The sequence below is a fragment of the Micromys minutus genome (genome assembly GCF_963924665.1).
Source record: "Micromys minutus genome assembly, chromosome: 6".
NCBI lineage: Eukaryota > Metazoa > Chordata > Mammalia > Rodentia > Muridae > Micromys > Micromys minutus.
In genome coordinates this window covers 52355567-52499745 of record NC_137975.1, presented here as the reverse complement: position 1 = coordinate 52499745, position 144179 = coordinate 52355567, and the positions used below count along the sequence as shown (strand labels likewise).

Sequence of the window (144179 nt, the reverse complement as noted above, 5' to 3'; positions counted from 1 at the left end):
CCAGAGCTATGCTCAGAAACCCTGCCTTTGAAAAACAAACCCACAGAGTTGATTTCCTAAGATGGCAGGCACCATGTCATTCCTTCTTCTATTTGTAAACTCCGTGCTATAAAACTCATTCTTGCTAACACACGTTAGCGTCACACACAGAGGAGTCAGCACAGCCAGAGACTATGAAAGTAGAGCTTCTGTCTTGCTGTAAAACCAACAAAATGCCTGTCACACACTGGGTGCCTGTTCATAGGAACAAATGTTGTCAGGAGCCACTGGCCCTGACAACCCAAAGGCCCACAATGGCCGCTCTGTGCTTGCTTGTCTCTAATTCACGGACTTTCACCATATATAAAGCCCACTCATGGTAATCAGCCGGGACCATTCTGAACAGTTCCTACTGTGAATACTTGCATTTTAATGTCCTCGAAGGTCAATGGGAAAAAGAAACCATAGTTTTTAAGAAGCCATTTGGTCATTATGTCATCGTATTGAGATTTTTCAGGACCAAGTTAAAGATTATTCCTTTGCTAGGTTGTTTTGTGTCCTAGTTTTGGGGAGGCATGTTCTCAAAATCCCCGTGAATGGGGAAGGGAAGGCCGAGGTCACCCAAGGGTCCTGCTCTGGTCAGAAGGTGTTTTTCTGTTTATTTAAATCCAGGTCCTCTGTTTTCATGTTTATTTTTGGTTTTGTCTAGCTTAAGTTGGGATAAATTTGGTTCATTATGTCTCTGCCTCCTTTTCTGATATCACAAGCGTTGTCTGCATCCTAGAACCATTTCTAACATTCCTCTTACCGTTTAGCTCAAAATACTTTCTGATATAGTTTCCAAGAGTTATTTAGAACTGAGTTATTTTAAGACTTTATGTATCTTTATGTGTATGCCGTGTGTGTGTGTGTGTGTGTGTGTGTGTGTGTGTGTGTGTGTTGTGTGTGTGTGTGTCCATCCTCTGAGGTCAGAAAAGGGCATTGGATCCTCAACATGGGACCTAAAGTCAGGTCTTCTGGAAGAGCAGGGAGAACTCTTAACAGCTGAGTCATCTCCCCAGCCCCAGGACTGTGTTCTTAGGGCTACATGTCTGGATTCTTCTAATTATCTTTGTTGGCTTGCAATACAGTTATATTGTCAAAAGAAAATCTCTTAATGTCAGAATTGGAATGTGCTAAGACTTGCTTTGCGACCCAGTGTGTCAGCCCTTTTCAGAATGTTTGCCATTTGTAGCAAGGATGGCCTCCTATTTTCCTGCCTCCTGTCTCAGCCTCCTGAGAACCGAGGTTATAGAGCACCGCCATACCTTGCAGATGGAATGTATACAATGTTGCTTTATCCCGGTATACTGTAGTGTAAACACTGGTTAGATCACTTCTAATGAAACAAATCTGAAAGATATACAGTGTCACCTGTGCAGTTCACAAGCAAGGAAAAATAGACAGGACAGAGTTCCAGCAGAAGAAGCTAACCCAGGACCAGGCTGCTCTCAGGAGAGTTTCTCCTGAATGGCGCTGGGGCCAGAGGCACTGGGCTGGGCACAGGAGCAGCGACCGGCTTCTCTTCCATCTGCGCCAGGTTGGAAGTCTGTCCACATTTCCATGTGTATCACCTTCTCCCTTGAGGGCTGAGAAATCCCCAGGGCTTGCTTCAGAAGACTTACTTCTCTGTGTTCAGGCAGCTCCGAATCTTCTCGGCCACCACTGGACTTGGCACCTGCTGACTTGGCCCAAGATGGGGGGGTTTTCTTTAGGTGTCCCGAAGATGTTAGACGCCATCTTGTTCTTCCTCACGGGCTGTTCTATTGGCTCATCAAAACCCAATGAAAAAAGGACCCACCACCTGGAGGCCGCAAAACCTGTTCCTGCTGTTAGGGTCCACACCCTTGAAGGTGGTAGTAGTGGTCACGGTGCAAAGGGGCGAGGTAGGCTAGTCCTGAAAATGCCGAGGGGGAACTGGGCCAACTGGCACAGACCACTCCACTGGCTCAAACAGCTGGGCTCCACGAGTTTCTGCCTAGATCACGTCTTTAACCATGTCGTTGGAGTCCTCTACAGTCCCGTTGATTGTGGGGAGGGGTTTAGAGTTGATTGCTTTACCGGAATAGTGGCATCCAAGTAGTGTGATCCAGCGTCATCGAGCCGGGAAAGTATAGGAAGGACAGGAAGGCAGTGAACATCAAGATGGGCGTGGCAGGTTGGCAGTGGGTCAGTGTGGGCAGCAGTGGCTCGATACTGGGGAGGGGGCTACGAAGAAGTGGGCGTGCTGCTGTTGGAAGTAAGGAGACTCTGCTGGGATGGCTGGATGGGAGTGTCAGGGGGCAGGAGGAGCCAACCGTGTCTTCAGAATTCTGTGCCTGTGAATGGGCCTTTGAGCGAAGAGGTCAGTAGCTTCCACAGACTCAGTAGCTCTCAGGTGCAGGATAGTGAGACATAGTCACTGGGTTGGTGTGTGTGCCTACTGGCTATTGACAAGTAGTAGGGTTGTGGAAGGAACGTTTACCCTCTGGGGCATGCAACATCCTTCTGGAATGTTCCTTTTTTTTTTTTTTTTATTCAGCAAATTCACTGAAGCTGGGTGGGGTAGGAGAGTATGGGGGGGGTGTCACTCGCCTCTTGGTCTTTTCCCCTCAGCTGGCTGCTGCCCTCCACGCTAAACTACGCTGGGCAGATGCAGCCACACTAAGATAATGAATGAATAACCGTGGCTTTGGCCTGTTCTCCTTGCTCAAAGGATAAAATGGGCTGGGGTGCTTTGAATGGAATGTAAACATGGGAAACACCAAAAAAATAGAGGAGACATGGTTGTATTTCTGGTCTTTGAGTTTTTCCTGAAGCTTGCTCTCCATCCCTGCAACTCTGAGGAGAGTCGGGTTCTTCTGCTCTCCCTAGACTCCCTTACTGCAGAGAGACCCTAGACTGGACAAGGACAGTAGGTATTTCCAAGTGGTAATTCCCTCATAAACCTATGATATGCTCAGCACTGCCGATCCGTCTGCTTCAGTCAAGGGTCCCTATCTCTGGTGTCCCCTTCCAGGCCGGATGGAGATTGCCTCTTTGCTCGCTCTTTTAGATGACAGTGGGCTGTATGCTCAGTTCTTAGGATGTCTCAAATTCTCAGTTCTTTTAGAAATCAATAGATAACGTCCAGGAGGCATGTGGAACTGTCCTCTTCTGTCCCCTTGGCCTTTATGAAGACCCTGCTTTCGCTTCCTCATACACAAAATGGGAGCGAGAACAGCCTATGGAAACCTAAGCATGCAGTTTCTTAGCTTTTAAAATGACAGCATCACATACAGAAAGGTGTCCGCTGGAAGGGCAGGGTAAGTCACCACCTCTCTGCCACACCACAAGGGCTCACGTGCTGCCCGCTGCCATCTCTGCCCAGATGGGCACAGTTCCAGAGCCTTCCCACAGGCCGGGGAGTTCTGAACTGTGTGGGTGAATCAGCACTTCCTATCTGCACCCTACCAGCATGCCCTCACCTTGCTGACTCCCGGGGAGGCTGCTGCACCACAGCCCCTCCCCTTTCCTTGGAGCTGTGATTCACTCACATCAGGACCCAGTCTGAGCTGAGTCAGTGGGTGGGACCCACAGGAAGGATGCAAGCATTAGCCTGCCTCCACTGCCTGGGCTGGCTCGCTTCGCCTGCCTCCAGCTGGTCCAGGAGCATGGCTGAGACACATACATCTCTCTGCCTTTGATGGGCTTTGCTGCCTTCACTGGCCCCTATTGTCAGCACTCTCGGTAGGTCTGCAGTGTGTTTATACTAGATGCATGTGTGCTAGAGTTTGACTCTTTTGAGACTGACTTCATCGGAGTTCAAGGCCCGCCTGGTCTACATAGCAAGCTATAGGTCAACCAGGGCTGCACAGTAAAACCCTCTCTCAAAACTATTTATATGGTCTTTGTCTCGTGTGTGTGTGTGTGTGTGTGTGTTCATGTGTTTATGTGTGTTTATATACAAGCGTACATGGATGAGGACATTTTCTTTATCCATGGATGGACATACAGGCTGATTGTATTTCCTGGCCATTGTGACTAGATCAGTGACTATCAACAGTACTGAGCATCAAGCTGGGCCACACCGTAGGAAGGATTGTTTTCAGTTTTGTGAGACACCCCACCACCACCATACTGATTCCCAAGGCAAGTTAGCCTCTCACCTACAGTGGATAAAGGTTCCTCTTTCTCATCTTTGCCAGCATGTGTTGTCATTGGTTTTCTGGGTGACCACTCTTCCAACTGGGCTGAGACAGACTCAGTACAGTTTTCCTTTTCATTCCCTTGATGGCTAAGGATGTTGAACGTGTCTAGAAATATGTGTTGGCCATTTGTAACTCTTCTTGGGAGACCTCTGTACAGTTACATATGCCAGATTTTTGCTTTATTTGGTTTGGTTTTTTGTTTTTTGACTGTGTGTGTTGTTCTGTTTAGGTTTCTGAGTAGCTTTTCATTTGTTTGTTGTTTGAGACCAGGTCTGACTCTGTAGCCGTGACTGGCCTGGAACTCACTGTGCAGACCAAGCTGACCTCAAACTGAGAGACCGGCCCTGCTCTGCCTCTAGAGTTCTGGGATTAAAAGTGTGTCACTATGCCTGGCTTGTTGAGGTTTCTCAGTTGGCTTTCTAGCTAATAATCCTGTCAGCCTGTCAAATGGATAGCTAGCTACAGTTGTCTCCAATTCCGTGGGCTCTCCCTCCTGATCATCTGTTTCTGTTGCAGAGCAGAAGACTTTTTATTGCATGACATCCCATTTGTCACCTGCTGACTAGAGTCCTGTTCAGAAAGTTCTTAGCTGTACTTGTTTTAAAATGTTTTCCTCTCAGCATAAGAGTTTTGGGGTCTTACTTTAAGGTCTCTGGTCCACTTGGGGTTATTTTTCATTCAGGGTCAGAGAGACGGATCTAGTTTCCGTTTTCTGTATGTGGATATTTCATTTTCCCAGCACTGTCTGTTAAAGAAGGATGTCTTTTTCGTGTGTGTGTGTGTGTCTGTGTGTGTGTGTCTACACACACACACAATTTTGGTATTTTTCTCAAAACTCACCAGGTTTATATTTGGATCTTACATACTGTCTGATTGATCCCAACATCTGTTTTTGTGTCAATATCATATTGGCTTTGTAATGTAATTTGGAATCAGGTATGATGGTACATTCAGCATTATTAATTGTGGGGATGGGCTAACTATGAAGGGGTGGAGGCCAGAGGACCCTGGGTGTCCTGATCTATCACCTTCCATCATGAGAGAGATTCTTACTGAACTTGGGTCACCAAGCCCTGGTAATCACCACTTTATTCCTGACCCCCAACACAGACACCATTGCACTAGCCTTTTTTTTTTTTAACTTAGTGCTGGGGTTTCAAACTCAGGTTCTCCTGTTTGCCCCTCAGGCCCTCTTACCCACTGAGCCTTCTCCCTAGGCCCAGCAAACCCTTATTTGCTTATCTGAGCTATTCTGTATTTTTAGATGCAATTTAAGATTGATTTTTTTGTAAAAACATTGTATTGAAATGATGAGATTGCATTGAATCTGTAGATTGCTTTTGGTAAGACAGCCATTTTCAGCGTGAATTCTTTCTGTCCGTGAGAGTGGGGCCGAGCCTCTACTATAGAGCGATCAGGCACAGTTCAGGCCACTAACTGCAGCTATGTTTTATTTCCCTAGAAGACCTCCTCCCCTGCCTCAGAATGGGACCCTGGCTCCCACCCTGTTTCCTGTGAGCTAGCTAGTGACAGCTGTGTGTGGGGATGCCTGGGAACCAGCAGAAACCAGAGTCTCTGGAGATGGATTCTGACATGTCGCCCAGCTACGGGCTTAGCGACTTGAGCCGAGGCAGCAGCCTGGAGAGCCGGAGCAGCAGTTCCCGGTCTAGAAGTTTCACCATGGTGAGTGGTTGCTTTCTTTCAAGCTTTGAGATGCTTTGGTTGGTTGATTTGGCCTCAGCCCTTCACCACTTTGAAGGATAGCTTACAAAGCCCCGTCGGATGTCTTGAAATTAGTCTCTGTGGACTGGCGGAGATTTCTTTTTAATCATAATAAATTCTGCACGTGGCTGTGGAACAAATCTGTGGCCACAGATAATATTTTAGAGCAGCTTAGCCTCAGAAAGGACCATGCCTGAAGGTACTGATAACCCGGGCCCGAGGGCAGGGGAACCATCCCAAAGGATAAAGATGCTCACTTTCAGACAGATTCAAGGATTTTCCAAAGCACAGGCTTTCTGATCCAGACCCTTACACGGCGTTAACAAACCCGAGAACTCTAGGTCTTGTTTGTTTTTTCAGATAGCACCCCATCTAGGACTCCCAAAGAAATCTTGGAATGGTAGCTACCTGTTCTCAACCTAACTTCAGTGGCAGGCTTGCTAAGCTACCTCATTGAAACATCTCATGTCCCATCCCCTCTGGAAGCAAAACCACATTTATAGTCTTGAGTTGTTGTTGTTTTTGAGACAGGGTTTCTCTGTGTAACAGCCCTGGCTGCCCTGAAACTTGCTTTGTAGACCAGGCTGGCTTTGAACTCTCAGAGATCTTCCTGGCTCTGCCTCCCAAGTGCTGGGATTAAAAGCTTGTGTCACCATGCCCAGCTTGAGTTCTTGTTCTTGATGTGTTTTTTTAAAGCCAGATCTGTCCAAGGACACATTGAAGCGTCTGCTAGAAAATAATGGGCTTTTGGAAGTTGTAAAGAGTAGAAAGGTCTTCATAGAGTTAATTCCTAAGGAATCTAACCCTCATCTATGCCCAGTTCTTTGAGGGTTTAGGGAACCCCACAATACTTCCTAATCATTTTCACCTATGACTTGGGCAAAAAACATTCCAATTCTCTGGCAAGGTTTTAAAATGTAATACTCAGTGATCTCTCACGAATCCCCCCAACTCCCAAAGCTAATGGACTTTATGTCCTATAGCCACCAATCTACCCACTTTTGCACACCCCTTAGTCACAGACCGAGGCTGGAGGACCGTTGAGCTGTGGGGACCACTCCTCTCATGGTGACTTTAGGCACAAGTGTACACAATGTCCCAGGATTTCGATTGATAAGCCATTTGCTTTGTGATTTCAAAAGGAAAGACGGGATGTGCAGACTGGTTAGTAAGTGACCCTGGGCTGCCTTCTTCCCTGAACCTGACCAGAAACTATTCTGGTCTAATGAGCTATTTAGAGACATGGCCAGAGAGCTTCTATTTAATCCATTAGACATTATTAGTAAATGCCTATTATGTACCAGAGCTGAAGGAAATTTGATTTTATCCGCGATCATATTGAGATGTGTATAGAGCTGGGGCGGTGTGGCATGGCTTATAAGAATCTCCGAACATCAGACAAATGCAAGATCAAGGACTCTGTTGCCAGTTTAAAGGCGTTTAAAGCCACCGAACTCAGCTCATCAGCCTTTGAAGCGATTCTCTGTCAGTTCTATGATCAAAACTGGACACAGACCTCATTCTTTGCTGGTTTACTTTCTTGACAGAAGTACAGGTTGAAGTTAGCCACAGTAAAAAAAAAAAAAAAAAAAAAAAAAAAAAAAAAAAAAAAAAAAGGAAAGAAAGAAAGAAGAAAGAAAAAAGATTACAACAGTGTCTAGTTAGAAATAAGCATAATTAAACCCTTGTTCTGCCGTAGGGAAATACCAAGTGTACCTAGGGTGGCCCTGCCTAGGTTGCCAGAGACAGCACAGCATTTAAGCTGCGAGTCGTCTCTCGGCCTGTATTCCGTTTTGGCATCGGTTTGCATAATTAAATCAGTGAAGCATCACGAAAATGTCAAGTAGGTCTTTGGTTTCTTTGAGAACATGTGATCTGCCTGGAGAGATGGCTTGGTGGTTAAAAGCACTGGCTGCTCTTCCAGAAGATCTGGGTTCAGTTCCCAGGACCCACATGGCAGCTCACAGCTATCTGTAACTCCAGTTTTAGGGGATCCAGCACCCTTTTCTGACATCCTAGGCACTAGACATGTGGTGTAAAACACCCATACACATAAAATAAAAGTAAATCTTGGAGAAAAAAAAAAGGCCATTCGATCATCAAATCAGAAACTTGGCTGCCTACCTGGGGACAAGCAGGAAAGAGTCTTGGTTCAGGTCTTCTTTCAAAACATTGGTTTGGTCACCTCTGCCTGCCTGCTGCCTGCCTGCTGCCTGCTGCCTGCCTGCTGCCTGCCTGCTGCCTGTCTGCTGCCTGCCTGCTGCCTGCCTGCTGCCTGCTGCCTGCTGCCTGCCTGCTGCCTGCCTGCTGCCTGCCTGCTGCCTGCCTGCTGCCTGCCTGCCTGCTGCCTGCCTGCTGCCTGCCTGCCTGCCTGCTGCCTGCTGCCTGCCTGCTGCCTGCTGCCTGCCTGCCTGCCTGCCTGCCTGCCTGCCTGCCTGCCTGCCTGCTGCCTGTCTGCTGCCTGCCTGCTGCCTCCCTGCCTGCTGCCTGCCTGCTGCCTGCCTGCCTGCCTGCCTGCCTGCCTGCTGCCTGCTGCCTGCTGCCTGCCTGCTGCCTGCTGCCTGCTGCCTGCCTGCTGCCTGCTGCCTGCTGCCTGCTGCCTGCCTGCTGCCTGCTGCCTGCTGCCTGCCTGCTGCCTGCTGCCTGCTGCCTGCCTGCTGCCTGCTGCCTGCCTGCCTGCCTGCCTGCTGCCTGCCTGCTGCCTGCCTGCTGCCTGCCTGCCTGCTGCCTGCTGCCTGCTGCCTGCTGCCTGCTACCTGCCTGCCTGCCTGCCTGCCTGCCTGCCTGCTGCCTGCTGCCTGTCTGCTGCCTGCTGCCTGCCTGCTGCCTGCTGCCTGCCTGCCTGCCTGCTGCCTGCTGCCTGCTGCCTGCCTGCTGCCTGCCTGCTGCCTGCCTGCCTGCCTGCCTGCCTGCTGCCTGCCTGCCTGCCTGCCTGCCTGCCTGCCTGCCTGCCTGCATGTCTGCCTGCCTGCCTGCCTGCTGTCTGCCTGCTGCCTGCCTGCTGCCTGCTGCCTGCTGCCTGCTTCCTGCCTACTGCCTGCCTGCCTGCCTGCTGCCTGCCTGCCTGCTGCCTGCCTGCTGCCTGCCTGCTGCCTCCCTGCTGCCTGCCTGCTGCCTGCCTGCTGCCTGCTGTCTGCCTCCCTGCCTGCTGCCTGCCTGCCTCCCTGCCTGCCTGCCTGCCTGCTGCCTGCCTGCTGCCTGCTGCCTGCCTCCCTGCCTGCTGCCTGCCTGCCTCCCTGCCTGCCTGCCTGCCTGCCTGCTGCCTGCCTCCCTGCCTGCTGCCTGCCTGCCTCCCTGCCTGCCTGCCTGCCTGCCTGCTGCCTGCCTGCCTCCCTGCCTGCTGCCTGCTGCCTGCCTGCCTGCTGCCTGCCTGCTGTCTGCCTGCTGCCTGCTGTCTGCCTGCTGCCTGCCTGCCTGCCTGCCTGCCTGCCTGCTGCCTGCCTGCTGCCTGCCTGCCTGCCTGCCTGCCTGCCTGCCTGCTGCCTGCTGCCTGCTGCCTGCCTGCTGCCTGCTGCCTGCTGCCTGCTGCCTGCCTGCTGCCTGCTGCCCGCAAGTCTTACCACAAAGCCCAGGCTGGCACAGAATTGACTACATGTAGCTCACACTAGCCCCAAACTTGCCACGATCTTCCTGCTTCAGTCCAAGTTACATGATCACAGGCACATGCTCTTTGTTCTTTCTGGTCCCTTTGTGCATTCTTCAGGTTGTAACTCAACTAAGTGGGGAGGGGGGCAAGGAAAGCCTAACTTAATCATCGGAGTAAAAGCCAGGTGTTTTTAGGTAGAGGTCATTTTAGAGTGCGTATCGTACGCCTTCTCGGGTCTTAGTTCAACTAAAGGTTTGGTTTATGTTTCCTCCTTTCTCTAATACCCTTCTCCTCCCTGCCCACCGCACACTCCTGTTCCTAATGGGTTCTTACATAGGTCTGTCTGTACTATTGACTCTGTAAGTATTACGGTCATCCATTTGCAGTGTGTCGTAGGCTGAGGAGCTGGCTCGGTGGGCAAAGTACTTGCCATGCAAGTGTCAGTCCCCAGGTCAAATCCCAGGATCCTTTGTAAAGCCGAGTACAGTAGTGTGTTCCTGCAACCTCAGTGCTCCCACTGTGTGGTGCAAGGCACAGACAGAGAGTCAGGGGCCAGTTAGCCTGGTGTGCATAGCAGCAAACAAGAGAGCCAAACAAGATAGAGGATTGACCTTCATATGCCCGCCATGCACACACACACACACACACACACACACACACACAGAGGAGAAGTTTGTCATCTACCTTCAAAAACTTCCTCTAGGGGTAGGACTTGGTGGCACATGCCTTTAGTCTCAGCACTCAGGAGAGGCAGAGCCAGGTTGATCTCTGTGAGTTTGAGGCCAGCCTGGTCTACATCGTGAGTTCCAGGACATTCAGGGCAACATAGAGAAACCCTGTCTCAAAAAAGAAGTACCAAGTGATGGGTTTCATTGTGACATTTCCCACTGTCATCTGCTTTTATCTGGGTGTCCCCTCAGTTCGAATTAGACCAGAGACCTCGGTCTTTCTATTTTATAGCAGCAAATAGCGGTCATTGGCAAGGCTTTGTTCTCTGTGGGTGGCTTGTCCAGTGCACGGTCTTATTATCCAGTATTCTTGGCATTTGGAGTTTTCTGATTTGAAAATTAGTTTTTAAATTATTTCTTTAAAAGCCATTAACACACCATTGTGGTGGGGGGGAGCAGTGGGTTGTTTCATTTGTCTTGAGGCGGAGTTTCCCTCAGAGACTTGAAAGCATTACCTGAAGTTGACGAACTGAGCCAAAAATAAATGAGAGATGGTTTTTCTAGACAGTGTTTTTAGCATCTGAAAATTGGTACATTAAAAATTACATGCTGGTAGTGGTGGTGGACACCTTTGATCCCAGCACTCGAGACAGAGGCAGGCAGATCTCCAAGTTCAAGGCTAGCCTGGTTTACAGAGTGAGATCCAGGATAACCAAGGCCACACTTAGAAACCCTGTCTCAAAAAAAAAAAAAAAAAAAAAAAAAAAAAAAAGTAACATTTATGGAAAGGGACTTTGTAAAAAACAACAACAACAAAAACCTCTGTCAGTCAGTCTAACCTTCCTGACTAATGCAGATAAACTTAATTTTAAAATAATTTACTGTCCCAATAAATAGGACATTTATATGTGTCTTCATTTCCTAAGTGATTAAATGATCAAAACCAGAGGCTGGGTAGGGTAGGGATGGGGAGAGATATCTCAGTGGTACTAAGTCACAGTCAGTTAGAAACAAGTTCTGGTGTGTCATTGTGCAGCTGACAGTGACAGTGTGCACCGCACCGTGCTTGTGAAGCCGGGAAGAAAAGATTTTGAATGTTTTCACCATAGTGAAAAATGGTTAAAGATATGTCTCTCGGGCCTGGTTTGGTATCACGTGGGATCCCCACAAAGACACACAATTCTTATATTTCATGTATCAGTTAAGATGGTTTCTGTGAGCGTACAGAGATCAGCAGTTAGTTCTAGAATATTTTCATCTCCTCCAGAGAAATCTCTGTCTGTTCACAGTCTCCGTCCATGCCTGGCTCCACTCCCCAGGCCAAAACTTCCTTTCTGATTCTGGGTATATCTCAGGCCTCTCCCTGCCCAGCATCTCCCTCAAGACCAAGAATGTCTTCCTTTTACATGCCTGTCGGAGGCATTGTTCAGCATCTTCCAGAATAGGAGTAAACAGGAACCATCTTGGCCTGGTACCAAGTGTCTCCTTTTGTGGTCCTGGTACACCTTGCTCCAATGCCTAGCCTTGCCATCTTTCTCTTCCACACATGCAGAGTCCCCGTTCACTGGGAGAAAGCTTCAAGTCTTATAAGTGAGGCAACATACTAAATCCATGGCATGTTTGACCTTGCAGGGTCCAGGTCTCCAGGCTAGTCTGATGACAGTTACAGCATGCCATTTACCCATAGAGAAGACCTTCGGGTTGAAGATGCAAGGGTCTGAGTGACCTGGGGGTCTTGTCTTTGAGCAGATCGGCTGGGGCCGGTTTGTACCTCACGTTGTGTAATTACCAGGAGAGAGAGAGAGAGAGAGAGAGAGAGAACTCCTAGGTGTACTACCCATGAGCCTCTCTGCAGTATCTGTCAGTACTTGCTAGGATAGGATTATGTAGGGCAGGCTAAAGAGAAGGCAAGCAAGGGAGTCAGTTTGGTTAGGCTTGGCCCCTTGGTGAAGTAAGATCCTTGGGGAGTCATGCCCGGCCTTTCCATGCAGCCGTGAGCAGCCATGTGAGGAGCAGCCTCCTAAACCTGTTTGCCAGATGCTGGTAGCTTTCAGGTAGGATTAGACACGGCTCTGATAGTCCATCCTTTTGCTCTTTGATGTATTCGAGTGTTTTGCCTGCATGTGTGTTTGTACGCCACATGTGTGCCTGCTGCTTGTGGAGGTCAGAAGAAGGAATTGGATCCCCCGGAACTGGTGTTACAAACAGCTGTTGAGCCACTGTGTGGGTGCTGGGAATCAAACCCGGGACCTCTGCGAGAACAAGTGCTAACCACTGAGCTGCCTTTCCAGTCCCCTTACTTTGTCCTTCTCTGGTGGGAAATTGGAATGTGTCTTAAGCTGAAGGTCCATTTTTAGGACCTTGCCTTTGAAATGTTTATATTTATTTGATAGAGCTGAGGGTAGAACTCAGGGCCTTGAACATCCTAGGCTATCCTTGAGCTAGACGCTGAGCCAGGCTGGTGCAATTTCTGTTCTACTGAACAACGAAGGAGAAGGTACCTAACCAAAGTAGACTCAAAAAGTCATGCATAGGGTTGGGGAGAGAATCATAGTTCACGTGCGTACTAGTTAACTATAGTTAATGGCTGCGGACAAACAGTCTCATATCCCACACCTAGGGTTAAAACAAAAACACATCGACATAACATAGTTAGGTTTAAGTAAAAAAAATTCTCACAACAGTTCTCAGCATCCACAGCAGGTAGCTTACAGCTGCCTGCAACTATAGCGCCAGGGGATCCAGCGCCCTCTTCTGGCCTCAATGGTTTCTGCACTCATGTTCACACATACCCTCCAAACACACACATACACACAGCCCCACTGAAATGGTCTGCATCAAGGTCACAGTAGGGGAGAAAGCATGCGTATATTTCTCTCGATTTTGTGTTTTGGCAGTGGAGGCCCAACACCTGTGTAATGTCATCTCTGTCTGGCACCCTGACAGAATCTAACAGGTGAAACTTCACTAGGGAGGTCTTTATTATGCCAAGAGCCCTGATGGTTTCAAATTTGCAGTGCTTGTGTTGAAACAGTGCATGAGCTGGGGGCTTAGTGACACATGCCTTTAATCCCAGGACTTGGGAGAGACATGGAGGCAGGAGGATATCTGTGAGTTTGAGGCCAGCCTGATCTACATAGCAAGTTCCAGGACAGCTACACAGAGAGACCTTGTAAGACAAGAAGACAAAAAGGATGAGAACTGTGTCATACAGTGGCTGAAGGCACCCGTATGGGATGTGTGGGGGATGTAGGAGCCAGGCAGTCCAGCAAAAGGAGTGTGGTAAAGAGAAGAGGAAGGAAGCCCATACATTCTGACACTCAGATGTCCCCACCAGTGTGTGTGTGTGACTTTATTTTATTTTATTTAATGTATATAGGTGTTTTGTTTGCATGTATGTTCATGTACCACGTGTGTTCCTGGTGCTCACAGAGGTCAGGAGAGGGCATCAGCTCCCCTAGAACTAAAGTTACCGATGGTTGTAACATCTGTGCTAGGGACCAGACCTATGTCCTCTATACGACCAAAAAGTGTCCTTAACTACTGAGACTTCTCTCCTGTCACATACACACACATGTACTTACACGTGCGTATGCACTTTTAATGACCAAAAGGCCACTGGGTTTTCTTAGACACTGTGTTCTAGGCATCAGAAGGTCAAAACCAATGTACATGGTAGAGAGGCATTTTGGTTACAGTAACTCCCTGTGGGATTCAAGAAAACATGCAAGCCTTCATATTCAGTGTAAAGTCTAATGGAGATGAAGGGTCTGGTGTTCAGTAGCTATAGTGCAAGAGAGATGTTACACGAGGAACCAGTTCTGCTTTTCAGAAAACTCACAAGTCCCCCCTTCCCGTAGTCACTGCTCCCATATCGTTAGCCCTCGCCACTGTTTCAAAAATATAGACTGACATTTCTTTCCTGTTTTTAAAATTCTGAATTATGTGTATATGTGGTGGCGGTGAGGCGTATGTGCACGTAAGTGCGGTGTCTGGTGAGGTCAGAAGAGGGCACCAGATGTCCTGAAGATAGAGTCCTGGGCAGTTGTGAGCTGCCCAACTGGGTGCTGGGAACTGGTCTCAGGTCCTCTGGAAGATCGCTACGTAAGTGATGTATTTTAGCCCCTGGCTGAAGTTTCTGATGTGGGAAGTGTTGACTGGCTCCAACTGTACATTCATACTGCCGAGTCCACACCTTGAAAGAATCCTTTCCCGGCTCTCCAGTCCTTCAGGTTTCCCCCTGCCAAAGGCTCTTAGAGTGCTCTGTCTGGACAGGACATCCTTTGGGCTTCATTGCCTTGCCTCCATTTCCTGTTCCGGTTCTCCCCATCAGCTCAGCTTCACCGTCTCTACTACAAACTCCTTAAGAGCAAGCCCTTCATTTTCTGCTTCGATGACCTGGTTGTCTCTGAGGGAGACCTCCCGCCAGCTCTACCCTTCATCAGCTTCACTGTATTCCTGGCTGGGCTCAATCACCCAGGACCATGTTGGCTCTAGGCTCTCCCAGCTGCAGACGTAAAAGCAACATTCTTTCTTCTTTCACCGACTTTCCTCTGCTTTCTGAATTTCCTTTGTTGCTGCGGGGTTTGTTTGTTGGTTTGTGTTGCTTTTGGTTTTTTGGTTTGGTTGGGTTTTTTGTTTTTTTGAGACAGGGTTTCTTTATGCAACTGTGCTGAAACTTGCTCTGTAGAACAGGCTGGCCACAAACTCATCAGAGATCCACCTGCCTTTGCCTCCCTAGTGCTGGGATTAAAGGTACATACAACCACTATTTTCCTGTTATTTTTTTTAAGACTCGTGATTTGTGGTTAGGTAAGGAAATCTTCCGGACATCTGGTGCCAGGCTTGATTGACAGTTAAGAGCACTTGTTCTTGTGGAAGACCTGGGTTCGATTCCCAGCAAGAAATCCAGCACCACCGTACACAAACATATCTTCAGACAAAATACACCATAAACATAACATTAAAGAAAGATATTTTTTCAAACAAATTAATAAGACCCCTTACTGTTTTAGCCACATGAGTTCAGTCCAGTGCGTCACTAGGAGTCTCCCTTGATAAATGTGGAGGCAATAGTGGGGGGTGGAGGGAGGCCTCAGGTTTTCTGCATCCCTTGACAGTATCATTTTTGTTTTTGATTAGGTAAAACAGTGAGAGACTTACAGGTCACATGACAGTGGGGTAACCCAAATGGCAGGGGCCCTCTGGGATACAGGGAAGTCTTCCCTCTTCTAGGTATCAATTCCTGCTTGTTGTGACTTTCTCTTGGTTGACATCGCTGCTGCTTATTTCCGTGCAGGATGACGAGAGCCTGAAGCACCTCACGCACGAGGAAAAGGACGTCATCCTGTTCTTTGAGGAGACTCTCGATTCCCTGGAGTATGATCTTGACGAGCAAGCGCTGTGCGACAGTGGCATTCACTGCCACTCTCCACAGTCGCTGGAAGAGAGCCCAGCCAGTCACTCTGAGCCCGAGGATGTCATCGACCTGGTACAGCCAGCACCTGTGTCCGGGGAAGCCGAGAGCCTTCCAAATGGGCCTCACGGAGCAGGTGAGCTGCGGCATGTGGGTCCCGACACCTTTGACTTGGTTTGGTGGCTCACTCCATACACGTTCACGCTTCCTGCTCCGTTTGTCTGTGCTAGTCGGTACAGACACTCTTAAACGTGTCTAGAAAGGAGTCTTTCCAGCAAGGGAACTCTGAAAGGAAAGGAATAGAAGAGTAAAGGAGAGAGAAGACCAGATAAGCATATAGGTGTGTGGGGGGGGGGTGTTAGATGTTGAGGGGAGCACTTGATTTATGCTGCAATATTAGATCCCATTTCTAAATTATGGCTCTCTGGGGCAGTCAAGAAAGCTCACAGAAGGTTCTAGCTAGCACTGAGCAGTATCAACCAGTAGACAAAGCTCATGCCCGTTGAGTTATGGGTAGAGCCGGAAGGAAATGGTCAGTGGAGTTTTCTTACAGCCTTTATTTGCTAATGGGAACTTATATTTAAAAACACGGAGGCACATAGGACATGCAGGACAAGAAAGAAGAGAGAAAACACACGTGTACACACAGGCTGTCAACACTGGTGTTCATCCTAAGCTTTGGCAGTGAGGGGTGTCTCCATGAGATAACATGTCACTGTACAGCCCAGGCTGGCCTGGAGCTTGAGCTCAGACTGACGCCTCTCAAGGGCTGACCTCACAATCTATACCACCATTCTTAGCTTACATACATCTTCTTTTGAAGCATTACTCAGAATCTGGCGTGGTGTGGATTCCATATAAAAAGAGAGCGTGGTTCGCAGCCAACCCCGAGGGAGGAAACATTGAATTTTGCGCTTCTGCATTGAAGCACAGTTCCTAAAGTAAGCTGAACCTACTGATCCTTTAAAACAGATTAGATTACGTAATCACACCAAAGAAAACAGGTTTGGAAAAATTAGCCCGTGTGCCCAGCAATTCTCTAACCTACTATTTTCACAGCCTTTCTGATTGGTTTTTCTGAGGCAGGGTCTCTTTACATAATCCTGGAACTCACTGTGTAGACCAGGCTGGCCTTGAACTCGTAGAGATCCACCTGCCTCTGCCTTTTGAGTACTAGGATTCAAGGTGGGTGCCCCTAACCTCCACTTGGTGTTTCCTTTGTACAGAGACATTGTTTGCCTCATGAGGTGGTCATAGCTTGACTTCGGGTGGAGGGGGTGGTGTCACATGCCCCCAAGGTGATGGCTCCTTAGAAGCACACCTTTCCAGACTGCTTCCTAACTGGATGTTTCTGGCACTAGATAATCACCACCCTGTCAGGAATCTATTGGTTCTGAATGTTTGGCCCTGAGAATAAATGGACTGCCTCCTCAGTAGTCCATGCGACAGGACCAGCATTTTGATTAGACATGTAGAGGTTCACAGGTCCCACTGTGGCTCTCTGGAGTAGAATGGGCAGGAGAATGCACCTACTTTTATTGAGGCAAAAAACTCATCAAGTCTCTCTTTTCCTTTCAGGAACCCCATCTGCAAAGCAGAGCACTCCATTTCTCGAAGGCGGGAAACAAGTCGCTGAAAATTCCCTGCCATCACCAGACTCCAGGGGTCCTGAGGTGCCTCCTCTGCCACCCTCCCTGCCTGTCCCTGCTCCCTCTGCCCCGCGAAAGGAGCTGAGGTCCCCCTCTCCTCCAGCAGAGCATCCCAAACTGCTCCGTTCTGTGCCCACTCCACTGGTGATTGCTCAGAAAATTTCTGAGAAGTTGGCCGGAAATGAAGCCCTGTCCCCCACATCTCCCTCTAAAGAAAGCAGGGAATGGAGGACGCCGACTTCTCCAGCCTCTCGGAATGGGGACCACGTCGGCGTGTGGCACCGACACACGGTCCAGCCGGCACCCAAGGTCCATCGCTTCCCCAGCAACATAAGCGTGACCAACAGCGCGGGCAAGGACTTCAACAAGACCATCTCCAGGGCGGCTGTCAATGTGCAGGAGCGCAAGGCCCAGGTCCTGGCCAACATCAATGGCATGTCCTTCATCGCTGCGGGTGACACGTCATCGGAAGAGCGGTGGCAGAAGGCGGAGGAGCAGAGGGGTGGCTTTGCGGATGGAGCACGCACCCTGGGCAGAGTGGGCATGGCCGGGGAGCCCGGGGCGCTGCGTGCAGGAGTCCCAGTCAGGGCGCAGCAGTCCCGGGCTGTGCAGACGGAGCAGCCGCCGGCGCTGGCCAATGGCTTCCAGAGCGTGCACGAGGCCCTGCGCAGCGAGCCCAGCTCCTTCGTCCCCACCAGCAAGACCATCACCTTCCGGCCAGACCCCGCCGTGACCGGCAAGCTGGCGCGCCAGAATGCCAGCCGCAGCCTGTACGAACCACGCCCGGACGGCAGCCAGGATGCTCGCAAGCGCACAGGCTCGCTCCCCCGGGCGGTGGGCTTCCGGCCGCAGGGCATCACGGTGCAATTCACCGGCCGTGGCTCCACCGAGGAAGCACGGCGCGAGGCTCTGCGCAAACTCGGGCTACTGAAGGAGAACTTGTGAGGGCCGTGGGTGGGACTGCTGGAGTGGCCGGGGTAGAACTTGTGTGCCCGCACTGGGGTGTCCCGTTCTGTAAGCACAGGGACTGGGTGACACAAAGTGCTGCATGTCAGGAAAGAAGCTCGTGCCCCAATCCCTGTGCTCAGCGCAGCCAGCGTGAAGTCAAAACGCCAGCAGGGCAAGGACCCCAACCCAACCCCCCGACCCCAGCTGTCCCTTTTCTTTCCCGGGGTCCCAGAATAACTTTAGGACCTATGGGCTTCCATGACTTAGATTTGGAAGGACCACCTTGGCTTGACTTGGTCCAAACTCTCTCATCTGGCTTTTATCCCACGGACCGGACTTGAAAGCCAGTATAGCTCTCTTGACACTCAGGATCCCCGCTCCTCTTCGAAAATAAAAAAAAAAAAAAGGAAAGCTTGTTAAATTTTTATAGTGTCATTATACACGTTGAGATCTAGTTGTGTGTTTTGATTTTGAAGGGTGAAAGTAGGCACCTTACCGATCAGTTTGTTTCTTGACATGATTTTGTTTGCCCCGTTTTCTTAACTGAAAACTAAATGAGCCCGTTAGGGTAAATTTTGCGGTAATTTTGAATTGTGAGAGTGGAAAATGAGGTCGGGTTTGGAAAAGGTGGTAATATTGAGAAAGCAAGTCTCATTTGATTCACTAAAATCCGCCTCCTGGGATGTGTGTGTGACGTGTATAACTACACACTTCCATGCTAACGTACGCATGTGCACTGTGCTCCGTGTATGCACATTTGCTATTCAGTATCCGTTTTTGAAGACACCATTATCTAACTACAGCATCTGAACACTTCCTTCCCTCTACCGGACACCTCGGCATTGTGATGAGACTCTTAAGAATTCTTCCTATTATGGAAGTCAGCTGAGGATACAAGAGCCCCGAGTACTTTTTCTGTAACAGTATGCTCTGTTCCCAATTAGAGCAGTGTTTCCTGATTTCAAATAAGCAAGATAGTTCCTGTTTTTACTTACTTTTTTTTTTTTTTTAAGAATTTAAAGGAACATTAAAACCGTTGTCACCTCACTAGCCCTGTGTTACGAGGTAGCTAGAAAACAGAAGAAAAAGATCTGGTTGGTTATGCTTCATAAGCGGTGATTTGAAGGAGAGCACTGAACTGAGTTATGCGGCAGAAAGTTTCCTTTTCTCCCAGATTTTGTCTTGTGTCCGCGTTGTTCTTATCAAAACCGTTTAAGGCTGGAGTCTCAAACTTATAAAAATAGCTAGGGGAGGGTTGGTCGGAGAGCCACACCCTTCTGCCTGTGGGTCCTGACAGCACTCGCTGAAACAGCCCATTTCTTTTCCCACCGAGTATCACAGATCCAGCTTCTGAGCGAGCTGTTGAAAGACACACTCACGGCACTCCACTAAGCTTGTAAGGTACATAGGATGAACGATTGGGTTTGGTTTCTTTGGAACCAAGGTCTAGCAACTCGCTCAGCTGTTGCTTTCCCGAAATCATCTGGAACATTTTAAAATCTTAATTTAAAGAGGGGCTTTAAGACTCCTTTTGACAAAGTGAAGGTCTCGATACAGCTGTTACAGGTCCTTTATAGACAGTGATTTCCTTTTATCTTTTTCTACGATCATATTCTGAGTAGAATGAGTTTGGCTGTATATTAATATATTCTCATGATTACATTTTGAAGAACAAAATTTTATCTTACCTATAAGCAACTGTATTACATTATGCACACTACTATTTCCTCTTAAAAGGTTACATCTTTTTCTATTATTTATTCATATTTTCTCTATTTAATCTATAATTATATTGACTGTTACTGTAGTTGTTACGTATGTCCAAAGCCCTAATTAAAGTCCCATTTTTGTGACTGATGAGGACCCTGCTGTGAAAAGCATTGGTTTCTGTGCTGTAGTTATGTGACATGACATTCCTAAATGACATCTTGTTCCCGGTACCAAAGGGCCATATTTCAAAGCAAGATTGAAATGAAAAGGAAAGGTGGATCTGAGGTCCCAGTGTCTCTTCAGGTGACATTTATAAACATCTCTCCATTTTTACAAAACTCTGTCCTACTATGTAAAAGTCAGAAAGGAACCGCCACCACCGACAATTTCTCTTTTGCTTTTAGGAACCTTTCTGTATATAGATGTCCAAACTAGAGTCTTGCAAGCCAAAGCCCTACCTAGCAATCCCTGGAGGGAAGCATCTGCTTTAACTCTGTCATCTTCTCTACCACATCTGCCCCTACCTAGTGTGCTTGCCGATCTTCATAAAATAAGCAGAGCCTTTGATCTTTGGTTTCTTCCTCTCCCGTGTTACACTGTTACACTCTCTCGTAAGGATGCTTGAGGAAGCTGCCACTGGCCATGCTGAGGCCTCTGCTCTGCCCTCTGATCTTGGATTCCTCAGCCATGGGAGGGGACACACAGGCAGGCCTCCAGGAGCACACTTATGATTGTAGAACTCTTTGCACACAACTGCTAGTGGGGAGCAGGGTAGGTAGGACCACACTGGGAACTAGCTTTCATAAGGAGCTTGGTGGAACCCTAGTATCCATTCAAAACAAAACCAACAAGTGCATTCTTCCCAAACCCCCAGGGCTTTGATTATGGGGAATCTGACCTTTCCCAGGATTCAGTGGTGACTTTTTTTTTTTTTTTAAATGCAGGTGATATCAGCTCTTTGACATGTATTAAAGAGGAAGAACGAGAAGATAAATATGACAACAATTTACTCTTATCAAAAGAAAATGCGTGTCTGTGACACAGCTGTTGTCCTAGCATGATTCACATACAATGGGGGCATTGTTCAGCTCTGGCAACCTTATCGATGTGACCAGGCAAGATTAATAAACTTATTTTTGCCCTAAACTGCTCCCTGTGTTCTCAGACCCTGTCATCCAATAGGGCATGAGCAGAAGTCTTGTTTCTCTGGGTCCCTTGTCCTCGCCCTGGTCCCCAGCCAAGGCTGCTGGAAGAAGGAAGGGGGAGGAGCCTGAATGTCCACCTGGAGAGGTTTCTGTTCCCTCTGAAGTGACAAGTCACCAAACAGGTTTTGTGTCTCCACAACAAGGCTTTCTCCCCTGCCTTGAAAGTATTGGGACACATCCCCTATCTTTTTCTAATCTGCTAGTCAGACAAGCCCTGCTTTCAAATCCCTGAGAAAAGAGAAGCCAGAGATGTACACTGCCGTGTCCTGTCCTGGGGACGCTGTAACTCTGTGTTTGAAATGGCCACCAGCTGGCCTCCCCTTCTCCCCTATTAGGCCAGAATTTCAATGGGCACCAAAGCCTCAGCAGGTATAAGCAACTCTGGGAATCCTGCCTCTGCTGAGATGCTGCCATCATATGTACTTTTAGGCTTAGAAGGAATTAGCCTTTGTGGGTGACAGTTGAAGTGCGTTTCAAGGTCCCTTGATTCAGAAAGATACAGATCCTTCGGAGTCTTTCCTAAGGCTTCTGGCTGGACGCAGTGGTGACTGTTGCAGCCAGCCAGTGCTGTGTCAGCCCCACCTGGGAGGTGAAGGCAGGCAGGTGAGTTCAAGGTCAGCCTCAGCTAATTCGAGGTCAGCCTGGACTTCATGAGAGCCAGTCTCAAAAACCTGCAAGACCTCAGAATTGCCATTTGCCCCAGTGACAGCAGGCTGTACAGACATTCCCTCCTGGTGACTTCCCTGGGAGGGCTGGGCAGCCACAGACAACTCCCAGGAACAGAAATTCTTTCCTGTAGTCTGTGCTATATGAACCTTGTGTTGTGCAACCATAGGAGGAGGAAGGAGGCATAATGGAGACTTCCAGAAGAGTACGCAGGACCCACGATGCATCCTCCAGCCTCAGGTGGGAGAGCAGTGCTGAGGGTCACGTGTCTCAGAAATTTCCGGCTAGTGCCTCGAGTGGTCTGTCTTGTATCTTCTTTCAGACCCCACTGCTATAAGATATTCTGGGATCTAGACCAAGGTGGGCTAAGAGGGGTCTTCAGTGCCAAATGATATGTTTTGAAAAAACACGGTACAGTGCGACGGGAGGGGGTGCCTTAGTAGGTCCATGCTGAGGCATCCCTCCCTAACCCCCACCCCTAGGTACCAGCCATATGATGGCACTAGTATAAATTGAAATTTCATAAAGTTTATTTTGGGGCATGAGAAGGGGAATTGAAAAGGGAGTAGAGGCAGAAAAAGAGAGGGAACAGAGAAGAACAGAGAGAAGGAGAGAGAGAGAGAGAGAGGAGTCCAGGCGGGAACACATGGAGAAGGAGGGAGGAAAAGAGGGAGGGGGAGGGAGGAAGGGAGGAGAAGAAGGAGGAGGAGAGGAGGGGGAGGGAGGGAGGAGGGGGGTCAGAGAGAGGCCTAATAGTCCTTTTAAAGCAAGCCAGGGTTGTGCCTGGCTGTTGCTAGGTAACTGTTGGGCGGAGCTAACATGCTAACACCAAGCCTACCCTAAAATCCTCAGAGCCATCCCTGGGACCACACTTCTGAGCTTCCAGAGCATTTGGAAGGGGAAACTCCAGGTTACAGACGAGCCACTCTTAGGGTCAGGGCTCCAGTCCCCACTGCAGGCTGTAACCTTCCTGGGGTAGTCATGGGTGAAAATTCACAGTTGGAAGCTGAACCTAAGGGAACCTAGTCACCGACAGACAGGTCACACTTCACAAACTCTGACTTCAGAGTATGTGTGTGCGTGAAGCAAAGCTGCTGAGGGTAATAACCAAAATTCTGGAGATGCTTTCAAAGGGTGAGGTTGAGTGAACAAGGGAGTTGGTGTGTGAGTGTGTGTGTGTGTGTGTGTGTGTGTGTGTGTGTGTGTGTGTATACTCTCTCTCCTAGCATGAGCCAAGTGACTTCAGCCCTTGGCATCTCTGACTGTGCTCATTAGGTGAGTCTATTGGCCTTGAGTGTTGCCACATACAACTAGAGGTCTGACCTTGTTAACTAAAGATGCCTCTGGGTCTCCTTGGCCCTTGGGAGATGACATAAGCCCCAGTACATCTGGAATCAGTGGCTTGTAGGTTGCTATGACAGCAAGTTACAAAGACCTCTTCAGCCTTCAACTCATTCTCTTGCCCAACAGTTTCCTTGCTGGTGAAACTGGATACACTTTATCCTTTTTCCCCTTGGTGTGGTGTGTGAGCATCTGGGTTTGGGGAAGATGGCCTCTGCTTTGTGAAGCAGAATGAAGAAGGACTTGTAGAGCCTACAATGATGTTACTAAAGTGCCTTCTACCTGTCACTTGTCCTAAAAACCTAGCCATGTTCCTTTGAGTTCAACTCCACATGTTTCTGAAGTTTTTTATGAGGTTCTTTTTCAGTTTTACTATCGTGCGAGCGTGCATGCATGAGTGGTGTGTGTGTGTGTGTGTGTGTGTGTGTGTGTGTGTGTGCTTGTGTGTGTGACAGAGGATATCATTTGTGCTCTTCTATGGCCCTCTGCCTTCTTCCCTTGAGTCAGGGTTTCTCTCTGAACTTGGAGCTTCCTGCTTTTTCAGTAAGCCCCCCGATCATTCTGTCTCTGCCCGACTCCTGGTGCTGGTGCTATGGCACATACGAGCATGCCTGACTTTTTATGTGAATCCCTCCCCCTCTCCCTTTCTCTCTCTCTCATTGTTGTTGTTTTGAGAAAGGAGCTCACTATACCACAGGCTATCCCCAACTTCGAGTCTTCCCACCTGGCCTCCAGCAGGCCTGGGCTGCAGGTATGCGCCACCATACTGGGTCCTCGGCTCATTCTCAAGGAACGGAACTAAAATGTGTATAATGTCCAACAGTCGGTGCAAGTGAGACTGTGACTACAAAATATCATTTAATATTTGTGTTTTGAGACAGGACCTCACTAGGTAGCCTAGGCTGACCTAAGCTGGCCAATCATTCCTGATCCTCCTGCCTCAGTCCCTAGAGTACCTTGGGTTACAGGGATTCATCCACAGGCCACTACTTCAAACTTGCTTTCTTAGTCTCTGAAGCCTGTAAGGTAAACCAGTAGGTGCCAAATTGGACTGAGTTCCTTTATTCAGTAAAGTCTTGAGTCTCGTCCACATAGTGGGCACAAAGTGGTGATAAATACGTTTTTTTTTTTGTTTGTTTTTTTTTTTTTTGCTTTATGACTACTGTGTCACACACACACACACACACACACACACACACACACACACACACGTGCATGTGCGCAATGGACACCCCTCTTGATGCTCCTCCAGCTAGAGCAGGACTGTTGCCTGGATTCTCCTAGGTGTGAAGCCTGCTGTATCTTGCAAGGTCATCAAGAGGAGGGTGTGTGTGTGTCCTATCTAGTGTCTCTCCAAAGAGCTTGTCTTCCCTTCCCTGGAGTCACGTCCTTCTTGCTCCTAGACTTAAGAGTTATGGTCCTTCTACCAGAAAACCAGGAGGGCTTTTCCTTTTGTATAGGGGAGCGTGGGTCATCTTGAATCTGGGCCTGGGGCCTCTGATCTCTTACTTAGATGAACCACTTCAAGGCAAAACCTTTGTTCCACGTTTCCAGTCCTTCTCCCAGAACTTGATTTGAAACCCAGAATCACCCTCTGTGTAAAGGCTCCTAACCAGCTGGGTGGGGACTCCAGGATGGGGGTGGGGTGCCAGCTGCCCACTGCAGTCCTTGGAAGTCACCGCAGCTACTGGAAAGGCAGGAGGATCTTGGTGGGGGGACTGTAGCCAGGGGCAAAGACCCCCGTGCATCTAGCCCCATTCCTGTTATGACAGCCACAGTGTGGCCTCCAGCCCCTCTAAGCATCTTGGTACAAATGATGACGATTCTGCCAATGTCCGTAAATGGCATTGCTGACATTTATTTCCCTCCTGTTGGGATGTGCCTGCATCATAGAACACAGTGTTTCCTGTCTTGGGAGGCTCTACCCTTTGCCTTGTTGCTATTTTTGTGATTTTTTTCTGGGAGTAACTACCTTCTATGCCTCTAGGCCAGACTGTAAAAAGAACACCGCCCCATTTCCTTTAAAACCTTCCCCCACCCTTCCATCCAGTCATCCACCTCCTACGGCCTTAATTCTAAGAATGATCTGCTGTTTCTGAAAATCCGATCCAGTCCGGAGAGGTGGAGGCAGGAGGATCAGGAGTGCAAGGTGATCCTGGGCTAAAGAGTCTGAGGCCAACCTGGACTAGATAAGACTTTACATAAACAAACAAATCGGTTCCACGTGATCTCAGATTTTTGATCCTTGGATTTCAGATTCCACATAGCACAGCTTTGGTGAGGAGGAAAGAGGCAGGGAAAAGGCTGAGCACCTTGAACCCGGGCGTGGAAAGGCTCTAAAAGGCCGCAAGGGCTTCTGGGAACTGAGTAGCAGCTACATTGTAGCAATGAGAGCTTCAACCTTCATGGAGGCCCAGGCTAAGGTACAGAAACAGTCTTCTGTGGCTGAGTTGGGTGTTGAGAGCTGAGATCTGCCCCGAGGCTTCAGATCTCATAGATTGCCTGCCTCTGAGGCTTCAGCCGGTGACAGCGATGGTTCTATGTTTCAGGTTCACCGTAGGTGATCTAGATGAGCCATACTAATTTCTCAGGGCCATCGAGGGGCTTGCCTGAGCTCGTAGGCTTAGCACATGCATGGTTCACACTTTCATCACCACAGCCATTGCCCACACCACAATAGGGAAGTCCCTCATCGCCCTGGAGACCCGAAGCAAGACCTGAAGTGACAGCCACCCCAGAGAGAACTGGCATTCCCCAGAGGCCCCCCATCTAGCATGCAGCCTGTGGCTCCTCGGCTTCCTGCTTAGAGACAGAACCAACTGGCTTAGGTTCCACAGGGTACTGAGCTGCAGGGCTTGCCCACTTTCTAAAAATATGAGTACTGAGTTTATTTTCCTTCTGTGGGGCTGGATTCGTTCCCCTGGCTTCCTGCTCAGAAACCCAACATTGGACAAAGCACACATCTGAGCTCACACTTCCCGCCGGCCTCCTTTCCTGGCCAGAGGACACAGCGCACTCCTTACAGCCTCCCTTCCAGATCTCCTCCCTAGAGGCAATGCCAGCCCAGCTCTCTCCGGACACTAGGGAACTGTGTGGCCAGCAATGGCTCTCAGATATGTGCCACACATACTATTTCTTCACTTCATAGACCAGGCTGGCCTGAAACACAAATCCACCTGCCTCTGCGTCCCGAGTGCTGGCAGTCTGTATTCAGAAGGTGTATCCCTCTGCCAAGGTGCATGGTGGATGAAGTGCCCTAAAGTGCTGGCCTACGGTATCTTTGACATGGAGGCCCCATTACACTCACCTTTGCAGCCACAGTATGCCTAAGGTGGCATCTGGCACATGGTAGGTACCAAAACAGCTATTAAGTTAATAAGTTAAGTTGTGAGGGGAAAAGGGTATTACAGCAAGAGTCTGTTACCAAGAATAGTCTGGAGGACAGAGACACAGGGAGACTCAGGGATAGACAGACCGAGTAAACAGTAGGCTGAGGCCATTTTGAGGAGCCAAGCATGACACCAGGAAATGATCAGTGGAGACCCCCTTTTCTGACAAAGGTCAGGCTAGCACCCCTGCACCTCCCACACATGACTTCTGAATTTCCCTAGAATGGACGGAAAGGTTAGGTGTTGGTTGTGGCCAGCCCTTCATGGATTCGTCCTACTAGCATTCATGACCCTACTATGTGCTGTTCTGGGAGCTGATCGCATAATAGTGAGCAGGCAATTCAAGCTGCTTCCTCCTGCAGCCCGGAGGACAGACAGGCTGGTTCTGAGGTGTGACCAAGCTCCAAAAGGGTTCAATGTGGGACTGAAGAACGGGGGCTCGGGGAGATGGAAGACAAAGCCAGAGCTGCTAGAACCAAAAGGCAGACAGAGTGAGCTCGGGCACGAGGAATCACACTGACTGAGACCCAGACAGGTCAAGGAAGAGGGGGGTGTGAGGGACAGCACCCTGTACTGTCACTGAACAAACACTGCTCATGATCGAGGAAGGCCTGTAGGAAGCCATGGTCCCAGACCACTCAGGTCCTACAACCCAACAGTCATCCAACAAACAGCACCATTCTGTACACTGGGGACACTGTAAAACAGAAGGAAAAAAAGCCTCATTTTTGAACTTGTTACTGTGTGAAGGGTGAGGAGAGAGCTGTGGCCAGGACAGAGGTGGAATTCCTGACTGGGGGAGGGGGAGGTAGGTGGGTGGGGCCCAGGAGTGGAGGGGTTGGGAATGTGCCAGGTCAACTCTCAAGTCTCTCCACACTGGAGCTCTGTGACCTCAGCCCGAGGGTTTCAACATCCCTGCTGACAATCAAAGAAAAGGAAAATGCCCAACGCTTCATGGGAAAGACACAAAACATAAAAAAAATACTGTATGTGTCACACTACACGGTGCTCTACCAGTTCCGCCACGCAGCGCCCAGGGTGCTCCTCCACGCAGGGTGCTCCTCCACGCTATTCTTACTGAACTCCACCACACAGTAACACTGCTTAGCAAACGTTTGGGAAACTGAGCCAAGGTTTATGCAGCTGGGAACAAGAAGCCCCATTTGTTGGGCTGAGCATTTGGGGTCTCAGCCCCATGCTGTGAGAGTGTCATTTCTAAAGCCAGTTCTGCTCTATCTGGTCCCCAGGTTACATTCAGGCAAGTGGAGAATGGCAGGCAGGGAGGGGCCTGTGAGCCAGGCTAATAACACGCAATGGGCGATGGAGTCAGGTCCAGACAGCAGCCACACTGGCTGATCCTCTAATGACAGAGGGCATTCGGTTGGGTGTGCCTCCTCCTGTGTGGGTGAGCTGCCTCCAGAGGCTTTGTCATCAGAGAGTCCTGATCAGACTGCCTGAAACAGGGCCCCGAACAAAACTTACCTTGGGTTCACATTTTATTTTTGAACGCTTGTTAAAAGATGCATATCCTTTTTAATAATTTATGGGTCTATATGTCGACGTGTGCACATTCGGATGCTTCTGACATCTAAAGGGGCATGGTGGATCCCCTGGGGCTGAAGACACAGGCAGCTCTGACTTGAGTGGGAAACGAACCCAGGTCCTCTGCAAGAAGCCACTCCTGACCCCCGAACCACGCCTCCAGCTCCTGGCTTTGTAATTTTGAACTGTACGGGAGGAGAAGGCATCTGGAGGTGAAAATGGGTAAATCTGTGAAAATAAACATGGGCTTGAGCCACAAACGTGCTGGGCACCCAGCCTGGCCCAGGGCACTTCCCATCTCTCCTCTCCCATGGAACTTGCCAGAAGCATTGGACCATTCTATAAGAAAACCTGCCTAAGGTCTCTGTGGCTTAACAAAATGAAGTATATTTTACACAGCCATCGCTGAGATGCGAGCCCATGCGTTTCACTCTTGCTGTGACCCTGAGCTGCTGTCCCCTTCTGTCCCCCTCACGGAGGTCTTGTCGTAGGAAAACATTAGATAGAAACAGGCCAGGCACGGTTACACGACTTTAACTCTAGCATTTGGGAGGCAAGGCTACCTTAATTTACATAAAAAGTCCAGAGCCAGCTAGTGAGGCAGGGTGAGACCGAATTTGAAAAACAAACAAACAAACAAACAAACAAACAATGGCCACTAAATGCAAAACTTACCTGAACTCGGGCTCCTGGGTGTTTTTCTTCAGTGTCTCTTTTCTCTAAAACAGAGAGCAAAGTCACTTTTCCAAGTGAGAAAGGCAGCTTTGGGGATGGGGGTGGGGCTCTGAAGGAAAATCCCCCAAATACCTGGCCTTACTGTCTACTCCCTGCAGAGCAGAACTTGGCCCTTTGGGTATGCTTGGGGCACAGGTTGCTGGGGAATGATTCAGGTGGGAAGGGCTGGCACAGGCCTGCTTTTGGAGAGCAAGAGAACCGGATAGGAAATTCCCTGTGGTCAGAGATAACCCACCCAGCCTCCAGCATGCAGCTTGAGAAGGAAGCAAGCACTTATTCCACACTCAGGTACTATCTTAGCACAGATGTCTTCAGAAAGCATCGCTCCTGAACGGCCATCTGAGGGAGGGATCACCAGGCCACCCTCTGGGTTTGCAAGTAGGGGTGTGGTGCACTTGGGAGTCAGAGGCAGGTGGGTCTCTGAGTTCAAGGTCAGTTTGTTGCCTGGTCCATGCAGAGAGTTCCAGATCAATCAGGGCTACACAGTGGGACCTTACTAGAAGAAGAGGAGGAGGAAGAGCAGGAGCAGCGGGAAGAAGAGGAATGTCTGAACGATGCTAACAGGCACCGGAAGCCAGCTTGAAGGGCCTCCCACTGACTAAACCTGACGTCATCTAAGTATGAAATAGTGATAATAGATCATAGCCCATTACAATCTATTAAATAAGAGAGGAATCCACATACATTAATTAATTATACTAGTCATAGTTACATTCATAAGCATAGTTATCACTAATTATTAGCCATAATGGTTTATTTGATGAGTAAAAGGAATTTCATGTAGTTTCAAAATACTGTTCCACAAAAATACATAGCTAATTTACAAAGGAAAAATAACTTTATATGGAGAAGTCTGGAGGATGCGACCTCATTCAAAGAATGCAGGTATATCTCACACACACACACACACACACACACACACACACACACGCTCATGCACGCATACATACACACAAAGGGACTGTGGGCTTCTGAACAAATGATATTTATAAAACCTACTTTATTAGTACAAGATTTGCTGTAGAACTGTTTAACCCTTGACTTACAACACTTAGTGATTAGCAATTAATCACTAAGGATTATAGACTGAAAAACATCTGGTGTAACCCTCCCCATTTTTATGTTTACAAACATCCCCTGGCTTCAGTCTCTGAATATGCCATAGTTCCTGAGGTACACATGGTCCCACTGTAAGGAACACATGGTTCCGCTGCTGTTTCTGTGTCATGTGAATGTATGTATAGGCATGCATGTTTAAGCATTGGTGTACATGGGGGTGCTCATGTGTGTGTTTCCATGTGCAAATGTGTACACAGAGGTGTGTGCGGAGGTCCCTCTGCAGCTGACTAGGGCAGGGCCTAACACTGTGACACAGCTTCCAGAGTGAGATTGCTTTGTTTTTTTGAGGTGGTGGGGCGTGGTGGGGCAAGAGTGCTGATGTGAAATTCACAAACACTAAATAAAAGTTTTTTTTAAAGGTGCCTCTGGATATCACCCCTCCCACTTTGTCTTCCCATTCTTTGTTCTGTCTGCCTGTCTCTCTCTATCCCTCTCTCATCTCTTCACTCTGAGACAGCCTTTCATTCTCCCACCTCACAATAGACAGATTGTATTAGGTACGTTGCATGGTGTGGTCTAAGCAGCGTACCTTGGCCCAGCTGCTGAGATCTTACACTGCCTGATCCTTAGAGGACAGAGGTTCAATGCCCAGCACCCACATCGTATGATAGACATCTGTAACTTCAGTTCCAAGGGACCTGATGCCCCAGACAGACAGACAGCCCCCCCCCCATACACACCAGCTCAGGCAAAACACTCATATACATAAAATAAAAATACATTTTACAAAGAAAACCCTTCTTTCCTCTCTACTGTGTACTTGTTTTTTGTTTTTGTTTTGTGTGTGTGTGTGTGTGTGTGTGTGTGTGTGCTTATGTTTGTTGTGATAGTTAATTGTCCTCTAACCATCTAATAGAACGGACATTTCAAAAGGTATAGCAGGTCATCCCATGGCTTTGCTTACTTCCTGGCTCATCTCCTGGTACTCTCAAGGATTCATAGTTCCTGAGGATCCAAATCAAATCCGGGGCCTATCAATCCTGCTCAAGAGAGAAAAGGAGATGGAAACACACAGTCACTTACCCTTCAGCCTAAACACGCTCATTTCCTAATGGAACGGTCTAAAGTAGGGGAGAGGAGAAAGAAGAGAATCATGACTGAGACCGGAGAGCTAGGCATGGCCACACCAGCCTACACTCTTTCGCCATTTGGAAACCTGAGATTTGAGTGTTGGAGGTCAACACAATGACCTTCCCTTCTGGGAGTCCGATCCTCTGCCAGCATTGATCTCTGACATCATTGAGCAAGCATTTGTAGCAGTTGCTTCACACTTGCTGGCCTCAGAACATTCCATTCTGAGGCCCTTTGCCAGGATCAGGGAGACCCCACAGGATCTTGGCTAGGAGTTCCAACCGGCAATTATCAGCCTCCTCCTCTTCCACAAGCCTTTCATCTCCCATCTGCTGCACCACAGGTATCACTCACTCATCAGGCCTCAGCCCTCAGGGCTGCCTGGTGCCACTCAGGAGGAGGCCCTCAGACTGGGTGACCTTGGCCCACCCAACGTGACTTACAGGTCAGGCCAGAAATGGCAGTTTAGCACCTGTCCTGTGAATTTGGAGCCCCTCCTATTTTATCTCTCTGTACTAGGTTGGGTATTGTCTTATAGTTTTATGGCTGTGAACAGACACCATGACCAAGGCAACTCTTAGAAGGACAACATTTAATTGAGGGTTGGCTTACAGGTTCAGAGGTTCAGTCCATTATCATCAAGGCAGGAACATGGCAGCATCCAGGCAGGCATGGTGCAGGAGGAGCTGAGAGTTCTACATCTTCATCTGAAGGCTGCTAGCAGAATACTGGCTTCCAGGCAGCTAGGATGAGGGTCTTAAAGCCCACACCCACAGTGACACACCTACTCCAACAAGACCACACCTTCTAATAAGGCCATTCCCTGGGGCAAATGTATACAAATCATGACAGGCATCTTGCTTGGAGATGAGTGTGTCTGTTAGTCCTGGAGACCCTAAGAATCATTGTCCTGGAGTTGTCTATGGGCCTGCTGGGAACTGGCAAGGTATCACTTGTGCCACATGATCCTCATGCTCTGTGGGAGTCCACTCAAGTTGTGGTCATCACTTAGGGCAGTGAAGCCCCTAAGATGAGATGGCACTAAAACCAGGTCCCCCTGGCTCAGTGACAGTGCCACTCCTTCACCGAATGACATGGCCAATGCAGACTCACTGCTTTCATTACCCTGGGAAAGCTGACTTCCGGGTGATTCCACCATGACTGGGCAGCGGCAGGTCAGGTAGGTGAGGAGTGCAATCGATGGTCAAAGTGGGGGAGCATGCGCTGTCTACGCACCACGGCTGTTGCTAATGGTGTTGTGTGCATCCTCTAAACTCTTCCCACAGCAGGTGGCGAGGTGGACCCTTTATTTTCTCCACTGAAGAACCTGACAGCCTAAGGTGTCCCAAGGTCACAGAGACAACGAGTGACCAACAGACAAGGCTCTGGGCTTCAAGGCAAAGAGTTCAATGGACACACCCAAAGTCAAATGGGTGGCATCATCTAATATGTATCTCCATGTGGGGAAGATGTTGATGGAGAGCACAGAAGAACTAATTACAACACAGAAGGAGTATTAGCAAGCTGTAACCCTCAGGCTCAGGGGCCTGAAGCAAGAGGATTACTGTGAGTCTGAAGCTAACTTGGGCTCTAGTCTAAAACCTAATCTCAGAAAACTACCCCAAAACAAACAAAAAGATGTCTGACTTGAAGAGGTTACATTCTCCTCCACACCCCTTGCAGCCCCAAATGCACTCCACCCACGTGCTTACAGGAACCCACAGAGCCACCCAGCCAGATCCCACCTTCACACCACAACCCGATGAGCAGAAACAGACTCTGCATGGCTTGGAAGAAAGGTCCTTCGGTAAATCCACTGCGTTCTCGTCTCTGGACTAAATGGGAGCAAGGACTTTTCGATCCGCTGGCCACATTGTGAACGGACACGGCACGCAGTTCAAAGCTTGTCCTTGGGAAGAGGTCGGCGAGCAGAACTCACACCTGCACCAAACCCAGGTCCTGTGGTCTCGGGACTCAGCACTCTTCCCTCCTCTCCCCTCCCTTCTGGGGACCTCAAAAGACAGCAGCACTCTGGCAGTGCGCACTGGGCTGGGCCTCCATCTTGTAGCCATATCGGAGGCTAAGCTTTCCGGCAGGTGTGAATCCCTGCCAGTGTGAATTGGCCACATCAAGTAGCCTGGAGTCTAGGAGCCGTGGAGAGCTGAGCCAGGCTCCCAGCACTGATTTATGTTTTGTAAATAGTGCCGAGGCGCGAGTGCGTGCGTGCGTGTGTGCGTGCATGTGTGTGTGGGAGTGGAGAACAAAGGTCACATGGAGGCTGTAAAAAAAAAAAGCCTAGTTATTGCTGTATTTCGATGTGGCTTCTCCCAAGACCACATTCTCCAGACTCCTGCAGGGAGTGACTGTTGAAAAGGTCAACAGCTAGTATTACACAGGCAGGGTGGGTCTCAGAAGCCCTGATTTCCCTACAAAATAGCACTTGTGGCTCTGAAGGGCATCATCCAAGTTTATTCTTTAATGCGCTTTTCCTCGCTTTCGTTTTTTTATATATAATTTAAAAAAATAAACATTTGCTACAAAAAGGTCAGTACAGCAAGGTCAGGGTGTACTGTTGAGAAGTCCTTGTGAGTCAACAAACAGCAGGGCTTCTCCACAATAAGGACAGACCCTTAGCTGAATGTGTGTCTCTCCCATTCCCCAGGGACAGACCTCGGCATGGCTTCCAGCTCCATAACTCTTGCATGCTCTGGGCTTGACCTTCCTCATCAAAACTTGGCCCCCTGTCCGCAAATACCAACAGAAAGGGCCACTTATCTGTTACCCAAGCAATGTAAACAGCCGTTCCTGGTCCCTGCCCACACCCCCAGGGTCGAGCTGCGGAGCCAAAGCTAGAACACAGGGGTAGAGTTTCCCCTCCTGCTTCCTCCTGGCAAGACTCCTGCATTCAAGAGCTTCCTAAGCACCACCACAGAAACACAAGTCTAGAAGAATCTCTGAGCAGCTACGATTTTGCCAAACTCTTGGCCATTTTCAAAGGAAGCCACACAACTGTCACCCTCCATACATTCAAACAGGAAGCCTCCTGGAAGTCCAGACAAATCTTATTTCTGATTTCAGGGTGGGTCTGTTCCCCTCCACTGTGGTTTCAGGTCAATAGACTGGATCCTGAAGGGTGTGCCTGTAGGGTAGGGGGTGTGAGGGTGTCCATCCCCTCCTACCTGTGACAGTTGAAGTCCATCTTTGTTTGGGTCCCACCAGCTGTGTGACCTTAGTGCCCCACCCCACGCCTTGGTAAAATAAGGGCCTGAACTACATGGCTTTTAGGTCTTACTATAAAATGGGTGTGTCCTTTGAAGTCTCTGTCCTCAGTGAGATTCTGTCAAAGACATAGGCTTTGGGGGACAAGTAAGGTTGTAAAGGTCATAAAATAGGGGCCCATAACTGGTTACAGCTGGTATCTTTAGAGGAAGAGTTGCTGGGGAAATGGTCAAGACACCTTACTAACTGAGCCATCTTCCCCGCATGAGTTCAAATCCTCATCATCTAAATAAAAGCCAGTCTACCACTGGTAGGGAGAGATGAGGGGGAGACAGGAGGATCCCTGGAAGGTACCAGCCAAGCATTTGGCTTGTTCCAGCCAAGCAAGCAAGTTCCAGGCTTGCTGAAAGACGCTCTCCCTAAAAACAAGGTGTGTGCAAACAACACAAGACTTAAATAAAAAAGGAAGAGGGTGCTACACTAGAGGCCTCCCTTCTCACCCTAGGATTCAGAAAGGGGGCAGCTAGAGCCCGGCCTCAGCAGCACCTAGCTCTTGAACTGACAGTGCTGAGAACTGTGAGAAAGTGTCTTGTGGCCCAAGCCCTTTGTTAGATGGACCTTGCCCACTCACTAGTTCACCCCTGTTGTCCTCTGGTCAGTGTGCTTGCTGTCCATTCTCAGCTTTGAGCTTAGCAATGGCTTCTCTGTGAGGAAAAGCCACACACACTCCCGTCTCGGCCTCCTCAGACTCTGTTAGCTCAGGTTGTCTGGTGCCAATTTTGACGACTAATTTCTGCTTTTATAGACCATTTACCATTCTTTTCCGGTCCTACCAATCTCTTCTACCACAAGCACCTCTCTACTCAAGCTGTGTGCAAGTGTGTGTGTGTGTGTGTGTGTGTGTGTGTGTGTGTGTGTGTGTGTGCTCTCCTGCGCACGAGCATTCGAGGAGGTCAGACTTCTGCTTCCTCAATCATTTTCCACATTATGTTTTGAGATGGAGTCTCTCACTGAGCCTGAAGTTCGCCAGTGGAGCTGTGGGAACTGCCCATCTCTGCTCCCCATCGCACACATCTAGTGCTAAGAGTTTACAAAACACCTTTCGTGCAGGTGCTGGGGATCTGAATTCAGGTCCTCACACTTGTATAGCAGGTGCCGTACCAGCTGAGCCATCTCCCCAGCCCTGCTCCTCCCCTACCCTTTTTGAGACATGGTTTGGCTATGTTGCCCAGGCTAGTCTCAGATGTCTGGGACAAGCAATCCCCTTGTCACAGCTTCCTAATAGCTAGACTACAGTATGCACTGTACCTGGCTTAGTTATTTTTGTTGTTGCCCTAGCAGAATGCCTGAAACTGAAGAGTTTGTAAGGAAAATATATTTAGGATCGTAACACTGGAGTCTAGGAAGTCCATTACCACGGTGTAAATCAAAAGAAAAATAGCCTTACACAAACTTGCTTTTGCTGGTAACTGATCAGCTCAGCAAAGAACTTTCTCTGGTAAGAAAGCCATTAACCTAATCCCATGAGGCCTCACCTCTCAACATGATCCCATTGAAGACCTAAGATCCCAGTGCACGGACACATGGAGAACCCACATGAACCACAGCAGACAGATAGGAAGATAGACTGTGTGTCCACTGAGATGTTTGTAGTGGATTCTTCTGGATTTGGTTTAATGCTTATACTGTTAGTTGGGTTCCCAAATTAAACAAAGAATCCCAAATAAGAAGAACCTCCATGCTGGGAAAGCAGAAACACCAGGCCTGAGAGACAACCAACATGTAAGAATCAGAGGTCACGGCCTAGGAGGGTTGCAGGTCCAGGGTGACCAGGATGGAATATAGGTTTTAGTAAGTAATAATTCAGGAATATTGGAGGGGAGAGTGTGCTAGCCTAGTGGAGGTTTGGAGTGGCCCTGCCTCTGAGATGTTTAAGGCATATTAAAAAATAAGGCTGCGTGTGTGTGTGTGTGTGTGTGTGTGTGTTTTCCATTCGAGAGTCCAGAACACTGGGGCAACAGGTGCTCTGTCCCTACATTCCTTACTAACATGTACACCAAACACTCTTTCCCTCCAAATGTTCTAGGTTTACCTTTTAGTCCACATCACACACTAGGGCGGCCTTCAGCTCTGATACAATGTTTTAATTCCTGACTTCCTTGTTCTCTGGTGTCTCCAGCCCTCTTGCTAGGGCATTCTGACATCCTGCCTGATTCCACATCCCAGGACTTGGAGTCCCTGTCCATTGTCCTGTCCTTCTACCTAGTTCTTTCCATGTATGGTTTCTCCCAGGCTAGTACCGGCCTCCCCCTGATGGGGGGAGTAGCTGTCACGCCAGTATCAAAGCCAGTGTGATCACACTACATCTCCTTAGCTCTTTGACTCCTTTGGACATGGGCCTGGCCTTGCCCAAATTCTCTGTAGCCTGAGTCTGATTCCTTCTAGGTCATTCTCCAGGTCTTTGTTCCAATAGACAGCTCTGCTGGATGTGCTCGATCCCGGTGGCTGGTTCACTTTGGGCAAGCCACCAGATTTAAGCCCCACTTCCCTCATGTCACAGGGAGCAACCCACAAGATGATTTGTATGAAGCACTTTGCACAGAGCCAGGGATGTGGAAATGGCCCAGATCTCAGGTATTACTACTGCCTCTGATAGTGGACAACTCATCTTCACTGATGTCCTGGCTAGTTTTATGTCAACTTGACACAAGCTAGAGTCGTCAGAGAAGAGGGAGTCTCAGTTGAGAAAATGCCTTAAGATCTGGCTATAGGGCATTTCTTAATTAATGATTGATGGGGGAGGGCCCAGCCTATGGTAGGCAGTGCTATCCCTGGGCTGGTGGTTCTGGCTTCTATAAAAAAGCAGACTGAACAAGCCGCAAGGAGCAAGCCAGTAATCAGCACTCCCCATGGCCTCTGCATCAGCTCCTGCCTCCAGGTTTCTGTCTGGTTTGAGCTCTTGTCCTATCTTTCTTTCACTGATGACTAGTGATATGAAAGTATAAGCAAAAACAAACATTTTCCTCCCCAACTTGTTTTTGGTCATGGTGTTTTATCACAGAAATAATAATAACTCTAACCAAGACAACTGATTCCACCTTCCATCTTGGGGAATAGGGTAGGATCTTGAACATCTGCTTAGGATGGTTTACCAACCCCTTGTGAGCTACCAACACACCAACATCAGATGAACCGGTGTTGTTATTTGGAAACAGACACGCCAACTAGTCTACTTCTCTGGCCCCACAGATGGTTTCCTCCTTCTCCATCAGCCCTAAGCTCCTGAAGGCTCTCCTTTCCCCACTGTCTGCCTTTGCTCAAGACATTTCAACTGGATTCTAACACAGACACATCCCAGTGTTCTTAGAATGTTTCCCAAGATGGGTTTCCAAGTTCCCTCCTTCTAAAGGCCTTTCCCACCACCTCAGAAATGCTGTTTTCTTTCTTGGAAAGTCCACTTAGCTTGTGCCTCCTTTGTCCCACAGTCTACAGTTGCTGTATGATGGTTGTCTGTGCCAACAACCCTGCTCACACAATGTGGCTCATTGATTCAGACCCTGGCATCCCTTAGAGAAAAGCCTTGGGTCCTCTTCATCTTTTGCCAAGAATATGCTAATAGTGGGTAGGGATGACATGTAGGTGTGTAGATAGATAGGTGGGTGGATGAATGACATATTTCTGAGTTATCCTTGCTGTAGTCTTTGAGTGATTTCCAGGCTAATCTTCCCAAGTTGGCTCATTTCATGACCCAAATACCTTCAGAACTCAAATTGCTTGCCAAATACAGTTCAAACTCCTCAGCTTGGATCTGGCCTCTGCCCTTTCCCGGCTCTTCTCGCCAGTATTCCGCAGTCAATCCATATCAGATGTTCTCTACCAAGCAGCTCTTCATTCTGTGAACCCTGGATCTGCAGGATCATCTTTGTTTCTCAGAAATGCCTAACAAAACCCTATTCCAGGCACAATGAAGCAGACGGCATTTTCAAAAGAGCTCAGGAGAGACATGTCCACATGAAGCATCACTCCTGGGGGGTGTTCCAAAGTCTTGCCAATTGTCTGTCAAAGTCTCATAAAGGGGCTGGGGAGGAAACTCAGTTGGTAAAGTGTTGACCTTGCAAGTATGAAGACCTGAGTTCAATACCTAGCACCCAGTATGGCAGTGTGCTCCTGTTATCTCAACCCTGAGGTGGGGGAAGGAGTATGTGGAGTTTTCTGGTTAGTCTAGCAGGTCACCAAGCTCCAGGTGCCAATAAGTGAGAGCTCTCATCTTAAATGATAAGATGGGAAATGTGGTGATTTGAATATGCTTGGCCCATGGAAAGTGGCACTATTAGGAGGTGTGGTCTTGTTGGAATAGGTGTGGCCTTGTTAGAGAAAGTGTGTTACGGTATATGGGTGCTTTGAGAGCTCCCAGTGCTCAAGCTCCACCTGTGCAGAAGAGAGAGCCTCCTCTAGGCCACCTATGGAAGTAAGTCTCTTCCTGGTTGCCTTTGGATCAAGATGTAGAACTCTCAGCTCCTCCTGCACCATGTCTGCCTGGATGCTGCCATGCTTCCTGCCTTGATGATAATGGACTGAACCTTTGAACCTGTGAGCCAGCCTCAATTAAATGTCATTTATAAGAGTTGCCTTGGTCATGGTGTCTGTTCACAATAATAAAACCTTAACTAAGACAAGGCCTAATGTCAACCTCTGGTCTTCACACACACACACACACACACTCACACACACACCAGTCTTTTTATGCTGAGGGTTCCATCCATGCATATACTATGTGTGTTTTGATGAAGTGCACTCCCATGCTCCCCAATTCCTTTCCTACCCCAGCAACACTTCCCCTTCCACCATCATGTGCTTTTTAATTTTTTAATTGCATTGAGTTTCCTTAGTGCTGCCTGTGTGTGCATAGGTGTAGGACCTGCAGGAAGGACTGGAGCCTGGGGAGCCCTACACAATTTACTCTAGGGAGTTTGTTTTCTTAGTGGGCTCTTACTATGCAGTCCAGGATGGCCTCAAACTCTTGATCCTCTTGTTTCAGGTCTTTAAGTGTTAATCTTCTAGGGTAGAGCTTGCCCGTGCCCCCTGTGTATAATTCCCTTCAGCCTTCTTTCTCTCCTACCTAGTGTTGGGGGGGGGTGTTGGAAGGGTGGAACACAGGTGAAGAAGGAGTTGTACAGAAAGGAACTCATAGAGTAACCAAAAAGTCCAGCTACAGTCCCCCTGAATGTGTGTGTGTGTGTGTGTGTGTGTGTGTGTGAGAGAGAGAGAGAGAGAGAGAGAGAGAGAGAAAGTGAGAGAAGAAGAAGAAGAAGAAGAAGAAGAAGAAGAAGAAGAAGAAGAAGAAGAAGAAGAAGAAGAAGAAGAAGAAGAAGTTCTCTACCAGAAGACATAGCAAAGTCATGATAATGTGGGCAGCACTGAACCCACCTTCTTCTGGGTCAGTTCATCTACTAGAACAAGTGAACCCCCTGCCCTTCAGTGAGCCCCTCTTCTTCCTAAGCAATCCTCATCCAACCTCCCCTCTCGTGGAGCTTCATAGTGGTCATATGTTTTCTTTGTTTACATTGCAGGGTAAGAGGGGAATGCTTTTCTCCCAAGATCAGGACCAAGGTAAGCACAAATCTACTTCCAAGGATCACTCTATTCAAGATTCTAGCCAGTGCAGTCAAATAAGAAAACAAATACAAGATGTCTGGATTGGAAATCAAGACATAATCCTGTACAAAGAACTTCTCGAGGAATCCAGAAAACAACAACCAGCACTGCAGAGTCCAGCGATGTTACAGGACACACAAACTAGTTAAAATATCAACTACATTTCTATAGAGCATAACAAACAACCTGGAAACGGAGCTGGGAAAATAGTTCTGTTTATCCTAGCCTAAAGTACTAGCATAATTCCTATACAATCCCAGCAAGGCATTCAACAGGTCTAGACGACTTGTCCTAATGTTTGGCAGAAACTGGATTAGCTGACACAATCTTGACAAAGAACGAGGTGGGAAGAGTTACTCCACCCAAAGGCCTGATGTTTAGCTACAGTTATCAAGGTTGCATGGTGTTTGTGGAAGAAGGCTCAGAGATCAAAGGAGGAGAATAATAAACTCACACAACTACATTTAAAAGACCGGCAAAGGTGCAGAACCTATTCAGTGGGAAGACGGCTTTTCAAATGTTGCTACAGGAATTAAATATTCCTGGCCCAAAAGAACTCTAAATCTAGGATGTGGCTTTCTCAGCAGAGACTACCTAGCATGCTCTGGGTTTGATCCTTAGAGCAAGGGAGGGGTGAAGGGGTGACATAGAGACCTAAATCTCACAACTCAAACAAAAGACTAACTTGTTTGATCACTTAGATACAGAAGGCAAAATATAAAACTCGGAAGCAGCAGAACCTTGGAGAAAGGGCTAGGGCGAGATGGGGTTCTTATGTAGTATCAAAGACCGTGAGAATCAAAACATTGCCGCACTGAGCAACAGGCAGGCAACAAGGGTTGCTAAGCGAGGCCCAGGTGTCTAGGAGGGATAACAGCAGCTGTGGCTGAGTGTCTTGATCCAGGTGTATAACATGCACGGATACTGTCACCACAACCACTCGGCTTATGTCTCATAAGCCTCCCTCAGAAACAATGCAAAACACATACTGAGTAAACAAATACTAGTCAAATCAAATGAAAGGTAACTCCAGGTCAGGCAGTGCAGACAGAACCAGCTCACAGTCAGCTCCTTTCTCACGAAGCCTCTGTCCCTACAGAGGACACTTTCATCATCCCCTCTTTGGGTCCCAACAGAACAGGCAGAGTCTGGGCTCTAACAGCCTCACTGTCCAGTATCAGTTCTGAGAGAAACCCCACCCCACCATAGTGCCTCCTGTGACTGTCCCGGAGCAGCAGACTCTGGAAGTCTCCAGAAACCGGGCCTGTTTGGTAATGGCCATCCTCACTGGAAACACTAGGCATGGTGACAGGTTATCCAGACTACAGGAACAGCATTGTGAAGCTCTCACCCTTCAGAGACTGGTCACTCACTGGTCATCCATGGTCTGCCATCCACCCTTCACACTGGTTCAGCTCTTTTGCCTCATCTATGGCCAGGACCAGTGAGAACTATTCAGAAGACATACACTGATTCTGCTTCTTCAGTCCATCAACACCCCACACAGCCCACGGTCTCTTGTCTGTCTCCCTGTATATCTACCTGCTTCTCTAATCTCATCTGCAATCTATAGCTTGAAGGGGGTTTTAAACTAGTACCCCTAGCTCAGAAGTCTAAAGTTCTTGCTCTGGCTTACAGGGTCCTGTCTGGCATGGGTCCTCTCTCATGGTCCCTCCCCTTTTCTGGCTCCTTGGATGGCCATTCCTGTTTCTTTCTCTGCTCATTTCACCAAGAGCGAATGCCCTGCCTAAGGGCTAACTTTGTGTCATTCGGGTCTTGGCTCAGCCTTCTCAGAGCTGATGACTCCTACTTCACACCCAATCTCGGTAGACACCTACCACTGATCCACCACTGTGCACCTACAGACAGAGCAGCAGCATTGCAGGTAGATTGTCTCTCCAGAGTTGCTTTGACTTGGACCTCAGATGGCTAGACCCTTGTCAACCTGCATTGTTCTGTCTTTATGTGGAACCCTTCCCAGGTCACCCCTGAGACCATCTCCCAGCCAAATGCTGCCTACCAAGTGCACTCTTACACAAAGACGGCTGGGCAGTGAGGCAGTGCCCACCCTAACTTTCCTGTTTGATGGCTTTCATGCTTGCTTGTGTCGCTCTATCCTCAAACAGAGGCTCCACAGAATCAGGGCTTCCCCCACCTTGCATATCAAGTAAAGTCATCACACAGGAAGCATTGAACACTTTGCATTCAATGTTCACAATGCCTTGGAAAAGCCGTTTGTGTGTTTTTGTTCTCTCCCTCCCATTGTATAGACGACTTGAAAGAGGCTCCGCTTACAGAACTTATTCAGGAAGTGGTAAAGATCCAAATTCAAATACAGCCTCATCTAACTCCAGGGATGGCAGGAGGAGAACGGTTACAAAGTTGGTCCTATGTCCAAAGATGAAGGGGAGCAGTGAGCACAGGCTGTACCTCAGCCCTCTGCACATATGTAGCAGATGAGCTGCTTGCTCTTCATGTGTGTGGGTCCCCCAACAACTGGAGCAGGAGCTGTGTTGCCTGCCTGCCTGTGGATCCCCTGCCCCTAAATGGACTGCCTTGTCTGGGATTTGATGTGCAGGGGTGGGTGGGGTGTTGTGTTAATGGAGGAGTGATATACAGAGGGGCCTCTCTTTCTCAAAAGGGGAAGGTGGAATAGAGAGAGGTCTTGTGTGAGGGTGTTCCAGGAAGGGAGGAAGGGCTTATTTGGGGTTGTCAAGTAAATAAATAAATTAACAAATAAAGATGAAGGAGAATATTCTGGATGTACTGATCGGATGGCAAATCATCCTCACAGACTCGATTGTTAACACAATGTCCCCAGACAGAGACTGTCATAACCATGGAGACCTCCACGGACTGCAGACACAGGTGGTCATAACTAACGGAGGAACAAAACTATGTCCTTTTTGGCTTTTTATTTTGAATTATTTGCCAACTCTTCTCAAGGAAGCCTGGTAAAGCCCTGTCTTCACAATCTGTAGATGACCGAGCATTTTCCTGGTCCTCTCTTTACTGAAGAAAAGGCCTCCAGCCCATGGGGTTTCAAGGATCCCCAGCCTTTTAAGATATATCTTGAATCATACCAGTTCTGACTGTCAAAAAATAAAAACAAAACAAACAACAACAAAAAAACCCAAAGTTATTTTGTCCCATTAAAAAAATATGTATGTATTTATGTGTGTATGTATGTATGTATGTATGTATGTATGTATTTGTGTTGTATGCGTCGAGTGGTGAGATATGTCCCAATGCATGTATGGAGGTCAGAAGACAGTTTTCAGAAATAGGTTCTTTCCTTCCACCATCTGGGTCCCAGGGATTGAATTCTGGTTATCGGCTAGGCCGGCAGCAAATGCCCTTACCTGATGAGCTGTCTAGCCCTACAACAGATCTCTCTTGCCCGGGACTTTGGAGGGCTCAGGAAAAAAAAAATGTCAGGACCTTTGTGGATATGGAAATCATAAACTGGAAACACTATATATTTCTCCATAATATTCATATAACTATCTGCCTCTGTTATTGGGTAGCGGAGATGTGCACAGAAAAAAAGCAAAGGTTTATGTCCACAGATCTCTGAGGAAATGGGAACGTTATTTCTTCAGTTGGCAAGGAATCGCAACTTGATCCAGCCTAGCTTCATCCAAAGGATACATACTGCGGCTTGCATACTTTTCTATGGACTACTACGAATAGTTGCTGGTTAGATCTGCCCAGGTGCCTCTGGCTGACGGCTTGCTCGGCTCACCTTGCAGGCGTTGCTTCAGGCACACAGATGCAGAGGAAATGGTACACCGCTCATGCTGACGTCTCTCAGCCCCTGCTCTATTACGTCCCCACACAACCCTAAGTTATCCCCATTTTATAGAAGAGAAAGCTGAAGGTCTGAGACCAACATCTCCTGGAAGTTATAAAGACAGGGTTAGAGCTGACACTCGATCCATACCTAGAGTAACCTTGGCTACCTGCTTCTTCCTTTGTTTGCTCCTTGAACACAGAAAACGTTTCTTTTACCTTTGGGCTTCCCTGAAGCTCTAGTTCAGAGTATCTCTGAGGCCTCACTGCCACAGTTCATGGCACCAGAATGCGGTTCGCCACCTATGAAGACGCTTCTGCCAGCACTGACACCATTAGACTCTACGTCAGCATGGCCACGACACCATCCAGTGTGGACCGGAGAGACAGACCCCTGCATTTGCTTCTACTTTCCTAGGGTTTGAGCCCAACTAGTCAGGGTAAGCTAGACAGGGAGCTTGAGGAGCCTGGGAACCAGGAAGACCACCCTTTCAAACCACGGAGAACAGGAGATTGGGCACGGCATACCCATTCTTTGGGATTAGGCACATTTCCTCAAAAGCCAGAGACTAGAAGGGAGGGCACCAGTCAGACATCTTGTTTCTCATCTTACTTCCCTACACATGGGCTGTGCCCTGTGTCTCCTCCAGGGGCGGGTGGATGAGCTACCCTCTTAAATCAAACTGAAAAGTGAGAGTGGCTAGGTTTTCTAGACTTGGTAGTACTTGGCCTGGAGTGGGTGATTTATAATCCTAGCACTAGGGAGGCAGAGGCCAGCTTGGTCTACAGAGTTCCAGGACAGCCAGGCAGGGCTATGTAAAGCAACATTTCAAAAAACAATAAAGAGGTGGTACGTGAACCAAAGCTACCAATAAATTGAGACAGAGACTGTCTTGCTGGATAAACCAAGCCAGTCGGGGACTTAGTTTTCTTCCTTAGCCTCCCATGTGCTGGGAGGACAGACATGTGCTACCATAGTGGACTTGACCTTGAGGGGAAGTGGGATAAGCAAGGCTAAAAGGGCAGTTTAGATACTCCAGTGCAAGAGTCACCATACACAGAAGTGAGCAGCTGCAACAACCACACAACAAACTTCCCATGGGTCCAATGCCGTCCCAAGCACTGTAGAGAGAACACCATGTCATTCCACGTGCTTACATTGTGTCCTTGATAGCAAAGCAGTCTCTTGTAGGTAGGAACACTCTTCAACCCCCACCTCTGTACCCCCACTGCTCAGAAGACTGCCTGCTATGTAGATCAGATTCAATAAATATTTGTCTTGTTTCTCATCTTTTCCAATTATTTATTTAAACGTTTAAATCCATGAATCTTAACATCAGCCTGACAACATAACCTAACTCATATGTGACTTGAAAAATAAAAACATCTTACACAACAAAATTTATAAAACTTAAAATTACCTGCATTTTATATTAGCATAAAGTTAAAAGCACTGGCCTGATTGTCTCAGGGCCAGCCATACACAATGAAAGGTTTAGACCTGTTATGAGAAACATTTGGGAACTCTAGAAAAAAAAAAAAAGTTAAGAAATGAGACTCACAGCTATTTGGGAAGATTCACATCTAAATTTTGAATTAGCTGAATGTAATTGGGTAGTTCACAGGGATCCTGGGATCACAGGGATCAGATTACAGATAGATGTTTTAGCCAAGCCAGGCTAGTCTCTTGGATAGTTACACTGGTTTCGGTCTATTAGTTCAGCCTCTGCACCTATGGAAATGTCAGGTGTGGTGGCACACACCAGGAGCTCAAGGCCAGCCAGAACTATAGTCTCAGCAGAGAACAAACCCCTCAGATGTTCTGTTGCTCAAGGCAGGACTGGGGAAGTAGTTCATCAGGTAGAGGGTGTGTCTAACATGGAGGAGATCCCCAGTGCAGCCCAAACCCAGAATGATGACGTATGCACCTGGTAAGAGAAGTTCAAGGCGAGTTCATTTATTTATCTACTACTTATTTATTTGGCTTTTTAAGACAGGGTTTCTCTGTGTAACAGCCCTGGCTGTCCTGGAACTCACTTTGTAGACCAGGTTGGCCTCAAACTCACAGATATGCGTGTCTCTGTTTCTTGAGTGCTGGGATTAAAGGTATACGCCGCCATGCCCAGATCAATCTTTTGTTACATACCAAGTTCCAAGATAGATTGGGCTATGTATCTTAAGAAGGGGGGGGGGGGTTTGTACATAAAAAGGTTGTGTGAGAACAGTGAGAAGCCTCTGCAAAACAAAGGCAGGCCTCCACAGATCCCTGAACATTGCTTTATCTTTACAACAACAGCCCTTTCTTTAAGCAAACTCAAATTATCTTTCATTTTAAATAAATAACATACCTAAGTCTAAATAGCTCAAAGTTAACCCCTGAAATGTAGACTTTAGTTTTTTTTAGATTTATTTTTACTTTATGCATATGGATGTTTTGCTTGCATGGGTATCTGTATACCAGCTGTCCAGTGCTGCCATAGGCTAGGGGTTACCTGATATCCTGGAACTGTTAGCTGCTGAGCACCTTTTAGATGCTGAGACTCGAATCTGGGTCTTCTGGAAGAAAAGCCAATGCTCTTAACCACTGAGCATTCCTCGAGAGTTCAAACACTTTAAGTCACTTCCGATGGGGACCTAGGGCACATTTATTTCTGTCCAGAAGTTTCTCATTCCGGATAGAGATCTTACGTACAGTTGGAGTTGATAGAAAGCCTTGGTCTCTTTACTAGTGGCAAAGTATTCCCAACATTTGAGGGCTTACTTCCTATAGTAAACTGTTTACTGTTAATAATAAAATGCCCCACAATTACTGACCTTGAGTAATTAATTCCCAATTACTAACACTGAAACCTCTCAGGAGAATTCCCGATCTGTTGAATGAATGTTTCTCAGCACACTGATCTTTTCTTTCTAGCTTATTTGGCTGGTAACAGAATAAGTACATACAGCCAAGGCTATGGGGAGACTTTTGTTGTTGTTGTTGTTGTTTTTCCTTTTGCTCACTATATACCTCAGGCTAGCCCTCCAATTTGTGATCCTACCTTAGTAGTGAGTTCTGGGATTAGAGTCATGTACTACCATATCTTTTTTTTTTTTTTTAAATAAAGCATAAAGATGATCCTGGATGATACTAATTGACTCACTGAAAGGTTTCCCAACCAAATAATACAAATCATGCCAAATCCAAATTACAACACTTTATTGCAGCATTGGCAAAGGTCAGATTTCTGAAGCTGGTGAAGATTGGGCAGCATTTCCATGTGAAATGTTACAACTTTACAAGTTTTGTTTCTTATTGAAATCTACATGCAGAAACTGAAACATGGTAAAAGAAAGATGCAAAATAGAAAAAAGATGTAATCAAGTTGTAGCATACAGATGTGTTCTTTAACTAAATTGCTATGCCTATTGGAAAGCAAATGAAAGATACCTATCCTAATAAATTAACAGACTGTCAGAAACAGACTAAGAACCCTCATTTCTACTAGGGGAAGGGGAACAAAATGAAACGAAAACAAAAGCAAAGTAAAAGCTCTACTTGTTTCCATAGCTTGTTTAGACACAGAGGCTGTAAACCCATGAAGGTCAACAAAATACTCTGATCCACTTCTTGTTGTCCTTCCTTCTTCTGTGACATGCTTGCTGGCACGGTTTGTTTTCAATGATACTTACAATGGGCTCAACTATCCCCGTTCTTAGGCTGGTGTCAGACCTTCTAAACCATCTGAATGAATGCTTTGCGTATTAACAGTCTTCACATTTTCTTTCACTCTAATAGGCAATTTTACATCACTGACTCTGATGGTTAAAACAGGTTTTTCTCCCTCATCCCTTGTTCCTCTTGAAACAAACTCCTTAACAAAACCTTTCCTGGTGGCTTATCTGGCATTTGGATATCTTTCATCATTTTGTTGTCCTGCATGTAAGTTTTTACTAGAAGATTTTACTGCTTGCTCTATACTTTTCTACTGTAGTCCTGGAGCCCCCAAATGTATCCTCTTCCAACATGGGATGTTCAATTCAGAGACACTGTAACTTAAATCAAGTTTAAAACTCAAGTTCATTTCCCCCATACCATTCCCATCTCAACCGTTTCTTCTCCGGCTCAGTCACCTCATGGACGCTCTTCTTGGTGTAACTGCTCAGTAGTCAAGTGAACCTTCTCATTTCTTGACTGCCGTTCTCAGGAGAAGATTAACCCTCACGTGATTTCCATTACAAAAGGCCTTTCTGCCTTGTCTGGAAGCGTCGGCTTGTTCCGGTGTTGGCAGAGGCTGGTGTTTCTGCCTCAGGGCCCCAGCCTGTCCCAGGTTTAGATTCTCAACTCTCTAGACCGACATGCTGAGATGTGTCCACTGCTCTCTTTCAATTGCTGGAGGACTCCACTATCCACAACATCAGATACAGGACCTAATGAAATGACACGTGCTGCTGGATCAACGTCTCCTAAAGGTACAAACACGATGGCATTAGGAACTTTGCCACATGGGCAGGAGGGTGTCAATCATCAGCTACCACCATGCACAGTTAGTGCTTCTTGAAGATCCTACATGTTCTCCATTGGAGGCACAGCTCCTACATCTTTCCTTTAGCTAATTTCCTCTCCCGCTCCCCCCCCCCCCCACACTTTGATATGGTCACACACAGCCCAACCTGGCTTTGTACCTACTGTGGAGGTAGCCGAGGATAGTCATAGTCATGAACTGATTTTCCTGTCTTCTGCTCTCAGGTCATCAAATTATGAATAGGAATATGCTGTCATACTTGGCCCTCTACAACTAAATTCTAAGATGCTAAGAAAGCATGGTTTGTGAGTCATTTACTTGTATATCACCATCACTAAAACGTGTATCACTAATATGGTAAAGTCTAACCTCTGAAACACCAGACTATTACCTTATTTGGAAACAGGTGTTGGCAGATGCAATCAATTAAGATGCAGCTATGTCCAGATAGGCTGAACTCCCAACAAGATACTGTTCTGACAGAAATAAGTAAGGACACAGACATGCACACAGGAAGACAAAGACACAGACTATGGTGACGCATCTATACGATATGGGACTGCCAGCAAACTCCTGGAAGCTGGGACCTTGAACATGCTCTTCACGGCTCAGGAGAAATCAGCCCTGCCTTACATTTCTGCTGCTGAAGCCTCTCAGTGTAGTTGAATGAACTGCTATGCTATGGGCTACACTATGGGCTAACAAACAGCAGGTGTGTGTGTGTGTGTAGGGGGGATACCAACACAATTATTCCCTGACAGGAAGAAATCAAGGACACAAGTCTTTCTGAAGTGAATGCAAGCAGCTGTCTGAAACAGAGTAAGTGCAGTGGCTGAGGAGGAAATCTGTATGTAAGTCAGACTTCTAGTAGCGTGCCCCTTGTTATCTCATCGGCAGAGAACTATCCTGAAAAAGTATTTTTAATACATACTTGAGTAATGCTATTCTAGGAAATACGTAACAAAACTAGCAACTGACCTTACAATATTGAAGTTCCCACAGGGGGCGTTGTGGAACAACTCCTAATTCTATACAGAGCCTAGAGTTACAAGAGCTAATAAAGGCCCACCAGAGCCACACATAGGGAAAGTCTGTGTCAAAACCACCATGGCTGGGTTAGCTCTGTGGAAGGGCACACACCTAGTTGGGTTATCTACCCATCAACGTGGGTAGGGAAGACAAGGAAGTTGTGAGCCTGCTGTCCTACAAGAACTAAGAGGACCGCTTTCGTCAGCCTGGACAGTACAGCAAACACCCGGTCTCAAATGCTTTTCAGTAAGTGACCGATACACATCAAAGGTTAGAGCACCGCTAACGCACATGAACCCAGGTATCCGGGTACATCGGTATCCACACTTGCTGAAGATGCCGCAGGTCAGCTTCTCAAGACTAACTGAACTGAAAGCAACTTGCTCTGGACTACAGAAAAATACAGAAAAAAATCTAGAAAATAGTTTTACTTAAAGTGTATTACCTTATTCAAGGTAAAAGCCTGTAATTTTCTAAACAATTCAAGTTTTAATTTACATTCTTATCAACTCTTGATTAAGCCTATCAAATCCCTAGGCAACTATCACAGTAACCAGCTGCAAGTAAATTTCACTTTAACTGACATGTTATGTCATGAATGTTAATAACTGGTTTTAAAAAGAATCCGTCACCTCAAGAATCTATTTGGAAGCAGTTTCTCAGGTGTCTCCCTCCGTCACACAGAAAGCCCCTTACCACAGCACACTTATGACACCTGATGACACCATGTTCTTCTACCAACGCTCTCTTGAAGAGAAAAGCAAAGAAAGTAAATGGAACCCAAACTACCAGAAGATTCCATTCTGTCATTCCTTTTTTCCCCCCAAAAAACTATTTATTCACTTAGAATTTAAATGTTAAAACCAGAGAGTACTTGCTACTCCCAAAGGCTCAACACCTCTTTACATGTTTGCCTTCTCTTTAACATGTACATTTTAAGTGTTTATTACAAAGGGCCTTTAGAAAGACTTCTGTGAATTTTTGTCTGTGTATGTTTTCATATGTACCGTGATCTCATGGAGGTTAGAGGAAGGAAAAGTGTCAGAGCTCCTGGAAATGGAGTTACATATGGTTGTGACTTTCCATGTGGGTACTAGGAACCAAATGTAAGTCCTCAGAAAGAGCAGTAAGTGCCTGTAACCACTGAGCCATCTTTCCAGCCACATGCCCTCCTGTCCCACCCCTTTTGAGATGGTTTGGCATTTGCTATAATGAAGGCCAGGCTTGAACTCACAGAAATAATTCCTGCTTCTGTCTAGATAAATACTAGGATATGTGTGTGCTACCATGACAGGCTCAGAGGGTCATTCTTAATGACAATGGATGTGCTGGCTAGTCTTATGTCACTTTGACACAAACATCAACTGTGAAAATGCCTCCATAAAATCTAGCTGGAAGGCATTTTCCTGATTAGTGGTTAATGGGGGAGGCCCCAACCCACTGTGGGTGGGACCATCTCTGCGCTGGTAGTCATGGGTTCTATAAGAAAGCAGGCTGACATACCACTCCTGGGCATATACCCAAAGGATTCTCCATCCTACCATAAGGATATTTGCTAAAGTATGTTCACAGCAGCTTTATTCACAATAGTCAGAAACTAGAAAACAACCTAGATGTCCCTCAATCGAAGAATGGATTAAAAACAAAGGTGGTACATTTACACAGTCACTTAGCTGTTTAAAAAAAAAAAGTCATGAAAATTACTAGATGGTACTGGGGTGGGGGTAATCAACCTGAGTGAGATAATCCAGACCCAGAAAGATAACAATGGTATATGATCACTTATAAGTGGATATTAGCCATAAAATATAGGACAATCAAGCTACAATCCAGAGACCTAGAAAGGCTAAGTAACAAGGAGAACTTAAGAGGAGATGCAAAAATCTTCCTTGAAAGGGAAAACAGGTTTTTGAGGGTGGAATGGGGGTGGCAAGAGGGATGGGAACAGGAGGAATCAGGTTGGGGGGATGGAGAGAGAAAATACTGAGAGAGATAACTGGGATTAGGGGACATCTTGGGAGTGAGGTAGAAACCCAGAGCAGTGGAAACTCCATGGCATCTATGAAGATGACACTAGTGAGGAACCCTAGCAATGGGGGACATGGAGCCTGAACCTGCCATCCCCTGTAACCAGGCAAAGCCTCAACTGGAACACCAAGCCAGCCACAAGACCTCTGACGTACAGTTTGTCATGTCTGTAGGATGTGCTGGGACTAAAGCCTTGCATAATCATCATTAGTGAGACCAGAGGTACTTCATCCAGATGAAGAGCCTCACAGCCAAATATTAGTTGGAGCTCAGAGAGTCCTTTGGAGGAAGAGGAAGGACAGGAGGATCCAGAGGGATCAAGAACACTACAAAAACATGTCCCATAGAGTTCCCATTGACAGGGACTCTCAGGGAACAGGGTGCCTGTATGGGTCTGACCTATGTCCTCTGAATGCATATTATGTTTGTATAGCTCGGTGTTCTTGTGGATTTCTAATAGTAAAAGCATGGGCTGTCGCTGACTCTACAGCCTCCCTCTGGGACCCTTTTCTTCCTACTGGGTTGACTCATCTAGCCTTGGTGTGAGAATATGTGGTCTTAATATAGCTTGTAATTTGTATTTGGCTGATGTGCCTAGAAGGCTTGTTCTATTCTGTAATATCTGAGAGAAGAATAAATGAGAAAAACAATAGAAGAAAGAAGGCCTCTGCATCAGCTCCTGCCTGCAGGTTCCTGCCCTGACTTCCTTTAGTTATCAACAGCAATGCAGAAGTGTAAGCCATATACACTGTTTCCTCCCAACTTGCTTCTTGGTCATGGTGTTCTGTTGCAGCAAAAGAAGTCCTAACTAAGACGATGGATAAGTGGGGTTTCTTTTTCTTTTTGTTTGTTTGTTTGTTTTGTGGTTTTAGATAAAGCAAGTCAAGAGGTTAGTGGAAGAAAATGAAGTGATTAAACATGGTCTGTAAAAGTCTCTTTGTTCAACAGATGTTTACTCAGCTTCTGACAGATGCCAGGGAGTAGGAGATACAAGATAAAACAGTCCTGCCTCTACAGCAATCTTCTGAGGGAAGAGACAAGCTAACAGGTAATTAAGCAGGAAGTGCTCAGAGTTGTGGCAGCATATCTGTACTGAGGCCAGTCCGAAGAATACCAAGACAGGCCCTAAAGAAGGAACCGAATTACCAGGGGTTGGGGAAAAGCAGAATATGGCTCCAGAATGAGGGAGTTATGAATATGGTTAATTAAGAGCCCAGCTTGGCTGAGAATATGAAAAAGAACATTAAGAAATGTAAACCAAGTTGTGTAATTCAGACTTTATCCTATAAGCTTAGCATGTGGGGCCCCTGAAGGGCTTTAGGCAGAAGGCTTCACAAGGTCATCTCAGAACTTGGTATAATGAACAGAATGATAGGCAGAGTTCACAGAGACTGCAAAGGTGAAGACAGGCTACAGCAGCAATCTGCACGTGATCTTAGCGAGAAGTAACAGTCCCTTGATCTGAATCTTGGCACTGATTGGAAAACATGGGCAAATACAAGAGTTACTCAGTAGAATACTACAGAGAAATTAATTTATTATTTAGACAATTAGAATGGAAGGGAAGAGATCAAACCCAAAACCTCCTTTTCAGTGGGCAGATAAAGGGTCTGACAATGTTTCCATTAGCTAAGCTGGAGAACTCAGTGGGAGAGGGTTTGGGTCAGGGCATCATCATGTGAGATTTGTCTCAGACACACAGTTTAATACACACAGAAACTCAAGTTAAAGGTATTGGTAAGAGATCTTGATAGCAAATGGACCACAACAGGGAGGAATGAACTGTTTACAAAAAATAGAAGGCTAAAAGGAGGCTGAAGACTGAATCCATGGGACAAGGACATCTGTACTGTCTATCCATGCTCATGGAGTTAAGTGGGGCTAGAGAGAAGGTAAAACACCCACCAGCAGTCAGAGAAACTAAACTAAGAGATGGCTACATCAGAAAAACAGAGCCAGGAGTGGTGACACATGCTTTTAATCCCAGTAGTCAGGAAGAAGATGGAAGCTGATCTCTCAGTCCAAATCTACAAAGCTAAATAGTGGGACCCTATCTCCAAAAGGGGGAGCAGAGGGATGGCTCAGTGGTTTAAAGCACCTGCTACTTTTCCAGAGGACTCAGATTTGATTCCTAGCACCCACATGGTGGCTCAGAACTCCAGGTCCAGGGAAGCCAATGCCTCTTCTGACCTCTGCAGGCAACAGGGATGTACATGGCACACAGACATTACATGCAGGCAAAACAATCATACACGGAGAATTAAAAGTGTAAAAAAAATCTCCCAAACCAGAAAACAAAGCTTTCACCATGAGCACAACTCAAGACAGTGTCACGGGGCTGTGAGAGCCCAGTGAAGCTTCAGCGTAAGGACAGGGCTGAGGCACAGCCTTCCTTTGAGGAAAGGAAGGACACACAAGGCTACTTTAAATGGGAACTAGAAGGGAAATGATGAAACAATGCTAACAAAGAATTCTGGAAAGTCTAAGAAAGGCATGCATGCTCATGTATAAGCCCCCCCACCCCCCCACATTCACTTACCTATTTTTCCAGATGTTATTTTTGTTTCTCTCTCTCTCTCTCTCTCTCTCTCTCTCTCTCTCTCTCTCTCTCTCTCTCTCTCTCTCTCCCTCTCCTCTCTCTCTCTAATAAGTGACTAAGCTGAACACTGGTGATGCAGGCCATTAATTTCAGGCAGAGGCCGGCAGATCTGAGATCAAGGCTAGCCTGCTCTATAGACTGAGTTCTAGGGCAGCAAGAGCTACAGAGAAACCCTGTTAGGAGCTCCCCTCTACCTTTCACCTCTAAACCCCTCCCACAAGAACAACAGTAACAACAACAACCAAGAAAACAACAAAAGACTCACAGCCAACAAAAACAACTAGGGCAGAATTAATTTTGAAGCACTCGAAAGTTCACTGAGGGCACTGGCAATGACTTTCTTCTACTTTTTGACAACCCAACATATATAAAAATGATTAAAAGACATTTACTCTGAGTTGATATAGTTTCCGGTATTGACAAAAGTACCTGAGACGTTACCTACCAAATGGAAATGCCAATACTATGGGACATATTAAAATAAAAATACCCTAGTTGTTTGGCCTCTGGTGACAATAAAAGGGGACAAATGTTATCCAGAACACTACAACACATACTTTAAGTTACTTCTAAGAAAGTAATTAATTAGCAGGAAACTAGTAATTCTCATTGTCTCTCAAGCTATTCTGTATTTTAGTAGCAATGTAATGGGCTTCAATAAAATTAAGCTCTATCAGAGTTTAACGGTAAGCTCTCAATTATTGTTCACACAGCATCAGTTCAGAAACACTTGTTAGGAAGAAGCAAGTGAAAGTGTTTACCTCCCACCAGTCTTAAAGATTAGATCTGCATTAGGTGCTCCCTTTGGATGTTGGTAACGAGGCCGCCGCTCACGATTAGTGTTTGCTGGAGCTGGGCGCTGTGCAAGAGACTGCAACATTTCTATGATAGGAGCAAAGAGGAAAATGCTATTAGCTCTTGTAAGTATATACCTCTACAAACCTACAGAACACCAGGGAGGTAAACTTTACTGGTCCTTATATGCAGGTAGCTCTTTCCAAGAAGAACATTATATAAATTATGAAATATTGAAAACATGAAAAAGCAAAGTAACAGGTTGAGAGCTACATTTAAAACTCTCTAGACAACTCAGGGTGCGGCTCCTCCTCCTCCGCAGGCACTCCCCATCCTGCTCTTTCCCAACAGCAACTCTCACTGGTCAGCAAGCCCCAGGGATCTGCCTCCCAATGCTGGGGTCATACACCTGGCTTTCCATGCGAGAGCTGGGAACTCCAACTCAAGTCCTTATGCTTGCATAGTGAACACTTTACAAAGTGAACTTTATAGCCCCAGTTTTCCACATTTTTATTTTTATTTAAGTTGATAAGATTTATTTTTCTATCTGGTTGTTGTGGTACACCCCTTTAACTCCAGCACTTGGGAAGCAGAAGCAGGTGAATCCCTAAGTTGAAGGCCAGCTTGGTCTACAGAGCAAATTCCAACATAGTGCTACACAGAGACACCCTGTCTTGAAAAGCAAAAAGGAAAAAAATTATTATTTTGATTTTTTACATGTGTAGATTATGTGCACGTGCGTACAGACAAAAGCCAGAGGAGTTGGTCCTCCTAGAGTTGGAATTATAGGCAATTTGTGAGCCCCCTGATGTAGTTGAAGGAAATTAAACTCAGGTCCTCTGGAAGAACAGTATGTGTTCTTAACTGATGAGTCAGTCATCTTTCCAGTCCCTCTACATTGTTAATAAGTGATCTTTATCTCCCCCCACTTTCTTTCTTTGAGATAGAGTCTTACTATGTAGCCCAAGCTGTCCTCAACATAAGGTGATCCTCCTGCCTCAGCCGGCAGAGTGATGGCATGTAGGTCTATGGCCTGTGTTACCATTCCTAGCCAGTAATTCTCTTATACCTTGATAATCTTCTTGCTCTTGTCGTTCATTGATGTCTAAGGTGAGCTTTTTCATCCTCATCCTCTCCTCTTGTTCTGCTTGTTGCTGGTTCCAATGATTTGCAGCAAGTTGGGATGACATGGGCACATTGAGAATCTTAAACTGGAGGAAAAACAAAATTAGAATAAAATAGCATAGATGATTAAATAAATGAGTGGATGGGAACTGGAAGGTTAGGGGTTTGAGCGCCCCCATGAACAGCAGTGCTCTGGAAGCATAACCAGAGACAGGACACCTCTCATCCTGTAGACACATTGCATGTGAACAGCAAGATGAAAGCACAGCCCTTCCACGTCTATGTAGGGAAAATCTGACCATCTCCAGTGCTCTGAGCACTTCTTTGTTCTAAAGACAGATGTGACAAGAGGAGGGAGGGTGACGAAACCGACACAGAGATCCAGGTTCCTTTCTCAGAATGCTCATGTTCAGCAGGATGTTTCTAGCTTAGGAATGCACATGGCAGATATTGTATTATAGATTATATTATATATACTATAGATAAGAATCTATAAAATATGGCCCATGGCTCCCTGGAAAATTTTAGGTGAACTATGATAATCAGCTAAGCATTAAACAAAGTGTTTCATAACCTGAGCTCTGTGGCACAACAGTGTGCATGCCTCACACAGGAGGCTCACCCGTGACTGGATCAGGCGAAAAGGCAAGGTTCTGAGAGCTGTGCTCAGCATCCCAGTTCCTACTAAAGCTTAACATTACACAAGATCTGACTCATTGCCGCCTGAATTGAAAATGTGGTTCTCTATATTCCTTCAATGCCCTTTATCAGCCTTCCCTCACGACGGACATCAGTCGGCATTCCTTTCAGACTCAGTAACATGAGCACCATACACACAAGTCAGACATATCAAATGTACATCCCACTAATATATTGTTTTTATGACATCAGGTAATATTTCACATATCAAAACAAAATACATTAAGTTAAACTAAGTAATTTTCTAACCCAGCATGAGAGGGCACGATAAAGAAGTAAAAACCCTATCTCATTTTAAAAAATTTTTATTTAATTCATTTTTAAAAAAACCCACCTGATTTCTAAATATAAACACACACCAGCATCATAATCCTTGTTTAGGAGGCTGGTTCTCTTAGGTGTTATACTTCCTGGTCTCAAGCACTTAAAAATATATGGAAATAACTAGAAGAAAATGGTTTAACAAAAATACTAGAACAAGGTAGCCAATAAGGAACATAACAGAGGTAATTTTTTGATCATTATAAGATCCTTTTCTTTATTACATTTAGATATTCAGCAAAATAGTACCATTTTTCTCTTTGTTACATTCCTGTGATAAAATCTGAAATGTCTTCTCAAGTTCAGTTATGATAAACCTAATTATCTGGACTGTATACTAACAAAACAGTAGGAAGTATTATAAAGAAATTTTCACATTGAATTTGTTCTCAAAATGTATTTAGTATTTGTAAAACTAAAATTATCTTTATTACATTTTATGACCTCTAAGAAGCTGTGCTTGTAGGAAGGGAAAAAGTGTGTGCTGGATCCCTAAGAACCTCCTGATTGTATCACAGTGATCTCTCTAACCCCGACTTCGTATTTTTAAAAAGAGAATATGCTGAACTATGTAACAGAGCTGTATGTTAAGTGTTTCACTTTACTTAAATTTACTAGCATATAAATGTAAAACGTCATTGCCCCATCCACTTCACTGATCCAGTTTCCCCGCTGTTAACTGTCAGTGTAAGTTTTCTCTAGACACAGAGATCTTTCACTGAAGTAGAGAATCAAACATTCCTATACACCAATACATTTCACACTTGTAGAAAAGTCACTGCACCAGAAGGCCAACTGCCAAAAGCTAAATTAAAAAAATTGATGACAAAGCATTATTATGTATACCTGGATATAACAAAGAGGAAAACTAGTGTTGTATAGCTTTTATTCAGAAGAGATATTATTAAGCTTCCTTTAAGTTAATAAAACTAGAATCCAAGATACATTGGTAATACATGCAGTAATGGGAACCAAAAAACAATTATAGTTGCTAAATACTGCCCTTTACTGCCCCCCCCACCCCGTGCCATGTGCACAGTATAAATATGAAAGACTAGCAGGGAGGCAAGCTGGGCCTAGGGAAAAAGGGACAGAAAGGCAGACATCTAAGACCAGGTGCTATTCACCAGGAGCTAGCCCTGCTAATCTTTCAGGGATTCTTGCTCACCATTATCCTCTTCATAAGATCTTTCAGCCCTCACCTCCAGGAAGACCTTCAATTGCTTTTAGTGTATGTGTGTGTGTTGAATACGCACTGCCCCTGCACCCACAGAGCCATCTCACTATGCTGGTCTCAGTACTTTGACTACAGATTCTTCTTTCAGGCACAGATAGCAATCTGTTGTGGTTGATATGCAGATGAGGGCAGGCAGGAGATGAGGCAAGACCTGTGATTGGGCAGTGAAAAAGATAGGCAGGGATAGGGTTTTGGAAAGGAGAAGAGAAGCTAAGAGAGAAGAGGATAAAGATAACCCATCTCCTGGTGACTCTAAATTGCCACAGGTAGTTATGAATATCTTAAAAGAGATGGATTATTACAGGATAATGTGTCTTATCTAGATGGGCAGATTATATCATATCAATTGACTCTGAGTTTACTGTGTGGACATTTTGTGGAGTGAGAATTTACTGATATAAATCTGATTGATAAATTACAGACCTCTAAAGTTTTGATTTTACCGGATTGCTGGAAATGTAAGTAGAGTTGGCTGCAGAGAGCAGGAAGAGGGCAGCTAGTCTTGGGGGTAGAGAGACCATCCGTGGTATCGTGGCGTGGTAGCATGGCACAGCACTGTGTAACAGTATGTCGCTCCTTTTATTATTTAACAACTAACGGCCTGACTGTGTCTGCAGGCACAGCTTCCCTTCCTGCCTGTTCCTACGCCTTTCACTTGCTTTATGTCCCCCATCTTCCCAAGCTGACACTGAATTCCTTTACTAAACCAGAATGAAAACTCCAAGAGAGAAATTGCTTAACTTATGCTCTACATAAAGGACATGAACACAAGCCAAATGGTCGTGTGAATAACATGTAAACTACCTAATGAGACCTACCTGTGACAGATACCTTATTCCCTAAAAGCTGGTATTTCTTTCATTCTAACGCATACCATTATTTTATATATCATTAAAACAAAAATGTTAATTATAACATGAATTAATTTAGAAATGAACCTGGTATTGGAAATGATAAAACATAAAAATAGAACTGATACATGTGTACACAGGAGCTGTTTCTGATCGCTGGCCTTGATCCTTGTATACCAAGTCTTATCTTAGTGGGAGATAGGACCCACGAGGACAGCTTAGATATTCCAACGGTTATGTCACCTATAGTCCTAGGACAAGGGCACATGCATATGCGTACTACTGCATAGCTGATGCTCAGTAAACATATGCTAAATGAACACATGAATCCCTAAAGTAATGGCTTAGTAGTTAGAGAAATGATTTTGAGGGGCCATATGTTAACATACAGTAAAAAAAGAAAGGATAAATAAGAATGTAAGAGAAGGTCTGGGGCCAGATAACTGATTTAAAAGAAAATTGAAATTAGCACTCATACTTCTTGGTATATGTTGGTCCATATCTTCTTCTCCCTCATTCCATGCTGAGCTTCCTTATACAGTTTTCTATTTAAAGTCAAGGAATTGATATCTTCTTACAAATATATACATACTTAGAACTTAAGAGTCTTTCCCACTAACACACATTCAGACTTCAAGTCAGTCAATGCATTGTCCCACACACATCATGGGATATTTCAACCACTGAATATTCAAAGTTTTCATCTCTTTGAAGGAAAACAGTGACTTGGAATTTACTGAACAAAGTAAATTCTCATACCTGATAACCAACAATTAACTGTACTACACAGGGAACATATCTTACCTGCTGTTTGTTGCCTTTTCTTGTTAACATGACAAATGGCATCGTGTCTGCAGACTCTGTCTCTCCTTCCCCACCACCAAGTGGGGGCCCTTTCCTCAGCTGGCTTTTGAGATGCAAAGGAATAGCAACATCAAGTTGGTGCACTTTAACAGATTCACCACTTCGCTGCTTCAAGACAGAAATGTAAAAAGTATATAAATGTTCTGAAGCACACATGGAAAAATATAAAAATACCCCCCAAACAATTCATTCTACACAGTAGTTCTTAAAATACAATCTTAAGATTCAGAGACTGGAAAACACAAAACAAAGAAATGTTTCTCCTTACTGCCTAAAAAGCCTTTGAGTCTGACCTACAAGGAACCCTGTGGTTTGGCTTCTGTTTACTGCACCAGCCTCCATAGGCACACAACACAGTGGGTCACACAGATGGGTTTTTTCCCCCTCTCATGGTGAATAGCAGCCTTCGTAATTACCAGAGACTCTCAGGGTCTGTGGAGTCTGACTCTTCCACGCTTATCACCCCCTACACACACACACACAGAGGTGGTGGGGGATTGATTTAGTGTATCTTCAGGAAGCTCATAAACTTTCAATGAGACATATACATATGCTATAATAATACATCAGGTGTCCCCTGTAGGAAGTATGACCAACTGGGAGAAGGCAAATGCAGGGATTTCACGAAAGACTGAACAGAAACGGGCTGTATGAGAACATTAAAGACTTAGTGTAACTTCTAAGCAGCTGTATGAGAACATTAAAGACTTAGTGTAACTTCTAAGCAAATGGTAAAACAGCAGTTTTGGGAATTCAGAAAAAATTAGGAAGAACAGATGTAGAAGTAGGGCCTGAGGGGATGTCATCAGGTGGGTATCCTACATTCGTACTAACAACAACTGTCTACATCCTAATGAACACAGCCGACTGACACCGCTGAGGTCTCAAATTGCTTTTCTAACATGAAAATCATCTTCTATAGAGTCAAGAGACTTGCCCATCAAGCAAAATTACCCTTTTATTGGTTTTTGTTTTCTAGTTACAATTCATCAGAATTGGCCTGAAGTAGTTTCAGATTAGATTTATAAGGATCTTTAACTTAAAAAGTGAAAAGTGTTTTGATAAGTAACTATTGACCTACAAATTATTTTTAAATTATTAATGATTAGAAAATTAACATATTCTTTGCAACGTCTTTAAATACAAAAGTGTACTAGTGTCTGTACTAATTCCCCTATTCTCTCTATGCCTTAGCCTAAGATGCAATCATTGTTACTGATGGATTGTTTTCCCAGTTCCCCTTACATATGTCAACATATACAAATAATCAAACTACTATTTCCAAGCAAACTGTCCTATACTAAACATACAAAATTAATTTGCAGCGTCAGACATTGAGTTTGTAGTTTGAATGTGTCCAAGATAACGTCTCGCCACAGACCAGTGTTCCGAGTCCTATTATTATGGTTATTATTATTGTTGTTGTTGACACCTCACTAAGCTGCCTATGGCAGCCCTGAACTCATTCTGTAGTTCACATAGACCTCAGCTTTGTGATCCATGTGCTTCAGCTTTCTGAGTAGTGGGGATTATAGGTATGGCACACATTCTTCTTTCCAATCCTATTTTTGGGCATCTTTCTATTTGAACATATACACAAGAGGTGGGCAGCAGATATAAATGCATGCATATCTCCTTATCTGATTCTTCACTGATAGATAACTAACATTTATCACTGACAGATAACCCAAGGCTTTATATTTACTTTGCATGGTTTTTCCCTAGGGGAGTGATAAGGAGTGTGGGACATGTGCTCCAGTGTGACACAGGTCAGAGGACACTTGTAATGGTTGGCTTACTCCTTCCACCATGTAGGTCCTGGGGAGGAATCCAGATCATCAAGCTTGGCAGCAGTGCTTTTATCTGCTAGGCCATCTCACAGGCCCTACAGTGCTCGAGACATTGCTGGATCAAGAGGATATTAATCTTCTAATGGAGTCATAATCTGAGGGCATCATTGAGAAGTAATGCAAACTTAGGAAGTGAAACCTTGCTATGGCTTCAGTATGAAATATCCTTTATAGATTCACATTAAAAGGAGTCTCCAGGTTGGGTGCGGGCACTAGTGTATGTCTTTAACCCAAACACTAAGGAGGCAAAGACAGGCAGATCCTTAGGAGCTCAAAGACAGTCTGGTCTGTAGAGCAAGTTCCAGGCCAGATCAGTCAGGCTGCACATTGAAACTGTCTCAAAAAAAAGAAACAAAACAAAACAAGTTCAGCCCCCAGCTAGGAGTGCTACTTTGGGAAGTGTTTGGGAACTAGGAGGAGGAAGCCATTCTGGAGAAAACCCTCTGGAGAGTCCTGGCCCCTCTTGTCTCTCTCCTTCCCAGCCTCTATGAGATACACATTCTTTATCATACACTCTTATTACCATCCCTCAGGCATAAAGCAATGATGGGCCAAAGGACATCTTTCTTCCCTAGAAGTTGTTCTCTACAGTGTCACAGCAACAGGTCTAACAAACACAAATCTGCCTGCAGGCCCATCTAGGGGCATGGATGTTCTCAGGAATGTGTTTTGTCCCTGGCCCCTTTCTATCTCCTTGGAGTGATAGCTTCCTACACTACACACTTAATTCATGATGCTTCTGTGCTGCTGTGTAACAGACTGAAACCAAGACACAATAAATTCTTCTTCCATTAAACTATTTCTTTCAGGCATCTGTCACAGTGACAGAAGATCAAACTCTCAATCTAGTCAAGCACTCCATGAACCCAGTCCATTCCACCAACTGAAAAGCTCTCACATGTCTGTTTCCTGTTACTGTGCCTGACAGATCACCACCCCACCTGCCAATTTCCAAAACAGCCGCCAGTCCCGCCCCTATTAGAACTAGTTTCACATGGGACTTGCTCTTCCAAGGCTTCCCATTACAGTTCTCTATTCTTGCTACCATTTGCCTGTAGATTATGTTCACTGAGGTTACGTCTCCATTTAGCTTTCAAAGGCAAGGAATTTTCTGTCTTAAGATCTCTGAAATGTTCTAATTAAAAAAATAGAACATTGATTTTGGGCTGGAGAGATGGCTCAGCAGTTAAGAGCACTGACTGCTTTTCCCAAGGTCCTGAGTTCAAATCCCAGCAACCACATGGTGGCTCACAACCATCTGTAAGGAGATCTGATGTCCTCTTCTGGTGTGTGTCTGAAGACAGCTACAGTGTATGCATATAAAATAAAGAAATGAATGAATCTTTATGTGTGTGGGTATTTTGCCTGCATGTATATATCTCTGCATTACTTTTATGCCTGGTTCCTGTGGAGGCATCGGATCCCCGGAATCTGGCGTTACAGATAGTTGTGACCACCATGTGGGTGGTTAGAACTGAATTCATGTCAATTCTAACAGAAAGAGCAGCCAGTGCTCTTAACCACCCGGCCTTCTTACCAGTCCACTTCTAAATTTAAACAGCTCCATTTAACCAGCTCCATTTAAAATGTGTGCTATTAGAAATGTCTTTTTCACCAACCCATCTAAAGAAGGATCTTCCCTTTCTATAAACCAAGACATGGTAGTTTTAAGATATCTATCCTCTCTTAAGAATAAGAACATCTGTCTTGTTGACTACCGATGCCTCACCTTTTGTACAATGTTAGTCACATACCAGCTTCTCAATAATTATTAAATGGTTACTGACTCCATAAGCTTCTTTATGAAAACTGTTTTATTTATCTTCTAGAAAAATTACAATTATTAATTATGCTTTATTTGACTTGCCTCTAAAATGACCTGAGACTTCCTTCATAAATTAAGGGCTTTTGGGCTAATTATGGAAGCATACACATGTAATTTAAGTACATGGGAGGCTGAGGCAGGAAGAATTTGAGGTCAGTCTGGGGTAATTATCAAGTTTAAGGCCAGCCTCAGCTACCTAATGGGACCTTGCCTTAAAAAAATAAACCAAAACATCAACCAGAGAGACACTGAAGGTTTCTGTGACAACCTGCTTCGCTCAAAAATAAACAGTCCAGATAGGAAACTATTAAAGAGAGTCCTTAAAAACAACTGTGATAAAGACACTGCGGTGCTCCTTACTGTTGAAGGGTTGGGGAAGCTCAGTTTTCTTTATGGGACTAGCCACTGGGAGTCTGACCATGTTCTAATAAGGATATGGGCAACACAAATGGAACTTGGTGATATGTTTTTGTTTTTTACAGAAGAGGGGGCACACAAAGGTGGGAAGGTGGACCTGGAAGGAACAGAAAGCAAGTATGTTCAGGGTAAATTGTATGAAAGTCTCAAATAACTAATAAAAATGTTATGATGAAAGAAAAAAACCCAACCAAATTAAAAAAAAACCCACAAATATTTATATTAGAGTATTTAGCTATATAAAAAATACTTAATATCAGAAAAAAGATGCAAATTGGTCTAAGGCATTCTAAATTTAACAACACTAGGAAAAATGATAAATACTTTGGGGAGAGATGAAGAAGGAAGTATGTTGAACCCTTTAGTAAGTTGGTCAATAGTAAAAATCTAGTATTCCTTCTGTAAATGACTTAATTGACTTAATATCTTAAACAAGCCAAAATCAAGACACCACCTTGCTCTATAGCTACTCCCTAGTTCTTTTCCCTTTCCAGTAAACACTGATCAATAATTATCTATACTAAACATTTTCACTCTTTCCCTTCAACCTCACTTACCCCAATGCTTGCTCTTCAACAACTCTATGTTCTGACAAAAGCATGTTAAGTCATTAAAGGGGATATCAGTAATTTAATAAGCAGAAGTAAACAACCCAAAGAACATAATCATTCCAGATGACTGTGGTATTTTAGTGAGTGCCAAATGGATGATTAGGGATGCAGTTCAATCCCCAGCCAGCACGCATGTGGTTTTGGGTTTGATCTCCAGCACCACATACCACAACAAACAATTATACGGAGTTTTCATAAAATTCTTGTTTATTTAGCTGGGTGTGGTGGCATATGCATTTAATCCCAGAATTCGGGAGGCAGAGGCAGGTAATCTCTGAGTTCGAAGCCAGCCTGGTCTACAGAGTGAGGTCCAGCACTGCCAGGGCTACACAGTGAGACTGTGTTTCCTGCCCTCCCCCCACTCTACTAATTAATGCTGTGAACACAAAGATTTATTTTATTTGTAGTTTTGTGTCTGCATGTAGTATGTGGGTTACATGCACAGGCGTGCAAGTGCCCAGAGACCAGGGCTTCATACCCCGGGCTGGAATCACAGGCACCTGTTAGCTGTTCAACACTGGTGCCAGGAAACAAGTTGAGTAAGGGTAGTGCATGCTCTTAAAAATGATCGCTCCATGGGGGCTGGAGAGATGTCTCAGAGGTTAAGAGCACTGACTGCTCTTCCAGAGGTTCTGAGTTCAAATCCAAGCAACCACATGGTGGTTCACAATCATCTATAATGAGATCTGATGCCCTCTTCTGGAGTGTCTGAGGACAGTGTACTTATACATACTAAATCAATCAATCAATCAATCAATCAATCAATCAATCAATCAATCTTAAAAAAAAAAAGATCGCTCTCGCCTTATAATAGCTACATTTATTCTCATTCTCTCTCAAGAACTGCTAATCAGAATGTGGAACACAGGACAAACTGTCAGTCACATCTGTACATTAGGGAAATATGCTAGAGGATTGTCTGCTTAAGTAAGAGATCCTCCTATTAATCAGAATCTTGTGGCTACTATGTTCTGTGTCCACAAGAGTGAGATTTCATACCTGAAGGTTTTCTAGCATCATTTTGTCCAGAGCTTGAATGAAGTCCTCATCTTCTACACAAGGAACATGCTTCAGTCCACCTCCCTTAATCATCACCTCCTTATCAAAGAAAAAAGACAACTCACTTCACTGTAATGTTTCACAGGTCAGAGCCTTTTCGTACCGTGATAAGGTCAACATAATCAAACAATAAAGGTTAAAGGAACTTGTTACCCAAGGGAAAACTCAAAGGGACTTCCCAAAAAAGCAAAAAAGTCAGTGACTAAAATCCAAATATTCAAAACCACTACACAATTTGAAAAAAACAAAACCCCGTCATACATACAGCGTTCTCTTCATCAGTCTCATTCTCCTTGTTGGAATCTGTGAGGTAATCTGTATTCTCCTCTTCCTCCTCCTCTCCCTCCTCCTCCTCTTCAGAACCCTCCTGAAATGAGCATCAACAGACAATTCAAACCATTGAGTAGGAAACGTTACATGCCTTACAAAGATATGTAGTTTACTCACTCCTAGCTTCCTTTTGGAGTCTGTTTAAAAATAATGACAGGACAGGTCAGAAGGCAACATTTCCTCCATGCCAGAAGCTAAACACTAATCACAGGTCCGACAGCATATAAAACTTCTGCATTGGCATAAATTATATGAGAAAGGAGTTTCCTGAACCTTTAGTATGTCTCTCCTCTAAGAAAATTACTCATGGTAGTTTTTAAAATATTCATCTAATCCTACAAAGTTCAAACTTAATACCCCTAGTTAAAAACCATGATAGAGCACTAAGTTTTACATGATGCTTTAGTGTAGAAATGTCCTTTTGTCCCTTACCGTTCCTAGTTTACATTAAGAACAAAATAGAAATTCAATCTGCAGTTCATAGCTTTAAGTGGGTCTATGGACCTACTGCCTCTAAACAGACACCTCACTTTACTGCCAGACATGAAATTCATTCTGATCTTCAGCTTCCATAAATGAGTGAACACATGTGCTAGTTTTCCTGTGCCTGGCTTACCCCACTTAACACAATGCCCTCCAGTTCCATTCATGTAAGTGACAAGACAGCATTTTCTTTCTTTTTTTGTTTTTAAGATTTATTTATTATATATAAGTACACTGTAGCTGTCTCCAGACACACCAGAAGAGGGCATGAGATCTCATTACAGTTGGTTGTGAGCCACCATATGCTTGCTGGGATTTTAACCCACTGTGACCTCTGGGAGAGTAGTCAGTGCTCTAACCCACTGAGCCATCTCTCCAGCCTGACAGCATTTTCATATGGGAGAATTAACATTTCATAGTGTAAGCATACCACATTTTTATTTAAACCAAAGAAATCATCAACGTTTGAGGAGACAGACTTGATAATTACTAATCTGATCACTACACAGCGTATCTAGGGATCAAAGATCATACATTCTATAAATATGGTAAATAAGGTGTCAATAAGTTTTAAGTCCACTATGCTAAACTTAGCTGCTTCTCACTATACCAAGATAAGTGAGAAATACTCTCTAAGACAAATGACTTGAATTTGTATTACTGTTGGCTATGTGTATGTGGAAAATATTTCCAAGTTCCAAAAGTATACTCCTAAACAAACATCTGTAAGATTTCACAAGGAATACTAGGATCATGGAGTACTCATGTCAAGACTGGTACAAGGACTCTAAGGGAGTAAATCATCTCCAAATCATTTACAATGCCTAACACAATATAAGTGCTACACAACACTGTTAGGGTATAACTAAATAGGTCTTCATATGCTTGGTATAAATGTATTATTCCCTTGAGTGTTTTTTAATGCATAAATAGTTGAATGCATAGATGAAGAGGGCCAACTGAACAGAATGCGCTCATTTTCACAAATAAAATATTTAACAGAAATGCATCTGTCCTGATCTCTCTATATACTAACATAATAATGGGTAAAATTAATACACCACAAAACCTGAGCTGGCTAAGGCAAGCAGGAGAGGCAATGTAACAATAATAACAAAACAAATGACCATGTTGTATCCTGGCTCTGCTACTACAGAGTGTGGGCAAATTACTTAACCTATGCGTAACTTAAGCTTCTCACTAACATCAACTGTGTTCACAGGAAATTGTCATATACACAGAGCACCTATGATAGTGAAAAGAATAGTAAGTGTTCAGTAAATAACTATTATTGCTATTGTAACAGTGAGTCATACTTTCTTTTGATAAATTACATGTTGCAGAAAATTATGTTTTTAAAAGATTTATCTATTTTATGTACATGAGTACACTGTAGCTGTTTTCAGACACACAGAAGAGGGCATCAGATTCCATTATAGATGGTTGTGAACTACCATGTGGCTGCTGGGAATTGAACTCAGGACCTCTGGAAAAGTAGTCAGTGCTCTTAACCACTGAGCCCTTTCTACAGCCCTGAAGATTATGTTTTAATAGACTATCTGCTTGATCTCCAACAGTTATTTGAGTTTTACACTGATACTTAAGAGAAAATATCCTGGTTGGGAGTTGCTAAGACATATAAAAGAACCAATATGGGGCTGAAGAGATGGCTCAGTGGTTAGGAGCACTTACTGTTCTTGCAGAGATCCTGGTTCAGTTCCTAGAACCCACATGATGGCTCACATTGGTCTGTAGGTCCACACTGAAAAGGCCCCGGTGCCCTCCTTTTATAGCACTGCACATACATGGTGTGCATGTATATGTAAAACACTCATACACATAAAAAAATCTTAAAAAAAAACAAGCTGAAATTACTGTAGCTCTGTGGGGACAGGCACTAAGAGCTGAGCACAAGGCTATATGCGTGTTAGATTCTCTACCACTGAGCTAAACCCATATGATGCCCACTGTTCCTAGTGAGTTGAATTCTTATCTTTTCTTTCTCCACTGGAGTAAACAGTAGAATACTCCTCCCCATGTTCAACTTCACAACACATCTTTCTTCTTCAACAATTTCCTTACTTCTGTTTGGAGGACAGCTGCCCCCCCCACACACACAGTGATGTTGGAGGTGAAGAGAAGCATCCCTATCTTATTCTTGTCAAAGTTAGCACACGATTTTCACACAGCTACTCAATCCCTCCAACTATTTGCTTTTCTCCCTAGCAGAGATGTGTCATGTGCAATGGTTCCTTCTCTGACCTGAAGCACAAGTAAGTTTAAAATAAGCCCTTCCAAATACAAAGTTCAATACTGAAAGCAAAGAAATGCATTTAAAAAGAAAAATATACCTCAAATTCTTCACAAGAAAGTTATTTCATATTTACTGAAGATGTTAGATTCATTAGACGTTGTTCATCTAATTAGCACCATTAAAAAACTCAAAGACAATTATTAGTCTCAAAATCTAAAAGGAATTGCTGTCTCATTTCCTTTGTTATATAAAGTACTTAGCAAGCCAATTAAATTTATATTTCAGAATTTTTCTACAGCAATTTTACTTTGAAAATGAATCAACATATAGCTCATCTATTATGCTAAAACCAATTATGGAAAACATGCTCCAGTTCTCAATTGTTATTTATCTATTTTAAGGGAGCTGTAAGGTTCTAAAGAAAACGTAGCAGCACATAAATATTTAAAAGCACATTCCTGCTGCCTAGAAATACTAGCCAATTATGGAAGCAGAGTACTGATTCCTCTGCTTTTCCCAATCATTCACTTCTAACTAAATGACTTGGGTAGTTAAATCACGAGTTATCTGTTAGCAGCTAGAAAATCTACAGGCTTAAAGAAAACATGGTCTTACAGATTTTCACTTACATCTGTAGAAAAATCTTAATTACCTTAAATTGCTGGGTCCTTTCCCTTTAATTCTAGATAGAGCTCTAAAAATACCTATTTTATGACTCTAAGAACAATTAATATTCTTTTGAACACTAAATGATACATTCTCTAAATATCTAGGTTCCATATACTCAAACCAAAATTTACAACTTAAATTCCCCCAAATACTTAAGTATTAATTAAAAGGGTTTTTCAGTGTTTAATGAAAATCATACTTCTAAGCTATCACACTATCCTAATTGCTTTAAGCACACAACACAAAAAGCCATATATACTAAATCATAATGATTTTATAACTGGGATGTATAAAGAGCCAGGGAATAACTTCAATTTCTGAATTAAATTTTACCCTCACTGTTATTCTACCTTACACTTATCCTACTTATAACAAAATGGTCTTATTTTTAATTATATATACACTAATGATTTATTTATGTATGACCATTTTTCTGTATGCATGTGAACTACGTGTGTGCCTAGTGCCTGGGGACAGAGTGTGCTGTAACCCTGGAACTCACAGTTGTTAGCTATCTATAATGTGGGTACTGGGAATTAAACCTGGGTCCTCTATAAATAGAGTAATAAGTTCATAACCACTGAACAATTTCTCCAGTTCCTACTTTTTAAAAAATTTATTTATCTATGTATATGAGTGGTCTATCTTCTTCCTGCATGACAGACGAGGACATCATATCCCATTATAGATGATTGTGAGCCACCATGTAGCTGCTGAAAATTGAGCTCAGGACCTCTGGAAGAACAACCAATGCTCTTAACCACTGAGTCATCTCTCCAGTACCCACCTTCTGAGAACTGAGCTCAGGTCCTCTGCCAAGAGCAGTATGTGCTTCTAATTACTAGATCCTAACCTTTTATTGTTTATTTGCGACAGGGTCTTTCACTAGCCTGGGACTCATCAAGTAGGCGGGGCTAGCTGGGCCATTTGCCCCAGGGATTCATTTGTCTTCATTCACCAGATCTATAACGACAAGCAATTAACATCTTGCCTGGCCTCTTTTGTTTTAAGATAGAGTCTCTATATCAGCCTAGCAGTTCTAGAACTGACTGAATAGACTAGGCTGGCCTTGATCTCACAGATATCCATCTACCTCTGCCTTCCAAGTACTGGTATTAAGGGCATGTGCCACCGTGCCTAGTTTGCTTGTTTTTAATTTAAATTCTGTGGATTAAATGGAGGTCCTTCTGCTTGCATTCAAGCATATCACAAAGTAAGCTATCTCTCCAGGTCCCAAGAAAACATTTTCAGTGGATCATAAATAGCAGGGAAGCAATTTCAAATAGTTTGGCCTAAGAGCACAATACCAAAAGGGCAATTAATTATGTACACAATGAATCTCAAATTTCAGAGCTACTACAGTTGGTAAAAATAAAGCAAAGTGTATGATGATTTAGACAATAAAATAATTTTTAGGACTGTAAAGCCCAAAGATTGCCCATATTCAACAGTAAGATTAAGATAGACGATCAAAACAGTATTTTTGTCAAACTGCTAACAGATAAAAATGCTATGATCAATCTAGTTCTGGTGTCTATAAAAACCCTTAATTAAAGAGTGTTATAACAGAAATGTTACTAGTCACATTCTCAGTAATAAAAGTAAGGAGATCTTTGGGAATTAAAAAAAAAACTTCACTCAGGCTGGAGAGAAGCACAGCACGAGAAAACACTTACCACGAAGCCTAATGTCCTAAGTGCAATGCCCAGGACCTGAGAAAACTCATCCTGAAAACTGGTTCCTGAGCTCAGGGTGTGTATGTACAAACAAATGTAATAGGCTTTAAGAACCATACTTACTCAATGGCAGTACTTTTCCTCACATATGCCTACAGTTGTTTGTTAGAAATGTGAGGACTTACTTCTTCTTCCGGTTCATTCACTTCACTTTCATTTCCAGACTGCTCCTCTGTCTCAGCTCCTCCTTCCTCTTCCTCTTCATCATCGTCAAGATTTTCCCCTTCTGTCATAGAATCTTTGGAATCTTTGTCATTTACTAGACCTTGAAAAGAGGATGAAAGTGAAAAAAAATACACTTAGAAAGATAAATGTTACCCTATGGTTTTTATATCACTTCACTTAAAAACTATAAAGTAACTTAACAGCCATTTTCTAAGAACAATAATAAATGGTCATAATTGAAAGTAATTGTGGGAAACATGGGAAAAGGATACATTTCTTATCCACTGGAATATTAAAAAAATATGTATGCACACATATGCCTTTTCCCTTTTTCTTACAGCTCCAAATACTTTAAAGATTATCCGTGTAAACTTAATCTCAGATGAATAAAGACAAAAGATAGCCACATATGTCAGTCTCAGACATATATATAAAAAATAGACCCATGTCATATTCTATGAATATTTGAACATCTAAAAACACAAAATAAATACATAAAAATATCACGTTAGCAGAGAAATTACACTGGCCATCAGTCTGAATGCACAGCATTGATTTTCTTCAGCAGCAGCATCCCTTCCACAGGGAACATGCTGCCCCTTCCCTTTCTGTGCCGTTGACATCTCCCCGACTGTGCAGCTCTTCCTCACACTGGATGAGTTTCACCCTACTTGCTCTACTTTGAAGAAACACATAACATAGGCCAACCTATTTCCCAACTCTTTTCTACAAATTGCACAGAACTTGTCCTTACATGTTGTTCATCCTTGAATATGTCACTTGAAATGTCACCTGATCTTCTGATCTGGCCCCAAAGCACATGGACCTCTTTACAGTTGATGCTACGCCATCTTATTTCTTTTCTAATAACTTCATAAATGTTGCAAGAGCATTAAGGACAAAGACCTTAGTTTAAACATTTCAAATTTAGCAAAGCTATAAAGTATATAGTAGGTTTAGTAAATCAGTACTAGTTATTCACAGAGTTTAGTAAAATACAGGAAGAATTACTGATAATATGTATTAATCCTCTCACTTTATGAATACTGATGTCAGAGTTTGAATAACTAGACAAATCTGAAACAACAAAATTTACTCTAGTGCTCTAAGCCTAGGCAGCTGATGAAATTACAGAGGCACAGAGCAGTTAAAGTCACTACTTTCAGGTTGAAGGGAAAAAGAGAACAGATGGAGGAAGCTCAGAACGAGCTGTTTTAAAGGTGAAATTAATACTGAAGAAAAACAGATGGTGTCGCAGGTTATGTCTCATTTATCTAAGTATTTAGTTATTGTTTACTGGCTTTCGTATATAAAAGGAGCAGATTTTATACATGTATATATTTAGTTGGATTTTAAAATATTGATTTATTTGCTAGTACATGTATATATGTATGTTGTATGTGATCATGCCATAGCATGAGTGCAGAAGTCAGAGAACAATCTGCATGAGTCAGTCCTCTCCTACCATGTGGGTTCCAAAACTCAAAGTCAGGTTTGCTGGCAAGCATCCTTACCTGAGGAACCATCTTGGAGACCTCTAAAACAAAATTTATAATTATCAAAGACAAACAATGCAAAGCCAGGAGTTTACAGCCTAAATGTGATCCAATAAATATAACAACCCAGTGATAAGTTATGTGATATGAAACATTATTACACTACTGTCCTCTCTACTTTAAATATACATCACTGAGAAAACTATGTAAGCAACTGTTTTGATAGTCATGCTTCCAAAGTATCAGGAAAATAATATTATTTCTAACATATTTTCATTGGACCACAATAAAGCTTCAAAACCAATTTGTAAGTACTGCCTTTTGCAATTTGCTTTACTATGTAAAAATGATCAAACTATGAATGAATACCTAGGAAGCTGTCAATGTAAACAATGTGTGTATATATATATATATATATATATATATATATATATATATATATATATATATATATATATATATATATAAATAAATATATAAAAGGCATATGGATAGCAAAATGTAAAATATAGACAAAACACAGAATATTAAAATGTTAGAAGTGTATATGGGAAAAATAAACCCATTTCTCTTTCAAGGCAAACTGCTGGATAGCTCAGTTCGCCTGCTCATCAGAGATTCAATACCTATGTTCCAGGTGTTCAGGCGAACCGAACACATCTCCCACATACTTGAACGTCATTAGAGCATGCATTGCTTGCTCTTGTCTTATACATTAGCTGCAGCTTTAATTTGACCTTTGTCACACATAAATAACACCTCCACCATTCGGGCAAACAGACCATACTCACTAAAGCCTACAGCCTTTGCTTACATACAGCACGTTCACGTCACCTCTCCTATGGATGCCAGTCTATCAGTTGCCTGTGCACTTCATACATAAGTGGAAATGACCTGGCAAGGAAATCACCTTTCTTTTACTTTTAATTTGTATGAAAGGTGTATATTTTATAGGGATTTGTTTATTTTGTGGGTTTGTTGTTTTGCTTTTCTGAGAGTCTCCCTTAATAATCACTCTAGCCTTTGACTCTTTGCCTCTGCCTTCCAAGTGCTGAGATTACAGGTGTCTGCACTGGACCACATATGGGAAAATTTCAAAAAACCAGATTTGTTATTTTTGAGTACATTCTTCTGCAAACTTAAACTTTGGAAACACTAGTACTAGACCATTTTTAAGCCTTTAGAAAATGAATATTAAACCCATCTGGATCACTGGTTTTCTTTCTTTTTAAGAGTCTTTATTCATTATATGCTAAATTGCCTTGTATTTAATTAGAACTACCTTTGGACCTTGAATAGTTTTGGGCTTTAAAATTTAAGGAATATACTAGTTTGCTCTAGAATATATTTACTTATATGCCTATCTTATTTTTACTTCTCTCATTTCTGTTCTTCACAGTACTAGCTGGAACCTCCAAAACAAAAATTGGATCATTTTGGCTTTATTTATAGTTTAAAGAAAACGACTTATCCCATTCATTCTGTCTACCTAAAGATATGAGATCACTTTAAAAAGTAATACAATGGTGTCAAACTGGAAAAATCTAAAGAGTCAAACAACAGAATTAAGCATGGTACAACCAAATAAAGAAATACAATTCACTAAACAGACAAACAAACAAACAAAAAACCCAAAGCTTTTTAAAAAGTCCAGTTACACAACTGCAAAAATATGAAAAGTTTAAAAAACCCACCACAAATCATATTAACGTATCACTCTTTGTAACTGCAATATAGGTGGTTTTCTTTATATTTCTCAGAATTACTGCCATAAACGTTGTCTATGTTAATACTGTAAATGGTTTAAAACATTAAAAAATAATTTTAATATTTTCCACTAGCTTCACTTTGCACTGGATGCTATAAAACTAAAATGAGACGTTCCCAGTGCTTGAAGACAACAGCAAATACTGCATGATGCTATGGTTTATCAATAGAAAGTTTACTTAAAATACACACTCTGCATACAACCTCTTCCTTTTATCTAACCTCTAAAACCAGGAGGAAAATAGAGACTGATTTTAAGTTTTTTATAGTTTCAAGCCATAATGGTGACTCATTTTTCCTTTTTCATGTTCCTTATAAATAGTTCAGTGTCTTTTTAAAAAAATTTTTTTTATTAGATACTCTCTGTATTTACATTTGAAATGTTATCCCTTTCCCCCAACTCATTCCCATCCCCCCTCCCCACTTATCTTCATGAAGGTGCACTCACTCCTAGTCACCCTCTCCACCCCATTGACTTGGCATTCCCCTACACTGGAAAAACATGCCCCCCTCCCCCACCCCAACCAAAGGCCTCTTCTCACACTGATGCCAGACACTGCCATCTTCAGCTACATATGCACCTGGAGCCATAGGTCTCTCAATGTGTGCTCAATGGTTGGTGTTTTAGTCCACGGGAGTTGTAGAGGGTTTGGTTGGTTGATAATGTTCTTCCCATGAAGTTCAGTGTCTTTTAACCCTTTAGTTTACAACAAGACAAAGCAATCTCTTTTCTCCTTCCTTATGCCCCATTATGCAGTTATGAAAATTTCTGGGCCCTAGGATACTTCTTAACAATTTCAAAACATACAAAGAACATGATAATGTTTTGTGTAAAATAATTTATTTAATTAGAAATCTGAAAAGAAAAACAAACTGGGTAATCTGAGTCAAGGCGTTAAAGCTAAACTCACCCTAGGTTTTCATGAAGTGAGCACAAGGACACATCGGTACCTGCACAATCAGTGCAGAGATTTGAACAATCAGGCAGGCACAAGCATAGTCTCCAACTGAGGATTTATTTTGAGATGGCAAGCATACCAATATTCTGGATGCCAGGGGCAGGAAGGGGACTTTCAATTAATACCTTCACTTCATACTGGTTCTTCAGACAAGCAACATACTAAAGCAATACTCTAAGTGTAACTGAAGGAACGGTGCATACCAACACACCAAGTTCTAATGAGAGATAAAATAACTTTACCAACTCTGAGAAGATAATGACTGAAAATGCTGTGATAAAGCAGACTAACTAGGCTGGTATGCCTAGCCCTAGTACTTGTTACCTGTTGACCAAACTAGTAAACTGCTATATTCCACAGGGGGTGACATTCAAAGGTGAGGTCTTCTGGAACCACAGCACGAAGATAAAGAGTGTTTGCACATATAATCTAGCAGCACATTTTCCCTAGATCCAGATAAAGAGCCAATTCCACTAATGAATGAGGTCTGAGAATTGGTAGAGCTGTTCCAAATTCTAACAGGCACTCCTTTCTTTTCTTTGAAGTCTGCGTGTTCTCAGAAATAATACCAGCTGAAAACATGCCACATATATCACCCAAAGGTTTGCTCAGAAACCAGAGTCTAAAAGTAAGAGCAGTTGACAAGACTGCATTTTTCCTTCACTCTCACTTGCTTTAAGTCCTGATTGATTGTTTTATTTCAATTAGAGATCAGTTAGTGAAACCAACCACGTCACACCTAACACTACTATGCAGTACTCAATATCAAAGATACAAAGTATGCAATGCAAAACTCTGACTGGAAACATTATAAAACAGATTCTAGAGACAATCTGACCAAATCCCCTTCATTCTCTCTCTGTAATAAATTGCTTACCTAGTTTTATTAAGAATTCTCGTTCCAAGTCTTGTACCTGCCTGATGGATTCTTCCAGAGAATTACAGAGTTTGATCTTTGGTCTTAGCAGTTCTAGTGTATCACTGATCATGTAATCTATATCAATAGGAAATGGATGGTCTTTTGTCCAAACCTCCAAACTTTTCTTCCACCAAACATAACGCTGATAACAAATAAAAAAATAAATTTAGCTATAAGAAATTAATAACAAAGATTTAAAATAGTTAAGTTGTACTGTGATGTTTCCTAGTTATAATAACTAAGTTAAAAGGTTGAACAAGAAACCTATAATTTTTATTAATGGACAACAGCAATGATTCTAATCCCAATTATTTTTACTTATCTATATAATTTTTGAACCAGTTGTTGAATTTAGTCTAAATTTTTTTTTTTTTAAATTCTGGCTGTCATGGGTTAAAAAAACATGGAAAAAGTATAAACAAAATGTCAAACATACTTTAGGGTTACCACAAACAGAGCTGACATATTTAACTTTATAAAAGTAGATCTGATTCCTTAGTTTTGATAAATTGTCATTGTTTTCCTATGCTACCTGCTTAATTAAAAAAAAAAAAAAAGGTCTATTAAAGTATTTAAGGATGAAACGGCCTTTCTTTTGGAGACCATATTTCTTTGTGTATTCTCGGCTGTCCTGGAGCTCACAGAGATCTACCTGCCTCTGCCTCGTAATGCTGGGACTAAAGGCATGTAGTACCACACCTGGTGAGAATAAAACTTTTTGAAAAATATAAAAATAAATTATAAAACCTTACTGAGTACCATATGTATGCTATTATATATTTATATTCTTGTTCTGATTTCTAATATATATTAACAAGTAGCACAACCTAAGCACGTATATTTCTATATTATATTGTTACATCATAATATTAAAATACGTTTAGTAGCATAAATATATATTCTTACAGGCACCTCAATTATCCTCTCTACCTTGTGACTGAGGCTCTTGGAAGGAAGCTTTATAAAAAAAAACCGTAGATTTCCCCAGATAATACACAAGCACTTGGAAATTTAGTATTTTCCAGCTGATCCTTTCTACCTGCCTTTTAGAGCCTAACCTGTGCTCTATTCTAGTGAGGTACACAATCTCATCTCAGAGAGCTGATATTCTATATTCTAGGCATAATACAGTAACCGTATCTTTGTAGCCTGCTCATTTCAAACTCCTAGTCTTTATCTCTCTGCCACACATTTCTGTCAAATTAATTTGAAAAACACCATTGTTGATTTTTTTTTTTTTTTTTTTTTTTTTTTTTTTTGGTCTTCAGTATATCTCGTGACTCTTTTTCTCTGAGCTTGGAATAGCAGGCATCAAATAAATTCTACTTTGGATATTAACACTCTTTGGAGCAAGACTAAGGTATTTAATATAGACATCTCCAGTTTAAACAAGTCTTCCATAAGGGACTTTGACCTCAAACTTGCAAACTTCTTTCCTCAATTTTGTTCATAAAAGATAAGGCAGTAGGTATAGAAGTATAAAAAAGTTAAAGTGAAATTCCCCAATTTTTTACATTATTTACTCCTAGTTCAATTCCAACTACTTTATGAATGCATTCTGATGCCACAAGTCACAATACCAAACCTTCCTTTTCTCAAGAGGTAAAATGTAACAACTGTGGGTGTGTAAAATCAAATACTACTGATTGATATTTTACTCTGCAACATCTGAAGCCCTTGACGAGGAGCTGCCCTTCTAGTCAGCACTTACTATGTTGTACTTTACAGGGAAAAATGTTTAACTTTTGTGATGCAAACCTTATCCAAGCTGTATAATTATCCCAATATTTGTGCTGAATTTAATTTACCTCATACTTATTCTAAATCACAAATTATGGAATAAATAAAAATATGAAAAGCACAACTCAAGAGTTTGACAATAAATGCATTTGTTTTCTACATTATAAATGTTTATGCAAACTGCAATTTCCTAAGGTAAGTAAATAAACAAGTAAATAACTAGATAAATTGGATCTTTTAGAAGCAAGCATTTTGGACATAAACTAAAACAGACATGAGAGAAGAATGTTATCAAATCTTACGCAGCTGGTTGTGGTAGTGCACATCCATGAACCTAGCACTTGGGAAGATGGGACAGGAGGGTCATGAATTCAAAGCCAGCCCGGGCTACATGGTGACATACATACTTTCTCAAACAAACCGAAACCGAAACAAACAACCCCTCCCCCACAAGTTTTTACTTTAATTAAAGAATTATTGCATCAAATATTATAATCTATAAATTATTGTGCCAAATTCACAATCTATATAATTCTCAAAATTATCAACCTATCATTATCAATGATAAGCTGCAAAAAATAAGTGTTTATGTATGAACCTATACCACAATTTCAGGTCTCTACAGTAAGATTAACCTAATTGTGAGCATATATAAACATGTAATTTCTTTGCTAAAATTTCTGTTACATATGCATCCAGTGATATAAAATTGTATATTGTGCTTTCATACCTGAAAATATACAAGGAAGCAGTCAAGTTTTCGTTTACTAGAACCTCTGTCAAAGTACTGGCCACAGGTATCCAAGATAGTGCATACTAGTCTAATTCTAAACAGATGCTCAGGAGGGTCCAGGGAACTTGGAGACCCGTCAGGGTTGACACCAAATGAAGTAAAAGAATAAAGAGTTCTGAAAATAACAGCCGATTCAACCATTCTGTAATTATAAAGTTCTCCCAAGAACTTGGCACTGCTGATCCGCCTCTGGTTAAATTTAGGTTGATTAACCTGAAAAACAAAACAAGAAACACCCCAAAGGTTTTCACTGAAGCGTAGCAATAAAACTGGAAGGGTTAATCCTAACTTAAGAGTACCAACTATTCAAAGAACATCTGTCAGAGAAATAATGACAGCTTCTTTACTCCTTTTCTAATAATGTGGCTATTTCTAAATGCCTGTCATTTTCTAAGAAATGGTTATCATTAAGATGCCTTAATAAAAAGAACATGTTAGATATTAAGCTGAATATTAGCTATCATTAAGTGAGCTTTTTCTAAATAGTTACAATGTAAGTCTTCCTACCAGCCCACCCAAGCTACTTTCTTTGTAACCTATGAAGCAAGAAACATAAGTAGCTAGTTATGTTATATTTCTATTAAGAGGAAAGTACTTAAAATTTCTATAATTATCAAATATTTGTAATTAATAAGCTCATTGTTTCCTGTACATTGAGCCTCAATAATAATCTAGAAATAATAAAAATGTAGTATAATCTGACAAAATACACTTAAAACAGCTTCAGAAAAAGAATTAAAAAACAGCAAATGATTTAATATAAGAAAAAGGGGTTCCCCCCCCCCTTTTTTGCTGTTGTTTTTTTAAGACAGAGTTTTTCTATAGCCTTGGCTGTTCTGGAACTCTCTCTGTAGGCCAGGCTGGCCTCAAATTTATAGAGATTCGCTTGCCTCTGCCTCCTTATTCCTGGGATTAAAGGTATGTACCACCACTGCCGGCTCAAGTTAATATTTCTCAATAGTAGGATTTAAAAATTTTTATGTTTCCTACAAACTCTAACTGGGTATAACTATACAGGAAATCTATTACCTCCATTCCCAATCGAATATCTTCGAGTACTCCATCCACAACATGGATCCCAACATCCTCCTGGTAAAGCACCAGTCCTGCTAGGAGGTTGGCTACACAGTGAATACTATTGTATTTCACATTCCAGATGTTTATCATACAACAAATAACATAGTCTTTTACTTCTTGGTCCTGCCAGGGCAACTTTCGCATCTGTCTCAAAACCTACATGAAGAAAATGTTGTTTAAACTATTAAGATAAGCATGTATTATAATAACCCAGAAACTCTATTTCTATTATTGTGCAGAGAAATAGAAATTTTAAAATCTGAAATATTTCAGTAGGCTTGTATCAGTTTTCATATGTTACAAAGAGGTAAAATGAGATTTATTAATTATGAAAATTTATTATCATTATTTTCTAGACTTTTCCATAATTTCTGCAGTATTTCTTACAAATGTCCTACAGTATTTGGGTCTTAAAGAGTCAAGTGAGAGTTGATGAGATGGTTCAGTAGGTAATTACAATGGCACATACACATATAAAAATATACAGAGTATAATAAAAAATAAACTAACAGCACATAGTCAACTAAGCTTGTTCAAAGAAAAAAAAGCCATGGTTTGCCAAAATTAGTATATATGATTTGACATAAGTAATCTCATTTAAAATCTATTTCTAACAAATAAACCCAAATTCAGATCAATGAAAGAGAATAGATGGCTAAGAAACAAACTGCACAATCAGAGCAGTAGAGAACAAAACCAAACAAGACAGCCTCGTCAGCAAGGCCTACTGGAAAACTGGCTACCCACAGGGAAGGAATGAAACTAGATCTGTCCCTCTCCCTTCAGAAAAATCAATTCAAATGGATCAGACCTTAATGAAAGACCTGAAACTCTGAAAATGCCAGAGGACAACAGAAGAAACATGTTAGGCACAGGAAAGGCCTCTTCAAAGGACCTAAGAAATAATCCCCCAAATTAACAAAGAAGTTAGTAAGAAATTAAAAAGCTTCTGCACAGAAAAAAAAAAAGTACCAGAGTTAAAAGACAGAATGAGAATTAATTATTATTACTGTTTAAATACTGGCAATATCTTCTAATCAACAAATGAATTAGGAAAAATACAAATGGTAATAAATATGTAAAAAAGTATCCAAAAGTCTAAGGCGTTGAAGAAGGGCAATAGTCCATGTCACCAGAAGCACAATGGTTATCAACAAGAAAAGAAATGCCAACAACTTCTAAGAGCGATGTGGAAAGAGCCAGTGGTGGTGGGACACCCTTTAGTGGCAACGCTCGGGAGGCAGAAGTAGGTGGATTTGTGAGTTCAAGGCCAGCTAGGCCTACATAGTAAGTTCCAGGACAGTCAGGGCTACACAGAGAGAGAGACCCTGTCTCAAAAAAAAAAAAAGGAGTGGGGGTGGGGAAGAGAAAGAACAGGAAGAGAGGGGAAGGAAGAAGAGGAGGAGGAGGAAGAAGAAGAGTGAAGATAAGAAACCAGCATCACAATTGGTAAGAATATTAACTAGTACAGCTACTACGGAGCCAGTGTGGACATTCTTCACGAAAGCTAATAACAGAACTGCCATACCGCATGACAAACCATAGCACTCTGTATCTCACTGTAACAGATACTGAACACCCATGTTTACTAGTACATTTTTTAAAATAGTAAATGTATGGGAATCAATAAAGATGCCCACCAACAGAAAATGAATAAGATTCTGTAGCATTCATTTCATGAATGTCTTCTTAGGATGACTTGAACAGTATCATTCCTAATAGAGCGCAGATCTACCACTACCTGTCCTGGAATGTACGGGGCAGTACCATCACAAACCTCATGGTGATCATTACTAGATGATCCAATTCAGATTTTACCTTTTCCGTGGTGACCTTAGAGAGATCCTTGTACAGAAGTTTTCGGACATACTCTTGAAGAGGAGGACGCTTCTTTCTCACCGTCTTTTCAGCTGGCGGTGGGTTGCAGTAATAATATGCATTCTCTACCATTGTAACATAGCGTGCATCGAGATGCATTGCTTGCTTCTTTCTCATCATTTGCTCCTAAAATAAAATGTCTAGATTAACCAAACATTCCACAATGTATGCAGAAAAGCACTTACCTGCTCTGAAAAGCAATAGCATAGAAGCTGAACAACACTGAGTTCTAAGACCTGGGGAGCTAAATTCCCTCATCTGTAGACATTCCTGGTTAAATGGTATACTACCGGAGGGCATCAACTCTAAGAAGAGATTATTATCAGTTACACACAGAACAGCTCAAGTCAGAGTTGCACCGTTATTTGATTCTTATGCCTTAATTTTACTTACACATTTAAGCCTTGTGCTCCTTAGGGTTAATACAGGCTGGAAAAGTTATAAATCAAGTCACATTTGTAGCACAACTCTTTGAATATTTTATGGGGTACGACCTAAGGCCATTGGTCATAAACTAATACATTCTAAAAATTGTAGTAGCATAATAATTTACAACCCGAGAAGTTAAATGCTGCCCCTCAACCCCCAGCCTTTTCTATTCAGTCTTGACCACTGAAAACAGAAATTAAGCTAGAGAATTCTAGAATGAGTGCATTTTGGCCTCATTTGATGGGCATCACATGAATAATTTCTGCTAAGAAATCTCACAAATCCAATGTCTTCATTTCAAATCTCACCAGTAAACTACTGAGCTTCAAAACTAGACTATAAATAAGATAGATAAAATGTCTCAGCCAAGACATGCATAGTGGGTTTGATTGAATAATCAAATTGAATTAACTAAATACCTCAGTGTCTCACTGCCGTGAAGAGACACTGTGACCAAAGCAACCTTCTTATGGGACAATATTTAAATGGAACTGGTTTACAGGTTCAGAGGTTCAAGTCCTCCATCATAAAGGTGGGAGCATGGCAGTGCCTAGGCTTGTTCTGAAGGCAAATAGGATAAGACTGGCTTCCAGACAGTGAGAAAGGCTCTGGAAGCCACTCACACAGTGACGCACCTACTCCAACAAGGCCATACCATGTAATAGTGCCTCTCCCTGGACCAACCATATTAAAACCACCATTCACTACTCCCTGGTCCTCATAGGCTTGTTCAAATACATGAATCTACAGGAACCACACTTAGACATAGTATGATGAAAAATACATTTAGTCCAAATTCAAAAGTTCCCATAGTCTATAACAGTCTCAACAATGTTAAAATCCAAAGTTTAGTCTCTTCTAAGATCATCCAGTCACTTAACTGTAATTCCCCTATAAAATGAAACAAACAAACAAAAAAACCAAACAAACAGATAATGTGTCTCCAATATCACAGGGCATATGTTACCATTCCAAAACGTCATATTGAGGAAATATTGGACCAAAGCAAGACCAAAACATGGGCAAGCTCCAAACTCTGCATCTGTGTCTGATGTAAAAGCTTTTATCTTCAAATCTTCGAATCCTTTCATCTTGTTGACAACAACAATTTTCTTTCTCTTGGGCTGGTTCCATTTCCTGTTAGCAGCTTTCCTCAGCAGATAACCCACAGCCCTGACATCTCTAAGGTCATAGGGTTTCTGGGGCAATGTCCACTTTACAGCTTCTTGTTTCAATGTCTGCGATCCACACATGATCTTCTGGGATCCTTCAAAGGGCTTGGGTCACTTCTCCAGCTCTGTCCTCTGAGGCACTCTAGGCTCTAGTTGACTCCACTTCACTGCCACTGCTGTTCTTGGGGGATCATCCTGTGATACTGGAATCTCCAATTTGCTGGACTTTTCTGCTGCACCCAGGCTTCACCAATAGCCTCTCATAGGCTCTCTTCATGGATCTAACCCCTAACTCCTTTGCATGATCCCTTCAGTCCTGGGCTGTCAACTGTAACTGGGGCTGCACCTTCACCAATGGCCTTCCATGGCCTCTCACAGTGCCAAGCCTCAGCTGTTCTTCACGACCCCTTATGCCTTCAATACCAATACCACTTGGGTGACTCTTACACATTACCAAGTATAGCTGCAGCATGAGGTACAACCTTGGCTATCTCTGGAACACAGCTTTTTTGAGCTCTCAGAAAGCAATTCCCAGATCTTACCTGAGTGATGCTGGTCTCTTCTTAATCACCACTAATTTCTTAGCTCCAGCTTACCAGCATCAATTGTCCCTGTAATTCCTTCTATTCTGGACTCATGGTCCAAAGCCACATGGTCAAAGCTACCAAGTAAAGCTACCTACTGGGACTGGGACATGACACTCTTGTTCTATTACATTATCACCAGCTTTCTCTTTCCCAACTCCTTCACTGCCTAAGCTTGGCTTTCCTGGAACTTGCTCTATAGACCTTGAATGATCTGCATGGCTCTGTTTCCTGAAAGCTGGAATTAAAGACATGTGCCACCACACCTAAACTTGCTCTTACCAGGCTGGCCTTGAATTCAGAGACTTGCTTGCCCCCTTTTCCTGGGATTAAAAGCATGTACTGCCATGCCTGGACACTATTCCTCAAGATCAGATCAAAAGCCTGTAGACTGTATAGCTCATTCCAGATTAAAAGTCCAAATGAAAACAATAACCAAGTAATAATACCTATCACAACATAACTAGTTTCTTGTTCAACTACAAAAGCATAAATAGTAAGTTTACCTGGGTGGTATACTGCCCCAAAGTCACTATCTGCTTGAACACAGGATTCAGCTCCATTCCACTTCCTGGTGTCCATATTACTAGAATCATACATTTTTTTTGTATTTTTCCTTTCTAAGTTTGCTCTTTTTCATAAAAACACTCTTCATGAGAGTGAAATTTAGTAACCAAACAATTTATATCAAGCTGTTTTGAGATTTTTTTTTTGTTGTTGTTTATTAATCTAAGTCTCTTTGTTTTAGTCTTAGGCAGACTCTTCAGACAAAAGCAAAAAGTAACCACATGTCACCAAAATATCAGAAGAATGGGTGCTAGGACATGTACTAAAATTCTCTGAAACTGCTAGGGCCAGGCTTCCACAGTGCAAATCACCCTCAGCACCAATGCGCTCCATATTCCTAGTAGGATGGTCCGTTAAGCCCCACTTTATAACTTTTTATTACAAAACTTAATTTTATAATTTTTAGATTATCTTTATGCATAAATTAAAAAGTGGTAGGGACGTAGCAAAAATGAAGATGGTACCTAATAGTACTGAGTAACTATTCATTTGAATAATTTGCTTTTAGGAGATAATTTCATTCTCTTTTAATAAAAAATATATTATTAGTATGTGCATGCAAAATGTGTTGTGTGTGCATGTCACAGTGCATGTGGTTGGGTCAGAGGACAGTTTTATGGACTTAGTTCTCTCTCCTCCTTTGTGTGACTTCTGGGAATCAAGCTCAGGCTGTCAGGCTTGCCAAAGTGAACTGCAGCACCAGCTCATCAGCTCTTCTCTCAACTAACTGGCAACACTGTGAAAACAATCCCTGTGGCTCTCCAGTATGACTGTTTAGCTTACAGTTCTAGGTTAGGCAGAAATGCTTGTAGTCAGATGGCAGAGGAAGACAACCAACCCTGATTAATACTTTTAAGACGTAAAGTAAATCAAGACCCTCAACATTTTACCAGAATCCACAGGTCCTTACCAAAAGCACACTGGTCCTTAGGTGTGATTCTGGAGATCTGAAAAGAAATCGTCCACAGGTCTCCAGTAGAGTACATGCCATTTCAATATGATGATGAGAAAAGTCTGACAGAAGCATCTGAAATAATAAGAACAATGAAAAACTACAAAGACAACACATCATTTCTAAGAAAGAAAACATATTCATTTGTGTGTAACAACTCGTAAGATGAAAAAGTTGACTTTAGAAAGTTTTACTGCTAAACATCTTGCTCATCATCTAACTTTTGCTAAAAATAAACCAACTTGAATATATTTAAAATCTTTCAGAAAAGGAAAATGATATCAAAGCCTTTTCTGCGTCAAATATTATTATTTATTTTAATTATGTATGTGTATAGTTCATGTATGTGTGCACATATATGTGAATGGCTTACTTTAAATGTAAATGGGCTCAATTCACCAATACAAAAAAATATGGACTAGCTTATTATGGTCCTACCTAATAGCAATAAGATCTAACTACTTGTTGCCTGTAAAAAAACACATCTCACTAACAAAGATACAGACTAAGCTAAAGGATGGAAATCAATGTATAAACCAAACAAAAGCTAGAAACAAGCTGGCTTAGGTAATCTTATATCTCATTGTAACTTCCTTTCTGGTGCTATAATCAAATAGTCTGACTACATTTGGGGAAACAAAGAGTTTATTTTAATTTTCAGATTATAGTCCACTACTGAGGGACGTCAGAAAAGGAATCCAAGCAGGATTGTGAGACAAAAGCCATGGAGGAAGGATACTGCTTGCTAGCTTGCTCATGGGCTCATGCTTAACTAGCTTTCTTATACAGCCCAGGAGTGCTTGTCCAGAGTATGGTGTTGTCCAGTGAACTAGGTCCTGCTTTATTAATTATCACCCAGGACAATTCCCTATACACACGCCTGAAAACCAATGTGATCTAGGCAATCCCTTAGTTGAGACTTTCTTCTCATGTGACTCTAGATTCTGTCAAGATAACAATTAAAATAAAGGAGTTTACTTTAAGATAAAGTAGATTTCAACCTAAAAGTCACTAAGAAAGTAGGCAACTACCTAACAACAAAGGAAACAATTCACAAAAAGATATAACAGGCTGTGAGGTAGGGAGGTAGACAGCCCAGCATGTAAAGTACTTGCAGTGAAGTGCAGAGTTCAGATCCCTAGCACCAATGTAAAAGCTGAGTAGATATGGTAGCTACCTGGATTCCAGTGCTCAAGACACTAAGATAATCAATTCCCTAGGAAACCTGCTAGCTACAATAGCCAAATCAATGAGTGCTAGTTTCGAGTAAGAGACCCTGTGTCAACATATAAAGTGGAGATAAACAGAGGAAGACACCTGGCATCAACCTTGACCCTAGACACACACACACACACACACACACACACACACACACACACACACCACCACCACCACCAACAACAACAACAACAACAACAAAAACTGGAGCTAAAGAGATGGCTTAGCAATTAACAGAACTAGCTGTTCTTGAAATGGACTGACATGAGCTTGACTCTCAGTATCCATATAGTGGCTCACCCAAGATCTAACACCCTATTCTCATCTATACAGGGACCAGGCACACACATGGTGGAGACATATATACAGGCAAGACATTCAAGGCATGAAAAAAAAATTAACAATAGTGGATAAATATGCACTGAAAGTTTGGAGTTCCCAATTTCATAATATAAACACTCATGGGTCAAAAGAAGGCATGGTTCCTAATACAACAGTAGGTGACTTCAAACTCTATTCCAACTTTAGGTAAGTCAGGCAAACTAATATCAACAAGGATATTTAAAAGTTAAGTTAGAAGTCAGGCATGGTAGCACCACCCTAATCTATAGGACAGTAAGAGCTACCCAGAGAATCCCTATATTTAAAAAGCCAGAGTTAAATCGTCTCTAAAACAGATGGCAATCTAAGCCATAAAATCTTAAAGAATATAAGTAATTTTTGTATCTTATCAGAACCTAGTGAAATACTATTAGATATCAGGTACACATACACTTTTTTTTTTTTTTTTTTTGGACACAGGATTTCTTTACGTAGTCCAGACTGTCCTGGAGTTTGCTAAGTAGAACAGGCTGCCTTGAAATCAGAAAGATCCTCCTGTCTCTGCCTCTACCTTCCAGGTGCTGGGATTCATGGCATGCTCTAAGGCCAGGCTAAGTTATATACTCTTAAATGGTCAGTGAGTCACTGAAGAAATCAGGGAGGAAATGTCAATTACTAAAATCAAATAAAAATGCAAGTCAAACTTATCAGAAGCTTTGGGACACAGCTATGGCAGTTCTTAGAGGAAAGTTCACTGGTATGAGTGCTTACAAATAAAAAGTCAGACATCACAGAGCTAGAGAAGGCACAGTACTCTGATCCTACAGGGAACTTGTTCATTTCCCAGTACCCACACTGGGTGGCTCACAACAACCTGTAACTCCACTTTCAAGGATTCTAATACCCTCTTCTAATCTGCAGGTACCTACATACAGGTATCAATACTGCAACACTGTTTGTTGTATAATGAGGAGCTGACGATAAGACTACTTGGTCTTTCTCGTGAACTCTAACAGTGGGAGCAAGGTCTGTCTCTGACTCTATTGTCTGCCTTTGGATCCCTTTCCCCTGAGATGCTTTGTCTAGCTTCAACAGATGTGCTTAGTCCTACTGCAATTTGATATGCCAAGGCAGGTTGATATCCCTGGGTAGCCTCCCCTTTTTGTAGGGCAAAGAGAGGAGGGGTGGATGGAGGGAGGGGGTAAGATGAAGAGTCTGGGAGAAGAGAAAGGGGAAGCTGTGATCTGGATGTAAAGTAAGGAAGGAAGGAAGGAAGGAAGGAAGGAAGGAAGGAAGGAAGGAAGGAAGGAAGTAAAGAATACTTGTTGCTCTTCCAGAGAACCCGAGTTCAGTTTCCAACACCCTCACAGTGGTTCACAACTATCAGTAACTCCAATTCTAGGGGATCTGATACCTTCTTCTGATGATCCCTAAGGAACCAGGCACACAAGCAGTACACAGACACAACATTCATATATAATATAAAATGAACAAATTACAAATGATTATATAATTAAAAGCAATTAAGGGATAAAATGCAATTCCCAACAAAATCCCAATGACATTCTTCATGGAATTAAAAAAAAACACTTAAAATCATATGGACACACAAAATACCTTAAACAATCAAAGCAGAAACTGGGCACCACAATCTCTGCCCTCAAACTACACTGCAGAAACACAGTAAGAAACACCATGGTACCAACACGAAAAGAAGCACATAAATCAATGGATTAGAACAGAGTACCCAAAAGTAATAAATACCTCCTACCCCACATACACTCACCTAATCTTTGACAAAGTGTCAAGAACATAAGTTAGAAAAAGAAATTCTCTTCAAATGGTGCCAGAAAAACAAGGAGCCTGTGAAACAAGCTCAGGGCGTTAAATACTTTACCTCTAGAACTTTAATTTGGATCCTTGGAGCTTGCTAGCTAGTCAGTCTAGTCAACTGAATGAGTTTCAGGTTCACTGAAAAGACACAGGAAGACTCCTAACATGAACCATGGCATACACATGCACACACGCACGCATGCTGGCATGCGCTCTCTCTCTCTCTCTCTCTCTCTCTCTCTCTCTCTCTCTCTCTCTCTCTCTCTCTCTCTCTCACACACACACACACACACATACACACACACACACTCACTCACTCACTCACTCACTCTACACTGGATCCATCTTTCATCCTACACAAAATCAATTCAAAATGAATAAAAGACCTCAGTGCTAAAGGAAAACATGGGCAAAACAGTTCAACACACAGGCATAGGAAATAACTGAACAGAACTCAAATTGCTCAGAAACCAGTCCTAAGGACTGACAAACAGGATCAAACAACATTAAAAAGCCTGAACAAAGAAAGCAAGCAGCAGAATGTACAGACAGCATACAGCAAAAGAAAGAACCTGACAAGGGGCTACAATCCACACAGAACCTCCAAAATCAAAAACTAAAGAAACAAACCATCCAAGTTACAAATGTGATCATGATCATAAACTAGGTAGAAATTTCTTAGAGGATGAAATACAAGTGACTAAGAAATATTTGAAAAAGTATTCCTTAGACAGTAGGAAAATACAAATTAAAACAACATCAAAGGCTAGAGAGATGGCTCCCAGTTAAGAGCACTGGCTATTCTTTCAGAGAACCTGGGTTAGTTCCTACACTCACATTGTAGCTCACAACCAACCATCTATAACACTGGTTCCAAAGGAACCAATGCCCTTTTCTGACCTCTGATGGTTCTATACACACACACACACACACACACAGAGAGAGAGAGAGAGAGAGAGAGAGAGAGAGAGAGAGAGAGAGAGAGAGAGAAGACAAATGCTGATTAGGAACTATGCAGAAAAGACTCTTAATTAGAGCTGATAAAAATACAAACTTGTGCAGCCACTATGAAGTCAGTATGAAAATGCTCTAAAATACCAAAACCAGCAACTGCAAAATGACTACTTCTAAGCATATGAACAAAGGATATGCTACAGAAATACTTGAACATCCATGTTCACTGTTGAATTGTTCACAATAGGCAAGATATGGAAATGCCCTAGTGATGATACACAGCAAAACTTTTATTTAGTTTTAAGAAAAATGAAATAATATCATTTATAGAAAATATTAAGCAAGAGAAGGAAGACTTGTTTTACATCATGTGAAATCTAGATTGAACTGTGTGTGTGTGTGTGTGTGTGTGTGTGTGTGTGTGTGTGTGTGTAGAAAGAGGGCAATGAGGGAGAAGAGGTCTAAAGAGGGTAAGCCGAGAACAAAAAAGAAATAGAGCACATAAAAGCTGGGGGTAATTATCTGGAGGAAGGAGACTACCAAGAATGGGGAGGGGAGGGTGAAGAAGATGGTGGGAGGGTTAACTAGTATAAAGGAACTAATATAATAATGCCAAAAAGTGGAAGCCTCAGTCCTTCTTAGAAAAACAAAAAGCCAGTAATTGTATAGCACCCTCTCAGAATGGGGTACACCTAGACCTTAAATCATTAATACCTCAAGAGCTAAGAAGATAGCCCTGTGGCAAATTTTGGTAGTTAAAAAACATTATGTTTAATCTTTACACACCAAGAAAACTTTGATTATTTCCACGTTATGTTTTGTTTTACATATACTTTATGATCATTGAAAATAGTAAGATTTCAATGCATACTATCAAACCTTTAAAAAAAATCAAGTACTGACAAAAATATGTTCATATGTTTTTACGCTATAATGCTTCTAATAATCTGTACATCTCTCTCTCTCTCTCTCTCTCTCTCTCTCTCTCTCTCTCTCTCTCTCTCTCTCTCTCTCTCTCTCTCTCTCTCTCTCTCTCTCTCTTAAATATAGTTGTAAGGGGGAAAAAAAATGTCCTTTGTAAGAGTTGTTGTGGTGATGGTATCTCTTCACAGCAATGAAACCCTAACTAAGACAGAGGGTAAAACAAAAAGTCAACCTAAATATCTAAAGTCTTTGTTGAGAAATGACAGAAAACAAATATAGAAATACAAAACCCCAAATGGTATGAAAACTGAGTTTAGCAGCATATGCTGTTATCTTAGTACCTAAGGCAAGAGCATAGTAAAGCTTGAGAAACTAAACAGTCATGACAAAAATCTGCCAATTAATTTATTCATATATGGATGGTATCTTCTTAAAATGAATCTTAGAAACAGAAATCTATGCCAGGAAACATGTATATTTCCTACATAGATTTGTATAATTTAAAGTTACACAAAAATTAGCTAATTTAATTTTTTGATGGTTTATTTATCTTATATGCATTGGTGTTTTGCCTGTATGTATGCTGTGTGAGGGCATCAGATCCCCTGGAAATGGACTTACAGACAGCTGTGAACTGCCATGTGGATGCTGGAAATTAAACCTGGGTCCTCTGGAAGGCTCAACTTAACAGCTGAGACATCTTTCCAGCCCACACATGAATACATTTAGACAGTCTGCAGCATGACTCCCAACCACTCCTTGATAGCTGCTTGAGGTTTGAGGAGGCATTCTCTGGTGATGAGCACTCTTCTAAGACTCTCTAGGAAAGTTCAGGAGGCTCAGTGCTCCAAACAGTCATAGTGAATATTTTTAAACTATAAAAACATGCATTTTCAGTGGAAAAATTATTTTAGGGAAAAAAAAACAAATTTTAGAAAAAGAATGATGATTTAAAATGCATGTTTATCAATTCTGCTTTAACTTTACCACATAAGATTAATGTTACTATTTGATTTCTAATTTAGCTTCATTCTGGACAGAGAACATAATATGCAGTATTTCATAACTCACAAACATCTCGAGATTATTTTGGTGTCAAATATAATGTTAATTATATAAAGGTCTGGTAAATTGCTCATCAAGCTCTAACAGAACAGTCAATACTGCTGTTGACTGTTCATTACTGTGATTGTCTCTTTATACATCTTTAATCTTGTTAAGATGGACTCTCCATAAAGGAGAGTGGTTCTGCCAATATGCTCTCTGCCTCACAGATTTTGAAAAAAGTTTGATGTGTTCCGAAAAGCTTAGCAGCCATCATTAATTTATATAGTTTTACTCAGCAGTGAAAAAGTACTCTATGTCCTCATAGAGAGTAAGAATGGTTAATTACAACCTTAAAAAAATGTATTCATATACTTTTATGCAAAAATGCTGAAAAAAATAAATTGTACATTTATCTTTTTTTTTTTAAATAAAGTAAAAAAAAAAAAAAAAGAGAGAGAGTAAGAATGGTTAACCAACAGAAGAGAAGCTGTTTGAAGAAATTTCTAGATTACTAGAAAAGCACTGATAATTGTAGCCCAGTATCGTATGGATTTTAAAAGATACAATTTTCTTTTCTCTTAGCAGAACATGTTAGAGATAACTGACTATTCTCTAAAAGTTTTGAATAATTGGCATTAAATATATCACTACTCATTGCTTTTATGTTGACAACAAATTACCAAATGGCCTATTAATTTTTTCCAGTAATGTTTTACCCCTTGACTATGTATAAAATGTGCCATGTTAAACTGTCAATTGATGTTTTTCATCTGATATTAAATATTTTTAACTTAAAAAAAGTTTGATGAAACCAGTTTTTGTGACTAGTATTTATACAAATGTATTTTCTGTCTTTTTTAAATTGTAGCCTATTTTGTCTGTATCTCTAAGAACACAAAATTAATTAACCAACTATTGCGCTTATATGGCTTTTTACCTGATATATTTTGTCCCTTTATTTAATTACTGATATTCCAGAATTTGTATCTATACCATCTTAATATTTTTTTTCTATTTTGCTAATGTACTTAATAATATTCCTTTTTACAAATTAATTTTGATTTAAATTAATCAATTATTTAGTCATTTCACTTTATCTACAACTTACAAATAAAACTTAAAATTTCTCTATTAAGAACAATGCAGCAATTACCTTTAAACAATGCAGTGTATCATTTTTGGTGAACATCTTAAACTTGGTTAGTTCTCCAATAAAACGGACAGTTTTATTCTTTGTTTCAATGTTGATCTGGTCCTTTTTACGAACCTATAAATTAAAAGACATTGCTTAGATAAGTAACACTTTGAAAGTCTGTAATAAGAACTATTTTAATATATTTTAATTCTTTTTTAAAATTGGATATTCTCTGCAATTACATTTTGGGTGTTATACCCTTTCCCCAATCCCACCCCCCTCCCTTCCATTGCCTCCATGAAGGTGATCCCTCTCCCAACTACCCTCTCCCACCTCAGGACCTTGGCGTTTTCCTACACTGGGAAAACACTCCTTCACTGGACCAAAGGCCTCTCCTCCCACTGATGCCAGAAAATGCTATCCTCTGCTGCATATGCACCTGGAGCCATATGTTTTAATTCACTTTAAATATTTCAAATGAATTGGGTAAGATTTTCTTGTTTTCAAATTATTTTAAGGAAAACTTTGCCCATGTTGTCCATACTAGTTCCAGGAAGTGCTCTGTAAAGCTGCTTCATGATCAAGCCATTGGGAAATCAAAGCGTTTTGTCAGGCTTGAATAAGCTCTCAAAGTAACCTGCTTAATTTAAGTCAACATTTTCCATATCTATTTAGTAATCTATGCCTTCTTAACATAATATTAACCACTATCAGCTAACAGAACATCAGTTGGTATTTTAAGAACACACTTTAAGAAATGCTGCTTTAAAAAATATAAATGCTAAAAGCTCATTTAAGTGAAAAATATTTTCAGATGTTGCTCCATATTAGCAATTGTATTACATATTTAGCAGAATTCACTACAATGAAACACGCAATATATTCATTGCTGTCTTTTATTATCTGAAATGATCATGTGTCAAAGTTCAATTCTTTTGTGAGTTTAAGTTTTACATTGATGCATATATTTAAAAAAAACAAATGTAGTAAAATTCCATGAAAAAAGAATAACAGTATAATACAGAGACACTGAGATAAGTGTAACTAGATTTAACTGTAGGATCATAGTTTCATAAGAAATACAGCTTAGTCTAGCAATCTATTATGTAAACAATGATCATGGGATGGTAGCATCTCTGATTAATTCAGTGTTCTTTCCAGAATATCACCTGCTTATTTTATCCATATTATAATATTCAAGAAAAGACATGACAGCTATTATTCTTCTAGTGCAGTAGGGGTAAGGGAAGAGAAAAGGAGAAAGGGAGCAAGATCCCAGAAGTGTCAAATGACTTGACTATGGTGAACACCAAATTTCCCAACTATTAACTAAAATTTACTTCCATAATGTGATGGAATTTTAAGTTTAAAATAAAAGCCTTAATCTCATGAGAAGCCATACACTTCATGATCATTATTTTACTGAATCAGACAGCTAAGCACAGAATGGAATTTTTTGACTTTCAGGCATCTACTTTATATAGCAAACAGAGCAGGTATTTAGACGTTTAAAATTTTTAGTGATTTTTGTTTGATTGACTGGTGACTGAGAAAGGGTCTTATAATGTAGCCCTGGCTGACCTGAAGCTTCCTTTATAGACCTTTAAACTTGCACCAATCCTCCTGTCTCTGTCTCCCTGCATGGGAGGATTCCAGGTGTGTAACACCACACCCAGACTCTTTAGTGATGACATACCAGAAAACTTTACCAATATTATTTACAGATAAATGATCTCTTTGTGATTGAGACAAACAGAAATTACAGCCAGAGCAGAACAAGTGCATGTTCTATCTCTGCACTCCCACCAAGCCCTACAAGCTCCTTTGAAATTTGTTACCTACTATAGTTAAGTTACTGTACTGTGGGACATCAAAGTTATTCTTGTCACCCAACTGTACCCCACATACCTTTTAGATATTCTCTTTGCGTTTTTCCCCACCTTCTCCCTTCCCAGATTTTGGTAATCACTTTTAAAGAAAAGATTTATTTTTATTTTATGTGTATATACAAGTGCCTGCAAGTATATATGTGTGCCTGGTGCTAGTGAAGGCCAGAAAAGCACGTTGGATCCCTTGGAGTTACAGATGGTTAAAAGTTACCATGTGGGTGTTGGCAAGCAAACCCAGGACCTTGCAAGACACAGTGCTCTAACCACGGAGCCATCTCTCCAGCCCAGCGATCACTATTGTACTTCTCATTTTTATGACATCTATTTTTTTTAAAACTTTTTCTTCTCTTCAAAACTATGAGACTTTTAAAATGAAGACCTATTATATTATCTCTATTCTGGATGTTCAGAAGAGCAGCTGACAACATCTTAAAAGACTGTAACTGGGGGAGAAGACTCCACCAAGTTATTCTAGCTCTTGCTTGGGAGGTTTTCACTATCATTTCTTCAAAACTTATACTCAAACACATAGCAAACAACTTCTGCAAAGTTACACTTGATCTTAGCCAAAAGGCTGAGAAGCAATACTTCTGCAAAACTAAATACAGATCAGCAATATGTATTTGTTTAGTGATTACTATTGTAAGATTTTACTTATATTACCAATTCTCCTTAACAAAAATGATGCTTCCAATTCAATATTTAAAGATAGACAAAACTCAATCATTGAGTGTGCATCTCCAAATGATCTCTCCAGATATGTCCACACATAAATCTTTACAATGACTTTATGCCATTTACTACTCCCTATAAGAAACTGTTTACCCTTTTAGAAAGGCTAATAGATACTTGTCCAAAAGGACACCTACCCCTTTACAATATGTTCTTTTTACTTTACATTAACTTTGCCCACTAAATAGTTCAACACACTTTTCTACAAATCTATTTTATGCTAACCTTGTAATCTGTTCTGAGTCTATAAATAATATGCCTTAATGTACATATATATGTATTGTCTCATCTGGTAGAATACTGGTCTCAGAAGTAGGGTGTTCTGTCCATATCTACTGGACAGGGAGTGAGGGTTGAGGATAATCTCAACCCTTTATTCACACACATTCAGAGATTTCATTTACTTTCTCATGTTCTGTGTTGAACATAAAATGCTATAATTGCAAATGTAAGTTTAAAATCACAAACATACAACAAAACACAGACATACTGCACAAACATATTTGTATTCCATTTATTTTGACTAACTGCTTTAGTTTGGCTATGAATGTTTCTAGAAGTTTAGATGTTGAACATTGTGAACAACTTTGGGAAGCAGGCCCTAGGTGAAAGAGGTGGGTCCCTAGAGTGTTCATCTTCAAAGGTTATATCTGGTGCTGCTCTCTTCTTCATTTTCGATTTCCCGTCTATTATGACATAAAAGAGCCTCTACTGTACCTTCCAGCCATCATGATGCTCTCTCCAAACATGGAGTCAAGCAATCACTGGCTGAACTCTCTAAAACAACAAACAAAATATACCCTTCATCTTTTAAGTTGTTTATGTGAGGTATTTTGGTCAATTATGAAAAGCTAATACACGATAAATAATTTTAATTAAAAAATGAGGAAAGATCACTTTTTAGAATGTCAGTGAGGATTATTTACTTAACAGCTGCCCTCTCCATTAAGAAAGCAGACTCTGATGTCCTCTGCAGGACAAAGAATACTAGACAGAAAATATTCCTCATAGTTGCACTATTCAAAGACAAAATTTTATAAAAAATTATTTTTGGTGACTATCACTTTGGCGCTATGATTATCAGACCCCACCCACTTAAAAAAAAAAAAAACCTATTGTTGGGCTTTGAGATAATCAGTTTTTCCTAGTACAGTTCATAATGTAAACAAAGCTTTTTAATTTTTTTCTCAGAGCTGTTTAATGTATGAATGTCTCTCATGATCTAGAAACATTGCCAAAGTGTTTATCTAAATTCTTACCTGATTGAAGTATGTAAGAATGTTGATTTCTCACTTCTATTAGCTTTATTGATCTGTCAAATTAGCAAATCCATTGTTTAACTAGAATTTCTTTGACTACATATAGTTTTATCAGCTTTACTTCTCAGCTGAGATTCTTAAGGGGGCAAATATGATCATATTGTGGCAATATATTGGACCTAGATAGAAGACAGAGACAGGGAAACCTGGTTAAAGAGCTATTGTCATAACTCGAGTTGTGGACTATGAAAGACAGTGGCAGCAGGCATGGTGAGAAGTGGCTAGACCCGGAGTGCTTCAGAATGCTGTGACAGTAAGAGCTGGGAAACTTGAGATAGTGAATGAGGGAACTGTGACAGCTGAGTAAAATATGCTGAACTATGAGAAAATACAGAAGTACGTTCAATGAAGTAAAATAGATGTTTTTAGAAGAAAATACAAAGTCTATTTTGTGAACACAACTAGTTTCTAAAAGGACAAGAAAACTATTATGCACTGGAGAGGCTCTAGCAAGGCACACACATTTGGTGACAATATTTTTGGGAAAATGGGCATCAGTTGAAACTACACAATTGTGTTTCCACTTGAGAATTGGGACTGAGTGAGGGGGTAGCACACACCTGGAATCCTAAGGCGTAGAAATGGAACACAGAGGGTCAATTCAGAGCCAGCCTCTACTCGAAGTAAGAGCTTGATACTGATCTGAACTACATATATTCTGCCTCTAACAAACAAGAGATTAAAGATACAAACCCAACTTAAAAAAGATTAAAGGCAATAAACATAAGTCAAATTCAGGAAAACAGGCAGTATACAGGGAAGAAGTATTCTAATGATATTTAGGTTAGGTACTATACTGTACCTGGATTATCTCATTTAATTGTAAAGACAAATATTGCTTCAAAGAGCAAAATTATTTTCCTTAAATAGACCTGTTCAGCACCCGAGTAACTAAGTCCAAGTTACAATGTTAACATGGTGGAGCCAGCATGATATCTTCTAAAAGTCAGCATAATCCAGTGGTTTAGAGTATACAAGGACATCAACTAATGGGTAATCATAATAATTTAGTGGTTTCTATTAAGGGTGTTTCTCTAAAGATTTTAAGAAAAAAATTATATCCTAAAAAATTGCAATAAAAAGGATAAAACAAAAAATAGGATATGGTAGCACATGCCTATAATCCCACTATGAGGTCTTCCCTCTAAATTTAAGGTCATGGCCACTACACAGTAAGCTGGAGGTTAGCCTGAGATGCATGAGTCCCTGTCTCAAAATAAGGAATGAAAGATGGGTGTTCTAGGCTGTACTGTGCGAATCAAATAGACATGTGTGTTTGTAGCTGTTACGCTGTTTTAATTTGGTAATAGTTGTGCATTAAACACATTTAAAGCCTAACAGAAACAAATTAGGAAAGACAGTTTGCAGAATAAGGTAGGAGAGATCCCGAGAGAGATAGAAAAATTAATGACCTCAAACTGACTATTCTGAGAACAGTGGGTTCCAAAGATGGCAGCAGTATAAATGATGCCAATTCCTTCAACTTCCACTTTCATTTTCAAGGTAAGAGAGGCATACATGTTCTTAATTTTTAAGTTTTTCACCAAATGTACTAATTATACTTAATCCAACAATTTGTGATTTGCTTAATTTGGAGTTTGGTTGAGAAAGCAATGTATGTAATTGATATGGCACTTTCATAGTGCTCTCAGGTGTGCTTTCATAGTGCTCCTCATTAGTACAAGGGATCAACTACATAACCAAGAATAAGACTTCTGCTGTACCTATTCCTAAAGTAGCAGCATTTATCAAAGTGTGTTCTTTATGGAATATATATTCACACTCCTCTAGGACATCCAAAGAGCACAATTACCCTCATAAAGTTTTGCAAAGTTTTATAATAAAACAAAACTGTTAAGCTTTAATGAGCTCATTGTTTTCCCAGTTCTCTAAATACAGAAAGCTTACCTGGCTCACTATGGCCTATAAAAATCTAAAACACACTTAAGCAAGCATAGCCCAGGAAAACCTCAATCACAAAGATAGCAACAATAAACATTACAAGAACTAGAGATCATTCTGCCCCTTATGAGATTTTCTTGCTCTGAATTCAAAGCACCCACTCCACTGTAAGTCTAAAACATACAAGTATACAATCATAATTTATCCTTTTCCTCTTGCTTTTATATTTACATTTTATTTTTGAGCTGTATTGTGAGGTTCCTGACCTCAGGAATTATCTGCTCTTTTGGCTGCTCAGCAATTCTGCTGACTTGTCCAGCTGAGTTCCCTGGTGTTCACTGAACACAGCAAACAACAGCTTTACTGTCTCCAAACAACTTACTCTAGAGTTCTGTAAACAGAGCTTCAAAGGCTATCAATGTCCACTGTCAGTCATTAGCAGTGTCACTGTCACCTACCACCGTGTATATGAGGGTCTGTCACCTTACTCCCATGAGGTGACTGGGTAAGACAGGAGAACTACTGACAGAGCCCAGTTCTAAACCTGAAAAGGAAGGCAAACTACCTGATAAAAGGGCTGGTATTTACCAGAGTTCTTTAAAGAACTTAACACTACCCAAGGTAAACATTTTTAAGGCAAGAATCAATAAGACACAGGCAACAGCAGAATTCAGTGATGTCTTAGAATTTTGAAATTGTTACACTTCTCACTTTTGTAACACCTAAAGAGGCACTTATGGGGAAGCATACCCAACTGTCTTCCAGGTTAATTCTCTGTCTTCTAGGAACAACAATAAGGCCTGTGTCTTACCCTTGGGGAATGGTCTTTAATTTTAACAAGGTAAAGTACTGTGGGAGGACAAGACAGTAACAATAGCTCCCGTCCCCACTGGAGCAGCATTATCAACTCTAAGCTTTGTTAAAGGCACCTACACTTTAAAATTTCTAAATTTCACAAATTCTCTACTGTTGTGTCACTACCAATTTCAAAGTAAGCTCATCAACATAATTATGTTCAAAGAATCCTCACTCGACTTATTAGAACATATAATTATTATAAAATAAATGCTTAAATACATACATGAAATCTGAAATCCCCCCTCAGCATGGAACAAAGATCCTCTGCTACATCAGACATGCAGGGATGTAATGTAGCAACCAATCTTGCATAAAATGGTAGCAAATCCAACCTGTAAAAGTTATATGTGATATGTGTAAAGAGAAGACACACCAGAAATAATTCATTTTAAAACTTAAACTTTCTCAGATTTACTCACATGGTAAATAATTTCTTAAAAGCTAATAATCATTCAGATATGCCAATTCATTGCCATTATGAAGTTTCTAAAAATTCAGTAAGCCTTGTAAAAGTGTATTAATAACCTGGCATTTTCTAGTCTATATTTCAACTAGGTATATAATTTTGATACATGAAATACTATGTGAAGAAAATTCATTGATATGGCTTAAAGTTTTAATTATATAATTGCTCAGTAACAGAATACTTACAAACCTAAAGCCAACTTAAGCACTGCAAAGCTGAATTCTTTCAAATGGCTTCCTTTATTTATCCAGGAATAAGTCATTTGGAAATCTCAGTTTCTGAGTAAGAAAGTAACCAAGAACTAAAATGTATGTAAGATATTAACATAATATCAAAATGTCCCAGCAGACTTCGGTCCTCACAAACAATGGCAGTGTGTGCCATCCGTGCTGCTGCCCCTCGGCTGCCAGAGCACTCTTTCCCATCAGTGTGGATGCTCCAGAATCCTGCTTACTTCATCCAATACTCCAGGCAGCCACTGCTGATTGGAATCAACAAACTACAACCCATTTCTATCACAGCTCATAGGCCTTGATTATTCATCTATTCCACACACAGGCTGGGGGATGGGAAGCAGTCAGAGGAGACAAAGGCAGCTACACTGGCAACAGTGGGCCCAGCAGTGCAGAGACGGGAGTGAACATTGTAAGCAGCAGTACAGACTCTGACACAAATAACCCCACAGTTCCTAACTATCCCACTTATATCTGTACTACTGACTAGGGTAGGAAAACAGGTCATTATCACTAAACAGACGACCTGTTTGTTTATCATCACAGGCTGTAAGTTAGATTTGAATTAGAATTACTGACCCTTAGACAAAGGTGGCAAAGGAAAACTGGAGATATGGGCCTATGGGAAGGAAAAGTACATTTAGGGCTAAAATAGTAAAACCTTAGTTTTTTTCTTTGACCCCCATATAATTTATTTTAAAACATTTATGTTTTAACGTTTTTTTAAACAAAACCTTTTCATGGGTGATAGGATGCCCCTTAACCTCAGAATTTTTTCATTATAAAAAGGGAAGAAGACTGTCTCTTCTTTAGTTAGTAAAATAAGTTATAAACAAAAACATTTTAAACAAAACTTGAAGGCCAGAGAAATAGCTCAGTGAGTTAAGGTAAGAGAATGTTAAGCCAGGGTACCTAAATCCAACCCATGCGACCCACATAGTACAAAGAAAGAACCAATCCCTCCAAACTGTTGTCATTCATATATACACTGTGGAGCATTTAAATAAGTGTAATTTAAATTTAAAAAACTTAAGACTTAAAAAAAAAGTGGTAGAGCTAGTCCTGATTCTAATATACGTATACATATATCATTCAACTTGTCACTAACAATAACCTTTATGTGACGGCTACGACAGTCACCATGTCAGAAACAACAGGACAGACTGAGACTGTGGCAGCTACCTACTCATACTCCAATAAATTTTAAAAATAGTTCTAAAGGATTTGAAAGTATTTTGAACACAAAGAGTTATTATCAAACTTTAGATACTTATTTAAAATGTTTTAAAGGTTTATTTGTTGGAAGTTAAGCTTCTGCCATACAAAATGATGTGAGACATATCACTTCTTGATAAAATTACAATACTAAGGCATTCCTTAAGGTTTCCTGGTGTTCCTGCTAGTGTTTTTTCATTTTGTTTTGTTTTTTTGTTTTGTTTTGTTTTTAAAAGTCCTGGAGCTTTTTGTAGGTTCTGTGGTTAAGAGTGCTTACTGCTTTTGTAAAGGACCCAGGTCTGGTTGCCAGCACCACACCACAGCTTACAATACCTATAACTCCAGTTCTAAAAAATTTAGTTCCCTCTGACTTCCAATCGCTCATGTATACAAGCAGTACACACACACACAACACACACACACACACATGTATGTGTGTGTTGAGTGTAATTTGTATGTCATATACTTAACTTTCAACAGATAAACCTTTAAAATATACTCTAGCATCTCTATCTGAAATACATACTTAAAAAAAACTGGAACAAATGAACTCTTAATTTTTATATTAATCAGATGGATTTAAATTAACTTGCATATTATAAATTCTCTCTAAAATAGTAGGTTCTTTGTTTTCCATACTCAAAATCTAGGTCATTTGTTTTCCACACTCATTTTTAAAATTTATTTATTTTATAAAATATTATTATAGCTCACAAAATTTGTTACATAATAATATATGATGAATACAGAACTTTTTTTTTCCTAAGAAGGACTGAGGCTTCCACATTTTGGCTTTTCTTCTTTTTGAGCTTCATAAGGTCTGTGGGTTGTTTCTTGGGTATTCAGAGCTTTCTGGGGCTAGTACCCAATTATCAGTGACTGCATATTATGTGTATTCTTTTGTGACTGGGTTATCTCACTCAGAATGATATTCTCTAGTTCCATCCATTTGCCTAGGAATTTCGTAAAGTCATTGTTTCTAATAGCTGAGTAGTACTCCATTGTGTAAATGTACCATATTTTCTATATACATTCCTCTGTTGAAAGACATCTGTGTTCTTTCTAGCTTCTGGCTATTATAAATAAGGCTGCTATGAACATGGTGGAGCATGTGTCCTTATTATATGTTGAAGCATCTTTGGGGTATATGCCCAGAAGTGGAATAGCTGGGTCTTCAGGTACTACTATGTCCAATTTTCTAAGGAACCGCCAGACTGATTTCCAGAGTGATTATATTCTACACTCATCTTAACAGTACATGGTCTCAGGGGTACTAGAGAGATAGTTCAGTGCTTCTGAGCACTGGCTGCTCTTCCAGAGGACTAGTGTTTGGCTCACAATCATCTGGTTCTAGAGAATCCAAAGTTCGCTTCTGATTTTTGAAGGCACCAAACACACATGGTACAAACACATATATGGTAGACAAAAAATTACTCATACACATAGATAAATCTAAAAAAAATAAATCAACTAATTCAAATATGGGGATTAAATCATCCATTCTCCTGACTCAAGAACTGAGGCTGCAGAACAGAGCAATAAGCTAGAAGGGCCTGGTTAAGGCCCTGTGAACAGTTGTTCTTCTATGACAGGGCCAATATGACAGCTCTTCTGTCCTCCCCTGCACACTGGCCATTCAAAACCTCAGCATTCCTCCTTCCTTCTGAGAAGAATCTACTTTTCCCAACACTCATACTGTATTCCTTCATTGCATCCAAGTCACTTAATGAAACCCACCGAATATACCAGTGAATTTGCAAATTCACCTTTCTCTCTGCCCCTCTCCCGCCTTTTACCCTGTAAATCATTTTTAAAATAGATTTTCACAGTCAAGTATGATGGTACCTGTCCATAATCCTACCTGAGAGACAAAAGTACTAAGACTGCCCATGAATTTGAGGCCAGACTGGTCGGCACAGTAAGCTCCAGGCCAGGCAAGAGCACACTGTGAAAGTCTGTCTAAACAAAAATGAGAACAAGGGGATGGATGACAGCACCGTGGTTAAGAGCACTGGCTGCTCGTCCAGGGGACCTGAGTTCAATTCTAACCACCCACATGGTGGTCACTACCACCAGTAACTCCAGTTCCAGGAGAACTGACGCCCTGTTCTGGCTTTTGTGATGTATAAACCTACATGCAAAGCACTCATACACACAAATTAAAAACAAGGAAACAAAAAGAACCTTTAGCATCATGTATAATTTACTTATTGATGTTATTTTTTTATCTTGACATCTCTCCTCCAGTGAAATATTAAATATAGTGACAACTTGCCAACATTCAAAGGTAGTTCTTGGAACAAAGTTAGTATTCTGCATTCATTATGCTATATAAACAAATCTCATTCAAGTACACTGTTAACATGTATTCTAAGATGCATATTATCCCACCATATTAAAGATATACCATCCTCCTCATTTTTTTAAAATAAAATTCAACTCAGGACCTCATCCATATACACCAATAGTTTTTTTTACCCATTGAACCATCTTTCTAGCCCTCCAGTGGCTCTTAAATATTTCAATCATATCAAATGATGAGATTTTATATTCATATAATATACATATATAAATACATTTTATGTATATGTATATATGTATGTATGTATGTATGTGTATATATACATATTTTAAGCCTTTAATGTTTAATTTTCTACATATGTTCCTGGATTTTTCTAAGATTCAGTCTTGAATTTATTTCATATTAAAGGTAGATCTTCCTATCTTAAAAGATCTATATTAACAGTGGATCATCCCATCTTAAAGATGCAGATTAAAGTGGGTCTTCCCACTTCAAATGATTTAATTAATAATATAATCCCTCAAAGGAGTGCCCAGCCTTTTCGCTCTTGTTAACTCCAGATGCAGTCAAGTTGACAGCCAATAACAGCCATCACAGTGAATGTATGTTTTCTTATTTCTCCAACTAACAAATTTACTTGGAGGTTTTTCCTGATCCAAAAAAAGTGGTGACATTCACTCCCACCTTAAAGTGAGCAGCAGGCCATACGTAGATATGTTTGGCTGTGTTGTGGATCTTTAAAGCAGCTTAAGGATTAGGAACAGTTTGTCTTTCAAACTGTTTCAAATAATTAGTAATCTTAATTTTTGTTTCATGTAGCAAGAATTGCACCATGTCCTAGAGTACTCTACTCTTATAAAATGCATAGCTCATACTAAATTCCACCCTGCTCTATCTCCAGTTCTGTGTCCATTCATTACTTCACAAACAAAATTCCTTACACTGTGAGTAAGATAGCAAGTAAAGTATTGCTCACTGCCAGTTGTGGCTCTCTTAACTGTACATTATATTGGTAAAATGCCATGTGCTGTTTAAACTTATTGAAAGCAGACTCAAATCCCAGACTCAAGCAGCTTGACTTCAAGTATCCTCCAAGACTTGGTCCTGAGGCACAGTACCCCTCTTGGCTCTACAATGAGGAGAGGAAATATACCAAGCAGGCGTGGGCATTTAAAACACTCTGCCCTGAGAATAACTAGAACAAGTACTATTTCCAATTGATGTTACTATTATGATCACCTGTGTTATTAAAAATACGTGCAGTGTGCCAGGTGCAGTGGTGGCTCCGGTCTTTAATCGTAGCACTTAGGAGGTGGAGTTAGCTAGATCTTGGACCCTTGGGGGTTAGCAGGTCTCTGAGTATACACAGCAGACCCCAGCTCAAAACAAATAAAACAAAGCCAACCAAACTCTTTAGTGAAAACAAGCAGCTGTAAATTGAGCAATGGGAAATTCATCCAGGAGGAGAAATTCAATCTGAAACTCCAGCTGATTACCAGTTTCTCTGGTCTATTTTGTGGATGTTTCTAAGTGTCCAGTTTGATGACATTTGCTATTTGTTCTTTAACTTAGAAGCCTTACCTAAGGGGAAACTCTGCTCCATTGGAGACTTGTGATCAGGAACTGTCTCCTCTGGGCTTCTCTAGCAATTCTGCTAGATGTTTGTAAACCCCAATATGATGATACTGTCTTTGCTCTCTCAATGAGGCCACTCCAGTTGTCTCGGCCTGATTTGATAACATTTATCTATCACTTGCTAGTTATTGTTTTATTTTTTAATAAACTCATTCATTTAAAACAGAAAGCATGGTATCATAAATCACTCTTGGGACAATACAGAACACTTTAGAATGCTTTGTCTTTTCACCCTTTTTAAGAACACGTAGAAGCCTAAGTGAGCTAAACGGCAAAATGTAGATAATAACATCAACTATCTTAAAGTTATTAAAATCCACCTCCTTCCACACCAGTTATTTATCTGAACCTAGAACCTCATTCATATTAGGCAAATAACCTGTTCTCATCTTGCTTCTTGAGACAAGGACTTACTAAGTTGCTAAAACTGTACAAACGCTTCCAAGGCCAGGTAGACCCTGAACTTCAGAGTTTGATTCACTCATCTCTGGAACAGCTGGGATTATATAGTCCTATGCCATTAGGCCTGGCAAAGAGTAAACTTCTTTCTGCATCACAATACAGTGCAAAAAACTACTCAGCTTTCAGAAAAATAAATGAGAAATAACTTAAGATCCTTCTTAAAGATCCTTCTTCTCAAAGCTGAATTATGAATATTCTGATAGTGATAATTATTAGCCAACAGTAAATAGTGAACAATGTAAAAACAATTCTCTTAAAACAATTCTCCTAGAAACCTGTATTTCTAAGAATTACAGATGTACATACACCACTTGCAGCTGATGATCAGCATTTAGTCACTAAGTTCAACAAATATGAAGACCAAGAACTCACAAGTGCTTGCTCCTGAGGAGAAAGTCTTCTGGCATTTTAATTCACTCGTGAGTTACCCTTCTAAAACAAATGTCCCCTTCCCTCTCACTTTTTCTCCCTCAAAGGCAGAGCCCTTCTGTATAGCTGGCCATAAACTTGCTAACTCTGTAGGTGGGACTAGCTCTGAACTCACAAATCTTCTGCATCAACCTCTTTTTTTTTATCTTTAAAAAAAAAACTGAAAAAAATTTTACTGTTGAAAGCTAATAATTTTATATCATCTCAAAGCTGCTTTGGAAAACACTGAATATAAAGAAATACTGCTATAGCTCCATTTAAAAAATGGAGAAGCTCCTAGTTGCAGAGAATTTTCTTTGCATGTATAAGACCCAGATTTGATTCTCAGCACCGTAGAGATGACACAAAAACGATTTTACCACAAAACATCACAATGGGGGCAACAAGAAGGCCCAGTGGGAAACTCATTGGTCACCAAGTCTTCTGACAACTCAAGTTTGATCCCTGGAACCCAGTGGGCAAAAGGAGGAACAACTCTCACAAGCTGTCCTATACCTTCACATGGCCTATCTCGGTTACACATAAACAAATACACACACACACACACACACACACACACAGTACACTCACAATTAGAAAATAATACTAAAGCAGAATATGATTCTAAAATGACAAAATATAATAAAGACTGGGATCATTTTCTCTGGAAACCACAACCAAGTCACTTACTTGGTCATTTTCTTTCTACAGTGCTGACATTCTAAATAAAACAGCGCCACCATGTGGTATAGTTTACTAATAGAGTTAAAGGAGAAAGCAAACCAAAACCAGAAACAAATCTCTGGTTTTTTCTATTTTAAATTTAGTGAGGCTAGAAACCAAATTTGAAAGGCTCATGAAAAATATCAAAACAATACCTACTCCAGAACCAAGTGTAAATTTTACATGTAAGGACAGTTGTGTTTCCATCACCCTATGGAGATTCTGCACATTTACCTCTCAACACTTGGCTAACTGTGGATTCAAAATCATAAAAAGAATATATACAACAGCAGTAATTAAAATAAGAAAAGATTTTAAAGGTACTTTTCCTGATTCTCACTTCAAATTCAAAATCTAGCGTTAAGTAAAGACCAGGATGATGAAATGCTACATAACGTGCTCTGGGTGGCAGACACGCAGACACACACACACACACACACACACACACACACACTTAAAGATTAAATATTTCATGTAAAAATGTCTACTTTCTATCTGAATGTAGTGTAAATATTTCAAATATTCAAACAACATTAAAAACACTCCATATTTGAAAATTTGCACATTTTTACAGAAAGGATTCAAGTACAGGTTCCTGCTAGGAAGTGGATTAATTTTGAATACACTATGCTACAGGCAAGAAATCATGTACAGATAGGGGGCATGTATTATATGATTCTACTTAAGAAAGTTATCCAATACAGACAATTTTTTGTTTGTTTTTGATATTTGTCAGCCATAGCTTTACATTTTTAATGATTTATTTATTCTTATTTAATGAGCATTGACTGATATTTTGCTTGCATATATATCTGTATGAGGGTATCAGATCCCCTGGAACTGGAGTTATAGACAGTTGTGAGCTGCCATGTGGGTGCTAGAATTTAAACTGGGTCTTCTGGAAGAGCAGACAATGCTATTATGCTCTTAACTGCTGAGTCATCTCTCCAGCAACAAAAGTTTTTATTTTAAAGGGAAAAGAAGAATAAGTCATTAGAAGTTCAGCATTTTCCTCAACCAAGTATACACACTGGAAAACAACTAAGCTCACTACATAAAATCTATGCCCTTACATATCATGGTTAGTAAGGTAACCAGCAAACGACCTAGTTGTTACTGGTTTCACTAGCATCCCTTTAGCCTGGTTATGGTAAGAAATAGACACTCTGTAAGACTCCTCCTCCTTAGGGAAGATGAACAAAGTGTCACAGAAAGGAGGACCTTTTAGGGCAAGAGGCTGAAGAAGAGATATGCATGGATGGCTAAGGAAGCCAGGATTCTAAAGACATGATAAAACAATTTTCTTGCTTTTCCTTTTAAGTGAGTCCAAGCAATCAGTATATAGTCCAGACAGCTCCAAGAGTAACTTTTTACCCCTAACTCTTCTTTCTCAACCCAGAATAGTCTAACCTTCTATATTAAACCCTACTCCCTTGTGCCTTATGTTCCTTTCCTCTTCCTTTCTGTTTCTCTTTCTTTCTCTGTCTTTTTGTCTCTCTGTCTCCCTCCCCCCCATCCTTCCTCCCTCCCCTCTCACTCACTTACACACACACACACCTTTTATAAGGTACCAATTATCCCTCATATTCAAGAAATAAGTTTCTGAATGAATGAATGGCAATGAGGAAGCCAAGCCAAGAATAGCAGGTCCTGAGCTTACTGTTAGCCTCAAACTTGGAGCAAACCTTCTTAGCTTCTCAAATTCTAGGATTACAGGCTTATATGCTACACTACTCAGCTATGTACAGCTTAAAGCCACTTCTTAGTATTAGAGATGTGCAAAATTCAAAGCTCCTGTCCTGTCTCCTGAAGAGGTGGTTGTTTTCAGTGTCTGGTAACAATACAGGCAGCAAATCAACAAGTGGAACATAATGTAACTGACTTCTTCCATGAAGTCTGCCAGAAGAACCCTAAAGAGCTACATTTACACAGGTAAAATAAGGACAACTGCTCAGCAAAACAGCTACTGTACCAAGGCTCACAGAGTAAGTCACCATTCCCAATTAAAACCACGGAATCCCACATGATAGAAAGAACTCCACTCCCAGGAGTGGGAAAAACAAAGTATTCAGCTGGTCATTCTATAGAAATCACTCTATACACACCAGGATTTTACCAGAGGAATTGAGAATTAAGATTGAATCTGAAAACAAACACAAACTGAATAAAAGAGGGCATTAAAACTAAACATGTCACATAATTTTATAACTTCTGATGTCAGGTATTGTGTTAAGTGCTAGAGATAAAATAGTAAAGCCTTCCTGAGGCTTTTAAGGTGCAAAACAATATCCTCCATACTCGGCAGGAATCCAAGAAAGGGATTGTGCTGTGTTGTAGCTTGAGGCCACGATCTTTTCAGTCTTTGTACACAGACTGTCTCCCTAGCCTTGCCTTTCTCGCTCATCCTTTGTATAGCTAATCCTTGATACCAGGTACTACACAGATCCTCTGGTTTCAGAGCCTTCTCTACTCTAGTTAGCTGCCCCAGACTAAATCTTCAAATTCCACTTGCTCTGTATTTCAAAGGCTTTTCTCTTCTTGATAATGAAACTAAGGATTATTCATCCATATTTCCTACAAATTTTAAGCTCCATTCAAATACAAAAATGAAATCAATCTGTTCATTATTATATTTCATCTTCTGTAATAATCGCATCATTAGCTGACTATTAATTAATGATTAGATTTTAGAATATACTTTCATCTTTCAATGTTTACGTAACCAAATTAAATTATTATATTAAACATTTAAGGTAATATTAGACTATAAAGTCCATTTCTTAGAGTTTTAAGATGTGATACATTTAAAAAAAATAATTTGGAGACAAGTTTATATATCTCAGGCCTGGAACATTTAAGCATCTGAGGATAATCCTGAACTTCTATTCCTCCAGGCTTTTCCTCTCAAGTGCTGGGATTCCAAGTTTGTACCACTATGCCCAGTTTAAATGCATCCCTTTTCTTTCACATTTTTTTTCTTTCCTCTAAACTAGTGGTTCTCAACCATTCTAAAGCCGCGGTCCTTTAATACAGTTCCTCAGGTTGTGATGATCCCCAACCATAACATTATTTCATTGCAACTTTATAACTGTAATTTGCTACTGTTATAAATCATCATGTAAATCTGTTTTTGGACAGTCTTAGGTAACCCCTATGAAAAGATTATTAGACTTATAAAGGGGTTTTGACCCACAGGTTAAGAATGCTACTCTAAACTCGTAAGTTCCTCCTATTTTCAAATCTATGTTTCTAGCAGAATTAAACTACTGTAACTTTCTATCCAGGGGCTTTACAGATAGATTTTGCTCTAAAAGAACAAATACTAGGACTTGAGAGTTGGCTCACTTGGTACAGTGCCTGCTGCTGCACAAACATGAACTTGAGTTTCATCCTCTGCACTCATGTAAACAAATGGGTGCTGTACGATCTTTTCCCTTCTCAGATTTGGGTGGAGGCATCAGTATACAGAGAAAGAAGTTGGTCTTTTATAGGTAAACCACATCACTGTATGGCTTCTTTGGTTACAGAACATTTTTATTCTGCAAAGTGACTTATTGTTATAGTATAAAAATTATTGATATATGTCTTTAATCAAATGAAAACAAAACATAACAAAACAAAAAAATTGAAAAGCATAAAAGCAAGCATTCCTTTCTACAAGGTAAAATCACCTGAAAAAAAAATTCACTCAAGTGGGCTGGCATGACAGCTTTAATGGTAAAGGTATTTGCCACCAAGCCAGACAACCTGAGTTTAATCCCCAGAACCTACACAGTAAAAAGACGAAACCAACTCTCTGGTTGTCTTCTGATTGCCACATGTGCACTGTAACAAGCATGTGAATGTGCACATGTACACCAAACACAAAATAGACAGTAAAATGCAAATAAATATATATATATATGTATATATTTTTTTAAAAGCATTCCAAGACATTGGGATAAAGATGTTGAATTTTCAACAATTCAAGGTGTATTAACTCTATTTTCATCTGTATAAAAATAAAACCTCATTGTAAAGCCTTAATGTTTAACATTTTTCTCTTACTTGTACATAAGATAACAGTATACATAAATCAGTAGCACCTTAGATTTGATACAAGTATATGATTTCAAATGTTATAGCATAGACAACATAAAGTCATCTTTCTAAATTACATTAATTATTAATTACCACACTGTATTAGTATTCCTTCTCTATCCATCCATTAAAATGAAAAATGCCATGCTCACATTAACACTGCTGAGAAAGGTTTTAAGGAGTGGCTGGAGATGTCGAAGAGGTTAATAGCAATGGTTAAGGACCTGGATTCGATTCCTTGCATCCATCTAAGGCAGCTCAGCACTTTGTATGTCTAACTCCAGCTCCAAGAGATCCAACACCCTCTTCTGGCCTAGACGGGCAGCAGATGCACATACAGTACAGAAATGCATGCCATCAGAACACCCACAACCCATAATAAAGAAAAAATATTTTTTAAGAGAAAAAGTTAAGTAAAACTTTGGTTTCACTGAGACATTTTTAGCAGTACCAAAGCAACTCTAGTCTCTATCAATGGACTAGAAAATATTCAATAAAATCCTTCAAAATCCTTATTTTTGGGGGGCAAGGACCAATTTTAGGCATACTGTAAATTATCACAGCAGTGAACACATTTCCTTTCCTTTCAGATTCATTTATTTTATTCTATTTAACATGCATGAGTATTTTGAGTACACATACGTGTATATATACCACATGTATGCCTAGTGCCCACCAACGTCATGGCACAATTGAGCATTAGATTAAGTCCTCTGAAACTGGAGGCAGACATTTATAAGCTACCATGTAAATAAATGCTGGGAATCAAATCTGGGTCCTCCTGTGGAGAATAAGTCCTTATAACCACTGAATCATCTCAAGTCCCAACAAACTTCATAATTTTTATTGAACAGAAATGACCAGTCATAATGACCACACCCATAATACTACAGTTCAGAAGTTTAAAGCAGGAAAAACTCAAATGTGAGGCAGATTGGGCCATATAAAGAGTTCCATGGCCTCAATATTTAACATCTTGTTTCATAAAAGAAGAAAAAAATAATCCAATAATAAATGGCCTTCCTTCTGAAAGATACTCAGTGTCTTGAGTTACTAACAACACCATCATTAATGTAGCTTTCAATTTTACTGAGTGACATGTCTATGCAGGATATCTCTTCTTTGACATTATAGGTCAAACAATTGAAAAATTTTCATTTAAGCTTAATAGTTGCAAATACTGAATTACTATCATATCTACAAAAAAATATACTCTTCCAAAAACTACAAAATTTATTTTATTTCCCCTCAGAAGAAAAAAATATATAAACCAATTAACCAATTTCTTCTAGCCATTAAGTTTATTATTTAGGGGTTTCTGCTGTTATTTTGTTCACTTGTTTTCTGAGACAGGCTCTCTCTATATAGACCAAGCTGACCTAGAACTGAACTACCTGCTTCTGTCTCCTCACAGGGATCTGCCTGACTCAGCCTCAGGGTGCTGAGATTAAAGATGTATACCACCACACCTGGCCATTTTCTTCTTTCTTTTCGCTTTGTTTCATTTTATTTTTACTTTTTGAGAACGGATGTCACTGAGTAGCCCTGACTGGTCAGGCTGATCTTAAACTCTGAGTTTCACTTGCCTCAGCCTGAGTATGCTGGGATTACAGGTATGTGCCACTGATCCCAGCCTGTTTTGTTTACCGAGGGAAGAGTCTCACCTGCACAGATAGGCTAGGCTGTCTTCAAATGCTTACTCCACCTGCTTCAGCCTCCTCTGAATGTTGGGATTACAGCATGTAGCACCACACACAGCAAGTTATTTTTATTATTAAATATTTTATCTTAAAATAGCATGTAAATACTAGAAGAAATACTTCTATCAGAACAAGACAAAAATTAATAAGGTCCTAGAAAATATGCTAATAATAATGCTGTTGAGCTAATAAAACTAAGTCAAGTGATCATTTTAAAGAAAATGCTCAGTAAGAAGGTTGATCGTACATTACTGCAAGCATTACTATTCCACATACTGACCTTTGCCTAGGAACTATGAAGAGCGCCCGAACCAACTTTTTCCTGTTTGCCTTTGTGTTCATGTTCATGCAAAAATCCATGGCTGCCTAAAGGGGAAAAAAAAATTTTTTTCCTTAAAAAAAATCCTCAACTTAGCTACTACAAGTAGCTATTGTTTTAATTCTTCTTAAACACCCCAAAACAGTTTTAAGACGCTAGTATTATAAACAATAAGCACATCCCAAATTACAACATTAAGCCTAAAAATCATTTCTCTATAAGTCAAAATATATATTTCCTACTCTTAGGCATTTCTTCCTATATACTTTAAGTCATCTCTAGATTCCTGACAGTAACACAATAATTTATAATTTATACATGCTTTATAAATAGGTATAAGCAATATTAATGACCTAAACAAAAAGTATGCATATGTTCAGGACAGATTCAGTTTCCTCCCAAAAAATATATACTATCTGTGGTTGGTGGAGTCCACAGAGGTGGAACCAACAAATATGGAGGGATGCCTGTACTTACCCTGCATTATCTATCTAAGTAAATGTCAGAGAAAATAGACAAGGCAGTCAACTTTTTCCTGTACCTTTGTCTGTCCTGGAACTCACCCTGTAGACACAAGGCTGGCACTGAATGTTGCCTGCCTCTGCCTCCTGAGTGCATAGTGATCAAAGGTCTAGATAAGACTGTTCTTACCATAATTATCAAAGGTCAGCTATACACATAGAAACTGTGTTGAACTGTGCTCTACATGGGGCCTGGCATGATGAGCCAGAAGGATAAGGCACTTTCCTAAGCTTGGCAGCCTGAGTTTAATCACTAGACCTAATGCACACCAGGAGAATCAGCTCCCTTAAAGTTATCTTCTCAACTTCCTGAACAGTGCTCTAGTGCACCCCACACACAATAAATAAATGTGATAAAAATTTGTATGATGTCCCACATATCAGAAGCTACATACAGAAAGTCAATATAGTACATTTATGTGAAATGAATGAAAACTCAAGACAGTAGAATACTAAAGATGCAGAGCAGAGTAGTAAATTCCAGGCCTGTCAGTGTCTGCCATATAAGGATAAATGGAAAGCAAGGAAGGCTGGTCATGTGTTTGTTGTATGGCAATGCATTAAGCAGTTTTTTAAGAACTTGTTTCAAATGCCCAAACAAATAAAATAAAGCTCAATAATCACTGTTCTCCTTTGAAGAAAGATATATTTTTCTGATCATCAAATTCATGGGAGAAAATAAATGGCATTACTCACAGAAGTCACTTAAGAGGATACTTTGGGGTAGAATGAATATATATATATATATATACTCATATACATTATATATTCATGTATACAATTATAAGCTATGAGAAAAACAAGTCAGAAGTGAATTGCTTATGAGTGACTAAAATCAAAAGCAGATTACCTCCTGTGAAGGAGAGAACGTATGAACCAAGGAGGCGCCCAATGCACCTGACAGGGTGGTGAGTGACCATGTCTAGTAACAGCACACATGTTTCCCAGTAGATTTCAGAACAGTAACACAATAACTAGAGAGCACAAATGTGTCTAATTACTGAAGAAAGATTAGAGAAGCAATTAAGAGCACTGGTTGCTCTTTCAGGGGACCTGGGTTCAAATCCCATAAGGAGACTCACAAGTATCTATAGCTGAGTGCTGGGCATTTGGCACCCTCTTCTGGCCTCTGTGGGCACCAGGCACGCATATGGTGCACAGATATAAATGTAGGCAAAACACTGTACACATAAAAGAAAAGACAAATTTTCAAAGGAAGAAAAAAATTGAAGCAAAGATTAGAATGGTTGGCAAAATCAAGCAAACCTTTTTTCCCCTCATTATTACATATAATACCATATGTGGTTAGAGGGTCTGAAGGTAAAAGCACTTGCCACCAAGCCTCACCTCCTAACAACCAAAATTCTCACTATGGGAGAAAAGCAACCCTTCTCCTCAAACAAGATGTGTGACAAAGGTGTTCACCTATACACAGTAAGTAAATGTCTAAAACAAAACAATTGAGTTTGAGGCCAGCCAAGTCACAAAGTGAGTTACAGACAGTCAGGGCTATACAGAGAAACCCTGCCTTGAGGGGAAAACAGAAAGGGGGTGAGAGAGGGGAGGGAGAGGAAAGAGAGCTCCAAGAGCAGAAGCCGTCCTCCTGCAGGAACAAGCCCTACCTTTCTGTATGCATACACATGCATTTAATAGTAGCAATTAGAGAAAGGCCAGGAACTTGAGAACATAAGCAATGACAACATAAGAGGAGTTGGAGAAAGGAAAGAAAATGGAGAAAAATTACGCAATTTTAATAAAAGAAATCAAAATTTATTAAACAAAAATTCACTAAAAAAAAGAGAATACCTTGTCGATAAGGTCTCGGTTGACACAGTTGGGCAGCTGCTGGAGGAAAGCATCTACTATGAGTTTGAGATGAGATCCAGTGCTGGCTTCTTCATCTTCTTGTTCTAATATGAAACCAGTTTTTTGATAGGTTAAACAAACAAATAAATAAACAAAGACTGTAAGAACAAGCAGCCAACTATTAAGTGATCTGAGAAATGAAGATAGAGGATATGTGTGGTATATGCACATGTATGTGTGCAGATGTGCATGCCTGTGCAGAGGCCAGAGCGAGTCGGTGTCCAGTTTCTTGCTGAACCTGGAGCTCACGTCTTTTGGCTAGTCTAACACCAGAATACCTAAGAGTGATGAAGACAATGTCCCCCTTGTTATATAAGTCCTGGAACCCAAACTCTGGTCCTTACAAATGTTCCTTACCACTGAGCCACCTCTGTAGCTCAGAAAATATAATTTGTAAGGTATTTCTAAAAGCCTGGAATATTGAGGACATGCCTAATATCATAATACCAAACCATTATAATATTTCATATACTAGCTATAAATAACTTTTACCATTAAACATACACACACAATAAATAAAAAGTAAAAAAAAATGTACTCATAAATGCAAACAGAAAAATCTAGTGTTTTTATCTGCCTGTCATTGCCTCATGTTCTGCAATTAATAGCACTCCAACTCTTTCCTTTAAAGAACTAAGCCTCCCCATTCTGTCTCATTTTGAGGGTGGTTGCTGCCAAAGCACAGCACACTATCATCTGTTAGACCAACTGTATAAGCAGAGCATAGAACTAAAGTCCTTCTGTGGTATTTATACACAGGCAGGGAAAGAAACTGTTCTTTTAATATCATTAACTGCTATAATCTGGGTCTGCGGAAATCATTAGCCATGTCCACTCCTCAGTAAATAGAGAAAATAAATACTAATAGAAGGTATCCTTCTAATTAAAAATCCTAACAAGAAATGGGACGACGGCTCATCAGTTAGCACTTGCTGCTCTTCTAGAGAACAGGAACTCAGTTTCCAGAAGGCACATTAAACAGCCCACAAATGCCTATAACTCCACCTCTAGGGAACCCAACACCTCTTCTAGCCCCTGTAGGCACCTGCACATATGCATAGCATGCATTCACATGGATACATACATGTACAAATAAATAAATTCTTTAGAAGAAAAAAGAATCCTAACAAACTCAATATTTGTTGGAGATGTAAGCTCATTGATGTAACACTTGCCTGGCCTTGGATTTGATTTCCTCATACTGCAAAAAATAAGATTTTAAAGTAAACTAAAAAAAAATTTAGAAAACAATAAATGTATTTCCTATTACTAAAGAGACAATAACTTAGTTTAAAAGACAGATAATATTGACACTGACACAATTTAATTCTAGTTATTACTAACTCAACAATTTTAGAGTAGCTGTCAAACACATTCATGGCAAGTGTCATAACGAATATTCACGGCTGGGGAGACAATCCAGCATAGGTTAGGTACTTGTGATACAAGTATGAGAGCCTGGGTTTAACCACTCAGAAACCCATGTGAGGCCGGGCACCGAAGCACATCTGTGTCTCTGTTCCTATGGGAGACTCTCCACAATCACAGGCCAGGCAGCCTGGCTTAGGAGGCAAAGAACTAAAAAGAGGCCCTGTCACAAAGATAAACAGCAGGCACTGAGCGTCCCAGCTGTCATGTGATTTTCATATTTTCCATATACATGCCAACACACACACACACACACACACACACACACACACACACACACACACACACAGAGTCACTACAATGCAAGCATCTTGTTGGGAAAATATTAAAAAATATTTAAATGTATTTATAATTAAAATATCTGTAATATATATGAGCAGTTGTAGTAAGAATTCTGGAAATTTTGATTTCTTTTTAAAAACACAGAAATAGTACGTTTTTGCTTTAATCCCAGGTGTGGGGATATGGAGTTGCTTTGGACTGCCCACAGTGGCGGATTATGATTTGCCTCATGCCAGCAAGGCTTGGTTTTGTCAGCTGAAGACAGTTTCTGTGATTGTATGATATTTGAAACTCTGGGAACTTTTCAGAGGGGATAAAAATGCCAGAGCCTCATAGGCAGGTTGGAGGTTGTTTAGGGAGTTTGATTGTAGTTTGTTAGTAGTCATAATCAAAAAAGAAAGAAATTAGATTTAGGGATCTCTCTTTCTCCCTGCTTCCCTCTCTCTTCTTTCTCTCCAATCTAGTGATAGAGAATGAAACCAGGGGAAGGAGAGAAATTAAAGGGTAGGAAAAAGAAAGAACCCACAAAGTAGTAAAGACCATCTACAATTAGTAAAGCTAAAAATCCCATAATATTAAGTAACATCCTATTCTAAATCAAAATCTACATAGTGACTGAATAAAGACAACAGAAAATAGACATTTTAAAAACCAAATTGGGGCTGGAGAGATGGCTCAGTAGTTAAGAACACTTGCTGCTCTTGCAGAGGACCAGGATTTGACCACTATCCATATGGCTCATCACCATCCCTAACTCCAATTCCAGGGATTCTGGTGCCACTTCTGAACTCCATGGGCACTAAGAACACAAATGGTGTACACACACACACACACACACACACACACACACACACACACACACACACACACAACGCAAACCACTCATATACATAGGATAAAATAAAGCCATTAAGAAAACTCCTATTTTAAGGCAAGAGGTTTGTGTAAAAAGATAACAAATAAAAACTGGTAACACATCCCTTTACCTTGTTCATCAAGGAGTTTCTTTGTAAGATCTTCAGCTTCATCTCCACCTTCTAACTCCAATGTATCATCAGTAATTTCTAAATTCTCCAACTCAAGTTCCAAATCATCGGAACTTGATGCCTCCTTATTATCCTTTGGTTCTTTTGCCTCTGTTTAAAAACAAAGAATAAGCAAAGTATAATGACAGAATGCAGGAGACCTTGGGTTCAATATAGCAAAAACAATCAAAATATATAAAAACAAACAAAAAATAGTTTTTTAATTTAAGGTCAGTTCAAAATCTTGCTACAGAGGAGGGAAGATGGCTCAGCAACTAAGAACCCTGACTGGCCTTCCAGAGGACCTAAGCTTGACATCAGCATCCACACCACAGTTCTCAACTAACTGGAACAATAGTCCAGGGAATTTGATATCTCTTCTGGCCTCCAAGGGCACTAGGTGTGCATGTGGGGCACAGACATACATTCAGGCAAAACACCAACGGACTTTAAAAAAGCAACACTTTTTAAATCCTGCTACAAAAACATTAAAGATTCACAAAATCTACATAACTTCTCTAATTTTTTTTAATCCTGATATTAAAAGTAAAATTAGAGAAAGATGAGTCTATATAACTTGGATAAAAACATAGGTATGTATTTGGCAAATCCAAATGAGAACTAAAAGAAAACTGAGACAGTTTTATAAAACAAATTGAGCTTTTTGAGAACCCGACTTCTAAAGTTCTATACATCATTTGTTCACTGGAGAAGGAAAGAAGAAAAAAGGAAGGAAGGAAAAAAAGGAGGGATGAAAGCAGGCTTGTTAAGGATTGGTTGTAATGTTTTGTCTTAAATTGGCTCCCAGAATCCCATGGGAATCTGCACATTTACATGTTATAAGAAGCCTGTCCCCATTTGGCTCTGACTGGGAAATAAGGTTGCCATACAGCCACCAGGAATTAGAGGCCCACCTCCCCCAGAAATGCATCCAAGATCCTAAGATACAGTTGGTAAACTTCAGTGCCTCTCCTTTCCTACAATGCTTCTTGTGACATTGTGTAGCCTGCAAGCCTTTGACCCGTTACTGCATTAACTATAGATAATACATAAAGCAATTAGGAAAAAAAAAACCTGACTAGAACTAGCCTTTAAAAATAATTATGCAGAGAAATAACTATACAAAACCTAGGCTTTGTGGGGAAAACTCCTGTCTCAAGATGTCATGAGACTTTATTATAAAGATACTAAAAAATAAACATCTTCAATCAATTCAAATTTATGTGAATACACTGGCTCTAATAAAAGTATGTTCCCCAGCTAGGAAGATAGTTTAGTACAGTAAGAATTTTGTTTCCTTAAAAACCCAGTTACATTATATGAGTATGTTTTTGTTTTAATCTCAGGTATGGGGCATGTGGCTGCTTTAGATTGTCCACAGTGGAGAACTATGATTGTCTCGTGCTCTAGGAGGGAAGTTACTTTTGCCAGCTACAGATAGTTTATGTTTGGGACTCTGGAGAGGCTATAAATGAGAGAGCCCCGACAGGGCCTGGGGTGGCTACTGCTCTCCACTTCTGCTGGTTCTTATTGCTGCATTTGCTACCGTTGGATTGCTGTTTGCTGAATTTCTGGATTGCTATTTGGAGATATCCTATGAAGATAGGACTTGCCCCCCCCCAAAAAAAAACCTGGTGCCCCTAATTAGCAGAAGTAGTCTAATGAGATCTATACCCCCTTTCCCCTCTAACCTTTAGTCTCTCCTACCTACTGTTGGGAGGTTGGAAGGGATTCGGGTAGAGTATGGTTGGAAGAGAGGTAGATAAAATAACTCAATAAAGTAGCCCAAAAAGTATGCCAACAGCTCAGTGGGCAGGAGCATGTGTAGAAGAGTAAGTTCTAATCTCCAGTGTCCATGTAAAAAGCACAGATTTGGCCACTGAACCAGTAACCACGGCACTATGTGAGTGTGCAGAAGACACAGAATCATGACATGGAGCAGAGACAGGAGGGCATGCAAATTGCAGCTTAGCTCCAAACTCAGTAAGAGATCCTCCTCTGACTTCCATTTGTGAGGTGGGCCTATACACCTACATGTGTGCACATCAACCAAAGCACGGCAACCGTTGCCCTTTAACGCTCTGATCCTCGCTATTCTTTTATCCATCTAATCTATAATGCTCATCATACCAGCTGTTTTCAAAGACATACCATGCTGAAGATCATTTCTACCACACGACAGTCAGCTGTCTCCTTGAGAATTTATCTTTGGAAGGTGGGTAAGCATTTGCCCTGTAAGCCTGACAACCAAGTTTGATCCCTGGAACCCAAATAAAGGTAGAAAACAAGAACTGACTCTGTAAAATTGTCCTCTGACATGCATGCACTACCCCCAACCCCTGGCACAAAATAATTCAATTATTATCATTTTAAAAAATAATTTACCTTTGGAATCATCTTTGTTAGAATCTTTGTTCTGACTTTTTTCATTGTCTTTAAACAAGATGGCTGGAACAAATGCTTTCAAATCGATGAGGTTTTCATAAAAATTCCGAGCATCTTCGTCTTCCCATATACCACCTTCTAAGTCATATTCTCCAGGTTTGCCAGGTGTGAATATATCGATCCCAGGTCCATGCTCTGCAATAAACCGTGAGTAGAGAACAAGTCGGAAACAGAAGGTAAACACAGCACTACACTTTTTATTTTCGGTTGTTTTAGGTGAGCATTTGATTACATGCGATTGTCTTTTTATTCTGTTTTGTTTTGAAACAAGATTCCTCTGTGTAGCCCTGACTTTCCTGGAACTCATCTGTAGACCAGGCTAGTCTTGAACTTAGACCCACCTGCCTCTGCATCCTGATCTAAGGGCTAGAGTCACCTTGCTTGGCCTTTTTTAAAAAAAAGATTTACTTATTCTTATTTATGTATATGTGTATGCACACCTGCATGAGTACATTGGATTCCCTGGAACTGGAGTCAGAGATGCTAATGTGCGTAAAAGGCACCAAACCTGGGCCCTCTGGAAGAGCAGTAGTGCTTTTAACCACTAAGCCATCTTTCCACCCAGGAATCATTTTTAATTATTATAATTATTACATGCACCTGCGTGTGCGCACACATGTGTGCTACAAAATTTTGTGCTGGAGGTCAGACAACAATTTTCAAGAGTCAGTTCTCTCCTCCCAACTCTGTGGATTTGGGGAATCAAACCCAGGTTATGAGGCTTATGAGCCAGTGCATTTACCCACTGTCATATGCCCAATTACTTATGATTTTAGTTTGGAGGTAAGTACAGAAAGAATAAAGCCTGTGGATGGGCTCAGATTAAGAAGTGGGAATTTATTAATTTGTTAGTTTATTTAGTTTTAAACTCTGAGCTTCTTACTCTGTGGTTCTGTGTAAGGGGAGAGTGAGGAGGGAAAATAAAAATCAATGCAGACATAGCTCTCCATTCTCTAAGAGATTATATTGAGAGGGGAGACTAGGGCTTACTGACAGAGTGCTGACTGAGCATGTCCCAGGCCTCAAGCTCTCTCCTCAGTACCTCTAAACCAGGGAAGGTTTTACTACATGGGTCTAATCCTCAGAACACATGGAGAGGCGACTCCACAGAGTTGTCCTCTGATCCCACATGAGCACCATGACACTTACAAACTCTTTACACATGCACATAGGAAATAAATACTATAATTAATCATGTGGATTAAAATTAACCCTGCAGAGGTTAATTAGTCACTAAATGTCATTTTTAAAAAAGAACAGCAAAACAATAAAACACTAGTTCTTTAATTACTCTGCATCCCTTATAATAATTTATTCTAACATAGCCTGACCCATACACCACAAAGGAAAACACTGATAGCTTCACAAGTTCTACTGAACAAAAAATACAAGCAAAAGCAGAAATGTAAACAAACTAAAACAATACCTATAACACCAACAAAGTTATTTATAAGATACTATAAGATTATACGTAATTTTATATATTTTATTAAAAATCTATGATATATTATATATATAGTATATGTATTATAATATGTATTTACATAATAAAACATGGATTTTGTTCCTGATTCCTTAAACAAAGCTCCCTTGCAATTTCATGAGTTACATGCTTTTTTATTCAAAGTCTAACTTATTTAAGGTTATGTTAAAAGGATAAGTTAGAGTGAGGTACTTAGCAAGCTAAGTCCAGTCACCAGGAAAAGCAAATTGATATTCAGACCTTAAGATGGACAGGACAGAGATTAGCTTTAAAAAATTCTGCAACAGGAAGGTGGAAAAGTACGAGGAACTCCTACCTAGTGAAACCCTATCTTCAAAATGAAACCAAACCCTCTGGAATAGGGAGGGATGATGAGCTTCCCGTCTGTGAAAGAATATTTCCTTCTCTATACAGGAAGGGTTGGTTACTCACCTTCACGACATAGGGACAGTGCCCTTGGTTGTACATCTGTGTCCTTTATAGTTTTTCATTATAATCTGGTATGTTTACAATATTTCCCTGAGTTCTATAAGCCCTTTTAGTAAATATCTAATCACACGAGGCACCTACAAAAACCCTGCTTTCTATGGCTCAACAAATAGAACAAGAGCCCAGACCTGCAGTGGCACCTTAGGTGGGAACTACTGAGCAATGATCACAAATAACAAATCAAAGGGATTCTAATCCTTTAGTGGGAAGGGCATTTTGAGACAAGAACTTTCTACATAGCCCTGGCTGTCCTGGAACTCACTATATAGACCAGGCTGGCCTTGAACCAATAAATCTGCTTGCCTCTGCCTCCCAAGAGCTGGGATAAAAGGCAAGCACCACCAAACTAAGCCAGAATCTAGTTATTTGTGAGAGTTAAAACTAATTCTAGGGAGTTTCAGAAATAAAGTTTAAGATATACAATCGTATCAGAGAATTGGCCAGTATGAGAAAAATGACACATATCTGCAAAAATAATTGTGAGAGAACACAAAAAAATTGTATGTGTGTTTCAGAAAAGTTCTATATACTAGTATAAGGCAAAAACTGATAGTGCCCAAACAGATAAATAAAAAAGAATAACAAAAACCAACAAAAACTCTTTCAGTGATGGGGGTAGGTGAGATAGGGTTTCTCTGTGTAGCCCTGGCTGTTCTGGAACTTGCTCTGTAAACCAAGCTGGCCTCAAACTCTGAGATCTGCCTGCCTCTGCCTCCCAAGAGCTGGGATTAAAGGGAAGCACCACTGCTGCCCAGCCTAATTTTTTTTAATCCTAAAATATGAGCAAGTATTTCACACATATAAAAACACCAGACTAGCAAAAAATCTTTTTTTTTTTTTTTAATTTAACTTCTTGCCTGAATAGATGGCTCAGCAGTTAAAGAGCATTGGCTATTCTAGGACTCTGGTTCAATTCCTAGCAATCACATGGCCGCTTATAGCTGTCTATAATTCCAGTTACAAGGACTCCAGCACCCTCTTCTAGCCTTTGAGGATACCAATCAAATAATAATAATATAAAAAGTAGATACATTTTGGGGGGCTGGAGAGATAATTAAGCTATGAATGAATATGTATAGCTGTCACAGAGAATGAGAGTTTGGGTCCCAGCACTCACACAGGTGGCTCACAACTGCCTGAAATTTCAGCCCCAGGAGATCTGATATCTACTTCTGGCCTCTGTGGAGATTGCATTCATGTACACAAACCCATACATACACACATATATACATTATTAAAAGTAAACATTTTAGAACAATAACTAAGAACATATAGGCTAGCAAGAAGTAAGCAGAGGTGTCTGTCATCAAGACTGGAGATGTGAGTTTAGTCTTGGAACCCATATGGCGGGAAGGAGAGAACTGAATCACAGAAGCTAGCCCCTGACCCCTTACCCCACATGCACACACGCACGCACAAGAGCACACAAATGCACACATGCACTATTAAATAAATACATACAAAAAAGTACAGAAATATTAGAACTGAAATATTGGATTCACTTTCTTATTATACATCTAACAAAATAAATCTTTCTCTAACCCAAATGCTGTTTATGACAAGTCCTTATTGGACAGGATCTGAGGATAACCCTAACAAAAGAATTTGAAGGAACTCATAGTATGAAAGGAGCAATTCTCTAACTACACAGACTTGTCTATTCAAAGATTTATTTCAAGTAATAGTTGGTTATCAGATTGTTAATACCTAACTTTAAAAAAATTGAAGTTATTTATAAAGCTTAAATTTTTATTAATGTGAACTTAACAGGCCTTGAGGTAAGTCTTTTTTTATTTTTTCTCTCTTTTTAAATCATGGGCTGGCTGGGAAGATAGCTTTTGCCACACAAGCCTCAGGACACTAGTTCAAATACCCAGCACTCACATCAGGTTAATGTGATGGTCACATCTATAACCCCAACTTGAGGGATAAAGATAGGTGGGTCCCTAGGATCTGCTGGCCAGTGTGTGACCAAGTCTCTAGGCCCAGCAAGAAACAATCTTTACAAACTGAGGCACCTGGACATGGCAGTAACAGGTCTTTAACCTAAGAGCTCAGCAGGCAGAGGAGGTGCATTTCTATGAATCTAAGCCCATTAGGGCTATACATTTTTAAATATTTATTTAATTTATGTATATGTTTTGCCTGCATGTATGTATGTGTAATATATACATGTGTGGTGCCTGAGTAGGTCAGAAGAGGCCTTTGGATCCGGTGGAACTTAAGTTAAGGATGGTTGTGAACCACCATGTGGGTGCAAGGAACCAAACCCCAGCCTTCTTCAAGAATAACAAGTGTTATTAACTTCTGAGCCATCTCTTTGACTCCTCTTAAGACCTTGTCAGAATGTGATAAAAAGACAAAGACAGAGAAAAACCAAGACAGAGTGAAAAAGAGAGACAACATGGAGGGAGAGAAGGAAAAGGGAAGGAAGAAACGAAGAAGGGAGTGAGGGGAGGAGGGAAAAAGAAAAAAGGAAGAAAGGAAGAAATCTCTGGCCTCAACACACACACACACACACACACACACACACACACATACACACACACAGGTAGAAACTGAGGGGTCACTTGACATTTATTGTTCAACTCCATACACATGTACACACGTTCCATGTACAGTCCTTATGTACATGTGCACACATAAGCCACAAAAATACACTCACTCATACGTACAAAGAGCTGATTTTAAAAATGACGATTATGTATATCATGCACTAGTGAGATGACTGAGTGGGCAAAGATCACTGCCAAGTTTGATTACCTGAGTTCAATCTCAAAAACAGTTAACGAACAGAACAGACTCCACAGAGTTGTACACAGACACAGATGCACGTGGACTGGGTTATATCTTACCTTCTGGTGTTGGTTTGTCCTGAGGAAGATCTGGCATATTTTCATCCAAAAGGTCTGCTAAGGATTGAGAATTTGCCAGCAGCTTCTGGTAGGACATAGCAAACTCTTCATATTGTTTATGCCTGTCTTCACTGAGCTCACCTTTCGAGTGCAGAATACGCCTACAAATAAATGAGGAAATAATCTGAGAAGCTTGTCGAAGCTGATATGGTCATGGGAAACAACACATAAAGTTGTATCTTACCACAAAAATTTAAGAACGTTAGTAATGTTCTTTACTAACTTATTTTTTAAATCTCATGTTCTCTCAGGATCTACCTTAAAATTAAAATACATACAACAACAAAAAATCACCCAATTAAGCTCATTCAAAGATGATAAAATATAAATTCAGAATCACCATAATATTTAACTTTACTAAATAACAAAAGATCATTTAGTACTTTGTTACAAGAATAGAACCTTTTGACATACAGCTAGTTAAAAATATTTACTCCAAATCACTAACTGGTTTTCAAAAGCAACAAGTTATAAGAAGAATCTGTTATCAATCCTTAGCCTCAACAATTAATTGATAAGAAAATATATTTAACAATTTACTGTAAAATAATTAAGTTATTTTATGCTTTCCTAAGACATACACTAGCCAAAATACATATCCACATAAGTCAGTTTCTAAGTATAACAGGCTTAAAGAGGTTCAAAGCCAGAATATTATTCATGAACTTCTATGATTTAAACCAAGATTACAAGATTGGTAAAAGTCCATTTCTCTAATAAAGCCAGTCTTCAATTTACAGTATTAGTTATTTATTCAATGGATAAACAGTAATAATCAGCCCGCTTACTCAGACCTTTCATGGGGAAGCCCAAGGATATAATTCTTCCTACTTCACAAAAAAGTACTGTAAGTTAGTCTTGATTACTAATGTAAAACTACTGGAAAATAACTACAATGTATAAAGTCAAAATTCCCACTGTCTTGGTATAGGCAGTTAAGACTTACACAAAAGAATACAACTTGTTCTACATTACATGTTGATCTGGTATATAACTGATATTTATAAACAATGCTATACACATAAAAGTTTTGTAGGATGGCTGAAACTGGGTCTCAAGCTCACTATGTTGCCAAGACTGGCCTTTGACTCCATAATACTCCTGTCTCCACCCCCAACTTTCAACAAAAATTTTCAAAAAAAAACTATGAATTTTAAGTTAAAACATTTCCAAAAGTAATAGTAGAAGTTTACTGCTTGGCATTTGAGCATTCTTATAAAGCAAATAAGGTCTTGTTTTCTGAGGTGTTATGTTCTTACAAAAAGAACTTGTGTGAGCAGGAGTATGACTGTGGGAGAACACCTCCCCAGTGTCCACAAGCTCTGGATTCCAATCACAGGAACATCAATAAGGAAGGGAGGATGGAGAGAAGGAGAGAAAATTTTTTAATTTTTTCACTCATTTTACAACTTAAAAATATATTAGCAACTTCTGATATAACAATATAACCATATTTACCTAGACTAAAAGTATTTCTCTATAAAGACCAAAACTATTTACTGTCCTAAGTTTTAGCTGTTTACTTAAAAGTAATATGATAAGCAAAAAAAAAAGTTTCTTTTAATGTATATGCAGACATAACACCCATATACATAAAAATACATAAACAAGTTCCTTTCAGCAAGTTTATAGATTTTAAGACTTAAAACAAAAATATGTATAGTTATGAAAGAGACTAATATTACTATGAACTTATCAGGATATTTAATCAGTACTAAGAAAATTCAGGAAAAAAATGTAATCAACAAACTGAGTGAGCTGAAAGCATCAATCCAGTGAGCTGCACTGTGTCTTCTGCATCAGCTCCTGCCTCCAGATTTCTGCCCCAGCTCCCTCCCATGAAGTAGAAGCAGAAGCAAAAAAAACCTCTCCTCCCTAAGTTTCTTATGATGTTTTACAGCAATAGAAACCCTAAGACAGAAATATATTGTTAATTCCTATTAAAGGCTGAAAGAAATGGGTGAACCTTTTGCTTTAATTGATTAGGTAAGTGCAAAAATAAGTTTGTTTTTTGTTTTGTTAAAATTTACCAAATGGTATCAGAATAAAAACATACTTAATAAAAAAACAAACAAAAAATGTAATCAAAACAAATAAGTGATTCAAAGAATTACTGCCCCAAATGATTCTAATTTAAAACTTTAAAACTGAGGCTAACCAAGTACATATGTGAAGACACACACACACACACACACACACACACACACACACACACACAAGCAAGACATCCACATATATGAAATAAAATAATAACCAGAACTGGAGAAGGTCTTATAGTTATGGGCTCTTGCTGCTCTTCTGGAGGAGCTGAGTTAGATCCCAGCACCCAAGTGGTGGCTGAGAAGTGTCTACCTACAATGCAAGAGGCTTTAACACCTCTGAGGGCACCATGAATGTATGTGGTAAACAGACAAATACGAAGGCAAAATACACATCAAATAAAAATAAATGTATCTTTAAAAAATAAGCTTTAAACCTTCAGAGATACCCCTTAACCCTCCCTCAACTCTTATTTCTGCTTTTTGTTGCTGTATTGTTTGTTTAAAATCAGGGTTTCAGTGTTGGGGCTCAGTGGTAGATCACTTGTCTAACCCTTGTGAGGTCCTAGGTTCAACTCTTAGTCTAGAAAGAAGAGAGGGAAGAAGGGAAAGAGGGAGAAAGGGAAAGAGGAAGGGAAGGAGTGAGAAATGGAGGGAAGGAGGGAAGGAGGAAGAAAAGGAGGAAGGGAGAAGGAGGGAGAAAAAGAGAGAGGGAAGGAAGGAGTGAGACAGGAAGGAAAGGAGGGAAGGAGGAAGAAAAGGAGTAAGGAAGAAGGAGGGAGAAAAAGAAAGAGGGAAGGAAGGAGTGAGACAGGAAGGAAAGGAGGGAAGGAGGAAGAAAAGGAGAGAAAAAAGGAGGGAAGGAGAGGCCAGTGGGCCTTGTAGTGCAGGCTGACCTTCAACTCAATGTACTACCCAGATGGTATAGAATAAGCAATCCTTCTGCCTCTGGGTCCTGAATATTGTGGATTACAGGCATACGCCACCAACCCCAAGACCGTGATCAAATTCTTTAACAACACTAATTTATCTAGTTGCTTAATAAATAGGTATTTAGGTTAAGTATTCAGTAAAAGTCCTCTTAGGAAAATACAACCTGAGATTTTGGGTTACTTTCTAACTACGTCATACATGAGGAACTTAACTTAGTAAGTAGGACAAGATACCAACTATGGAATTTCAGGTTCTGTTACAAATAGAACCCAAGTGGTATCTAATTTGATCACTTATCTAACACATGCTTACTAAACAGCTCATGGAATCTACAACACACACTTAGACTACTATGATTTTAGCAACAAAAATCAGTCATCAAAGGTATTGGATGGAAATAGAGTTCTAACTCTAGCTTTGTCAAGGCCCTGGGTTCAGTCTCCATTAAAGATTAAATTAAAAACAAGACAAGACAAAAATTAAAACATCACCCGTTTCCCCCACACACACATCACTGGGGACAGAGCTCAGGGCTTCACGCTTGATAGGCAAGCACTGTACCTTGAGCTCTACTTCACCCCTCACCAAAATTTTTCATATAAGCAAAACTACGCTAATGATAATCATATGATATTCCCATCTTTTTAGAAACATGTCTATTTGCAAAGCTGAACTGACAGCATTCTTTTGAAACCACTGTTAATCAGAGGTCAATAAACTTTTTCTGGAAAGAACCAGGAAATCAATTTTCTAAGTTTTCCAGACCTCAGGATCTTTACTGAAAGCGCTCAATGCTACTGAAGGAAACAGTAATAACCAGGCAGTTTGGAAATGTATGAGTTTACTATGCGAAAATGTCTCGGAACAGTGAAACATCAATATCATTTCACAAAGCTTCCCGTCAACTTTTACGTTTTTTTTTTGGTTTTTTTTTTGTTTTTTGTTTTTTTTTTTTTTTTTTTAACTCATCTGAGAAAATGATAAACACAATTGTTACACTAGGCACTGAAAAGCTGGTCAATGACCTCCTTGGGACAGTGGGCCACAGTGTGTCAATCTTTTGTCACTACTGTAATTAGTCAAGTCAATTAATCATCACTATTAAACGTTTATTAACTACCTTGGTTCCTCTCCATGACTCACAATGCTGAGGTAGTGGTACCCTCTCACAGACGAAAAAAGTAATGAAATAAAACCAATCTCAAGTTGTATTATAACAAAAATATATGTAAAAAAGATTTCTTAGGCTGGAGAGATGGCTCAGCAGTTAAGAGCACTGACTGCTCTTCCAGAGGTCCTGAGCTCAAATCCCAGCAACCACACGGTGGCTCATAACCACTAATGAGATCTGATGCCCTCTTCTGGTGTGTCTAAAGATAGCGACTATCCACATACATGAAATAAAAATAAGTTAATCTTAAAAAAGATTTCTTGCTGCTCACAGCATTAATTCCAGCACTGGGGAGGCAGAGGAGGGCAGATTACCATAAGTTCAAGGTCAGCCAGGGAACAGAAATAAGACTCTATTTCAAAAAATCAAAAAGTTTTTGTTCTCCAGGTGGTACATGCCTTTAGTCCCAGCACTTGGAAGGCATAGGCAGGAGGGTCTGTGAGTTCGAAGCCAGCCTGGTCTACAGAGTGAATTTCAGAGATAGCCAGGGCTATACAGAGAAATCTTGTTTCAAACAAACAAACTAACTAACTAACAAAAGCAAAAACAAAAACAATGAGACATCCCCATCTAGAAACACCCTAAGTGTTCTCAAACTCACAGATCTCTGACTACCACAGCCTCCAGAGTGCTGAGACTGAAGGCATGGGCCACCACACCCTCTGAAGGGGTTTTTATGTCACTGTTATAACACTGACAGAAAACATCAAATAGTTCATTCTTGAATCAAGCAACCACCCATTAATACCTCATATTTTCCCCATTTTTTCACTTCTATGATTTGATTTTTGTTATTCCCTTTTATTGTTTATAGATTACTTATTTGCTTTATATTGCCTTACAAATAAATTTCTAAAGCAAGCAAAGCTGAGGTAGGAATATCAGAGTTTAAGGTTGTCTGTTGGTATTTAAAACATTTAACATATCAATTTTCAAAACAATAATGACTCACTCGGAGGTTTTCAGAAAGATCAAACAGGCAATATATAAGTAGCAAACATTTCTAAAAGTACTAAAGTAGAGCCAGGTGCTGTTAAAGTGCACACACACAGTGATTCTCAACAGAACCACATTTGCATCACAAGTGGAGCATTACTATTACCTCCACTGGAAGGCTAGGAATACTGAAGCACAGAGTGTGAGGTACCTTGCCCAAGACAGAGTAAATGACAGGTCTGGAGCTTAAACCCAAACACCCTGGTTCTGGAGTCTGTATTATTAAAGAGTAGACTACGGCTTTACCTTTGCCTCCAGAACCGGATTAAAGGTGTGTGCCATGGAGCCCAGCCAAGAAAGCACCAGAAATGTTAAGTTGGTCTGTGTCTAAAACTTAACTGGGCAGAGCTGAGCCTGGTGGCACACACCTGATTCAATACCTGGGACACTGAGGACTGTGAGCAGGAGGCCAATGCTCGTTACACAGTAAGACTCAAAAAGACAACAACAACAAAATTAGCGGAATCAAATTTAAAGTATAGTTTTTAATGCACACAGAATAAGATTTCACAAGCTCTAAGAATAGTGCTTTCTAACACGTTAAACAGCAAAATGACCACGAGCATTTATGATTCCTAGACTGAAAATAGTTCACTTGAATTTCCTAAGACTCTGAATAAAGGCATAAAGAAATTTAATTACATGTGAGTCTGAAGTCTCGGGTCACTTATTACTCAGTTTTCTAGGATATCACACCTAAGAGAAATATTATTGGAGAAACTACGGCCTGTGTTTGACTTGATTTGACATTTGACTGAAAAAAAAAAACAAAAACTATTGGGTCATGTCTTCAAAGAAGACACTTTTAAAAACTGTTTACTTCAGAAGTAAATTGTAATAAGGAATTTTCAGAAGAAAGAATACTAACCAAAAGAGATTCTGTGTTAATCCATCATTTTCCCTCAGCTGGATTATCTTCATCTTCACTATCAAAGCAACTCAAAGTAAGTTACTAAGCCAGATGTCAGATATTTTCTATTAACATCTTTACATCCCTGAAGTATTGCATCAGTAAGCAGACAACATATGCTGCAACAACGACTTCCATGATAATGCCAATCTATACTGGAAGTAAACCCTAAAAACTGTAGAGTAACAGTTTTGTCACTGCTGGGAGGTGATGGCACACATCTCTAACCCCAGCATTTAGAAGGGAGAGGCAGAACAGCCTGGTCTACAGTGAGCTACAGTGAGTTTCATGACAACATGTGCTACACAGTAAAGCTATCTTGAAACAAGTACCACCACCACCACCCTGGTAAAAAAACAAAAACAAAAAAACCCAACCATTTACTTACCTTAGCACTTAATAACATAAAATCATCTGCAAAATCATCATATTAAAATAGCATATCCAAACCATCTAAATAAGCCTGAGTTAAGCAGAGTGATATGCCATCTCAGAGAGAGAGAGAGCAAGTGAGAGCCCAAAAGCATGCATTCAGGTATAGTGGTGCATGCCTTTAGTTCTAGTGCTTAGAGGATGAGGTTATTGAGTCTGTGTGTTCAAAGCCACTCTGGTCTATATAGCAGCCAAGGCTACCTAGTGACACCCTGTCTCAAACAAATAAAAAAAAAAAGAGTGGTCTGTTTGAGAACCAGGCTTCAGTGTAAAAAGTCCTAAGAAAAAGACAACTGACAAGACAGCTAAATAAATCACAGAAGAACAAATGAGAACCAAATGTCCTAAGGATAGTGAGTGTCTGGAAAGGACTGGAAGACAGTTATCCTGAAAAAAAGAAAGCATCTGGCGGTTAGCAAATATGCAAGAGAAGTCACGGGAATCCGACAGACATGTCTCACAGTGTCATTAAATCACTGTAGCTTCTCTCTATAATACTATAAGGCTAGAAGTAAATACAGAAACTCTAAAGTAGACAATAAAACCCATCAATTGTTATGTTTACAGTCAGTTGTGATGTATTAAGTAGACTGTAAAGGGACAGGACTACGAAACTGACAAACCATTATGCAAATCATAGTTAAGATTTAAACAGGGCTGGAGAGATGGCTCAGTGGTTAGGAGCACTGCTCTTCCAGAGGTCCTGAGTTCAAGTCCAGTAAACTTCATGGTGGCTCACAGCCATGTGTAATGCACCCTCTTCTGGTGCATCTGAGAACAGTTACAATGTACTTATATATAATAAATAAATCTTTATTTAAAAAAAAGATTTAAATATATGAAAATTAGTATTCAAAACCATAGACAAGAATGGCAATTCTGTTTCTATTCCACTTTTTTCTTTGAGATGTGATTTCACTATCTTGCCCAGAGTGTATAATTCTCACCCGAGTGACCTTTGTACAATACACTACTACAGTGACACACTCACTGTTTTTCGGGTTAAATCAATCACCATCTAGGGATAACTGCTCACAGCAGCCCTCCTCCACTGTATACTCATAAGGACAGAAAAAGGTATGCCTCTTCATTAACTGCCCATCCAGAAAAGTTCTAAACTCCTAAGCCTAGAATTTAAAGAGTAGTAAAGTACTTAGCTAATTAGAAGTGCTATCACTCCCTTCTGTATACCCCAGGACTCCAACAAATCAATACCCTCAGTCAAGTTGTCTCGATGCCCACAAACTGTCTGGCCTGTTGTTGTCTCCTCAGTGCAGTAACTACAGTATCTTCTGACAACTGACCTGGTTTCTAATAGTGACCACAATAACAATACATGACTCCTTTAAACTGGGAACAGGAACCTCAGGAAGAAGAAACCTGTCAGTGCACTTTAAAACAAAACATATCCAAGGACACTTTTCACAGCTAACTTTGCGCTACTTCTCAGAATTCTGATCTGAAACACCACTAACGAATGACTCACTGTCTTTACAAGAGCAAGTAGCAGCAGTGACATTAACAACTTAAAATACAAAACAATAAAGCAAATCTGTTAGGAGGAATGCTGACACACAGAAAAATAGTGGCAGGTCAGGTAACGTGGCAGAAACGGAAAATCTACTCCTCAACATTAATGAGGTTTTTACACCACAGGAAGAAAATATAGCAATACAGAAAACATTACCACCATCTATAAAATCTATTGCAGAGTCACATTTAAACATGAGTACTTAAGACTATTATACTGTTGACATTTTCCTGGAATGCTAAGAAATCACCTGTAAGGAGCCCTTTTCCATAAGTTCTCTCAGTGGCATGAAGACTTTAAACATTTTAAGTACGAGCTCCACAATAAATTCTCAATTCTGAGAAACATTTGAAAATCACCTGTTTTGTCTCTCAGTATTCTGAAGCTCCCTGTGGTCCCTTTTCAGGTGTTTGGTCAAAGACGTAAAGTACTCTTTTAAAAGATTCTGGAAAGGCTGCTGCTTCTCTGGACTAATTATCTCACTAGGAGGAAAGTTCAAGTTAAACTTCTCCGCAGCACTCTTCACTTTCCTCGGTACAAGTCCAGCAATATCATCTCCACAATGGCGACAGAAACTGATCACCACAGAAACGTGAGTGTGGGATTCTCGATCAGCATTTATAATACTTTTTAGCTGTTCATAGATTAAGGAAAGACCTTCCTTGTCAGTGAAAATTCCCACTATTGTCAATTCTGCAATGAAACGCAAGTCAGTCCTTAGCTTGGTGATGTTAGGCGTTTTCTCCTCTTTCCTTGCTTCAAAATGTTTTTTCCACACCTGAAGAAGTGAGGGTGCAAAGTCAGCGTACCGCTGGTGAAAGAGAGAGCAGAGGTGCACAGCACAGTTCACGTCAGAGATTTTTAATTTTGCTTCCACAATGGAAGCGACAGCTTCTGCAATATATTTGCTTAAATTCAGGCCATTAAAATCATGAGACAAGGAGTCTCTCTGTTGTTCTGTAATTGTTTTTAGTTTCTTGACAAAAGCAGTATTTTTCTTTAAGCTCGAATCTAGGCGACTAAAGAAATTTTCCTCTGGTCGGTTGTCTGGAGCATTTTGGTTTTTGCTACGGAGTTCCTTTCGTAACTGATGGCGTTCCCAAGCCTCCTGATGAAGCTGAAGAGATTCTTCTTTCTCTCTAAGAAAAAGACAAAACACAAATAACATATACATTTTGAAGCATCTTTTATAAATCACCTAAGAGTAAATGTCAATGAAAAACTACAATCTAAGTATAAGAATCCAAGAGGAATAAAGGAGCAAGAAGAGCCTCCACTGTTTCTTTTTAGTCTTAGGATGCTGCAGAACCCTGAGCCTGTGCACGCTAATCGAGTACCGTACCACTGATTTGCACTCACCACCTTTCATGACTTTCAAAGGCACTGTAGTAATGGCTTAATAGAATGACTGCACAGTAAACTGTAACACCTACTGTGGTAGAATGATTTCCGATAATCTAAACTGTTAAGCATTCTGTCGATTTACAAGTCCAATTGATCTTCTAAGACACAATGCTGTTCAATATGTAAAATATAAAATGATATGCCTGGGAATAATATAAAATGTTAAACAAGAGCATTGGGTAAGGGCTGGAGAGATGGCTCAGTGGTTAAGAGCACTGACTGCTCTTCCAGAGGTCCTGAGTTCAATTTCCAGCAACCACATCATGGCTCACAACCATCTGTAATGGGATCTGATGTCCTCTTCTGGTGTGTCTGAAGATAGCGACAGTGTACTCACATACAAGAAATAAATAAATAATTTTTTAAAAGTGTTGGGTAAATAGAAAAACATTACACAAGAAACATTTCAATTAAAGAATAACCATTATAAAATGTACTTAAAAGGTTCTGAATTGTCAAGAACTGTTTCTCCATACTCAGCATTTATCAAACAATTAGTAGGCTAGCCTGGGTTATATGAAAAACTTCTCCTCCTCCCCCAACACAACAAAAGATCCTGGACTGAAGAGATGGCTCAAACTTAGGAAAACACACTGGCTGTTCTTCAAAAGAACCCAGGATCAATTCTCAGCACCCAGGTGACTGCTCACAACAATCATGAACTCCAGGTTCAGAGGATCTGCTTGCTCTCTTCAGGCTTCTAAAGGCATTGCATGCATGTGGAGCCCACACATGGATGTTGGCAAATACTCATCATATACATAAAATAAAAATCCAAAATTTTTTTTCATAATCATCAATAACAAAAAATACTCATAACTCAGGAAGTCTGGGAAGGAACTCCAGAAGAACTACCAGTTTAAAATCCTTTCATGATTGCAAGTAAATTCAATTTAGCCTAAGAGAACAGTTAAAAGCTGACATAACTATTTTTCACCTAGACATTTAAAACGAAGTAATGACTTGGGGTAGGGGTGGAGAAATTTGATTTTAAAATATTAGAATATATGTTTGTCACACACAAACTACAGAACGTGTAATGAAAAGAATAACTCATTATGCATTTGAATTAGGCAAATCAGTTTTATCCTATACTAAAAACATTTTAAAATAAAGACCTTATGGAAAAATAAAATATAAAATATCTATGCACTTTAAAATATTCTAGGAAAGGACTTGGGGATATAGTTCTGTAGCACAATGCTTGCCTTTTAAGCTCTAAGGCTTTGGGTTCAATGCCCAACTCCAATAATACACACACACACACACACACACAATTGTTTTTTTTGAAAAGAAGGTAATTATTGAATAGGGCAGATAAGAGATGTGGGGTAAGACTGGTTCATTATTACATTTTATCTTTGTAAATATTTGAAATTTCCCAGTAAAAGGTTAGGAAGTGGGGCTAGAGAGATGACACAGCAGTTAAGGTTGCCCAGAAGACCTGGGATCAGTTTCCAGCACCTCATGGTGGCTCATAATCATCCATGACTGGTTCCAGAGACTCTAACACCATCTTCTGGCCTCAGCCAACAATGCATGCATGTGCTGCACAGACATACATGCAGGCAGGAAACTTGTATACACAGATAATAAAATTAGTAAAAATTTCCAAAATCAACAGCAAAATTAGTTGTTTTCAGTTATTTGAAAGCACCTTGAAGCTGGGTGTGTACAGTGTATGCCTTTAACCCAAACACTCGGGAGATAGGCAAACAAGTCTCTACAAGTTAGAGGCCAGTCTGGTTCCAGGACAGCCAGAGCTACAAACATAGTGAGAACCTGCCTCAGGAAAAACAACCAAAAATAACTTTGAAGGGACAAAGGAAGCACTATGAAACCAAGTATGTTTGTAAATTAAAGTTTTAGTAGAAGGATCAACACATACTACACAAGCCTAACAGCTGGGTCTGACCTCTAAAGCCCACAGTGGAAGGAGAAAACTAACTCCTGAACACCGTCCTCTGGCCTCTACACAAGTATGCATTAAAGTGCACATTCACACAACTTAAATTTTTTTTTTAATTTTGCAAGAAAAAATAAGCAAGAAATTTTAAAAAATCATAGTTGTGAATATTCTAAAATTGGCCACTACTACTGAATTCCAGACTTCTCTTCCTTATAAAAAAGGGAGAGACTGGAACTGGAATTGTCTCAATGGTTAAGACAACTTACCACTCTTCAAGAAGACTCATGTTTGATTCTAGGACCCATATCAGATGTAGTTACAACTACCTGTAACTACAGCTCCAGGAAAAATCTGATGCTATCCTCAGGATTCCTGGGTTACCTGTCACTTGCACAAATCACTCACTCACACTCACAAACATACACACACACACACACACACCTTTTTTTTGTTTTTTTAAAGAAGAGATGGAGGGTTTGTAAAGTTCAGTTGCTCAAAAAATTTTAGTTGAAGAGCACCGGCCTAACATGCAGGTTCAAGGTTTAATCCCTACCACTGAGGCCAGAGAGGGAAGCTCCATGAACAAGGTTTTTAATAAACAAAAACCCAGAGCACCCTAGACCTCATAAAACATTAAAGACGTAGTACTTAAAGCACCTTAAGCATCCCCTGGTAAGGAGAACCAATGAGAGAAGGTGCCATCATCCTCCCAGACCTCACAGCTGCAGGCAGTGTTATCTGAATCAACCACTTCCCCACTCTCATTCCTTTACCTCCCAACCCAGGTTTCTTACTTCAGCTGAGCAGCCGCTTCTTCCTGCTGCCGCTTGGCCTGCTCCTCCTGCTTTTTCCTCTCTTCCTCTTCCTGTTTCTTCTTTTCTTCCTCTTCTTTCTTCTTTAACTCTTCCTCTGCCTTCACCTTCTCTTCCTCTTTTTTCTTGCGTTCCTTGTCTTCCTTTTTTCTCTTATCTTCTTCCAGTTTCTTCTTTTTGTCTTCTGGGACCTTACTGACCTCCTTCTTGGCAGTGATCTTGAGATCGTCTTTTGGTTTCTCCTTGCTGCTCACTGGCCGCCTCTCACTGCAGTCTTTTTCCTTGTTGTTTAGTAAAGATTCTTTTTCTTCCATACTTGCTGACTTTTTACGCTCAGCTGGCATTATGTGACCCAGGACAATCTGTAAGAGTAAAAGAATGTCAGTACTGTGGGCAGAGTAGAAATGCACATGAAATCAGGTCTCTGTGACGAGAAGTTACACCTTAGGATCTGGGGATGTATTGGTGGTAACGAGCTTGCTGAGAAAGTGCTCAATTACCATTACAAAAATTGGTTACATCCTACAGCTTATTATTATTCGTTATTTCTGTATCTAAGATTTTCTGTTGTTTTGTTTGTATTCTTTAATTAAGGAAACATTTAAGTATAAAAGTGGATTGGGCATTGTGGTGCATGCCTCTATGCTGGAACTTAGGAGGCAGGTGCAAGTGGACCTCTGTGAGTTCCAGGACAACCAGAGAAACCCTGTCTCAAAAAAATAAAACAAAAAAGTGGCAATACAGCATTTAGAGCTTCTAGACACATACCAGCTCCAACCATGACTAACTTCAAAATAATTCCTAACTGTAACTGGAACATCATGAGTAAGTTTTAATCCAAGCTTTTTACATGTGTTAAGAGCAATGCTCAATAGGCCAAAGTAGGAATTGCCATGAGTTAAGAGCTCAGCCTGTGTTACATAGTGAATTGCCTACTAAATTTAGCTATACAGTTAATTCCCTAACTTTACAAAAACAAAAAACAAAAAGGCTGGCAAGGTGGCTCAACAGGTAAAGGTGCTGTGCCAATTCTGACCACCCCTAGAACCCACATGGTAGAATGAGAGAACCAATTTCTACAAGTTCTGACTCCAAATCTAAATAAATAGATTATTTTAGGAAGTTTTTAAAGAATAAGAAATTGAGCATTGGGGATGCAGCTCAGTGGACAAGTGCTTAGCATGTCTTAGGCCCTGAATTCAATCCTCCGCACTGTGAAACAAGCAGTTAAGTCTAACTCTTTTGCTGTGATCATACTTTTGTGAGAGAATGCTATCTAATATGAGGGAAGCCCACTCCTTAGCAACTCCAAAAATGAGGAAAGAGACATAGATCCTGGCTTACTATTTTATGCAATATTCATGGAATGTATTTACACAACAGTTACAAAGCAAAAACTCTTGCTTCCTACTAACCAATGAACAGAGTATAGAAGAATCATAAATTTTACCCCATTACTATACTCTTAACAAACTTAAAAAAAAAAAAACCAAACTTACTCTCTCAAATTAGGGCAGGCCTTCAATCTCATTACTATGAGACAATATTTATAAACATAATGATTAATAAGGTCTGTATGTTCCGTTCTGTTCTGTATCTGCCAGTTTCTAAACCTCAACACTTCATTTTTGAGCAAGTCTGGTGTCTTTCCGGTTTGTTTGTTTGTTTCTTTGTTTGTTTAGCAGTGCTAGAAAGGAAACTCAGTCTTTTTGCCTACAAGATAAGCACTCTACCACTGAGCTATAGCCTCAGCCTATAATTTATTCTTTGTGGAACTAAAAGGTTATCCTATATACCTGAAGCAACTAAGCACCTCTGTGCCTCCCACATAGTAAATGACAACAAAGTACTCCAGATAGTAATAAATGTTCCTGAGGGACAGAGGTATCACTGGCTGAAAAACCACTGCACTAAGCCACTTAAACATAAATTCAACTTAAATAAAGCCTGTAATTCAGCTGCTCAGGACCACCACACTTCAAGTACTCAGTTCCCCACCACCGGTGACTTCCAAGCAGGACAGTGCAGATACCAAACATTTCCTCCATGACAGAAAGTGCTACCTGGACAGCACTAAACAAACTCACATCCTTGACTGAAAAATACATATACTGAAAGATACATGTATCTCACCAAATGTAGGACTGACTTCTCAAAACTCTATTTCTCTGCTTAGAGCTAGTTATCTCACATCATTTTTGGGGTAGTACTTTTGCGTTTTAAGTTCTTAATTATCTGCAAGCTACTCACACAAAAAAAATCACAATTTTATTTACAAAGTAGAAAAGTATTTCAACTTCTTGATGTCTTAGTAAAAGGATATACAAATATTCTTAGGTATTTTCAACTACAGCATTTAAATTATAGCAAGAAATCTCAGATTAATAACTAAAGCCTTTGCAATAATAATGTATAAATAAGGAATATACTACTTTAGAGTTAAAATATTATCGGAAAGACAACCCAGGCCAGGATAATTGTGCAGGTACACAGAGAGCTTAGTAATCAGCCTTCACCTTCCTTCAGCCTCCCTCTATTCTCACTTACATATCCTCCACCGGATACCCACCTGGAATGTGACTATACCGCACTCTAAAACAAACCTTCCAACAGTATAATGCCACTATCTAGTCACAAGTACCATACTAAACATTTCATGTACATTATCTCATTTAAAACTAAAATTTTTATGAGGTGGGTATTGTTTTCCCTATTTATAAATGAGTAAACTGAGACTTAACAAAGTAACTTGACCAAGGTCTCCACAGCTGGTGATAGAACTAGAATGTGAACTCAGTCTTCACCAAAGCTAAGAACCCTGAGAACCAGGCCAGGAGATGGAAGACTTGATCACAGACACCCGACTATGACAAATCATAGAATTATGAATCTCATCAGGTGGCTCTGATAATGGTTAAGCACTTGCTACACGATGTTGTTAACTTACTGGCACACTCTGGCTGAACATACGGAAACAACGTAATGTTTAAGGTAACAACGCAATCTTATTTAAGGGTATTAATCATATGTAACAAAATTTTATGAAATTTGTATTTTGTGATTTGAAGTATCAACAAGATATTTCAAGATTACAAAAACATACACTTCTCAGACAACAAAACATCAGAATTTATAACTAAAGTGCTCCTTACAAATTAAATTTTAAATTTCTCCATAGAATCAACAATCTCACTCTTTATCTGACAAATCCATGAAAGATCATCATTTTTAAGCTCAAGAGGGTCCCAAACTTTCATGACTCACCAATATTCATTTATTCAGCAAGTGTGAATAACTACCACACTAATAAACAGTAACAGTCAATGACAATTACGACAAATCCTGCTTCAGAGGACAAAACAGATTCCCAAAAAGATCTTTAAGTCTTGGTGTCAGAACCAAATTCCAGCTAGCAAACTTGTAACAGAAAGTACAGGCAACAATGCAAGTTGAGCAAACAGAACAGACATTCAAGTGTCAGCCTTAAGTTTGCATCCCAGCTTTGTACCTTATTAGCTATGGAAATCAGGCAACTGAACTTCTCTGGTTATTCTACTTATCTGCCAATAAAATGGAGCTGTTGCTCCTATCTCAGAGTTACTAACCTATATCACAGTAGCTACATAGAGAAAGACATTAAATAAATGGTAGCTCTCTTCCACACCTGACTCTGAAAAGGACATTACAAGATGAGAGAGAGATCTTTAGGATTAAAGACTACGGGCTCTACCCACTGCAAGCTTCAGGTTCACAGAGTGTCAAAGGCAGTGCAAGCTGCCCAAGATTGCCCATCTGCTTCCGTAGCCAACCAGTCCACTATGTCCACACTCACAGGATTTTGGAAACCAAGTAAACTAGAAAACAAACATGAATCCAATGATACACATTTGTATTCTGTCAATTTAAATTTAGTAAATTAGATCTAATAAAAACGCTAGATTCTTATTTAACAACAGCTAAATAATTCACCTAAAGTGTTTCCAAATTCCCCATGTAATATTATGTTAAAATAACGAATATAAAAAGTTAGTGGTCTTGAAATTGAAATAGGATTAACTTCTACAAACTACTCTAATAAATACAATTATATTCAGACAGCCCTTAAACGAAAAGTATGGTTGAAAACCACCTTTCTAGCTCCCAAAATACCATCCTGGGCACTTGGTCTGTATTATTGTATCTGCATTTCTAAACACATTCTAAACTTCCAAAAGAAAATAAAAACTATTTTACTAGTAAAACAGATTTTAAAACAGTGTCCTGGAGAGAGGACAGAGAACAGAGGTGTTTCCCTAATACAGCTATAAGTTTGCTAAGTACCATATGGTCTGTGTATGAAATCACAATCAGACTGCTCTGAAAATACTAGAGTAAGAGAATGCTGGTTTACCTTTCAAGTCTGTGTTTTGAACTCAAAATGTTCTAAAGGTATAACAGCACAGAGATATCTTCTGGTGTCTGTGCCTATTCTTTTACAAAGTCCATATATATATATATAGACATATATATATGTGTCTATATATATATACATATATATATATAGACATATATATGTGTGTCTATATATATATACATATATATATATAGACATATACATATATATATGAGACTTATTCAAATTTTTCAGAAATTTCACCACAGCTCAAAGATAGCTTTCCTGACAATTTGTACGACTTTTATGAACATCTAAAAACTATGAAAAATGAGAAGGGTTAGTAACAGTCTTACTTTCGTGTAATGTGTCAATCGGTACACTTAAGTTTTTCTAAGAGCAAGGCTGTATGCTACCATGCGTACCCCCAAACTTGTAAGCAGCCTCTGCTTGGCTCACCAGATCAAACGCCTTGTGATCAGCTCTTTAGTTCAACAGTACTTGTAAGGGAAGTAATGAGAGCCTTGAGGAAGAGTCGAAGAATCAACCAGCCCACCTGATTAAAAGGAAGTAAACCCAAACAGCCCCATTCCCACCATCCGCAGGTCCACTCCAAGCCTCTTCCCCTGCACACACATCACCCACAAATCTCCCACAAGCCCCCGCTGTGGTTCAGGGTCCCACCACTGACATACTTCCCGTCCACAACTCCTATTCCTTGGGGACATCTAAGCCCCAACCCTAACTTCTCAGCCCATACTCCCTCAGCACCGAAGCCTCTCGGGCTTGTCTGACTACATCTCCCCCCGCGTCCTCGTCCACGCTTCCCTCCGGACTCGGGAGCTCGCCCCAGCCTCTCCTCGCACTCTTCCACGCCCCCGAACACCTTCCCCCTCCACAGCAGACTCCCCCGCCTCCAGACCCGAGGCTGGGCCCAGGCATGTGGGGCAGACACCTCTTCTGTCGCCCCTCACGCCGGCCTCGGCCCGGCCGAGAGATCACCCACATTGACCAGACCCTCCGGCAGAGGGGTCTGAGGAGAACGACGTCCGACCCGCTCGTCCCTCCACTGCTCGCCGCCCCCGGAGAGCAGGAGTGCGGAGTCGCCTCTCGGGTCCCTCGGGGAGTAGGAGTCCAGGCCGGTACCCCTCCACGCCAGCTCCTTCCTATCGTCGGAGCGGAGGGGAAGGAGGATCCCCAGGACTCACCTAGTGCCTGTTGTCAACATTAGCCCCGGGTTTCCCAGCACCAACTCCAGCGCTCGGGCTCTCCCCTCCCCTGCCCCCACCTATCTCGCAGCCGAGGGCCCGCCTTCCCTCAGCTCCCCCTCCTCCCTCCGCCCGTCGGCCCTCCCGCCCGCCACTCACCAACGCGGCCGGGCTGCTAGGGGGCGGGGCGCAGGGAAGGGGGAAAAGGAAAACGCTGCCCGCGCTACTGCCTAATCCAAATTGACCTCGCCGCCGGTCTTCGCGGCGCGTTCAGCCACTAATTATGGTTATGAAGTGATAAATATATATCTAATATCAAACGTCTGCTTCCTCTTAAGTGATTCGTTAAAATTATCTTATCCGTGGACTTTTTTTTCATACAGGCAATAAGTAGGACAACTGCTTTCAGCACCTTCAAGCAGGGCCCCGGCAGAGGGGAGGAGTGTTCCAAGGACCGGAGGCGGGAAGTGGATTGGTCGTCAGGAAAGGGAAAGCTCCTGAATTGGAGCTGCGCAGGCGCAAACCATTCGCGGGTTGGGGTGGGGCGAGCGGGGATGAGGCGGAGCGGAACTCTAAGGAGGCGTAGAAGAGTGGTGGGATAGTAAAATTACGGGGCGCTATCGAGGTCAAGTTTGGACACTTAGTTCTCAGAGGGGTTACCGGTTGCGAATGTGAGGAAGGGGTTCAAGGAGGCAAAGTCTGTTTGGACTAATACCGAAAAGTTGAAGATTTAAGGGATTGAATACTAGAGAAGCTAAAGAACATGGCTGGTAAGGAAGGTGGAGGTTACTTCGGAGTAGGACTAGACGGGTGGGGGAATTTCCAGAACCAGTTTCAGGTGTTGGACCTGAAAAACAGAATAGAGAGCAGTCAAGGCTTTTCCCATATGGAAAATAGAGAAAGCCCTCTGTTGTATTTTAAATTTCAC

General features: G+C 41.2%; 2 protein-coding genes and 1 pseudogene across 7 annotated transcripts; 1 reads left to right on the top strand and 2 right to left on the bottom strand.

Moving 5' to 3' along the window:
• Positions 1-1447: 1447 nt before the first annotated feature.
• Positions 1448-1758, bottom strand: LOC308421785 (jupiter microtubule associated homolog 1-like; annotated as a pseudogene). The gene has a single exon. The product of its transcript is annotated as a jupiter microtubule associated homolog 1-like (transcript).
• A 3947-nt stretch (positions 1759-5705) lies between these two features.
• Positions 5706-18491, top strand: PROSER2 (proline and serine rich 2). Its single transcript, XM_080918428.1, has 3 exons — positions 5706-5870; positions 15463-15715; positions 17158-18491. Exons 1-3 carry the CDS (start codon positions 5733-5735, stop codon positions 18171-18173), a joined length of 1407 nt encoding a protein of 468 aa, XP_080774554.1. The 5' UTR covers positions 5706-5732; the 3' UTR covers positions 18174-18491.
• A 28306-nt stretch (positions 18492-46797) lies between these two features.
• On the bottom strand, positions 46798-143366 carry UPF2 (UPF2 regulator of nonsense mediated mRNA decay; the record flags this gene model as incomplete). Of its 5 annotated transcripts, none has more annotated exons than XM_080918182.1 (22): positions 143252-143366; positions 137654-138033; positions 133906-134685; positions 125475-125635; positions 120588-120782; positions 118164-118313; positions 115408-115511; positions 113042-113127; positions 99761-99869; positions 92856-92969; positions 85364-85480; positions 81642-81827; positions 79776-79979; positions 78684-78959; positions 76172-76355; positions 71033-71172; positions 65701-65802; positions 65376-65474; positions 59614-59781; positions 55646-55787; positions 54543-54663; positions 46798-48066 (listed from the first exon to the last, which is right to left on the bottom strand). In XM_080918182.1, the coding sequence occupies exons 2-22, from the start codon at positions 138013-138015 to the stop codon at positions 48057-48059; spliced, it is 3810 nt and encodes a 1269-aa protein (XP_080774308.1). In that variant the 5' UTR covers positions 138016-138033; positions 143252-143366. The 5 variants fall into 5 exon arrangements, with proteins under 5 accessions (XP_080774308.1, XP_080774310.1, XP_080774309.1 ...); XM_080918184.1 differs by having other exon boundaries at positions 59614-59778; XM_080918183.1 differs by lacking the exon at positions 143252-143366 and adding an exon at positions 142503-142628.
• Between the last annotated feature and the right edge of the window lie 813 nt (positions 143367-144179).

What these genes read in the sequence shown, in the direction of transcription:
- PROSER2 (XM_080918428.1), top strand. Translation starts at nt 5,733, where the DNA reads ATGCCTGGGAACCAGCAGAAACCAGAGTCTCTGGAGATGGATTCTGAC. An exon ending in GGTCTAGAAGTTTCACCATG is followed by an intron (nt 5,871 to 15,462) that starts GTGAGTGGTTGC and finishes ATTTCCGTGCAG; the next exon opens with GATGACGAGAGCCTGAAGCA. An exon ending in AAATGGGCCTCACGGAGCAG is followed by an intron (nt 15,716 to 17,157) that starts GTGAGCTGCGGC and finishes TTTTCCTTTCAG; the next exon opens with GAACCCCATCTGCAAAGCAG.